General features: G+C 39.1%; 3 protein-coding genes across 6 annotated transcripts; 2 read left to right on the top strand and 1 right to left on the bottom strand.

Annotated features, from left to right (window-relative positions):
- Positions 1 to 214: 214 nt before the first annotated feature.
- Positions 215 to 18,316, bottom strand: HMGCR (3-hydroxy-3-methylglutaryl-CoA reductase). The gene is made up of 20 exons (XM_039729717.1): positions 17,954 to 18,316; positions 15,016 to 15,211; positions 14,570 to 14,681; positions 13,958 to 14,045; positions 13,778 to 13,862; positions 12,111 to 12,216; positions 11,107 to 11,213; positions 10,631 to 10,747; positions 9,985 to 10,136; positions 8,910 to 9,154; positions 8,594 to 8,766; positions 7,945 to 8,139; positions 6,741 to 6,899; positions 6,396 to 6,553; positions 5,136 to 5,241; positions 4,034 to 4,204; positions 3,013 to 3,153; positions 2,758 to 2,916; positions 2,307 to 2,461; positions 215 to 2,156 (listed from the first exon to the last, which is right to left on the bottom strand). The coding sequence occupies exons 2-20, from the start codon at positions 15,178 to 15,180 to the stop codon at positions 2,102 to 2,104; spliced, it is 2,649 nt and encodes an 882-aa protein (XP_039585651.1). The 5' UTR covers positions 15,181 to 15,211; positions 17,954 to 18,316; the 3' UTR covers positions 215 to 2,101.
- Positions 18,317 to 21,801: 3,485 nt separating this feature from the next.
- On the top strand, positions 21,802 to 85,838 carry ANKRD31 (ankyrin repeat domain 31). Its single transcript, XM_039729716.1, has 23 exons — positions 21,802 to 21,928; positions 22,691 to 22,746; positions 24,412 to 24,491; positions 27,807 to 27,853; positions 28,474 to 28,568; positions 29,564 to 29,604; positions 33,130 to 33,792; positions 36,995 to 37,134; positions 37,540 to 37,667; positions 40,734 to 40,913; positions 43,924 to 44,066; positions 46,417 to 46,561; positions 48,041 to 48,102; positions 50,791 to 50,953; positions 54,418 to 54,603; positions 55,395 to 55,537; positions 58,114 to 58,273; positions 58,701 to 58,783; positions 59,461 to 59,542; positions 66,307 to 66,476; positions 69,683 to 69,823; positions 70,410 to 70,506; positions 84,369 to 85,838. Exons 1-23 carry the CDS (start codon positions 21,831 to 21,833, stop codon positions 84,518 to 84,520), a joined length of 3,255 nt encoding a protein of 1,084 aa, XP_039585650.1. The 5' UTR covers positions 21,802 to 21,830; the 3' UTR covers positions 84,521 to 85,838.
- A 2,504-nt stretch (positions 85,839 to 88,342) lies between these two features.
- On the top strand, positions 88,343 to 106,958 carry GCNT4 (glucosaminyl (N-acetyl) transferase 4). 4 transcript variants are annotated; one of them, XM_039729999.1, is made up of 5 exons: positions 88,343 to 88,841; positions 92,363 to 92,559; positions 93,445 to 93,719; positions 94,916 to 94,990; positions 103,346 to 106,958. In XM_039729999.1, exons 4-5 carry the CDS (start codon positions 94,938 to 94,940, stop codon positions 104,712 to 104,714), a joined length of 1,422 nt encoding a protein of 473 aa, XP_039585933.1. In that variant the 5' UTR covers positions 88,343 to 88,841; positions 92,363 to 92,559; positions 93,445 to 93,719; positions 94,916 to 94,937; the 3' UTR covers positions 104,715 to 106,958. The 4 variants fall into 4 exon arrangements, with proteins under 4 accessions (XP_039585933.1, XP_039585934.1, XP_039585936.1 ...); XM_039730000.1 differs by having other exon boundaries at positions 88,343 to 88,849; positions 92,369 to 92,559; XM_039730001.1 differs by having other exon boundaries at positions 88,804 to 88,841; positions 92,369 to 92,559.
- Positions 106,959 to 121,896: the final 14,938 nt, after the last annotated feature.

The raw sequence follows: 121,896 nt of genomic DNA, 5'->3' as shown, positions 1-121,896 counted from the left end.
CTCCCCCTTGGGCAAACTGCCTTATTAAGCTTTGAGGAGAATAAATGAGTGCCAACAGACTTCTGCAAACAAGGGGAGAAGTTCTGGTGTCACAGCTCTGGCTGTGTTTAGCACTGCTAGCCAGTGTATTTTCATTAACTCTTAATTTAGACTGTCTAAAAATATGTCACTAAGTCATAAAGTAAGCTTAAAACATCACAATTAAGTCAATGTGTTTTCCATGGTTTTACTGAAACTGAAAAAGTAGTTCTGTACCAAAAGGTACACAGTTTAGTAATAATACAAAAAGGTAATTCTGCCAGACAGAATGTCAGTTAAATCCACTGAAATGAACACTGAACCACCATTTATTGCCAGACCAGTGTTAAATAAAAATCATTGAATGAACACAGAAATCAAGTCATTCCAAATTTCCTTAAATAAAAATAGTAGCAATTAGCAACAATACTGCAGGAAGATAAACAGTCATGGTATTTGCTATTTACATGCCATCATAACATGTTTAGCATGTAGTATATCTTCATGCTTGCACATTACATTTATGAGCTCATTACAATGGATATTAACGTGTAAATGTACTACAAAGCAACCCACCATGATGTATATCAAATCTGCATGTTAGAAGAGCACCGCTACTAGACACCTGTTTAGGAATGATGCTGCAGGAAACCCAGCCCAATCCACTGATTCCCCCCACAAAAAGTCAAACAAGAAAAGCCAACACCAACCAACTAAAAAAATCATCAAGCATATTAATAATTTTCCTCCTGTGATTAACTAGGCAGGGCTATGCATTTAGCAGTATTCCCAAAGGTGAATCAAACCAGAATAAATCTGGGTTTTCTTTATTACAGTAAGAACACCTGAGACTGCTTCACTGGTCCAAATACAGTATTTTATTACAAAAACTGCTTCTTACATTAACATGTCATTTCATTGAATCCCCTTAATTAGTACTTTTCATTGACAAAAAAACTAAGATTTCTTTTTAAAATAAATATTCCCCTCCTCAGAAAGAAAGTTCAAAAGGAAATTAAAAGAAAAAAAATCCCCTCCGTTTTCTTTTTAAGAACAGTGTGGTTTTCTGGCTTAGTTTTATCTCAGCTGAAACGGTGGATAAACACCTATTCTTGGAGAATAAGCATTAAACACCTTATTAAAATCCCCAACATAAGGTACACAATGTGTATATATGTTCCTAAAGAGACTTCTTGTTAAGTAAGTGTAAACATCTGTTCTTGACTCTTGTTTCTTTGAATGCACTCCTATCAAATAATGTTTGAGAAACTACATTTACTTAAATACCTGTCTGACACATAACTGTTTTGAAGTTACCATTTCATTTTTTCTACAAAGTACCAAAACAGCTGAAGACACTGTTCTTCCCTACTTCAGTACAGACTATATTTAACAGTTCAGAACTTTACAAATCACAAGTTTTACATAAAGGAATAACCTAAATTGTGGTGTTAAACAATCAACACTGCTTAGCTGAAGCAGCAGCAAATTAAGTACTATATATAGACAGAATAGAATATAATATTTCTATTAAACTAATATCATTCAATTAAACTGTCTGATAGCCTAAGACCTGTTTTACACGTGGACAAATTAAAACTGGGAGTTCATAGAAAGTAATTAGGCTTGCCATCACTTTAAAAAACATGCTTGTTTAACCAGAAAATAAAGATGGCAAGGACCAGTGCATTCAATCCAAGTTTACACCAACTTCTTTTGTTTTGTTACTTTAAACGTACAAAGTACATTACATTACTTTTCAGTTTAGTAGTTACCAGGACCTTATTAGGCAAAATAATCTCAACCTGTAAAAATGTAAGACTGACTCTTCAGAAAATGATGTGTAAGAGTAAGAATTTGAAAGCCATGTTCAAGACATCTGACAGGACTTCTTTCACAGTCTCTAACCACTGAAGAAGGTCAAGCATAGCTAGTTTCAAGTCTTGATCTCTTAGTTTCTCTTACACAGTCACCATTGAGTTGAAGGCAATCTTTATTCTAAACTTCATAGATTTTGGTTTTTTTTCCTTGTGCACCTGGTCAGTTACTAAAACAATTCTTCATTTCAAAGCCATTTTAGTATTCAAGCTGCCTTTTTAGTGCAGGTTCCTTGAAGATCCTGTAGATTTATCTTTGACCTAATAAAACAGCAAGACAACTAAATTAGATTGTTAAAATGTTACACTGTTTTTATGTGTAGCAATTAGTCACATAATCATGACTGACTCTCCTGTACTTGTAAGAGGATCAAAACAGCAGAGAAATACACAATTTTTTCAATTTTTTACCTGTTGTGGATCATGTGGCTTTTGACTAGATGCCCTGCTGCAAGAGCAGCCATTAGTGACAATTCCCCTGCCATCACTGTAGCACAAACAATTTTAGCAAGCTGACGGGCATTTTCACCAGGGTTATCTTGGCTTGCACCTTGAACCCCTAACATCTGGAAAAAAATACAAGGCAGTATTATGCTATGAAATCTAAGTCAATTTATTATATATTTGGTATTAAAATAAGTATTTCTAAATTATAGCCAATTAGTCTCTTTAATATCATTAAGACATTATTAACACATAGTAAATGTCTTAAGCTTTAGAAACTGGATAAATGAAAATTCATTAGACATTTCTAACATTGTTATATAAAATACACCAAGTTTCCCACAATATTGCTTGCACACCACATGAAAGCAACCTTTGATTTAAGAAGATAAGTGGCTTTAAGCTTTGAGAACTATACCTGCAAACAGGCCTGCTGTGGGAGCAGGTTGGTGCCTCCGCCAACAGTCCCTATTTCTATGGAAGGCATCGTGCAGCTGATGTACAGGTCTTCGTTGGTGGAACCAGTTCTCTCCATCAAAGTGATGCAGTTGGAGCTGCCCACATTCTGCGCAGCATCCTTCAGATCAAGGAGAAGAAACAACAATCCAGACACTTAAATCAGTGTTTAATTAAGAATTACAGAAAAATGCGAACTGGTGTAAAACAAACCTACCTGACCACAGGCAATGTAGATTGCTGTCACAATGTTTGCTGCATGTGCGTTGTAGCCACCTATGCTACCAGCCATCGCAGAACCCACCAAATTTTTGTTTATATTAACTTCCACCAGGTCTTCTGTAGTTGTTTTCAAGACCTGGAAGAAGTGATAGATACACCTTCACTACCCTCTTCCTCAGGCAGGAGTAGAAATACTCTATTTATGGTTATTCATGGCCCTCACCCCTTGTTTGCTTCTGTATGGAATTTGACTCAATCATTGTCCTGGATACCTTTTATTTTTGTTCCAAAGGAGACTTTCAAATGTAGGATGTCCAAGTAACAATAGAAAAGTCAGTACAAAGGGCCTGGACTTGCACAGGTAAGAGAAGCTCACAGCTGGGTAGTCCATTTCAAAGTCTCCCTTATATTCACAATGGAACAAGCAAAATAATCTTGACAGAAATATCCTATTAATTCACCTTGACATGATTGTAATGGAGTGTAAGACACTGTTGTAATGGAGGACAAGCTGGCCAGTGAAAACAACTGGCATTGCTTATAAAGCAATACCCTTGGTCATGCAAGATGCCAAGACAGCTTTGTGGTAAGTAAACCACCCAATTATCTGTTTCCATTGTAGGAGGAAGCATATAAATATTGAAGAGAAAGCCAGGTGCATGTGAGACAAAATATGAGTAGAAGGATTAAAAGACTGGGCTTAATGACAGGCAAAACACAACATGTAAACATTTGTCAAAATTTGGCATAATTTTTCAGAGGTTAAACATGAAAATCGTAATGCCTTCAACTAGATATGCATCATTAAACACATACACACTATTTCACACTAGCCACAATGAAAAAGGAAGTAACTACTTACTCAGAGGAATGGCTTATCCTATAGAAGTACCTGTAAAGATGTGTAAGAACTATCCTTACCCAGAAAACAACTTTCAGTTCAGATTTCTGATGTAAAGTAAGCATCAGTTTTGCAAAATGTATGTATTTTTATAAACAAGAGAGCAGACACTTACTTCTCTAACAACCTTAGCTGGAATGACTGCTTCACAGACAACAGACTTCCCTCTTCCTTCTATCCAGTTTATAGCAGCAGGTTTTTTGTCTGTACAGTAGTTGCCACTGATAGCTATAACTTGAAGGTCAGGAAACTCTTCATTCAGCCTCACCAGTGCTTTTTCAGTACCCTGTTAAGAGAGAAACAGTTAATAGGCTAGGTTTATCATTATGGGTGTAAAACCAGCTATTCAAGCACAGTGGAACAGTATTCTAATCAGATAATCAGTTACAGTGGAAGAAAAGAACACAATATAATGAAGAAACAAGAAATTGGAGGGGGAAAACCACAAACAATTATGACTATATTTTTTCTAATCACTTTGGGAATTATATTGGGGAATAAGTGATTTTTCCCAGTACATTGATTTTTCCCAGTACATACAGACTCCCTGGATCCATTCTAGGTACATGGACATATGGTTACCATACTGAAGATATAAAAGGAACTAAGTTAAACGTTACAGGCATGGAATTAATCAATTTTGGATGTAGTGGAAAGAGCTTCCCTATACTAGGAAATCAGACTAGAAAATCTGCTATATCATGACTTGTCTATGATCAAATCCACATTTATAATGGTTCTGACTGCCTATTCTATATGAAGTTTGAGTCTAATGTTGTTCATTTCTTACAGCACAAGGCATCCCAGCAATCTAAGGATCACATCTCAAGTTTTTCTCCATGTTTGTATAAAAACAAACAAGCAAAACTAGAGAACATCTCTCTGCTGCCACTCCTAATTCTTTATTAACTAGGAAGTGATAAACACAATAACAGAATAATTATTGCTGGATAAAATCTCTGGCTCAAAGCAACAGTGCAACCAGCTTAGCTTCTCCTATTACCAGAAATACTTTCTTTAAATAATTATTAAAAATATAAAAGATTTACTTTTTACTTTCATCATTCTCTTCCTAGTTTTGTCTTGGCAAAATCAAACATTTTTATTATTTTGTGCAAAGACCACTGTGTCTTGTCTTTCAGATGTCACAGGTTATTAGGCTATCTTAAAAAGGAATACCCATTTTAAAAAAAATACTTAAGGGTACTGGTCCTTACTTTTGAAATCATATTCATTCCCATTGCATCCCCTGTTCCAGACTGAAAACGGATATAAAGGTTACGACCAGCCAAACTGATGAGAAGTTTTTGTAGGCGGGCAAACCTGCAAGAAAGTTTAACTATTACGTACAATCCTCATGGGAACATTAGCTTTAAGTGACAAAATTACAGTAAATCTTTGCAAATTGCACTGCTAAATACAGAATCATAGATTCCTTTAAGAATCATTTGGGAAAGAGCTGTAAAACCAACAAGTCCAGTCTTTGACAGACAATCATCTTTCCAACAGGACCACAGCATCAAGCGCTACATCCAGTCATTTCTTGAACCCTTCCAGGCATGGTGCTTTCTTGAATAGGTACTACAAAAATATTCACTGTAAAATTGTTCACTGCCTTTTTATGTTTTCTATACCTGAACTTGAAGAAATAAAATATCCTGAACTGCTAACATAAATGTCATTCATTTCTATTCCTTAAAACATCTCACTAGCAGATATAAAGTAATAATGAGGCCTTTGGAAATTCTGATGTAAGTTTTACAGCAAGGCAAAAAGCATGCTATCTTCAACAGTGCAAGCTGCACAAGTTACTCAAAACACAGAAAATACTGCGTTTAAAAAGCAGCATGAGCTGATTTTGGCCAAAATACAGATGTATCTTTGGCTGACACTTGTTAAGAATCACAATAGGTAAGAAAATCTCTCTCTCAATCTTCCTAAAGCAAGAAGGTAATCATAAGCCCTAGAGAAAACTCTAAGGCTTGAAATAGACTTATTCTTACCATTGTTTTACATTTTTTTAGCATTTTAGTTCTAGCATTAGTTTACCTTGTATTGTCTGAAGCCTCACAGATTAATTATATTATCATCTGAAAGACTTAAGACCAAACTTTGAGGTTTTTCTTCAGCACAGTAACTACAGTTAGTTATTCTGCCTTGTAAAAATCAAAATAACTTCATAGGACTTTTAAAAACTGCTTAGACAAATTAGTATTCTATTAATTATATGTAGTATATATCTATTTGTTGTTAATACACACAGTTTACCATTATCAGTGAAAAAATGTTTATTGGTAGCCGTGGCACACTAGCCAGAGTGACGTCTGTCCTGTTAGATACTCACAACATTGGGATAGCTAAAACATGAGAGATGTAATATCCTCTACTACAGTACACCAAAAAAACAACTGAGATCTTCCTACCATCCATAGAAGTCTTATGTCTGGAAATGAAGCTGGAACAGCCATTATACTAACCTACTTGTGCTGTCAAAAGCTTCCTTCATTATTTTAAAACCTTCGGGGCTTTCAAGCCAGACTTTCACCTCTGCAGCCTGGCAAGCAGTGGGCAACCTTACAACAGGTCCTCGAGTCATCCCATCTGCCAGAATGCGGCTACTTGCTCCTCCACCAAGCTAAAAACCAAAGCAGAAGGGGGATAAAGTAAGATTTCTGAAATTTTAGTTTTCAAGAAATAAAAAATATGCATTATATAAACCTGAGTATGTTTAGGTTTATATAATGCATATTTTTATGCATTATATTTATGTATGTTTATAATACAGGAAGTTTTCTAAGTTTTTAAAGTCACACCATACTTACACATATTGCTCTACATCCTCTGTTTGTGCTTGCTACAAGACACCCTTCTGTTGTTGCCATTGGCACCTGAAACTCTTTGTTATCCAAAACCAGAGGTCCTGCTACGCCTACAGGTATAGGCATATATCCAATCACGTTTTCACAGCAAGCTCCCATCACCTTATAGAAACCATACAAAACAATCATTCAGGTTACATTCCAGTGGTACAGTACAGCAATGCTAGATACAATGCCTATGACTACACCAAGGCATCTTTGTAAAACACCCACAAATTTACCCATAAAGCAACTCATTGCCACCTCAAAAAGTTAACAGCTACAGCTATCAACAGCTAATGCTATTCAACACTAGGCAGATGTATTGAATCTGGTATAGTAATAAATGTTACTTAAATAACCTTTAAGTTTTAAAATAATTTTAAAACAATTTTCCATTTTAACTTGTGCTCAAGGTAGTATTATAATTCAATTGAACTCTGGCTCAGTATTAGTAGAACTCTGCATTTCTTAGATAAGTCAGTTGCATACTTTGATAGGAAATACTTTTTGGATAACTTACAAAACTCATGCACCACCCTAGGTTTAAAAACATCAAGAGCAATTAAAGGTGGTGCCTCATGTTTGCCTGTTGTTTTTTTCCTTCTACATCAGTTTTGATCATGCTTATTGTTAACTTACATACACGACTATGGATTTATTTCATAGAACCATAGACTTGTTTGGGTTGGAAGGGAACATAAAGACCCTTTATGCCAAAGACAGGGACACCTTGCACTAGCCCAGGTTGCTCAGAGCCCCATCCAGCCTGGCACTGAACACTGCCAGGATTGGGCCATTCCACACCTTCTCTGGACAACTTGTTCCAGTGTCTCAAAACACTCACAGTGAAGAATTTCTTCCTAACATCTAAATCCGCCCTTCTTCAGCTTAAGGATGCTCCCCCTTGTCCTTTCATTACACATCCTTGTGCAAAGTCCCTCTTCTCTCTCTTGTAAGCCCCCTTCAGATATTGGAAAGTGCTTTAAGGTCCTCCGAAAGCTTCCTCTTCCAGGATGACAAACCCCAACTCTATTAGCCTGTCCTCACAGGCGAGATATTCTAGCCCCCTCATCAATTTAGTGGCCTCCTCTGGACTTGTTCCAACAGATTCATGTGTTTGGAAAATAGTCTTACAGTGAGTTCTGCTTGTCTACTTTGTACTTACCAAAGAATAATTGTAATTCCTATAAGGAAGATACTGCAAAGATGAAGGTTCAGGAAGTTTCTTAGATAACATCTGTCTGCGAATGGATACACCTCGCTCCTGGGTTTCCATCAGGGTTTCCAGTTTGTATGCAGGAATATGCTTAGCATTAACTAAGCTGATAACCTCAGCATCAGTAAGAAATTTTGCTCCTTCCTGGAAACATAAAGGGTGGAGAGAGAAAAGAAAGGATTTTCACCAAGAGAGTCTTTCACATGTTTCTAGAAGAAGAAGAGTAGCAACTTTACTTTGCTAAAGGGGTCAACTGCCAACACCAGGTTTTACAGCAGGCCAACACATGATCTCAAAAACTTTCATGATCAGACACCAATTCATACACATACATGATGAAGCTCCAAAGACTTGGTATGTTATTAACGACGAAGCTAATCCCTACTCACACCCTTCTCAACTGACTTGACAAGTAACTCATTAAAGGGCTTTGTTTTAGTCGTGACCTCCACACCCCTCCACGTTATTAAAGCTGTGTAATTTCCCAAAGAATTATATTACAACCAATGGGATTATCTAAAAGCTGGAAAAAGAACTCTAACAACTCTCAAATCAGATGTTGCAGTAGAGGTTAAATAAAAAAGGTTTTTTTCCATACCTGTGCATTTCCAAGTATACGAACACATTCCTCAATAGAACGTGGTTCTTTAGGTAACTCAATCTCTTCCTCTTTTCCACTAAGATATGAAGAAGTTTCCACAGGGCTGGAATTGCCAACCACAAATGTAGCCTTGGTTGATAACTCTGCTAATACAGGTTTTATGACTTCAGCTGCACAGAGATAATAAAAATGAACTCCAGTTTACAAAATCCTGAAGTTTTGATATCAAATATAATATGCCACTAAAGATTGCACAATTTGTTCCAAATACTCATTAATGGGTCCAGACTTTAGAACTATAAAAATTACCTACCACTTTCATCTTTGGGAATGAAAGCTTCTTCTCCTGGGTTAGATTTCTGATTGTTTTTCAGAAGTTCAGTCTGCTTCCTGCAACAATTTTCAGGGACCTTTTTCTGTACCATCACAGGAGATGTTATGGGGTTCTTCAGTGAGAGGGTAGATTCAGTCTCCGCTTGCTCAAAGAAAATGTATTTGACAGCAAGGAGAAGCGCTAATCCAAGCGTGATTACTTGCTCAATATCCATACTGGCCATTCTAAAAATGATTAAAAAGTAAGTACAGAGTACATACAATTTGTTGCTTAGAACAGCATTTTGACATTTTTTGCTTCAGAAAGAGTAATAATTCCATCATCACATGGTTACAGAAATTCCAGTCAGAAGATATTTTCTATCAGGACATTTAAGTATGCTAGGCTAGGGTGGAAAAATCATTCTTCATACTACTATCAACATGAAAATCTTTAGATGCCATTGAAGAGTTACATAAATCTGGTTAAAAAGCAGACCTGGTAGGAAAAATGACTGTAAAAGATTCACTGATAGCTACATTCAATTGATTTGACACCTGTCCCCCAATGACAAGACAAAGTTTTATTTATCATCCTCTACCAATTATGACTACTATGATGAAAGATGAACTGGTAAGATGGGACAAAATCCCTGTGCCTATACCAGAAAATTCTGACTTCCCAGAAAAAAACTTGAACTGAGCTGAAGGAAAAGCCATAGTATAAAATGGGGTTTGCACCATAGGCACTTAGGTATGAACAGTCGGAAACTCTGTGTAAGTAATTACTCTAGTGCAGTCTTAAAATTATTTCCAGTATGCTGTGAAAGATGCTAGTGGGAAAAGAATGTTTTGATGCATACAGGACAGCTAGCTCTTGATCATGTCCTTGATTATTTCAAGGGTTTGGACAAATGGCTTAATATTGACATTTCTTCTGAATGTCACCTCTTGTTCCAAGGAGTCCTACAGTGGTCAGACCTGTAAGTCTGCAAGTCTTGTGACCTAGGACAACAAGCTTCTTGCTTGGCAGCAGTAGAAATACAGCACAATCACACTTCTGTGAAGCCACCCACCGAGAAAGGTAGAACTGCCACAGTGAAACATTAGGTTCAATTCTCTTTGGTGCATTCTCATCCAATCCCACTGAATTTTCAACAGTACTGTTTTGAGCAGCTGGTTCCGCTATCCAACGACTGTGGGCGTGAACAAGAACCAAACCCAGTGACTGTATAAAAAACACAAAACAAGTATTAATTTTTCAAATGTAACTTGGTATCTAACCCACTAACAGTAAATATTGTCCTCTTTCTGTTTGGATTTTTTTGATGTTTTTTTCCCCCATGCTTCCCATGCCTCTAAAATCCAAAAGCTGATTTTCCACACCTCGCATTAACATCCTTTTTGGCCTACTGTGACATTGCTGTATAGTAGCTTTGGATGTGTCCCACCCACATTTTTTCTCTCAAGAAATAAGCAAAGGAAGCTGAGGGTACTGCAGGGGTAAGAGGGAGCATACATGAAAGAGCCCTGAGTGCTTGGCAGAGAAACAGCATAAGCAGGAAAATAACAGGTGTTGATATAGGGGATATTAATTAAAAACTATCACTATAAGTCCAACTAATGGGCTGCAGAATACAAGTCTATAGGAAACAAAAGCTTGATTTTTGCACCAGGACACCTCACTGATTGCATCACCACGGGTGAGAAAGAGTCACAAACCATAATCATTTTGACCCTCTGTGTCACAGGATTAGGTTTATTCTCTTCTTCTTCCAGAACACGAGCAAAATGACTAAGCTGCCATATAGGGCGCCCTTCACGACTCTCTCTTGAAAGCTGCAAAAAAATAACAAGAATAGGTCATATATATCACCTATTAGAAGAACAACAAATAAGATTCCACATTACATTTTTATTTGATTATTGCCAAATTACCAAGAGTCTGTAGTTAAACTTTCAATTGTGAAAGACCCTGGATAGACAATAAGTTACAGTATCATCCGTTTAGTATGCTTTAGATCACAACTACTACTGAGTGTGACTCATTTACAGTGATATTTACATGTTACTGTCTTTCAAAGTTTACTTTGAAAGGAAGATGAACATGCTGGCATGTAACTCCATGATGAAAAGTATAGTCTACAGAAGCACAGGCCTGAATACTAAACTTGAGATTGTCTTGAAGTTGGTCTTACCTCTAATACCAACGACACACAAGCTGGAAAGAAGGTCATGAAGACAAAGTAGTTGGCAAGAACAGACATACAGCCAAAGCAGCACATAATTTCAAGCTGTCGTACACCTAAATAAAAAGACAGTTTTTACATTTGAATATGAAATTGGCTATAGTTGAAGAAATGCTGCTGGACTAAGAAAGAAATCATTACTGACATTGCAGATTACAGAAAGAACCATCAAGATCAATTAAAAACAAGCATCTTAAGGCCTACTCCTTGTACATTGGCTTATTCTAAGCACAATGTGTATTTATGTATTGACAGAAAAGTATTTTAAGGTGTAATTGTACATAAATACAAATGAAGTTCACCAAGATTTTAAACTTCATAATGAAAGCTTGAAACTCCTTACTTATTTGCGCAAAAAAATAGCCAACATTATGTACTGAACTCTCTTTCCAAATATGGGATGTTCAGGCAAGAAGTATACACCCCACCTACTTGTTCACAAGTATCCAGAAAAAAGCCATGCATGTTGCACATGATTACACAACTGCCTTAGTAAGGATGAAAGAGCTAACAGTATAAAATGTTTTAAAAAACTATATACAAGACCAAAATGAGCTTTTGCCCCTAAGATATAAAGAAGAAAACAGCTTATTGATACACAATACCCTGAAAGAACCAAAATTATTTAAAGAGCAAGTGCTCTTCGGATAAGAAGATGCTGTTAAGGTAGTTGAAAAAAAACTCAAACCAAATCTTATGAAAGCAGCTGCACAGGAGTTCATTCCTACTACACAATGCTCAAGTAAAGTCATTACTAGTATTTCAAACTTTGGTTCAACATGTATATATTAATCATATTTGCAACAAACCAGTAAAATAAACAAATTAGGAGACAGATAGATAAATAAATAGATTAAGTAATTCCACTCTCATGGGTAACACATATTATTTGAAACTCTCCATATTCTAATGTCTCTCAAAAAGCCTTTTTTAACTTAGACTGTATGGCTCACCTGACATGGTACCAACACCGATTACAAGACACTCCACAAGTGCATCCAGGGTAAATGTAGGGCCCAATATTGCCATCCCACGTGAAATATTTTCTCTTACTTCATCCTAGAAAGAAAAATTTCTAGCCATTAACATGAAGACAAAAACAAAATTAAGTTAGATATAACACGACTAGTAAACAGAGTAGTATTATGGTGGTAAGGCCTTCTAAAACATTTATTGAAAATTAACTATTATGAGAAAGTATACAGAGAATCTATTCTATTTCCTCTAAGTTATTATACTTTCACAGTCTATTGACACAAAATTATTTCATTTTGATGAATTTCTCTACCTTTGCCTCATCAGTATTCTAAGCTTCTACAACAGTGATGGACAGAGACACTAATTACAGTAAATTCAAAAGAACACCACTTCTAAATCTGAAGACATGAAATAAAAGTCACTTGTGTCATGACATTTCAAAATTTCTTACACTCACATATCTGTACTCCAATTACTATTACTTTAGTATTTTATATTTAACTCTGTAGACTCAGCTGATAGAAAAGTGGTCACAAAAGGCACTGCAGCTTTCTGCTGGGGAAAAAAGGATTTCCTCCAGAAAGCAGGCATGATAGACTCTAGAGAGTTTGCTACTGTTTTCCTGGTGATATTTTGGTATTTTTGGGGCAGCAGAGGGAAAAACAACTATAGAAGAAATCTTTTTGTAAAATATTCTCTTAAAAATTAGTAAAAAATTCTGTACTTGCAGTAATTGTAAAATAATATAGAATACATTATATTGCATATATAGAAACTGTACATTGTAATATACACCAAATTAAAATATAAAACATTACGTTCTGTCACAATCAGTACGTGCAAATGCCATGTACAGTATTTTGTAAGCACAAAATACTGTACTTGATACACTTTTATTTCAGAATTTGGACTATTAGTAAACAAACATTACCAGGTATGACAAGCAAGATGTCCTGTCAATCTCTCCTACTGTGTTGTGTTAAATGTATTAGAACATGGACGTTGTTGACTGCACATATGCTACATTCATTCTGCTAACATTTAGCCTAAAAACATGCTTTTTTTAGTAGTAACAGAAAAACACTGGATATGTCTTTAGATACCTTTCTGGGGATCCTAGAAATTAACTTTTTTACTGTCAGTAAGCATTTTAAGGAAGACTGCCTAGGAACTCTAGCCTCCGTGGAACAGCTGTAAGCATTGCTGGTTGAAAGTTCCAATTTAGTGAAGTCATGCTCATACACACAATTAACAATGCACATGGCTGTGCACACTGGTTTTACCATATTACTATTCACTTGAAGACAAGAGAACACCATCTGGATAGAATCTGATCCTTTTGTTATTTATGTATCCCCAAGACATTATTTCCCAGTGTGTCTCTCCACTTGGATTACTCATACAATTAGAAAATGGCTTGCCTTGAAAGGGGCCTTAAAGCTCACCTAGGTTCTAATCACCTGCTATGGGACAATGTTCTATTCTGACCATTAAATTAAAAATCTCCACTGCAAGACAAACAAAAAACCCAAACGTTCAATTCTGAACGTTAAATTAAAAATCACCATTGCAAACAAACAAGCAAAAATCCCAAAGTAAAGCACCAACCAACCAAAAAATCCTTAAAAATAACTCCCCTGACCTGTGAGTTGGAACTGAGTGCAAATTTGGCTAATGCACTTGCTCTTGACAAATCAATCAGAAGCAGGAAGAATGGTAAAGCTTCACTGAAAAAAAAAAAGAGACATATGTTAAAATTCAAGGTTTATGGTACAGGAAAAAAATGTAAGCATGAAATCCAGAATAACAATTCATTACTTACTTTAAACCTGTCAGTTCTTTATCCAAGAAGTGAATTACCACTGTACTAAAAACAAAACTTGAGAAGATTGTGAAGAGGCCAGCAATACCTTGGAAAAAAACAAGAGAATAGGAAATTTTTCATTTATATATATTGGAAGAGGAAAAGGAAAAAAAACTAAAATCCCCCACTTTTAGATGAATCATGACAATGAATGATAATTCTTGTCTCAGTGCATTAACAGCAGCTGAGATACAAACTGAAGTAGATATTATTTTTATAGATATTAAAACCCAAAATCTGTAATTCAAAATAAGACTCAGAAATAAAAGCCACAAATCTTAAATTATTTTAAGTAAAATTAAAATTGGCTTAAACAGCTCTACAATTTTAAGTATTTCACATAATAAACAGTTATTTCAAGAATGACATTTTCAGTGTTTATATAATCCTACACAACCTCTCACTAAAAAAATAGTACTTTGATACATGCAAAACATTTTTTCTGCAATCCATAAAATAATGCTGTTGTGAAAATAAGGATTAAAAAGTTAGTATTTGTTACCAATTTAGGTAAACCACTTCCCCCCCAGTTAAAACACATACAGCAAATACAAAAGCCAGATACAATACCTAAAATGTATTTTGATCCAAGCTGCCTTAGGTTCTGAAACTGGAAATATATATAAAGAATTGCTATGCAACGTGTGATTGTCAGGATGATGATGTCACTGCTCAGAACATCCTGTATGAAATACAAAGCAATATAGTTAGCTTTTACACTATAGAAAGTCCATTGTCAAATGTTAAGTCCATTGTGAAGCTGCATTAAAAATGAGTTCCAGAATAAAGTAAGTATCACTGCTAGCCTTGCCTTAAAAACTAAAAATACTAAAATGCTTAGTCATTAGTGCATCACTGTTTGCATACAGCTTTAATGTCCAAAATAAGAAAAGGACATGAAGAAGCTTCTCCATGGCTACTTTACTTCTAGTACATCACAGCTTGATCATATTCTATAGAAAACCCTGGATCTACTGATTAACACCAAATACCATAAAATTATTTTAAATCCTTACTTCTTCAAGTTTGGGGCACTCATAATTCCAGCCACAGATCTTATCATTCCCAGTGAACATCTTCATAGACATCATGCAGATAGTGAGAGTCACTGTTCCCACAATGACTTCCCATGGATGAGAGGCTACAAAAAGGCCATGCATTCGGAAGAGTCTGGACAGCATTTTCAAGGCTGTTTTTCTACGCTTAGCAAACCTGCAGCAAAGGAATATTTCATATAAGATTCAGTGAAAAAGACACAGCGCTACACTTTCCTGCAAGACATCCTTCAAGAAATAAAAGCAAAACCACTTAAGGCAGAGATGAGTAAAGAAACTGATCTTTACCTTTCCTTCAATCTTCCATGTAAAACACATCTATTTCTAATATTCCAAAACACAGTATGATCTGCTCCTATCTTCTCAACCTTTTTTTTTGTACTACCCATCTTCCTGGTTTCTTCTCAGTTTTTGCCACTGGGATTCGGTCACCCATTAGAGTATGGTGGTAATAATGCCAAGGTAGAGGGTTCAATCCCAATATGGGCCATTCATTTAACAGCTGAACTCAGTGACTTTTATGGGTCCCTTCAAATCTGAAGATTCTAACAGTAAAGCCTCACTACTCTCATGAGATCTCTTAAAATCTTCTATCATATTTGACTCAAAATTCTTATTTTTACCATCTACGTAAGCACTCACCAGATTCTGTTATTTTTCTGTACTCGTTCTTCCTGTCAAAAATACGGATGAGCTATAAAAATTATCAATTAACCATTACTGGCAATACTCAACAGCAGGAATTGTGATGTTATGTTTCTGACTGCGTCTTCTCTACTTTCTGTTCAATATAATTCTATGATACAAATTAATTACAATTCAAAAATATTCCTCCTCCGCCTAAAGCACGCAAGCCCTCACATAACAGTATTGTGGCAGTTCACTTCTACCCTTTACTATTCTATGGTTACTGGTGCATTTTATCACTCCTCTGCTTCCAACAGATAACGAACATTTACCAGAAATGTTCACAGCTGTCTTTCACATAACTAACAACATGAATGTTCAACACATCCTTCAGACCACATCCCCTGGTCTATCTGCTCTGTGTTGCTTCTTTATGCAAGTCAAAGATCTTTACTTACATTTTACGGCATAGAAATAAATTGTCATAACACTCTTACATTCACTAGTAACTGGACTTCCCTTTCCTCATAAAAATAACAGCTTACAAAACTGCACTGTAAAGTTCAAAAAATGCTTAATTATGCAAAAAATGCTTAGCCTGGCTAACAGAGACAATCTGCAATTTACATGTACCAACCTAGTACTGCAAGATTTTCATGGAGGCCTGAGGGCTCTACATACCACCACCTCAAAGAGGATAAAAATAATCCATTTGTGTTGCCCTAAATCCATCCATAGGGTTTTTGCTATTACTTCTTTTGCTTGGACATCAAAAATCAAGCCAACATTCAATGGTGAAAATAAGGGACAGGCAAATCTATCTGCCTAAGTGCTCCTGAAGATACCAGAATCATCTTGGTTTCCTACCAATACCAATCTGAATCATCTGAGCACCAACAACAATTATTTATTTTTCTTTATCCTTCCACAGTGAAGGTGTGGCAGGATGTTTGTGGCTCATGGAGCCAAACTGGGAAAATAGTTGAGAAGATTGCCTACCTTAAGAACAAATAATTTGATTTCCAGACTAAATGCTTTTTAAAAAATAAAATTAAAAACTAACCCACTCCTTTTAAAGCTGGTATTATCCCTTCTTCTTCCCTATATCATATACTTTTTATTATGTTCTGTAAATTTGTGTTCTTGCAAAGCTGTTCCACACCGGTATTATCATTTCTCCTCAGCACAATGGCAGGTATGGTTTAATTAGAAAAACTGAAATAAAACCCAGACAGAAGAATACCTGCACTGAAGATTTTGAAACCACACCAAAAAAAAAATATAAAAGCCATTACAACATACTCTGAAAACACAAATAATTTTGAATACCACTCTATTTCAGGAAAATCATAACTAGCAGTTACTACAGGACTCTACAGAGTTCCACCAGTCCTGAACCTAGTAATACTGCTAATATAACTATTTCAGCAAGTTGGAATGATTATCTGACAATCAAAAACCAATTAGGATGGCTAAAAAAATTTCAGAATCTTTTACTGAGAAACTGTTTTTCCCATTTCTAATCAAAAATGGTAAAAGTAAAATGGCTTCACATAATTAATTGGGGGGGAAATGCATTAATTAAGTAATTAATTAAAATAATGATCCATGGCATCTTACTTGTATTATTAACTGCTGCTATCCTGAAACACAGGATGCCTCATCACTCATCTTGGGGTTAACTGAACCATACTAAGTCCTAATATAAAAAGATTCTTTAAAGTTTTTGTGTTGATTTAACTTGCCCAAAGCGCAGGATGCTTTCTACTATGCAGTTGACTTTTCTAGAAAATAATGATGATTTCACACACTGATTCCACATTACAGTGCTGTAAAAAAAATTCAGTGCATAACATCAGCTGATATTTCTGCTTAAAATATTTATGCACACACACTGACTTCTAGCTTGGAATTAGCAAGACATAACATTAAATATAAAGCTGAAATTTAACATCTGTGCTAGTGAGTTTCAAAATGGTGGCTCAAAAGGGATGTTTTATAAATCCTGTTTGCCTTTGTTTTCAATCAAAAACTTCTACGAGGCTAGAAAAGACAGCAATCCATTCTGGGAATAAAAACAGATGCAAATACGTATTTTGCAAATACAATGCAAAATACGAACAAACCCCAAATGTGACCCCCTCAAAAATTAGCCATAGCGTAAAAAGCAAACTAGACCGGTTGTACGTAATGGTTTACAGCAATTACCACCCACGTAACAGTACGACTTGCCTCTTAAACGCTAAAGGTTTGTTACACAGCTCTCACTAACCTCAGAGCAATCCTCTGCACCACCGCCTATCCCATCAGCGCTAATTCCCCATCTCCGGCTATCTGACTCAGCAGTACCCGCAGCAATCGGGCGGCACTACAGCCGAGGGAAAACCCGTGCGGGCTCAGCCGGAGCGCCGGCAGCACAGAGACCCTGGCACACCGCAAGAGGGGCTTTTTGCCCGGGAGGGGGAGCCCACCGCCTCGCAGGCCCCGGCGAAACGCGGGCAGCCCGACGGCGTCAGGCAGGTAACGGGACAGCGACACGGCACCCGCCGCACGCCGCCCAGGGCGGCGCCGAAGCGCGGCCGCCGCCACTCCGGCCGTGAGGCGACAGCGACGCCGCTTTTCCCACAGGCACTCGGGGCCCCCGCGCGCGTCACCCGCCCGGTCGCCGCGGCAACGGCCCGGCGAGCGCCGCGCGGCCCCACGCGCCATCAGGAGCGGCGAACACGCCATCGCGCCATGGGCCGTCCGCCAATGGCGTGCCGCGCTCCCCGCCCCGCGCCCTCTGATTGGGCGGCTTGGAGAGCGCTGCCACCACCTGCCGGGCCCGCCCCCGGCCGCGCTCCGGGCGCGCCCCGCAGCCCCGCTCGGCTGGGCCCGGGCCAGGGCCGCGGCCCCTGCGCGCCCGCGATAGCGCGCTTTCCGCGGCGCTGAAACCAGGGCATTCCCGCTCCTGCTGGTGGGAAGCAGCGGTGCCCCTGCCTCCCTGGGGAAACGGTGCGGGGGAAGGGAAAGGCCCGGTAATACATTTGTGGCTTTCGGCCAGAGAGGAAGTGCAGGTTTTGGTTTATGAAGCATAGGAAGCTCTGAGAGACCCACCAGGACGCGTTCGTGTGTAATCTGTGCTAGGTGATCTTTAGATGGTCTCCAGAGGTCCCTTCCATCCCTAGTGACTGCGTGGTTGTCTTGGGCACCGAGGGACGTGGCTGCAAAGCGGCACTACAGGGCGTCGGGGGCCGCTCGGCTGCACTACAAATAAATACCTGACCTGACACGGGTTTGGCCGTGCGTGGTCCGCGCCCGGCTCTCCCCAGGCTGCATCTCACATGTGCCACCTCACCTGAAATACTGCTAGTAGCTCCTCATGGCATTGTGCCCTGAAACATTAATGTGAACCTCAGAAAAGGAAGTGCTGATGAAAAGGTTTCTGAACAACTCCACCCAAAGTAGTTGTGAGTGATGAAATTGTGCCAGCCCTTTTAACCTGTAAATACATTTTTCATTCTCATCTTCAATATGATGTTTCTATATCATAATAATTTACTGCTGCATATCCATCTCCCCTGATTGCTTTAGTGGTTTTTTTTTTTTTTTTTTTTTTTTCAGTATCTCACCACTAGCTGAAAAGTGTAAGGTATTAGCAGTGAGATTTCTGGACTTTTTGTTAATATGAGCATCAATTGCTGTAACTGCATATGCATATGACTAAAACAAAGCAAAACAGCAATTCATACAGTTTCAACAAATATATGTAATTCACAAATTACTTAAGATGACCTTTAGTATTTCTGCTCTGTTTTCCGGTTTTTCCATAAACATGATTTGGCAAATACTAAAAATTCTAATTTACCAAGGTCGCTGGGAGCAGGCGTCACCACGGTGATTTGGGGTCTGTAGTCTCTGCAAGTACGTCGCTGCAATTGACAGGCGACCACTGAAGAGTGCTACTGAAAATGCTGAAAATACTGTCAACTAATAATTTGGTTATCTCAAACTTGTTCCCACTCGTGAGCACATGAACCAGCGACTTAACCATGGCAGAGTTTAGGAACTCTCTAAACACAGACACAGAACGCAGTTTAGAAAGGAGACATTGTTTATTCTGTGCAGGGTACAAGGTGGAGTTTTCCACAAATAAAGCACACCAATCCTTGAAACGTTGCACTATATGTGCGTGTGTATATATATATAAAAGCAAACATATAAATCACAGATCATTGGTTACAAGTTACTTATTTCTCTTATTAATTAGTATTCTACCTTTTGGTTGAATGATTCTCTTGTTTCTCATGCTAATGTTTCTGCATGCTCACTGTTCCCAAGTAGGTGGATTTCTTGAGATGGTGGTTGAGCTGGTCCAAATCTCTCACTGCACGACTTAAGAGCCCGTGAATTGGCACTGATCCATTGCATACAAAGAGCACCTGTGGCTCCAGCCGGGTGACAAGAGGCACAGCAGTAGCCAACAAGTCAACAGGAACTTTTTGTCAGGGCCTGTAGTGATAGGACAAGGAGCAATGGGTACACATTGTCAGAAAGGGAATTTAGGTTAGATATTGGGAAGAAAGAGTTCCTGTGAGGGTGGTGAGACATTGGAACAGGTTGCCCAGGGAGGCTGTGGATGCTCCGACCCTGGCTTTGTTCGAAGCCAGGATGGACAAGGTGCCGAGCAACCTGGTCTAATGGGAAGTGTAGCCCATGGCAGAGGGGGTTGAGCCTGGATGAATTTTAAGGTCCCTTCTGACCCCTTAACATTCCATGACTCTAAGACCCCAGACTATGCAGTCAGAGCCCAAGTAATCCTTCATTCAGAGTCCCCGCTTTGAGGCTGTCTGGCCTTATTCACTAGTAAGACAAGACACTGTTCCACGACCCCCTTCTCACTCTCGGTAACTCTCTGGGCAATGACCGTTTCTGACTCTTGAGGTGCCACCGTCAGAAGGGCACACGCTTGCAGGAGCGAGCCCCATCTGAGCACCCACAGCGCGGAGTTCGGGCGGCACCGCGCTGCTGGCAGCGCGCCGAGCCCGGCGCCACCCGAGCGGCTGGCCACAAGATGGCGGCCGCCGCTGAGGCGGGAGGGCGGCTGCCCGAGGAGGCGCCGACGGAGTGGAGCGGCCGCACCATGGGGCGCTCTGGGAGCGACACGGACAGCGACGAGACTGTCGTGGATGGCTCTGTACCGGAGAGTGATGTGGAGGAGGAGGAGCTCTGCAGAAGAAGGTGGTAATGCGGTGTGTCTAGGACGGCACCCGCCCACCTGCCTGTGTGAGGGCGGTGGCTGAAGGGGCCACTCCCGAACTGAGAGTCCTCTCCTCTCCTGTCCTCCCTTCTCCTTGTTTTTTTTTTTTTTTTTTTGTTTGTTTTTGTTTGTTTGTTTGTTTTTGGTTTTGTTTTTGTTTTGTTTTCGTTTTTGTTTTCTCCCCTCTGTTCAGAGCCGTTTTATGTGCTCCTGGAGCTAGCATTTCTTAGCTGTGCAAGTAGCTGCAAATATTTTAACACACCTTGTGTGCCTCGGACCTTGTGTCCCCGGACCCACCATTTTAGTAACATTTTAGTCGGCAGAAGTGAAATGTCCCAGAAAACAACTCGGAGAAAACAAACACTATTAAATACAGTTCGTGCGAGACATTGGAACAGGTTGCCCAGGGAGGCTGTGGATGCTCCGACGCTGGCTTTGTTCAAAGCCAGGTTGGACAAGGTGCCGAGCAACCTGGTCTAGTGGGAAGTGTAGCCCATGGCAGAGGGGGTTGAGCCTGGATGAATTTTAAGGTCCCTTCTGACCCCTTAACATTCCATGACTCTAAGACCCCAGACTATGCAGTCAGAGCCCAAGTAATCCTTCATTCAGAGTCCCCGCTTTGAGGCTGTCTGGCCTTATTCACTAGTAAGACAAGACACTGTTCCACGACCCCCTTCTCACTCTCGGTAACTCTCTGGGCAATGACCGTTTCTGACTCTGTCAGAAGGGCACACGCTCGCAGGAGCGAGCCCCATCTGAGCACCCACAGCGCGGAGTTCGGGCGGCACCGCGCTGCTGGCAGCGCGCCGAGCCCGGCGCCACCCGAGCGGCTGGCCACAAGATGGCGGCCGCCGCTGAGGCGGGAGGGCGGCTGCCCGAGGAGGCGCCGACGGAGTGGAGCGGCCGCACCATGGGGCGCTCTGGGAGCGACACGGACAGCGACGAGACTGTCGTGGATGGCTCTGTACCGGAGAGTGATGTGGAGGAGGAGGAGCTCTGCAGAAGAAGGTGGTAATGCGGTGTGTCTAGGACGGCACCCGCCCACCTGCCTGTGTGAGGGCGGTGGCTGAAGGGGCCACTCCCGAACTGAGAGTCCTCTCCTCTCCTGTCCTCAGGTCTCCTTGTTTTTTTTTTTTTTTTTTGGTTTGTTTTTGTTTGTTTGTTTGTTTTTGGTTTTGTTTTTGTTTTGTTTTGTTTTCGTTTTTGTTTTCTCCCCTCTGTTCAGAGCCGTTTTATGTGCTCCTGGAGCTAGCATTTCTTAGCTGTGCAAGTAGCTGCAAATATTTTAACACACCTTGTGTGCCTCGGACCTTGTGTCCCCGGACCCACCATTTTAGTAACATTTTAGTCGGCAGAAGTGAAATGTCCCAGAAAACAACTCGGAGAAAACAAACACTATTAAATACAGTTCGTGCTAATTCTATTTCCCTGCAACTTTGCCTTGATGTCACTTTAATGACTTTATTTCTTGTATCTTTTAAGAAATAGCGAGGATTTGAAACCACACGCAGATCTTTATGATGCCTTTGTGGCACTGTAGTTCTTGGAAATACTTAAAGCACCGAGGTGCCTCCCTAGTTACAGTGTTCTATGCCGAAAATCACATTACATGCCTTCAGTTTGAGTTTGTTTTACTGTTTGTGTCAGCACTTGCCTAGGTGTGTCTGCACGGCAGAGGCTGGGATGGGTGCTTTCAGATGCCCTTTGACTTTATAGGACTGTAATGCTTAGAACTCCTTAATGACCTTTTGTTTTATTTATTTTGCAAAGGTTGGCTTTCCTTAACAAGGATATTGCTTTAACAACTGTGATAAGTAATCGTAAAGGTAGGATAGATTCTGTTTCAGTCTGTGTTGGTTTTTTTTCCCCTTAAACTGTTGCTTTGAGTTTTGCTTGAGTCCGTGTTTAAAACTGGGAGTTGTATGAAGTTCATGTTTAGGAACTGTGTGCTCTTTGATTATATTCCTAATTGTAACTCATATTTTAAAGGATTCTTCATCATATTTTTAATATTTGATCAGATTGCTATTGAGTTACCTCTGTTCTTGTGCACTGTGACTAAGAATGCCTGATTTGGGAAGTGTTGGAGCTATATATAAGGATATCAGTTTTATTTACATGTATGTATTCTTGTGTATGTGTTTGTGCGGAATAAAATGAATGGATTCTATATGCATAACAGTTGTATGTAGCTCTAGGTGCTTATGGTATTTTTAAAACCCCAGTAATATTGTTAGTATATATATATCCATTCTCTTTAACGTAAAAGGTTTGAGTAGGGATATTTCAGTGCATAATGTTTAGTGTATCATTAAATACTTTCAGCATGAATGAATGCACACTCCTTTAAGGTCTTAAAATATTCTCTAATAACTCCTGTAGAGCAGGTTACATAAGCAAGCATGTTTTGGTTACGTAGTTTCATATTACTTTCTTGACATTTTTATATGTTCCATTTGACTTGCGTCCTGTAGGTTTTATTTCAGTGATATTTCAGACTGGGAGTACTTCAAGTGACACAACCAGATTTGGTTATGTTTATGTTTTTGCCAGTTTGAAGATCTGAGTGAGCCATAATTTTTCATCAACCTGCTCTGAGTTAATACAGATCTTACCTTCAGCCCATTGAAATCTGCAGAAACTCCAGTGGCTGTGATTTCCTAGTGCTAAACCTCTTATAGTTGCTTAATAATCTAAAGTGAGGAGAGAAGCATCATTCCATTTTGAACTTCCCTTTGGCTGTCCACTGGAACTAAATCCTTGACGCCTTCAACATACATGCGGCATGTCTGTTTGAGTGTATTGAGTTTGTAGAGTATGCATTTGTCTGACAGTTTTGTGGGGAGCTTTTGTCTCTGCAACTGTAATTGTTGTGATATTTTTAGTGTTCTGCCTGAATCATATTATAGTTAGGAAGTTTGAATTAGAATTTAATAATTCACAGTTTTGTGCATACTTGTATAGTAGTAATTTGTTGATGAGATACACAGTACAAATATTAATTTGATTAGTGTTTTATTAGTGTCAGTAACAACATCTTAGTTTTCAAGCACAGGGTCCAAACTTAAGGGTTTCTCTCTTTTTAAACTTTTTTGAGAGAAGGTCTTCATTTGTATCGTCATTAAAGAAATTATGTCATCTAGGAGTACAAGTATATTTTAGTCATATGGATCAGGCAGGTTACCAAAATTGCAATTATTAGTTTAAAAAATAATAGCAAAGACCTAACTTCCAATGCAAAATCAGGGATGGTCCTGGAACACTACATGAAATAAATTTCCACTGCTGACTTGTTTTATTAATTTATGTTTCATTCATATAAATTCAAAATCTAGTGTGATAGACTATATAGCCAGTCATTATTTTATATCAAAAGTTTTGGTGCATGTAGCTTAGTTCTGGAGTTGTGTAAAAAGTTATGGAATTATGGAAAATTACATAGAAATTAAGACAATCAAAATTTTAATTACTGAGGATTTTTTTTTTTCTAGGAGCTTTTTCTCCAGAAATCTGTTTTATACAGAAATTTGGTGACCACACATATTATCATAAGGCAGAACAGATAAAACCAGTAAGTCCACCAATGGTAATGTCTAAGCATATCTAATGATTAGTTATTGATAAACCCTCTGGGTGTCCCCTTGGTGGTTTACAGCTGAATTCAACTTCATCTTGTCACCTGTGTAGCACATAGTCTGCAGGAATGTATCAGCGTCTCTTCTCTGGTATTTAATGAGATTATAACCTTTTAAATTTGAGGAATGAGCCCAGGACAAAGATGAAGAAGTTGTGGAGCACAGACTTTTTTATATGTTCCTTTCAGGAGCTGAAGGGTAATCATCTGGGTTGACTGTGCCAGAATACATCCTGGGTTACTCATTATGAGATTAGCTGTGATCCAATGATTGATCAATTGCTTCTTTCAAAAGGAAAGAGATAATAACCCAAAATGCAGAATAAAAAGTCTGCTTGCATGATGATAGGGTAGTTATTTTACTCTGTGGATAATTCTGCATTCTCTAATCTGCTAATTAGCCTACCTTTTAATGTATTTGCCATTGTTAGTAGCCAACTTCTATAGCTAGCCAATAAACTTCTATTCAGCAATTAGCTTTCCACCTGCATGTGGCAGGGTCATGAAACAATTAGAGATAAACAGGTTCTCTGCTTTTAACTGTGACTGTTACACTGTCTTTAGCTTGGATTCACCAGTCCAAAGCCTACAGTCTGTGTATCCTTAATCTGGTAAAAGAGAGTTTTTCTAAAAAAAAGCTAGACTGCTTTCTTGATGACAAAAGGTACATTGAAAAAAATACATGTTTTCTACTGGAGTAAATAGTTTTACAGCTTATTCTAGAATTGCAAATAAGTTTGTCTCAGCTGACAGCGTGAGAAACAGTGAACAAAATCCAAAAGATTCTGTTATTTCAAAAATTTTTGTCCATAACTTTATTTTGCTCCTTGCGTGTCTGAGGGTTGTCTTGACTGAAGTTTGTAATTATTTTCTAAGGATGAAGGGAATGAGAGAAGCTCACATTTGCTCTTTCTCCTTCCCCCCTTGGTGATGATGTGACTGGCTGCATCGTAACCTTAACCTTTGGCTTCCTGGTTCTCACCGGATTAGCCATTCCCAAGTCTAAGGACAGACGCCCAGTCCACTGAAAAAGTCAGAAAAGCAAAGAAACCTAGTACTTCTCACCAAATATTTTGGCTAATTCTTAGTATTTTTTGTTTTGGTGAAACCTGTATAGCAAAACACTGGCAGCTTGGTCACGTACAGCGTGGGGGCAGTTTAAAATTTAAAGTTTTTACTGAATACTTCAAGAAGTGGTCTTGGCCTGTTGTCTTTGATATCTACATGTGTACATTACACCAATGTGGCTTTTCGGCCACTTCAAAAGCCAGCATGGAATGTGCTGTCCTAGAAACTTTCCTTCTGGTTTGTCCTCAGAAATGATCATGTATGAATACAGCATATGTGATCGCAGCATGTGATGTGATAGGACGTTCGTGCAGAGTGAATGGCTATGATGTTTTTAGGAAAAGTAACATCTGTTCCAGTTGTTCCAGAGAGTCTTAGTTCTTTTGTACTTCAGATGGGTTGTGGGAGACTTAAGATATGAAGTCCTGTCTTCAATTCTATAATGTAAAAAACTGAAATTAAGAATTTCATTTACTAGAGATGCAGTAGACATATATATAGATTTTGTAGGATCTAGGTTCTTTTCAAGTCATTTTCATTATCTGTTAACATATTCTATATGTATGGTATTCTATAGCTTTTTCAGACAGGTGTAACAATTGTAAGTTTGTGCTTTCCCTTTTTTAGTATCTTTTTTCTTACACTGTTTTGTGAAGTGCACCAAAAGTTGTTAGGTAACACCTAACAGCTTTTAAGCGTTAGGTTTTTTTTTAAAAAACATCCAGAGTCCTCTCATATATAAATGTAAATGTTCAAGTGAGAAAAATTACCAAGATTTTGCAGGGATTTCTTCACCAAAAATGAGGTCAGGATGAAAGGGTATTTCCAGTACTTCAGTCAGTGGTCAGAAATACAGTTTGTGTAATGTGTGTGGTTTGAGAACATCTCTCAACCAGTGACCAATACACTGATTTCACTTAGAACCTAATTTTTAGCAGACAAAACAGCGTCTTCATCTGAGTTGTGATGTTAATTTGCTGACATTTAAAAGCACTTCTCTGAGCAATGTTAGCCAGTTAGAGAGGTTTAGTAGCTGCTCTGGTATTCTCCTGACCTTGCTTGATCTCTGGATAATGTTCTGTGTAAATATTCAGGCTGACTTGCCTGAAGGCTCTATGTAAGCAAAATAAATAACTTTCTGTGAACTATCTCATTGCCATGTTTTGGAATTACATCAGTCAATAATTTTTGCACAAACTAAAGAATCTATTCTGTTCCTGGGGGCCTTTTAGCAGTCCTTGCTACTGGTAAATTTCTATGTCCTGCTCTTGAAGCAATTGTTAAGGTGTTTGTTCTTGCTGTGTGGCTAGTACCTTCTGTAAGCCAGAGAAATTGTCACTTAGTTCCACACCAAGGTGTTCTTAGAGTCATCTAGTGCTGTTAACGATGTCCACTGTAAGTCAATGATCTGTTTAAAATTGCAGCCAGTGTGTGCATGGTCCACTAGTAATACCCAGTCTTAGCTCATTGGTGAGAGAATCATTCTGCAGTTCACTTGAATATCTTAATCATTCCTAGTTTGCCTTAGACTTTGTATAAAGGCTCATTTTTCCATAGTGAGGGAGATCTCTGCATTTTTGGCAAAGGTACGAGAAAAAGATCCAAGGTCTTTGTAATAAGGAGTTGGAATTTGGCTCCTGCTGTGACATCAGTGCTCTCCTTACCCATCTGCTCTTTCCTGTGTTGGTTTGTGGCAGCCCTGCCACCCAGAACTGGCTGATGTGCAAGTCTTGAAGTTCCTTAAATACTGTATTATAGGGATATTGAGAGCAGTATAGTAAACATCACAGTCTTTGGAACAGCACCCTGTCTTATTTAATGAAAAAAGTTATGAAAGAAGGATTGAAACTGTAAGTTGAAATTAAAGTACCTTGTGTTTTGGCCCTTTGATGTATAAAACATTTTAAGTTTGGAGCAATTGTGTCTTTCTTGCAACAGTTTGTTTTCCTTGTGGGTGAATGTTTTCTTCTATAGTCTTGATTTATTTTTCACCCTTTTTGTCAAATAATAAAAAAAAGGTTTAAGCGGAATGCTTTTGTATCTGAGTAGAAATGTATGTAATAATTGGATCTACGAATTCTGTTTCCTAACTAAATTACTGAAGGAAGAAGATAAGCCTGCAATAAAACTGAGAAGATAAACAGTTAAGTACTTACTAACTTGTTAAGCTTTTTCTTCTTTCAGGTACTTCAAGAGGCATACACATCTGACCAGTCTCAATCCCTACTGAAGTGAGTAAAGTATATCACATAGGAATTCCAGTCAGGCATAACGTAATTAAATAATCCTGTTATACTTCCGTTTGTACCTTATTTTATTTCCAGTGTTCTACTAAGAAACAGTTTTCTTGTTTGCTTAGTGAAGGATCTCTAATGTATTTATGTCGGCAGTAGTTCATTGTCCAATATGGATCAAGCTGTGCTTGGATTTATTTTTGTTGATGATAGTACCTTAAATCGTTTAAGAACATAACCAACAAGAATAATGGAACTTGGGGAAAAGCATTAGACAAATAAAAACTTGTAATAAATAATATTAGGCTTTTTGTTCCTGGAAACTATGGAAAGTTTTAAATAGAAGATAGATTTATAACAGAAATATAGAAAGCTGTAATAAAGAATAGAAAAGGCCTTTTTGTTTCACTTAGAGAACAAATATGTAGACATTGCTAGCTCCACACAGGAAATCCAGAAGTCTTATTTATTGCATGTCCTTGTAAAGAAAAGTATACCTCTAAAATAACTGCAGCTGTTTCCACAGATAGTAGCCAATTCAAAGTATTGTAAAAATGTTCCTAAAATGAGCAGATTACAATTCTTTAAGAATTTTTAATAGTATTATTTAATCCTAGGGACTGGAGAAACCATTCATCACCTACGGAAAATATTTCTAAGCCTCGTTTTTCATTAAATTCTACAGCAGAAGAAGAGCAGAATAATTCTGTAGGTATGTTGTATTTGTACAAAACTAGGAGTTGCTCCAGCTGTGGCACAATCATTTGAGAAAATAATTTGTTAAGCTGAAGATGAGTATCCATGTAAGTTTATACAGGATCTGACTATACGTTTTTTATAAAAGTTGTTCAGTTTTTGTAGTCATGGACTGCAAGTTCTGTTTTTGTAAGTACTGTGTTAGGATTGTTGGAAGAAATAACTGTATTCTCATGCCAGTATTAAAATTATTTCACTGCTGTGGGGTTTTCTGACGAGGGTTACAGGCCACATGGTGCTTAAATATCTTATAGATGTGTAAGGTAAAAAGGTCATGGAGGATTCCTACTTGCTTCTTTCTAACATACCCAAGAATCAGAGGCATCTGTAAGAAAGGAATAACAAAAATGCTACTGTTCCTCAGGTCAGTATGGCATGTGCTGCTAAATAAGGAGTACTTCCATTCCTCAGTGTTCCCAAAAATGCAGGACTAACCCATCTGTTTTGCTGTCTTCCACTTGAGTTTTATTTTTGGTAATCCAACAGGAAAACATCCACTTTATTTCTGATTAGAAAATTGCCAGGGAGTCGCATGAATGTTGACACAAGGTGATGAGATCAGGGGGTTTGGGATCATCGCTATCCAGAAGCAGTAAGTTATTGGATTGTTTCAGCAGTGTTGTCTAACTGCACTGTAATTAGAGAGGGCAGAGGCTAGGTCTTGTCATGTGAAATGGGTGGCAATTCCATCCGCTGATAGTCTTTGGAAACACAGGACTCTAAACCACGGTGAAGAAATGTGACAAAATAGCTATGGCATATTATTTGGTTAGTAACAGAGTCTAACCAGAGACTTTACTGTCAGTTTCCCTTAGGGAAACATGACTATAGTGATTTTTAAGGTTTGAAACCTAAGCCTTAATTAGGAAATTATGCCTTTTTTGAGAGATTATAATAACTTTCAGAAGTGGAAAGTAAAACTGAATTATTTTTCTGTTCTCCTAAATTTAGATATCAAATTGAATGGATTTCAAAAGGATTCAGAAGAAAAGGTAAGCAAGCACATAGCTGTTTACACTGACACTGAGCATGCTGAAGACAACTTTAAAGCTAAACTTTATTTTCTGTTTTTTTGGTAAGAACTGTAGTTGCTAAGCTTGCAGTATGCAAGAATAGAAGCATGGCAGTGAAAGTGAGGTGGGAAGGATATCATTATGAGAGAGAATCTATAAGGGCTGTTACTTAAGCTAAAGTAATGAAGACACTTAGTAGCTTAAAATGTTCCCCACCAATGAAAGCTATGAGACAGGCAGGAAGGACTCTGAGGAGGAAGAGATTGTCTGTAACTGTCCTTTTGTTTGGGAGAGTCTTACTAATGGTCAGAAATAGGTAGTAGCAGAGTTTCTGCTGTGAAAGACTGCGCTTAATGCAGATGTCGTATCATTATGACTGTACCATCTAGTCCCATTGATTTGTACCTACAAATAAAAAGTTAGGATTCTATATAAATTAGTTTTACTTGGCATTTTTCAAGGCTCCTTTTTGAGGTTTATGCCAGGGGAAAAGCAGTTCTTGGTAGAATTCACCAAAGGCTGATTTGAAACCAGTATTGATACCAAAATTGGCCAGATAGTAACTTCCTAACACAGTTGTAAGTATTTGAGAGCAGTCACTCATTCACCTCCAAGTCACTGCAGCAGTGGAGGTGACTTCACTCCACTGAGTGCCCTGAGCATCCAGTGAACAGTGTTTATCATATACACCAATCCCACATTAATTTGCTATCCCCCCTTACTTGATGTGCATCTATTACTTCATTTACATAATTGCACCCCTTATCAGAAGTCCTATTATGGTTTCTTAGGGTTTTCTTTGGGTGTTTTCAGTGTCCCATGTCCTTTTTAGGTGCCTGTTCCTTGACCCCTACTTTTGAGTAAGCACAGTGTCATTCTATTGCACAACTTCTGCTTTGTCAGGCTTGCAGAACTGAGCTGGCATCCTGCTTGGGTTTTGAATGGCTTCTGTTTGCCTAAGTTACATCCTTAATCTAGTACTCCAAGGCTGTGCTGTTCTAATCTACTGTCCTTATCAGAGTACAATGCTGTTCTTTTCTACTGTCCTTATTGCTCACGTCTTCCAGCAAATATGAGTGATGACAGGGTAAAATATTCCATCTCAGAACCAAGACGAAAAAATGAAATCTCTGACCATATTGTTTTCTGAAAAATACACTGCTAATATAAAACTGTAAGTTTATTAAATGAAACATTCTCATTGTACAGGGTTAGTCCCATAGAACAAACTCTAAATGCCTTGAAACAGAGATTCCCTGTTGTTAATAAGCCTCTGGAGAATGGGCAGATTGAATGCATTTGGAGTATCTCCAGAGAAGATATTTTAGGAAGCTGGAGTAAGAAGGCTGGAAATAAGCTGTAAGTTTATTAAATGAAACATTCTCATTGTACAGGGTTAGTCCCATAGAACAAACTCTAAATGCCTTGAAACAGAGATTCCCTGTTGTTAATAGCCTCTGGAGAATGGGCAGGTTGAATGCATTGGGAGTATCTCCAGAGAAGATATTTTAGGAGGCTGGAGTAAGAAGGCTGGAAATAATCACTACAGTAGATTTTACTTTTTGGTTATTGGCTAATGTTGGCCCTAGCAAGGTCTGAGTCCTGCAGAAGGATCTTTAGTGAGATGAACCAATGATCATCACAGGCTTCCATGTATTGATTTGAATCAAGGTCAGGAGAGACAACTTGACAACCAGCAGTGAGTCACTGAATAGTTTTGTGTATCCCTGAAAACACAAAATCTATAAATTATCATCTGTGTAGAGAATTCTGACACCTCACAATTAGTCTTGCTGAGTTTTCTTGGTTTTGATGATGTAGCAGCACTGATTTCTGTTATGGTTGCTGTCTCAATAGTGGGGCAACTACTGTTCAATATCTTCATTAGTGGCCTGGAAAATAGAACACACATTACCCTCAGCAATTTCAGGGATGGTACTGGGAGAAATGACTGATAGACTAGACAGTTGTGTTGTCATTCATAGGGACCTGAAAATATGGAAAATTGGGAGGAGAGGAATCTGATGAAATTTGTCAAGGGGAAGTGCGAAGTTCTGCATTTGGGGAGAAATAACCTCAGGCACAAGTTCAGCTGGAGTCTAACTGTCAGGAAAATAGCTCTGCCAGAGAAGGACTTTGGAATCCTGGTGGACCCTCTGCTCTGCTCTTGTGGGACTCCACCTGGACTACTGTGTCTGGAGTTTTGTGAACACGTCACATTTAAGGGTTGAATTTCAGTTGACTTTGGGGATTTTAGAATCTTGCAAAATTTCACACACTTTTCAACACATGCATTGAGCCTTTTTCTTGGGAAATTTGTAATATATATACATGCTGTTTATACCATAAAGCTTTCTCAAGTAGAGAAAGCTTTCGTCAGTGAAGTTTTCTTTTCCCACAGTTGTTTAAAGTCTGGATGAATTAGAGAAGTGGTGTAAAAATAAAGTGTAATTCAATAAAGCAAAGTAAGAAGTAATCAGTACTTAGAAACAATTTGATGCACACATAAAAGATAAGAAACAGCTGGCAGGTGAATAATTTTTCAAGAAAGAAATAAGGATTTATACTAGCTTGCAAACTGAACCTGAGTGTATGCAGTTGGATTTCTGACCTTACTGTTTTATTGTGTGTGAGCTTTATCTAAATAATGTCACCAGTGTTTAAAGGTTTCTTGCATTGCCTGGTATTGCCACTTGCTGGCAGCAAGACTCCAAAAATGCATTGAAAGAGATTTTCTTAGATCCAGTATTACTAAGTATGAGCACTTATTATATAGAGGTGTTATATAGGAAAAAAAAAAGGTTTAGGTCTCTGGAGGCATCATATTTTTTTTTCTGTGGAGCATTTAAGACAGGGATAGGGGAAAAATTAGAAAAGCAATTTCTTAATGTAAAAATGGGTGCTTCTGTTGAATGTAGTTCACAGTGATTAGAAAAACAGCAGTACTACTTTTCCAAGAACAATTATGATTTTGTGCTCTGTGTTCAGTGTGGAAACCACACCATGCAAACTTCTCAAAACCCTAAGGTTTTGAACTGAAGTTTGTGAGACACAAGTCCTCCATATCTGTATTGGATCCACAAAAACACATAATAAAAAAGTTATTGTGAATGTGTTTACTTTCATTATTTCTGTGTGACAGAGATTTTTGATGACTTTCTTTTAAAGTCTTATAACATCCTCAGGTTATTTGCTATTGCCATTGGTAATGACAGAATATCTTTGACTAAAACAGATTTAGTCTCTTTTGCCCTGGATTTTCACTGCTGTAGAAGTCAACAGCTGAAGTTGAAACTTCTTTTGAAATTGAGCTCTCAGTCTAACTCTTGTTAGTATATTGTATGAAGGAAGACTTTGAGTCTTCTAGATTTTGAAAAAGTTTATATTAAAATATAAACACGTATATAGAAAGAGAGTTGACTTCTAAAGTGAGTTTTAATTAAAGGCTTTTTAGTAAGACTTGCTCCATTCTTTTTCATTAACTTTTTAAATTTAATTTTTTAGATATCACCAAAATTAAGTAATAAAGATTGCTGTCCAGAAATAAGCCTCTCTCTACATGATCCTGTGGAAGACATAATAACAGTTCAAGAGGAACAGACACCAGAAGATACATTTCCACATGTTTTAGATAACTGCCACAGAACCTGCATGACCATTGTTGACACAGATAACACAATAAAAGAGCATTCCCTTAATAATGACACATATCTTTCACTGTCGTCCCCAGGGAAGATTTTTGTGGATGTATTCACTGAACAGAATATAGAGACTAGTGAAGTTGACATCAGTGATTTGTTGAGATACCCTAGTGATTCTGAGTGTCTTAAAGTTAAGAACCCATTGCCTGACAAGTTAGAGTGTCAGGGTCATGCCTGTTCCGTCGATCCATCAGCAGCTGAGAGCAACAATGCCCTGCCAGTAGAGCTTGTGGTGCCTCGGAATGCCTTGTCAGCAGCAATGGTACAAGCTGCCATTCCTGTAGTTCCAAATGAGAGACAGCTCAACACCGAGGAAGAGCAGCTAAATTCAGAAACCAGTGTTCTGCAGGTAGATGATGACTATACTCAAATATCAAACGTGATGGAGCCTCGACTTGCTGCAGTTCAGGTGGAAGAAACAAATGCCTTCACAGGACCTAACTCAGAGAGCACAACAAATGAGCAAGTATAACCATTCTTTCATATTTGAAATTTTATGTTTATCATAAAATATTACATCAAGTAGCCAAATTACTTGAAGATGGGAATCTTAGTGAAGAATAAACTAGCATCAATAATTTGCATATTTAAGTAATTTCAGTTGTTTTTGGTTTAAAAGTCCATTACTGTATTTTGTATTTCCTGTTTGCATGTATCCATGTTATGAAAATAGCTAAGCTTGCTAGATGGGTAATTCTAGTGAAGTTAATTTATTGACTGATGTGGAAACCTAGAATCAGCCTGGCTTTTTTTCAGAAACTCCTAGACTGCCTGTACATCTTCTGTGTCTCATGTTCTCTCCAAAACATTATTCTGTTATTTCATTGTAGCATACCAGTATATACCAGCCAATTCCATCTCCAGGTTCCTACTGCATCCTACTGTCCTGTTTATGATACAGGCAATAGTGTGCTGTTATCTTTTGTTGTAGTTCTCAGTGCTGTAAATGCAAATGCTTTGCAAGTATTACAAAATAGGTTACAGCTATGTCTTTCCTATAGACTAGGAAGATTATTCAGAGGGGAATTTTACATATGTATTTAGAAGTGTATTTATTGTGCTTAGTTCTGCCTATGCAAGACATACTGGAAAAACTGAGGTATGTGTTTATGTTCCCATCTTTCCCTGAAGAAACCAGTATGTATGGATACAGCATGTGATCCTTCCTGTTGCTTCTTGTGCTGTGAAGGTGGTCTGTAACATGTCATTTCTATTCAGTAACACCAATGAAAAAATATGGAGAGGAGCATGAATGGAAAGCCATAGTTTCTTCCTGTTTAGATTATAATCAGGGAAAGAGAAGGACAGATAGGAGACATAGATTTATGCTGCAGAGTATATTAAGCATCTCTTGTAAACCTGCAGCCTGATCCTCTGCTCTGTATTGTATTCAGACATTCTGGAGTTGCAAATCAATGATCAGTTATGTAAAGCTGGGTATTTAAGGGAGTTATAAAACCCACAATGGCATAAAGCGTCCAAAAACTATGAGTTCATTCTGATTTTTCCTAGTAGTATTAACTGAATATATCAGCTTGTAAATGTGGCACATTAAATATGCCACAACGATGGCTAGTTTCAAGTTGCTGAAAGGTCTGTAGGCCAGTTGTCTCAGAACCATAGCACTTTACAAAGCTCTTTCAGTGACATATTCATTTCTGAAATTAGTAGCACAGCTGTGTGAAGATTAATGTATAGATTTACTCAAAATTGCAGTTGAAATTGAGAAGCAGAGTCTTGTGGAAATGGAGATCTCTACCCTCTTGTCAAACAACAATCAACCTTATATTTTCTTTGTGCCTTTATCTGGCGTTCTTAAAGGCAGAAGGTAAGGAGGCAAATTACTGAGAAAAAAACCCCCCCAGTTAATTTGTTAGTAACTGTTTAATTGTAACAGTATACTGTTCACCGGGGTCTTTTCTCACCCTTCTTTCTTCAGAGTATTCTTGTGGTGAAACTAGAATACAAAAGAGGACAGTCTGTACTGACATGTGGATGTAATCAGGATGCTGGATATGCCAGATATTTTAGTGTATGATCTCTTATAAAGCAAGCATGGGGTTTGTTTTCTTTGAAATGTTTTCTTCTCCTTCTCTAACCCTCCTCCCATCACAGATGTGAATCCATTGAAAGTACAACTATGATAGTTTTCTAACATATTCTATTTGACTTTCCCCAGCTGCCGTACAACCACTAAGGTTGGGAAAGACCTTTAGGATCATCAAGTCCAATTGCCCAGCCATGAACCACTGTGTTTACCACTAAGCCGTGTCCCCAAGTGCCACATCCTCCTGTCTTTTGAACATTTCCAGGGATGGTGATTCCACCACTTCCCTAGTCAGCCTGTTTCAGTGCCTAGCCACACTTCCAGTGAAAAAAGTTTTCCTTATACTCAATCTAAGCCTTCTCTGGCAGTAGGACAGGCCATTTCCCCTTGTCCTTCTGCTTTTTACCTGGAAGAAGAGACCAGCCCTCACCTCACTACAAACTCTTTTCAGGTCGTTGTAGACAGCAATAAAGGCACTGCTGAGACTCCTTTTCCTCAGGCTAAACGACCCCAGCTCCCATGTTAACGTGCATTATCTCTGGACCCAGAGGAACTACTTGTGGGAAGGCAATTCCCTTCTTTAGTGACCTCTCTGTTAAATATGTCAATTTAAAAAAATAAATCAGTACATTCTCCATTTGTGTTTATATCGCAAGAAAGGACTAACCAGTTCTCCCACATCATTGTGGAAGAATTTCTATGCATATGTGCTGAGGGTGTGTCCTAAAAGCTTTCAGCATTACTCAAGTATTCAACTAATTAAACCCAGCTTTCAGGAGCTTGAGTGATACATAGCAGCATGTCGCAGTCACATTGCTAAAACAGTGAACCAGCTCAAGCAACTCCAATTAACTGCCATGTGGTGACCTGTCTTTAGGGTGGGATTAGAGTTAAGTCTCTGGTATACATGAATGATTTACATTCCCCTTTGCACAACTTGGGATGAGGTAAGTCTCTATCATCTCAGAGTAGCTCTTCCTCTTTGCAAGTGGTGGGGTCATGATGATGCCTAGTGTCATCTACATGCCTGGCTTTTAGAAGGTTGAAGGTAAGTGAAGTGAATCTCAGCTGTAGTGGCTGTAGCTCAGGGATGGTATATCTTTAGAAATAACTGCTCAGTTGGGAGTTACGTAACTTCAGGTGAAACATGGATCTCACCACGTGTAAATTTTTAGGCTTCTGCAGCAGTGAGATAGTATGGGCTATCTTAAGACATCTCACGCATCATTTTATTTATTTAGGACAGAAGCTCATGTCCATAGGAAACTGAAATTAATCTGTTGTAATTTCAAATGTCCAATCAAATAACTTTCAGGTAGAACAACTTTTGTTTGCTGTCATCCAGCCTAGATTTATATTTTAAGTTGTGACTCCGAGTAGCGTAATTCTCTTGGTTAATTTTGCCAGGAACACATTGCATGGCATACTACTTCAGGATTGCCTCTCCTGTGGAAGCCTCTGTCTTTCATACCTGTATAGTTCCAGTTATTCACTTAAGCAATCCCTCAATTCTCTGTGGGCATACAATTTTAAAAAGAGTGTTCTTGGAGCTCTTTTATGTACAGCCTTTGTTTTAACTTCATGTCTACCAGTTGCTTCTAATATTTTTTTTTGGTCACAGCCTGTGGGTGGTCAGCAGAGGGAGAAAGAAGTAATGTCAGATTGCTTGGATGCCACCTTTAGTGAAAAACAGACTGGTGAGGGACATTCATATTCAGTGGAGCCTGCAGCATGTGCAGAAACAGGCCAAACAGCATCAAGGTAAGTGAGACCTCCTCAGGAAAGTACACAGATTGTTTCCTCTCATCACCAAATACCAGAAGAAACAGCAGGAATGGCTCACAGTGGCAGTATAAAGAAAACAAAGTTAAGCATTTTAAGTATGAGAAATATATGCATAATAATTCTTAAATTATTTTTTATATATTAATGTTATACAATGCATATGGAGTACTGTAAATGATCAAAGAGAAAGATTTTTACCCTTTATTTAAAGACCTGGAAATTAGTTTCTCTCCTGATTTACTCCTTATTCAGTACTATCTAAGTTAGCTTGCTATTACAGAATTCCTTTTTAAATCAAACATATTCATATTCTTAGCTCTACTGTAAACATTGATTTATATAGAGAATATTTTTGTTCATTCTAAGCAAATCTCTTGTCAGTAAAATTCAGAAATCTCCTTCTGAAGACAAGCAGGATCTAGAAACTATCTTATGGCAAGAAATAATTCTGAATGAGTATGCAGAAGCTAATCAGAGGAGAAAGAGCAAGAGAATTGACAACAAACGGAGTAAGATACTCTATGTTTTTATTATACAGATTATTATTTCAACAACTGTACTGAATCAAATATAATTAATAATTTTTCCAATGCCTTGTGGCATGGTTTTCTTTTAAAAATACTGTATAAACATTAATTTTAATAATTAAAGATATTGATAATTTTCCTTCTTGTGTAAACCCTTATATTAGCAACCTAACAGTGAACATGTTTGCATAAGAATCATGAGATGTTTTTCAGAATGCAATTTTTATTAGTGTTTTATATGAAAAAAAAAATATGGGGTGTACTGAAAAGGAGAAGAGAATTGTTTTTGTGCAGAGTGAAAAGGTAGATCCTGAGCTACATTTGTTCATCTTTCTGCCATTTAGTGTTCTGTGTGCAAAATCATAGTCAGAGCAGTACCATCCTCAAGAACTGACCTATACAAAATGGTTTATTCCATTCTGAGTGCCTGCTGTTGTTACCCTGCCTACAGGATTATAGGGCCTTTACTACCACAGAGCACTCTTTTAAAGTATTTTTATTTGGAACATTCTTTGTTAGAGAGACAGATTGCTGTTTTTCACCCTCTGAAGGTACATGCAGAAAAGTTCTTGACCTTGCAGAGGAATTTTGTGGGAGAATACAGAATTTCCTTGCTTAAGTTTTCACTCCAGCACCTTTAAGATTAGGTCTTATCTGTTCGGGTTTTTGATTTTTTTGTTGTTTAGGTCTACGCAGATAGGGTTTTTCCATTTACTTTCAATCATTCAAACATCTTACAAAGTTTGTAAGTATTTGAATTGCAACACCTATGTTACCGATCTTAAAAAACATGAAGAAGTCCACCTCCAGTTAACAGGATTTAATTCTCTTTCGCAGGATTTTAATTATTCACAGTGGAAGCACCATTTTGATGAGATTTAAAGTTGAATGACTAACTGCTCATCTATTTCAAATGAACTTGCTATTTTCCACTCAATAAACAAGTTACTGATTCTTTAGCATGGTTTCTGCAGAAAAAGTTGAACTGTCTACAGAGGTAGCTTCATGGTAAACCAATATAGCAAGCTTACCTCCCTTTCTCATCAGACTTTTTAAGAGCCCATGAGTCATCTTTGTTTGGGAATTAATTCTAAAAACTGCCCCATAATCAGTTTTGGTTTGGGTCTGCATGTGTCACTTGTTTTGCACAAGGTCAGGCGCATGGAAAGCTCTAGGGAAGGCAAGTGGAAGTAAGGGGAAATAGATCCCTTCAAGGAAGATTTTAATGAGGTAAAATGTAACATAAAACTGCACATGATTCTGTTTATGTCTGTGCAGTTTAATCCCTCCTGAACTGCTTGGCTGGTTTAGACCAGCTTTGACTAGCAACTGCTTGTCTTAAATGATTGCCATCTTACAAGGCTGGATAGCAGAGAGGGACTGTGTTCTCAGCTGAGGGAAACCCCTATCTATTAGATTCAAAAAACCTACTCAGAGTCAAGAATTTAAGAATGTTTGGAATTAGTCCAAGCTCACAGTTTATCACAGTGCATAAAACATCAGGCTGTGTGAGTTACAGCTCTAGAAGAACTGTGGGGTTTAAGGTCTATTTCTGGTGATGCCAAATTAATTTTGCCTTTTTCGCTTTTTTATATTCTCTACATTCTTTACACATATATATGTAGCTCTGCAGCCCATTATTGTATTCGTAGTTAGTCCCACTACTTTTCCCTACCTTTTCCCTACCATGATAGGCAGAAAGACAAAACACATTACAAAGGCTCCAGACTGTAGGTTCTAAGGCACCTATCCTGTCTTGGTTCTTTCTGGGAGCCAAGGTTGAAACCAGCTCTTTGAGACACATTTTCATAAACAAAGTTTAGTTCCTATCTGAGGTGGGAGGATTCAGAAGAGGATTGAACTGCAGGGGAGTTACCTCACCAGTTATGTCTCTAACTGAGGATTTTTGTCAGTTATGTTAATTTGCTAAACTTATAAAACTGTGTTCACCCTGTGTGAGGATCTGCATTTTCCATATCTGCCCCTGGAAGCCTCCAATAAAGACCAGCCTTTATATTATCTCCTATACTAATATTTCTTTGAAAGTGTGTTTTTTCATTTCTGGGTTTTTTAAGGCATCACTGGCACCTGGGTGGAGTTTTAGGACCTGTGAGGTACACCTGCTACAGCTTGTGGAGAGGAGCAATGTATATAGTCCTAGGAGTTCTTATAAGTAGATGAATTAATGGCCTAGGCCTGCACTATGTTTATCTTCAAACGATTCTCCTGGTCTTTCTTCCCTTCTTTCTTCCCTCCTTGTTTGTCATCAGAGGCAGTAAGCAGGATGCTCTTCCCCATGGTTTTTAGGAATGTTGGAATGGCAGTGCTGGTGATGTACAGAGCAGCTCATTTGTGCGTTGGAAATAATTTAAGCCAAGCTGAAAAGTGTGATGACTGCATAATGGGAGATAGTGTTTGTTTTGTTAAATACTAAACATCAAAAGCAGTCTCCTTTAAATTTTACTTTTTACATTTAGAACTCATATTCACCTTTCATTCATTGCAGAAATGACTGAGCTGGTTGTGAAGTAATGAGAAAAGATAACCTGAGGGAGCTGATCTCAATCCTAGTGTAAATACTTGCTCACAGAGCAGAGGCTGTAAAAGATAATGATTAAAAAAGAATGGTGGATAAATTTTACTTTTAAGAAAAGTTAAATTATAGAATAACTTACTAGTTATTGAAATGGTCACCTTATTATGGTTTGAATACAGAATATTGATTTTATTATCCATTGGGAGGCAATGCACCTTGCAAAAATGTCATTAGAAAGGAAAAAGTCTGAGGTTAAAACACTTCAACATACTCTTATTTCTGTGTGTTTAATTTAATTTGGAATTTTGTTATGAAATTCACTATGACATCTTTTATTAAATAGCCTTATTATTCAATTTGAGAATTTTTTTTTTGAGATTTTAGTTTTTACTAGATTGATTGAACATTTGTTTCTTCAGGAAGCTTATTTACTAACTTTGATATAAAATGAAGCCAAGATAAGAGAGAAAAGATACTTCTCTGTGCAACAGATCTTTTACATTATTTTTCAGAACGAGAAGCCTTTGGTAGGAATTCTGTAAATCCAACTCGCCCCCTGTCACTTTCAACAATCCACAGGAGGAATGTGTATGGTGAGAACTTACTACATAGAGCTGTTACTCACCAAGACATAAACCTTGTACGTAGGATAATAAAAGCCGGTGGAAATGTAAATGCTCAGGATTATGCTGGTAAGTTGCAATTGTACTAAAATAGTATTTTCAGTACAAGTACCTGCCTATAACTAATAAAAGCATGAGTTTGGGCAGTGGACAAGACTGTAAGTTTGTAACTGGTCAACTGATTATTGAATTTTTATTGGTTTAAGTTAGTATTTGTTCATGGGAAAACATGTAGATCTAGTTCTAAAAGTATAAAAGAAAAGAAAATTTTGATGAAGTTAAGCACTTGAAAAAGTTAACAAAGTGATGCAGTTAGGTTTACGTGCGTCCGTTCAATGATTCCATGCATGTTTATCACAAAGTAGTCATTAAATACAGCTGATTAAATAATCACCTTCATAGGTCTTAAAATTGGCGGGTATTTTTTGTCCATTTCAGGGACCAACTTGAGACATCAAGATATAAATTTTCCTGTTAGATTTTTTAGGAACTTCAGTTTTACCCTTTACATCTTGAGAGAAGTTGAGCACGGCTTTGAATTTTTGAAGTTGTGATTGCTTGGTGTTTTCCATTTTCCCTTTGTCTTGGGGAGGGAAAAAAATCTTGACAAAAAGCAGCCATCTGTTAATGTTTTGATTCAAGCAATTTGCCTTATCCAGTTTTGTGGGTGTTACTCTGTGTCAAAGACTTCACTACACCTTAATTACTACTTGGTTGTTTCAAATATAAGACAGTTCCTAATCTGCACTTCCCTGTCTCATCCGTTAGTCTCTGAAAACTGGCATAACAGAAAAAGAAAATTGTTTCAGACAGCTAGCTCTTCTGCTAGAAAAATTCATTCTTACAGTCTTTCCATATTGTGCTAGCAGCTAGGATTTCACAACTGTCCTGTGGGAAAGAAAAAAACCCCATATTCTGCAGTTATAGGCTATTGCATAACACAGGCATATAACGGACCAGGATTAAGGTTGAAGTTCTCTGTCTTCTGGAATATATTGAGAGATAGATTGGGTCAGCAGCAAATCTCAGACTTCTACAGCAGAGGCATTTGAGCTAACAAAGTGACTTGTAATATGCACTAGCGTGTGCTGGAAGCAGAGGAGAAAATATTTTGTTGGTGGGGTTCAAAGCCCTGTGTTGACAGCTGAGAAGTGCTGTCAGTGTCAGTTCAGCTGCAGCCACAGTAGGCAAGTGTACTGAAGTGCAGTGGTTCTAGATTTTGTGGTCACAGCTGCTTCCTTTTTTTGCCTTTGTGTACTTTGCTAGGCCACCGTTTTTTCATTCCCCAGGCTCTGGCTGCTGGTTCTTTTGGTGCAAAAGGAGCTAAGCTACACAATATGTCTTTTAGTTGTACCCCTTGAAGAGGTAAGAGGTTGACCTGGCTCTGCTTGTTTTATTTCTTTTCTTTTCAGTGAGGCAGGTGTAATCAGACAGACTTAACAGGCTTGTGTCATTTTGGCAGGCGCTTTGATCTTGGTTTCTTTGGGTCATTGTTCTGAATATTATATTCTTTCTCTGTGTCTGTTCTTCTTTAAAGCTTCCCCCCAGGGATAATCCGTATTTTAGCCTAGTATTTTTTCCTTATTTCTATGCTATGGTAGTCTGCTTACAAACCTTACTGAGTTTTTGGGATCTTGTGTTATTTGTTTTGTTTTGGGGTTTTTTTCCCTCTTTTTTTTATTTCCTGGACATCAGCTTGTAGGATATGGCCAGCGTATGAACCTTACTGAGTTTTTGGGATCTTGTGTTATTTGTTTTGTTTTGGGGTTTTTTCCCCTCTTTTTTTTTATTTCCTGGACATCAGCATGTAGGATATGGCCAGCGTATTAGAGATACTGTCTTGTGCTCTAAGTTTGAGTCTTGACTCATAGTGTCCTGAGGGATCTGAGAAACAGTTACACTGAAACTTGTTTCTTCTTGGTTTGGAGCAGCCACAGTGTCCTTGCAGACTCATGTTGCTAATCTCTAGTAATTATTCGTTGAATGTGTGGCAATTTCAGTTTTTCCAGGACTTATTAGTCGATCAGGTAGAGGATACTTTTTACTGAAGGAAATTAGTATATTAGTACTGAGAAATTAGTACATTCCCCTAAATGCAAAATTTTATTATCTGTTTAATGGATTTCATAACAAACCTGGTTACTAGGAATATACAATATTCAGGGTTGGGTTGTGTATAAAAGAGCCTCAAGAGTTTCTCTCTAGTTGAATTTAAGATTTTTTTTTTGCTTAATGGAACTGAAACAATCTTACTAAGCTTTATTAATACACATACTTAGTATGTGAATTAGGCTCTGACAAACTTCTTATAGTGGAAAATTGTTGATGATTAAGACTATCCATCAAAATGATCTTCTGGAGGGCATGTTAGTTTCAGAGCTGGAAGTTAGGAAGTGGAAAATCCTCTGTGTGTTTCCCTTATGTCTCTCATTGTGCATGTTTAAGGACCTGATGCATGGTTATGCTAAATCCAGTTGGAAGACTTCCATATTTTTCCTAAACAGCTCCCTCATAGAGTGGAATTCATGTGATATCTTGGGTTTTTCCATATACCTTGGTGTGAATATGAAATTTTACTAGGGATTTTTCATTTATTTGAACACTCAAACAATTCCTGGATGGCCTTACAAACATTTTTGTTTGGTAATACATAATTCATGTCTTTATTTTGTCACTTCTTTCTTACTTACCCTCTTCAGCATAGCCATGTAAATAAAAGAGTGCAGTGAAAGATTACCTTGTCCTTAAAATAGTGTATATGTTTTATTCCAGGACCATTTACTAAAATATGGGATGAATAATTTTTATTCTCTCCTTTCATAACAGAACTATCAAATCAAAAATGAACGTTGTTACAGCAGCATCTACTTCCTCAGTAGGTGCAAATTTTGCCAAAAGCATGACATCTCCCAACCTTCGTGATGTTCTCATAAACATTTCTTCATACATCTTACTGGAACACATCAGTTTTTACCATTTCAATATACTCAGTGAAGTCTTCATCAGAGACAACCTAAAAATTACTTAGATTTCTACATTTTTTTTGAACCAAAGGTAATATACATGTTTTTTTTTGTAGGCTTGACTGCGCTACATATAGCAAGTGTGGAAGGCTTTTATGGGATAGCAAATCTGCTTTTGAAAGCAGGCGCTGATGTTAATGCTACACAAAAGGAACAAATAACACCCTTGCAAGATGCAGTTAAGGAAGGCCATTATGAGGTATATTCTGAATTGTGTGATTTAGCAATAGAAGTTATTGTTGTTGAGTCCAGAAGGTCACACATTTTTGTATGGGGCTGGTCTTTTTAGATTACAGGTAAATTCAGGAGCTTACAAGTCCTCTCTGCCTGGTTTCTATTCAAACCACTCCATGCTTAAGATTTGTCCAAAAGGAGAATTTTTTTCTGTTTCAGACAATGGTTGTACTACTGAGGAGTAGATTGCTACTCTTTAATACTACTTCATTCACTGGTTTTGTAATTACCCTGCAGAGTAACTTCTGATTTGAGCAGTCTTCTGGACTATTAATGACATTTTTTTCATTATTTAGGCATCATGGCTGTATGGCAGGTCATCACAGTCATGCACACCCATGTGTTGACACAGAACATAGAGGATTATGAAGACAGCCTTTGTATTTTGTAGGGTCTTAAACAGAACACTAACTGAATAGTCAGTTTGGTTTAATGGTAAAATTTCTTGCCAAATGCAATGTTTTCATAAGCCTGTGTCTGAAGTGCAGATTCTCTTTCAGTCTGGTAGTGGTCACCTCCACCTGTCTGTGCATGTTCCTAGGGTGGCCCAAATTTGTGTAGGAATTCTGTGTGTCCCTTTTATCTGCTGGCAGTTTTTTTCTATAGACCTGTATATATGCTGCCTAATTCTTACTGATTTCCAGATGTTAAAGGGTTTTTTGGGAAGTGGCTGATAAGTTTTGTTCGTGAACATTTGGCCTTTTTCACAACTGAGATGAAACTTTGTTTCTCCTGGAAAAGTCTCTGTGGAGCAAAGATGAAAGGTGGACTTCTGGTTAATAAGTTTTTCTGAGACTTGACGGCCCCAAGAATAAATTGCAGCTTGTGCATCACAGACTTTTCCAGGTTCATGAAATATTTATGAGTTTTGTGACTGTACCTAAGATACCCATGGTTGTGGATGAAGGACTCTGCATCTCTGCAAGTAATAACTAGGGGCCAGCAACTTGAGTTATATTGGAAGAACACTGATCTCAATTATGTCACTTGAGGCATACCGAGATCATTCAGCACAGAGCTGAGTTAAAGTTATGCAAGCTGGTATATCCAGAAAGAATGGTACTGCATGGTGGTGCTGTATTTACTCATTGCTCTGTTTAGTCAGTAGCTGTAAAATTGTTTCATTGTAGTGGTCTGTCACATTTTATTTTGTTGGTTTTTGACTAGCAACAAAATAGTGATAGTGTTTCACTAATATGACTTTCAGTAACATGGTATTTGTAACTGTGTTTTTCAAAACTACCTTCTCTGTGTGAAGTTATTACCGTGTATTGGAAACACAACTTTGGACTACTTCATAATTTTCTGTAGTTGTAATATGCAAAATCAATTTCTTTCAGAAAAAATATTAAGCTTAGAAAAGATTTTCTAATGGTCAAGTTAAAGGGGAGAGCACCCATGTGGTGATGCTCTCAATTCCTGTTATGGGAGAAGTGTTCTCAGTGTTACTGGTTGAAAAAATCTGAAGACTTGAGGCAACTTGTGAAACCGAAAAGGGCTTTTGCTGCCAACTGAACCCTTTTTATTTTCCTCTCTTGTTAGGAGAATGTATGAGTTAGGAAAACTTCATTAACAATTTTTTCATTAGCAATCTGGTTAGAAGTAATGAGAGGCAGGTGAAGAATGTGAGTCAAGTTCAGTCTGGAATGATAACTGATGCTGGAGAAATAAATATAGAGGTACAAGTAAAATCACACCAATGCTGGAAAAATGTTGCAGTTAGCCATAGAAATGAAATAATCAGACTATAAATTCCCCATGTCTTAAAAAAGGTATTTTGCAAAGGTTGATGGAACATTTTGCTAGTGGTAATTTCTTGAGTAACAATAGATTCAGGCTTTATATTTGTACAAAAATCATAATGTTGTTAGCAAGACCATCTGAATGTGTTTCCTTTGAGCAGATACATATTGTACATCAGAAATAGCTGTCAAAACTTCCCTTGCAGTCACAGGAGACACATCTAGAGCACAGTTTATTTTCTCTTAAAGCAGATATCCTAGATGGATAAACTGACTCAAACCCTAAAATCACCTGTTATTTTCTGCCAGTTATGAGCTGTGGGAGGATGAATTCTACCCTATATTTTGAGAGACCTTGTTTCATTGGCATCAGGTTAATAACTGGAACAATTTATAAAAATAATAGGACTATAGGATGATGATGCATCTAGGGGAATGCTTGGTGTGTATGAACTACAATAAAGACAGATTTGATTTTAGTTGCTCGTGTTAAGTGTAAGAGAGAGAAGCCTGTATAAGGATTCTGAAAAATACTGTCAGAAAATAAATTATCTGAAAAACTTATTTTTCTAGATGGCAAACTTATTACTTTGGTATGGAGCTGATCCCTTACTAAAAAATCAGAAGGGAAGGTGTGCATTAGAAGAAGCTTCCGACCCAACTATGATGAAGCTTCTTAAAAGTTACATGGCAAAATCTAGAAGACACTTAGTGGCAGGTAGGAAACAATTACTCTGACATATCATCACTGCTAAATGGAGAAATTTAGAATATCTGTTGAATTATATTTCCTTAATTACTATTAGTACCTCTATGGCCTTCATTGTCTGATGCCTTGAATTAACAGTGAGCACTCCTTGCCCTCCACAGTTGCTGTACATTGACAAAGTGTAAATATCCAGCTCTTTCTTGGGCTGGAGTTACCTTTAAATTTGAAATGAGGTTGTGGAACACAATAGTTATGTATCTAAATGGAAGATGCAGCATTGCTTGAGTTGCTGATGGATGAGATATGGTTTAGATGTAGAGATAAAATTTTGTTTTAAAGTGGCATGAAGTCTGAAGTTTGAAGGATCCATAAGAGAAAAAATGGGAAACTGCTATTAGATCTAGAACTTAGGGGTTGCCAAGCCTTAATTGGGCTGGTACAGGAAAATATCACTGTAGGTAACAGCTGGTGAGTTTGTAAGGAAAAAGTTGGATTAGAGCTAGTGATTGGCTAAAGAGGGAGTTGGGTCTTGTACATTTTTGGGAACTTATGAAATTGTGAAGAAAGTTTGGAGGAGGCTGTTTGATCAGAAGCAGATACAAGGTAAGCCTTGATTACAGCTAGGATTAAGACCATAGACACACATGGGCCAGTGTGGTCTGTAATATGTATAAATCAGAATGAGTCCCAATCTTTCAGACTATTATCCATTCCTGCTTTTCCACATGGGTGGCAATAAAGCTGTAACACCTAGTCCAGGGATAATCAAGAGAGTTCAGACAGGCAATTTTTTCCTCTCTTCTTCCAGTTGTGAGCAGGGACATTGGAAAAAACAGACAAATCCCATCTATTAATGCATGACTCCATAGCTAGCATCACTGCCACAGTTCTGGGTTTTTCAGTAAAGGGACAGTCTGGACACCAGTAAAGGGACATCTGACACCCGGGCCTTCTGGTGTCAGATGGCATTCACCTTTCTCAGAGAAGGAAGAGGGTCTTTGCTCATAAGTTAGCAGGGCTCATTGACATAGCTAACTTATGAAAGGAGACTGAGATAATATCAGACTTGCCCCTGAGATGCTGTCTAGTGACATGAAGATTAGATAGATGGGGTGCTAGTGAGGGCTCTCAGCCTGCTGCTCTGAGGTTCTTTGGGTCTCCTGAAGCACACTTGAAGTCTTAACAGAGAGGAGCCAGAGGTTGCGCTGAGTTTGACAAGGAAATGCTCAGGACACTAACCATGAAGAAAATTTGAAACGTGATTTGAACAAGATGCTATTTGCAACAAAGATTAGACTCCAAAATTTGATAAATATTTTGTATCTTGATATGTTTTGGATTCCAATAAAACCCTTATGGCTTGGTAATTTTTCTTGAAAGCTAAATATTGTAAGTAATGTTACGTGCAATATTGTAGACATAAGATATGTAAAGTAAATTATGACTGCTTCAATTCTGGTTTCTTTCTGTCTTTCGTTTGCATTTCAGGTGGAGACAATTCAAAGAACATGTTAAATACTCAAGGCATACAAGATACAAACCAGCACCAGGTATATCTTTACAAAGAAGTCTGATTTGATCATAAATTGTTAGGAGTTTGCTGACAGTCTTCAGTAAACTAAAGCAGATGCCTGTTACTGTTACGTTTCAATTCCAGCACACAATGTACTAGATGTGTCCAGCAGGGACTGAGAGTGATAGTCAATGTTCAGTTCATCCTTACTAGTACTTGGGATAAGGTACAGCCTCATGAGGATGCAAAACAGAGGCAGGTGTCTTATGGATGGTGGTTCTTGCTGTTTTTGCACATGCTGCTGCAGAGCTAATTACAGGAAGCGTGGTACGTCAGTGCCTGTTTTTACTTGCAGAAACCTTACTGAAACTGCCATTTTTTGCCTGGCTTGTAGCAGTAGGATAGTTATGTTGCCTCTGTAGAGTAGGGGTTGCTGGGTTTTGAGAGAAAAGGGTTGGGAATACAGTGTCTTGCGCAGGGGTTGCACAATTATACTGTGAGGTCTCAGCAGGATAAGGGACCTGGTGCGTCATGTGAAGACAAGACACTGTGATCAGTCACTTGGGTCAGTGTTTGCATATAGTGCAACAGCTTTTAGCATTAAGAGCTGCATTTTCTCTGTGTTTTCTTCCTTTCAACAATGATAACAGATAATATCTGAAATGTAGGATGTAGTGTGCATAGATATATCTTTTGGAGCTTTTGAAGTTTTATGTGGTGATGATAACTGTCCTTGTTACTCACAGTTGTGTAGTCTATGCATCCTTTGAAATATTACTGTGTAAGAGCATTCATTGTGTATAGTCTTAGATTATGCTTTAAAACATTAGGTGATTGATAAAGATGGTGCTGGAAACAATTATGTAAACCTATTACTGTAGATTTGTAACTGGTCATTTCAGTAGTTGTATCAGATGTTGCAGTGTGTATTCTGGTTCTGTCTCCAGATATAAAGTAATCAGAAGGATAATGCTAGATACTCACTGGCCTTTGGCCCAGCTTGAGATTAGCATGAGTTAATTCTGTGAGGTTTTGATGCGTTATTTACCCGTCTTTATAATTTTCTAGAATAATTGCAGACAGGCTTGTCAGAAATGTGAAACTAGAGCTCTGGTTTATGACCACAGAAGCAAGGCAGTTTTAAAGGCAGATCATTAATTCAAACTGATTCAATTTTAAAAAATAAATATGAGTTTAAAGCACTTCAGTAATTCAATTTATTGTTGTATTTTGCCCATGAATTTTTACATGATTATACACGTTTCTTAGTTCCTCAATTTCTTGGTACTTCAAAAAAGCAGCACAGAGGAAATCGGTTAATTTCATAGCAGCACAGTTTTCTTTTAGTATATAATAAAGGAATTTATCAGAAAATGAAGCTAATTATATGGCGTGTTTTGGAGATAGAATCAAATGCGAGTGTACTTCAACATGATAATACTGGAGCATCAAAGGAAATTTTGCTAAACATGAACAAAGCAGAAAAACAAATTTGGTGGAAAACACAGTAATAAAGCTCTTTTCTCTGAAGGCAGAAAATTTAAAAATAAAACAACAAGATCAAAAAAAGCTATTCTTATTGCAGAGGCTACATGAAGAATAAAACTATTCAGAAATAATATCTCATGTCATATGGATTTAAGTATAGTTCCTCTTACAATCCAAAGAACTTTATGGAAAGCATATTTTCCTTATGAAAATAATGACCTCATGACCTAGTGAAATGGGCCAGACTATTGCTGTGTCTGTTCATAATTGTCACATCTCACTTAATGTTGTAGTGAAACTGAGCTATCAGGTGGTATTGCAACATGAATGTAATTCAGTAGTGGTACAGTGAAAATTCATTTGCAGAGTGAAAGGGGAGCACTAGTGGAAGCTCAGCAACTTCTTTGTAAAGGGGAGGAGGTGACTGATTTGTGTTATCTCACATCCATGGTTTCTGGAGACAAAGTGTGTGCACAACATTCTCAGACTGTTTGGTGCAAAATCTCAGCTCTACAAAGACGGGGCAACTAAAAGGAGTTTTAAAAGATTTCATTCCATTATCATTCTTGTAGAAGGGTCACACAAGAGATGTAAGACTGTATGCCATTCTGTCAGAAGCTAACCTATTTCCTGGGTACCTTATAAATGCTTTTCAGCATATTGGCTTTTGCCACACAATGCTGCTAATACTTCTAACACCAATCACCTATTATTTTACCCCGCATATTGTTGCTGCAATGCATCTTTCACAGTTCTAATTCTCAAAAATATCTGGCCTTTTTGCAAGACCGTCATTTGATACTTGTTTCTAGTTCAATCTCTCTTGACAATGTCGTCTCTATTCCATGGCCTTTCTAAGTCATCACACCTTATCTCAGAGTTTGCATACAGATGTATAAAGCTGTGTGAGCTTTCAGCCAGGTTTTGAGAATCCTTTACAAATCCATTTCTCACAGCTGTCTAAGAGCACTTGATTCTCAGTCAATACTGATTTGCTTTGACTTCCTCTCACAATGTATCTGTTTTAAAGTTACAACAGGATGTGACAGGAAACAACACAGTCTCATGCAGAGTAACCGTGGTAGTTTGAGTGACAGGAGTCTAAATACCAATATGAGAACACCTTCAGAATGATTTTTTGCAAAACTTGACAAGTCAAGTATAATCTGATGTTAATGGAAATAAAACTAAAGAACCAGCCCTGAGTTTAAAACTCTCTTTGCCTTTGTTTTGATAGATTTCCTTACAGACAGAGGAGTCAGAACCAGCATGTGCAAATCCTCAGGAGAAGAGCCAAAAAGAAAAGGCAGCCTCATATTCCAGTAGCAGCAATAAGAAGCTTTCATCTAATCAATCACAATTGAGTAAAGCATCAAAACAGCAAATATCTAAGAAGTCAGGTGAAAAGTTAATACTTTATAAACCAGTGGAGGTTTGGAGTTTTTTTCTAAATGTACATGAAGAAGGCTTTTTGAAATGTGTGAGGGAAAGTTTGACAAGAAACATATAGCATGTTGAGCAAATACTCTAGTGAATACCTAAATAGTTCCAGAAATGTCTGTGCTCCATTTTACAGAATGCATGTTTTTTTTATGTTACATTCATCAGTCTTTTAGCATTGTGGTTGAGGGGATGCAGAATCATAAGTGAGAACTTCAAGCTTATCCTTACTTAAGTATGTTACATAAACAGCAGTTTAAAATAAAATTTGATCAGTCTTTAGTTAACTGTTTTTCATGTCACAGATCAAAGAACAGAACTCTCCATATATTTGGCACACAAAGATCAAATTATATTTTATAGAATATGATAATATATAGAATATAGCCTCATCAGGCACAAATCAGCATGGACTCTGATTGTACTGGTACCTTTGAGTTAGCTGTAGTGTAGATACAAACCTACTTCCAAGAGAATAAGCATCCAGCATCCTCCGGTAGTTGTATTCTCTTCTGCCTGCACATGCAGTTTTTTGTTTAGCATTTTCATCCCATGTCTAAGATTTGCATTTGTCTTGTAGCCCTGCTCCAAGTCATCTTAACCTCTAAATATTTTCACTTACAGATTTTTTGATAAAGCTGGCACTCATTGTGTGTACTTTGGTTCTTTCTGGAACCGGAGAATCATGGTACTCAAGACTTGCTAAAACTAGAACCTGTAGATCTGATAGGATCCCTCCCCTCTTAAAACCTTTTTTGCCTCCTATTTGTGCCATTATGATTTTAAAAAGCTTTGTTTCAAACATGTGTCTTATATTTTGGTCTTCTCTGGGATAGCATATCCTAGGCTACTTTTTTCCTCATAAGGGATTATTCAGATAATATTTTATTTGATAAAATTAATTACTCCCTTCATTACCAGGAGAGTGTTGCCATTTCAGAGGTGGTGCAAGAAAGTATAGCCCTTCATACAGTTGAAAGCAGTAGTAAATTTGGAGTCCAGGACAATGGCATTCAGATTGCTGTAGAAATAAAGTGAAAAATGGGATGATATTTTCTGACTTCTGGGGTTTTCAGATTTTTTGCTCTCCTATATTTTTGTCATTAACTGGCCTTTTTATCCCATCTGATTGCTTCTATGTACCACTGGTCTTCCTTATATTATTCTATTATTGAATAAAATATTTTCTTCACAAGTGACACAGTGTCACTTACATCTACAGTCAGTCACTTACTAGGCTCCCAACATTTCCATTCTGCTTATACAGAAGGAACATACAGACAGCTTCCTTCTTTTCTTATAGTTCAGCCTGTGGAAATAATTGCTCATAGACCCATGTGGAGGTATTGAAGGACAATGTCCTTGAAGTTGCTGAGGTATATCAGCCTAATTCAACCTGATTGCTAGTTACGGTAATCTCTTCATTTTATCTTTGTACTGTGCTGACTGAACTTTGTATTTGCCAAGATCTGGATCTTTCCTTCTCGTGACCCACCTGGCAATGCATCCCACAGTGAACCAGTATTTTGCAATTCACAAAACAATGTCCCATCATGCTTTTGCAAATGTTTCCTAACAGCCATGAAGCAAACTGTTGTGCATGGCAATTTAACTGGAAAACTTTGCAATTATTTCTGTTCACTTGCAGCCAATATTGCTAAGGTTCATTAGCTTAATGGGCTGTTGTAGGCCCTTTTTTTTCTTCAACGTCTCTAAAAAATCCCTAGGATGTTCTCCCATGAGTCAAAAGGGAAGAAAAGGAAGAATCAGAAAGTGGATGATTGCTTTGGGAGTTCAGAAGCTTTTAGACAAAAGACAATACATTATCTTATAGTAAAGTAGGTCTTAGATTGGATGAGTATTTTAACAATGTGATGCCTTTGTGTGCTCTAGAATCTCAAGTTTTCATTTAAAAAAGGAGCTCTTGAGTTTTTCTTGTTGCCAGTAGAGAGTAGGCCAAGCGGTGTCAGTGCAAAGAGGGTTGCCTGAAGGCTTTCTCACAGGTTTGAACAGCCTACAGTGAGCTCATTTAAAACCAAGATGGGTATATCCTCACTGTATGTTTGTCTCTACTATCACTTCAGTCTGTCTTTCATATTCTTCCAAATTGTATGACAAGCTCTGTAGTTTACTTTGAATGAAACATTGGAAAAGCCAATTTTCCAGAAGGCAGGAGGTACCTGAAGAAAGGCAGGTGTCAAGAACAGAAGATGTTGGCTACTAATGGCTAATGCTGACTGAAAAGAGCTTGTTTGATGAGATGAGGAAGATGCAGCAACTAATTGTTCATAGGAATAAAAAGGGAAAAAAACTCCCATGGATAAGAGTTGCAGAATGCTCATTGAAAAGCATAAGCTTCTGTGTTCTTTGAATAAATTACATATTTTCAAGAAATCAGAGAAAGAATACAGTAAACTCTTCAAAAATATCTGGGAAGTATGATCGTCTAATAAAAGGAACAGGAGTTTAAAAAAATTTAGCATGGATGAAAGAACTTCGGAGGATTTATATATCCTATCTCTTTGGTACCCAGTTTGAAGAGGGGGTTGTCCTTACTCTATACACATAATAAATATTTTGTTAATCTCCTTTTTCTGTTGTATCTCATAGAATTTGGTAGCTCTGTTACCTGAAGCTTCAGAATTAGAACCTCTTTGATGACCACATGATATCATTAAAGTGAATGTTGTTTGCTTTGTGAACCAATGAGAAATAAGTTTATTTGCAGTTATGGGTCCAGTTTTGCACAGGTTTAAATGACAGAGTATCTATGCCACTAAATATTACTCAATGACTGTAATCTTCAGAAATTTTTCACATCATAGCTGTAAAAATCCCAACATTTGTGTATGTGTGTATATATATATAAATATATATATATATATTCATCAAGCTATATATATATATACACACACATATATATGCCTACCTATATATAAATCACACACCTATCTTTTTTCTGATACAGAATTAGGAAGTCATAAGGAGAAGTGCAATAAAAAGTGTCCACATTTTTTAATATTTTTTTGCATATCTTTACGTGTGTAGTTTATATATTTAGCAGCCTGGTAACTTCAAAGCAGTCCATGGAGAAACCTAACATATTCTCTACCTCTATACAGTATAAAATTTCAACTTTGTTACCTTTCTTGTGTCTTCATAATTTGTTGTACCCTTTTTGAATCATCTAGGTTTTAACTAGAAATTCTTAAGTAGAGGATCTGCTTGTCATCTGACCTGTTGCACAGGACCTACCACAGCACCTTTTAACTTTTTGCTATAGTCAGTTAATGTTATTGAATAATTAAAGCAACAGTATTACACACGTTTACAGTAATTCAATTGAATTATGAAGTTTAATTTTCTGTTTACACCTAAGCATTCTTTGCGAAAAAAATTTCTAATGAACACCCAATATGTTTAGCATCTACCAGGGAAGAAGCTGTAACTGTACACAGTACCTGTAAGACAAGAGCTGGGAGAAAGATGAAAATTAGGAGAAATGCAAAAGGGGAAACTCAGCTGCATACTGCTGCTAAGAGAGGAGATGTGTCTTTGGTGAAGACTCTAATATCATCTGGAATTTCTGTCAATGAACAGGACTATGCAGGTTTAAAAATTACTCCCTTAGGAGATTGTTTTATACCACAATTTTACATAATCTGTAGTATAGACATGTTTATATCGTTTGCATCATTTTAATAAAATTACAGATTCTTGACTTAAAATTTTGAGGAGGAAAGGAAGTCATTAAACAAGCACACCAAGTGATTACATAGCTGTCATGTCAGTATAGAGGTAATGCAGACTGTTTCTCAGAACGGTCTTTTTCCTCTGCTGAAGAGCATGTTTTCAGAGATGTGTACAGAAGTGAGCTTGAAAGTTTGGTGGAGCTTATGTGCATCAGTATATGCATGTGTGAAGCACATTCAGACAGGTCTTATTTCCCTACAAAATAAGAACAAAAACCAGATGACAAGATTATGTTTTCCTTTTTCCTACCTAAATATATAGCATGCTTCTATTTTCATAGTTTTAAAATGGATACTATTCTATACTATCAAGTCTGGCAGACTTGATATTATCAAATGCTACTGGTATTAGAAATCAGATTATTAATATTGTGCTTCTGAGTTTTTAGAGTTTTTCTACTCCAGTGTTTTGTTTCTTCTATTATTTTTCTACTGCAGTAGAAAAGAAAGCAATGTTTTTCTGCTTAATATTGGATGAGCTTTTCTTTGAAGTAAACTGAATTGCACACAAAATCATTTATCTTGGCCTTTCCTGATGATTATTTGTGTAAGATTTATCTTAAATGCAGCAAAATGTAGAGTTACTAATTAGTGACCTTTGTGGATCTTTCCAGATCAGATGCATACTGTTTTATCTTGCTTTTATTAGGTTGGACAGCAATTCATGAAGCCTCTAATGGAGGATTTACTGATGTGATCTTAGAATTACTGAAAGCAGGTGCTGATGTTAACAGCAGAAGTTTCTGTGGTGTTTTACCAATACACGATGCTGTTTCTGGCAATTATTTGGAGGTACATTTTTCTTTTATGTAAAATTTCCTAACACAAATTTCCAGCAGAGGGTGAGCAAAACAAAATCCCCATTTCATTAAAGTTACAAACACAATTTTAGTGTAGGTTTGCATTTAGGAAATAAACCAGTATTCTTTAAAGTGATAAAAGTTAGAGAAAAATATTCTTCAACAGTGACAGTTGAAATTGTACAGTTAATTAACTTCTTTACTACAACAGACAAATCATAAAAATTCAGAAATTCCCTGTGGTTCTTTTTCTGGTTTGGGCTTCTTAAAAAGAGTATTAGAGTTGAAGATTCTCAATTTATTGATAGTTCAGTGCTGCTGCAGATGGGAGTGATGTACTTTGCACTTAAGAGAGAAGAATTATGTTTTAGTGATACAAAACAGTGAACAAAGTTCTCTGATAAATGTGACAATTGTTTAACACAATTCTGTTGTTTACTGCATAGAGAACAGGGTCCCAGCTGTAAGGAGGGACCTTCTGTTGAGTCATGACCTTTCTGATGTTCAGAAAGGACCCCCTCGCTTTCAAAACTCCTTCTCAGATGGCTAGATCCAGATTTCATTCCAGACTCAGTCAGCAGTTTATGTTCACAATCAATCCTTTCTACCACTTAAGTAAGATTTCAAAGTTTAGCATCAATTATGGAGAATCTATTGTGGCAGGAATTTCTCTGCCTCGAGGAGTAATGCTAAGATGTGTCCCTACTCAAGGGGAGGTCCTGGTGTGCAGCCCATTCCTGAGAGAGAGAGAGCTCAAGGGGCCCTGGGCTGTGCACTATTTATGAAGTAAGATGATTGACTTACGGTCATATTTGCATGCCAATAAGATGCCTGGGTCACTGTTGACAGTGCCCTTTGTCCCCTGCAAAGTCTGGAGGAGGCTGGATGTGCATCTATCACCACTGCCCCTGCTGGTTGTGGCTTAATCAGGAGAGGAGAGTAGCACATAGCCACAACAGCCCCTGTCATCGATGGGACATTTTTCCACTAGCTTAGCTTGCCCAAAGCCCTGTCCTACTGAACTTCAAACATTTCTTGAGAGGTAACCACAACTTCTGTGAGCAGTCTGTTTCAGTATCTCACTACCTTCATTGTAAAAAAACCTATTTTTGTAAAGAACAGATTCTGAGCTTGTTGTTTAAAAATAAACTATTTTTTAGTTTAAACCCAAACCATTCTGTGGTTCTGTAAACAAACTGTTTTGGTTAAAATGGACCTACAGTGATTATCTAGTCCAACTGTCAGATCCCTTCGGAGCCAACTAGAAGTTAAATCATATTAACATTTTCCAAATGTTCCATAAACATTGACAGGCTTGGGACATTGACCACCTCTCTAGCAAGCTCCTCTAGCACAGCTTAGACCCATTACCACTCATCTGTCGCTGGATCCCAGGGGGAGAAGATGGGTATCTCCCTCCCCATTTCCATGCTCAAGAAGGTGTAGAGAGCAGTGAGGCCACTAAGTCTCCTTTTGTCCAAACTAGACAAGCCCAAAGTGTTTAGTGGCTCCTCACAGAACATGTCTCTCAGCACTTTCACCAGCTTTGTTGCCCTCCTCTGGGCACATTCAAGGACGTTCACAAACTTCTTAAGTTGTGGTGCCTAGCGCTGCACAGAAATAAATAAAATGTTCTTTTGACAGAGTGAGTTCTGGGGACCTGAAGTGTAAAGGTGATGCCAAATTGCCTCAAACATACTTCTTCTATTTCTGTCAGGACAATTCATGTTTCATCAAATTTATCTTTTTCTGTGAGCAAGGGTAAAACAAAGGGGATGATTTCATAGCCTTGGAGCCAAACTATCAGTAGGGTTCTTGCAAACGTATAAGTGTATTATTCAGTATTTTGGGGGAAAACCAACAGAGAACATCCTGAACTTTGAGTCAGCATTCTTGTTTTAATGCATTTTCCTACTTAACTGCACTCTGAGTGTAAGAAATAAGAAGAAATGCTAAAGCTGAGAAGTCATATGTATGAAAATTCCTTCACCATCCAAGGTCTGACCTCATCAGTACTTTCATATAATCTGAATTTAGGGGGTAGATGATTCCACTGATGCCACTAATCTGATTTCCACATTTTGCGATTAAGCAAACTTGCAAGTTTTTTGGGATTAGGAAAAAAAAATATCAGTCCATGAAACAAAAACCAATGTTAAAGGAAGAAATGCACTTCTATTCTGCACTTTGGTCTTAATGCAAATTGACAAGCTCCTTTTAATTTAGATATGTGGTGTTATGTAATTGATCTGTATAACCATAAAACAGAAAAATTAGTACTGTAAAAATTACGTGTTTTGTGAAAATTTGTGAGTTGTTTGTGTATTTTAATGGAAAAAATGTAAGAAAGGTAAGATAGAAATCTGTGTTGATAATAGCCAATTACTTGTTTTGTTTAATTTGGTTGCAAGTATAATGATTGTAGAGTATCTTATTTACTTTATATACTCTTTAAAGTATCTAGAGAACCTGTGTTATTTGTGATGTATGTTAGATGTAACACATGTAGTTGTATAATATGTCCACAACAAGAATTACCACTGTACAAATAACAAAAATGCATAATAGGCAGCCAGGATTCTGCTGCAGCATGGAGCAAATCCCAATGAGAGGGATGGTTCAGGAGAAAGTGCTTTGAATCAGGCTTGTGATGAAGAAATGAAAGAACTGTTGAAGTCGTATGGTGCTATGGACTCTGTACTTCCTGTTCAAACTGTTGAAGTTACTGGTATGTTAGTTCTGTAATATAAATCATAGTATTACCTTGTAGTGTTAAGGAAAAATCACACTATTCAAGCAGTGTGACGCTTTTAATTTTGTTAACTATTGAATGCTATTTATTTATTTATTTAAGAAAATAGCATTTGTGGATGGGTTTTGTTTTTTCTGAGAGAATGAGGTAAAAAGAACATATTTGGATATTCAGAGTTTAGTTATTACCCATATTTCTCTTCACAGGAAGAGAAATGAGCAGTTTTGAAAGCAGTAGCTTTCATTTCTTTATGCTACCTAAATTTGACCTCTTTTGCATATATGAGATACTTTTCAATAGTTGATCTGCCATTTCATCTTTTTAACCTATATTAGCTAATCCAGCCTATGGTACTCCTTCAAATTAATTTTAATTTTAAATTTATTTTTTCTTAATTGTGGAGAGGGGAAATCAAAACGTCATTGTTATGACTGCTATAAAAATGATGACGCAGCTTTGGAGACACAACATGAGAAATACAGTGTGGTAAGTATGGATTACAGTTTTGTTAAACTGCTCTGTGGTATACCACTGCATAGTGACATATGCTGACTGAAAAATATATAAAGATAATTTAAATAAAAAATCCATTGAAATGTATGTAAAAACAGCATAATGCAGAGAGTTATAGTAGGTAAATTGTGGTTTACATATATGAATGTTTATTATCACCTCTCTCTGTTCATAATTTCTGTGTCTTTAAATTTATTGTGGAAATGGTAGTCAATACTGACACATATTTCTTATTGCTTATAAAAATAGGAAAAAAGGTCATGAGATCTGAAGCTTTTAAGCACATTTTCAGAATGGTTCTTTTTGAAACAGTAATGAATTGTCATCACGACGGTGAAGATATTTAGATACTGTTTATCTTAACACAGAACAACACTAATTGTTAGCTTTTCCTGGTGTCTGTAACCTATGTCTACATTGTCTACATGATCCTGTCGTGGTGCATTTCACTGTCCAATCTTTGCTGTGCACTCAGAGGTTTCTAGAGGACTCTGAGCATGGACTAGTTTGAATGCCACAGCAAACCCAGGCTGTGATAGCCCCTTCAAGAGCACGTTCTTGGCACTATGTACCTCTGTTCTACCTCTGTCATGGCGTGTTTTGTATGGTGCACTTGGCTCTACTTCTTATGGTAATTTCTGTGTTAGCAGGAGTCTGTTGCTGCCATACAGGATACAGAAAAGAAGCAGGAAGAACTGTTGCTATTTGAGTTGAGAACTTCGAAAGATGCAGGTAGACATAAATTGAAGTGTTTCACCTATTTTTAGTGGGTGCCAAATATCTTTAGCAATATAACTGCTTTTAAAACATCATTGCACATTATATATTTGAATCTCCTCTGGAAAACAGAGCTTCAGAGAATAAGATTTTAATAACACTTCTCAGGTGTGGGCACTTCCCGAAGTACTTTCTGTTGCACAGGAATGAATATTATGACAGAAAAGGAAGGCATGTCACTTGGAGGCATGTGTCTCAAGTCAACATAATTATATAAAAAGGGATCCTTAGATAAGAATGCATACTTCTGGCAGCATTATTCAATTATGAGCACATGAGCCCCTGCATGATCAAGAATGGCTATGTCTGTAGGTAAAGTAGCAGATGCAGCATTTTTATTCTGGTGTGACTAAACTTCCAGGAGCCTAACGTAAATTATGAGAGGAAAAAAGAGGATTCTTTACAGCAGACAATGTGAATGATGAGCAGTTTCAGAGATGCTGAGGCCCCGAGGTGTAATTTGTCTTAGGCTATCAAATCTCAGTTCAGATTAATCTCAAGAAGTTACTAAGTGACAGTGACTTCTCAGGTGATTGTGATGCTGCTGCTGTGTAGCTGTTGAAGTCTATTGTATCCATGCCATGATGCTTCAAGAGGCATCGCTTGCTGCCAGGATGCCTTTTACCTTGGTCTTTCTCCCCAGCTGCCCTAGGCAGGGCTGTTTAATTGGAGCATCTCATACTCATGAAACAGTTTTGCTTCTTGACAGAAAGAAAGATTTTGTTTTTAAATTTGTATTCCTAAATACAGGCTGGAGCTTTCAAATGGTATTTACAAGTAAATTTATCCCTTTAAAAATAAATGTGAAATGTGGAATTATATGGATAGCTTCAACCTCAAATTTATGGGGTATGGACTGTTAATTAAAATAGGTGCTTTCTTGAAAAATGTTTGACAAATAGGTAGATGGTACAACCGACAGATGTCTGTGCACAGACATCAGTATAATTTTGTGAATGAGCAAAATCTATCAGACTACTCCTTTTCATGTGTAATCAGACCTCTCTTGTTCAGGGGTATGAGAGAAATTAACATGGTGATCTGTTACCACTACTGACAAAAGCATTAGTAATGTAGCACCTCTTAAACTAAGTCAAAGTCATTACTATTGATGAGGCACAAGACTCAGTAAGACAAAAGAAAGTAGACTAAAATCTCAAGGTATTTCCATGCAGTGAAATCTACTACAAATAACAGATACAAAATTACTATTAAACTGCCTTAATAAGAGCAATATTTACATATTACTAAGTAGGCAAATACTGGTAGGTACTGTGAAGAAGTTTTGGGGAAACATTTTACAAATTCCAATTTAATATTGTAATTTTTCATTTTTCCTGATTATATAAAGCTTGTATTGACTTTTAGATTTTCAGGAATTAGGTTACAATTTTTAGCAAATTATCCCAGGAAGTCACTGGTTGTGACTTCTAACCCTCAAGTTATATGTCTAAGAGAAAGGGTGTATAAAGAAGAATTTATAATTGCTCTTCTTTATCATTTAACTTTATTATATGAGTTAGAAATTATGTAAAACTGGAACTAACATGCTTTTACCTTTGTATGCAACTTCAAAAATTCTAGGTTCATTAAGCTATTTTGTAGTACTTCAAATGAAAGTTTTAGGCAGCTTGTTAAGATTATGTAACTTCTGCAGGTAGCCTCAGTATAATTGTCATGTTATGTAGCTACTTGCAACACAAAGAACTTGAAAATTTTCAGGGCTTATCATCCATAGGGCAGTTCTTTAATTTATTCCTTTTTCTCTTAACAATTTCCCAAACAAGGTACTTGCACTTCAAAATTTTTCAGTACTTCTGAGAAATTCTTCAAGTTAAACTTGTATTTAATTATTTCTATAAGAATTTCATTAAAAGTGCTCCAATTGTAAGGAGCTACCAGCATGCATTACTGTATAAGGTACTGCTCTAGCAGTGTCTTTATACTGTGGCTGTGTATTTGCTGCACTAAAAATGCTATTAATGAAATATTTTCTATTTCTTATTGCCATCATAATTTTGATTATTTCAAAACATTGAACAGATGTCTATATTCAAAGGCTGTCTCAGATACAAGGTGCTTTGAATGAAATACTTGCAAACCAGAAGACAGAGAGGGATACCCTTGCTAAAAAATACAGGTAATAGAATACAAGGATTGTATTAATAGAAAGCTATTCTTTGCAGTTGTAGTAATAGAAGGAGCGTATAGTGGCATATGTGGTTTTCATTCAGATTTTTTGGAAGCATTATCGGTATTGGCTTCAGCTACCTCAGTTACATGAAAGAAGAACTTCAGAAGAACTTCAGGATTCAGCTAATGCATACTAATCAGTTGCTGTGCTCACAGTGAGCATTGAAATTAGGTAGTGAACAATACAAAATGTGTGGAAAAACACATAATCACAGAATATGCTGAGTTGGAACTGATTTACAAGGATCACTTAGTCTAGTTCCTATGCTGCACTCTCCCATTGTGCCTGAGAGCAGTGTCCAAACACAAGAGGCTTGGTGCTGTGACCACTGTCCTGGAGAGCCTGTTCCCTGTGTGAAGAACCTTTTCCTGATATCCAGCCTAAATCTTCCCTGACACAAATTGAGGCCGTTCCCTTGGGTCCTGTCACTTCTCCCACCACAGAGATCAGTGCCTGCCCCTCCTCTTCCCCTCATAAGAAGAAGATGTAGAGTGCAATGAGGTCTCCCCTCAGTGTCATCCAGGCTGAACTGACCAGGTGACCTCAGCTGCTCCTCATACGGCTTCCCCTCAAGGCCCTTCACCATCCTCGTGGTGCTCCTTTGGACACTCCCATGTCTTACATTAGGCTGTTGTGGCACCCAGAACTGCCCCCAGTACTCGAGGTGAGGCTGCCGCAGCTCAGAACAGAGCAGGACAATGCCCTCCCTTGCCTGGCTGATGCCCCCCAGGACACGGCTGGCCCTCCTGGCTGCCAGGGCACTGCTGACCTTGTTCAACTTGCCATCAACTTGGACCCCCAGGTCCTTTACCATGTTGCTGCTTTCCAGCCTCTCATTCCCAGTCTGTCCATACATTCAGGCTTGCCTCATCCCAGGTGCAGAATCCATCACCTTTCCTTATTGAACTTCACATGATTGGTGATTGTCTACTGCTCTGATTTGTTGAGGTCCCTCTGCAAGGCCCTCTCTGCTCTCAAGGGAGTCAACAGCTCCTCCCAGTTTTGTATTGTTAGTGAACTTGCCTAGTGTCCCTTCCAGTTCTGCATCCAAGGTATTAGTGAAGATGTAAAGACATTGAAGAGCACAGAGCCCTGTGGCAGGTCACCAGCCTGATGTCACCCCATTCACTAGAAGCGTCTGAGCCTGACCTGTGAGTCAGTTGCTCACTCATCATGTGATGTGTTTATCTGGACATTTTGTCCAGAAGGATCCTGTGAGAGAGGGTATCAAAAGTTTTAATGAAATCCAAGATTACATCACCTGGCTTCCCTTGATCAGCTAGGTGGTTTACCTTGTTTTAAAAGGAAATTAGGTTCGATAAGCAGGACTTTTCCCTTCATGGAGCCATGCTACCTAAGCAGAAATTAGGAAATGGGGGTATTGAGTAATTACATTCATTTTGCAGTGTCATGGAGGAAAGTAATAGCAACTCAAGACACTACTTGGAGTGTCCCTGACTCTGATTTGTTTCTTCAGCACTCCTAGATTAGGAGTGTTCAGCCAATGGCCAACAAGAGCCATTTAAAGAAACGGCTTGAAGCAAGCTTGCAGACATTTAATTCTTGTGAGAACAATTAAAATGTCAGGATTGCTCATCTTAGTGTGAGCATGGACTGTGCTAATTGGCAGCTTCATGACTCTAGCTCTCACAAGGCCCCTTTTTACTTCCTTGTGAAAAGGACTCAAGATTGTTCATGTGGTGAGCACTCACCTAACCATCCTATTCAACAGATGCTGCTAGGCCAGCTGATGAGGATGTTTCCATTCTTGCTTTTGTGGGCAGGATTTGGTTGGTCATGTAAAAGCTGCAGCGTAAAGCTTTCAGGTAGTCCCATGGCAAAATATAAAGGCTGGTTGAGCAAAGAGATTAAATATTTCTGTCACAAGCCATTTTGACAGCTATAAAATATAAGATGCACATATTACAGACTTTTTTTTTTTTAAGGATTTTATGAGGAGTTAGAGTTCAAAATCATCCTTGTGGGCAAAATAGTGACTTATCTGTTTTCTAGTATTGAGACTGAGATTGTGTTCCAGAGTGAAGTGATAAATATTTCTGGGTATTGCAGATATCCTGCAGCTAGTGTAACAGCCATCCATCAGTAGTAATGAGCTATATTCCAAATCACGTTATATTTACTTTTTTTATTTATATAGTCAGCATCTTATTTTTAATTAATTGGCTTATAACTTTTGTCACACAAGCCATAGCAGATCAGGAGGCATCATCACATTTTCCATTTTCCAGCTGACACAGAGAGAGATACTACTTACATTGTTCCCTTTCTATTCTTAAATATAGGTACTAGCATCTTCTGTACTAAGGTATATCTTTTACCTGAGAAACATTAACAGAAAATAAGTATTATATTTGTTAGTGGCTGTAAGTTACTTTGTCATTTTAGTCACAGTGTCTTTACCTCTTCAGTTGCATCTTCTTCTGTACTTGTATAGCAATAAAGCAACAAAACTTCCCAGAGCAAAAACTGCTAGAAAAATGTGTGGAAGCCTCACTGGCCTGTGTAAAAGCCCATAGCTGTCCTGGATTACTCAGTGATTGACCGTATGCTGATATGTTGCTGGTACACGTATTCCAAGCACATGAGATACCAGGCAGTATCACAGTACTGACAACAATCTTGTCAAGCTGTGTTTTTTCTGTCCTTGTTCTGAGCCATCTAGTCTTAGTGTACCTTTGTCCTGATCCCCTCAACTGTCTCTTTTGAGACTGTTATGGTGTTACCTGCCATGCCATCTCTGCAGTGGGTCACCTTAAAACCAAACCATACTGCAGTTCTGTTTCCTACAACTTCTGTTACTTCTCTGTCTTCCCAAAATGGCGCTAGAGTTGTAGTGATGCCACTTGTCTCATGAGGGGAATTAGAAGAAAATAATGTTATGCTGAGTTGATGGCTCTTGTACCAAAGAAAGTGGGGCAAATAAAGAATTCTCTTCCAGGAGAATGGAGGTAAAGTCCCCTGGGAAAGGGGTTTCACAGGAAGGAGGCTCAGTCTGGGAGAAGGGTCTGATGAAGGTACAGCATTCCCAGATTACACAGCAACATCCTAAATTGTTCTGTCCTCTTTACTTAAAGATCATGTGGCATTATTACAATGGTAGCTTTATGAAATGTTTTATTGTGTATGCCCTAAAAAAATCCTTATAGTATCATCCTTCAGGAACTTATCCTGAACTCATTTTAAAAGGCTCCAAAGTAGACCGTTGAGACATGGGATTCAATGTGCTACTATGATTTGTGGTATTGAAAGAGCACTTGGTGATACTACAGGCACAGTTTTGATTCTTTGAATTAAAGGTGGTATAGGAGTATAAATCCTGTAAATTAAGGAGTGGTATAGGCAAGGCTATTTCTGAAGCTTTTATGATTAATATTCTAATTCTATGGGATTCCCACCTGCATCTTAATTCTGTATCCCACTACGAGGTTCTGCACTTTGTTGTTCATAAACCTGGGATTTGAACATTAAACTTCATACATGATAAAACTATTGTTCAAATTCTAAATGTCAGCAGATTTTAAATGTTGAAACATATTCTTGTTCTTTGTGAGTTCTGTCTATTAACTGTTTTAATTTTGTATTTACAGTAACTCCGATGTCTTTATTTTCTGTAGGGCTTCTGTAGACTCATTTAAAAAAGGTGCGCTAAGGAAACAAGTAGTTAACCTTGCTTCTAGGCAAAAGAGCCTGTTGACTGTTGCCCAAAACCAGGAAAAATTAGTGCAGAAATTAAAAAATTACAGAAAAAAAAAGCAAATGTTCAATTCATCATCGGAGAAGCAAATCTCAAACTTAGTTACTTTTCATGAAAGCGATACAAGACGAAGTTTAACTGCTAATGAAATCATGTGTCCTAATACAGTAACATTTAGTATGGGGCTTGGTGCCAGCGGGCCTAATGGAAACAGAGTAGAAGCACATGTCTCTTTAGAGAATAGATTTTCAGGTCAGGAATGCAGCCAGCATCCACACATCTGCTTGGATGAGACAGGAGCAAATAAAGAAGCAATTACAAGCAAGGAGGCTTCTGATCATGCTTTGGCATCTGAAAACAGAGTAAGAGAATATGCCTTTGACAAAATGTCAAACATGACGAATGCTGCAGAAGTGATGACATTGCCTTCCAAACCTACTATTTCCACTGCTAAAACAAAGTGCTCACAGCAAAAAGACATTGATTGTGTAGCAATTGTAGGACAAAGAAATAGGTCTTTAAATCCCACTTCAATGACCAACACATTAAATATTGTAGAACCCCAAAGCACTGTTGTCAGTAAGAATGTCTATCAGACAACCAGTGACTGCAAGCAGATTCTTTCACATGAGGATCTGCACAGATATGTGAACAAGAAAGAAGCTTTCCAGCAACAACAGCAGCCACAGCAAGAAATTTTATTGGCATCTACAAAGAGCTTCTCTAATACATTGCAGCAAATGGTCTTTCAGAGTAGTGAGAATTCATTTAATGCCAACCCGATGCTTACTAATCTTTCCTCAAATACAGACTCTCCAGCAAATATCAGTGAGAAATCTTCACAGAGTTACGGTAATCAGGAATGGGAACAAAACCAAGTGAGATATGGATGGAAGAGTAAGAAAAAACTTCAGTTGATAGATCTGCTTGAATTGGGAAGGATAAAGCCTGGAGAAAATGTTTTAGAATTCAAACTGCAGGTAATTGTTGAGAAATTATAATAGCAATAATATTAATATTAGCAGAAAATGAAAATATCCCACACACTAAAATGGGAAATAGCAGTTCTCATGGTTTCATCTGCATCTTCAGCACTTACTAGTGAATATTTTTATTCATTGGTTATAGATAACTGTTCATGAGTTTAAAAGGAACATTATATGGATTAAGTCTTCTGTCAGCCCATAATTTTAAGACCCAGAATATTGCATAGGTAAAATTTGTATTTAACTTTGCATTACCAGTTTGCTAATATTTCTTATTGCTAGAACCAGAGTGGAATCTTTGGCTGATCTACATTGATTTTCATGAAAATCTGCATTATTTTTATACTGGAAGGAGCAGCAATGTAATCATTGTTATGACTTAATGTCATTCTTGGAAATTACTGTCAAGTCCCTCAAATAAAAAAAATGTGACATCAGGGATTTTGTAGTTCTGTAATAGGCATGAATATATGCAAAATTTCTTGCTTGCATGTTTGCTGAGTCTATAAGCACACAGTAGAAACCCCTCCTTTTTAATACAAAAGCATTTCCCTGTCCCTCCAAATAAAGAGCAGATTTTCACAACAGCTGCTCGGGGCCTGGCTTAGTATTGAGCATTTGAGGAAATCATTGACTGAATTTGCAGATGTGAGCTAGTGTCATAGTTTGACACTGGCCAAATGCCAGACACCCACAAAAGTCACTTACTTTCCCTCCCCTGCCACAGCTGGACAGAGGAGAGAGAAAAATTTAACAAAGGGTTCATGAGTTGAAATAAGGACCAGGAGAAAACACTCCAAGGGCAAAACAGGCTCAGCTTAGATGTACAAAGTGAATTTATTGTTAACAAAATCAGAGGAGGATAATGAGAAATAAAAACAAGCCCTTAAAAAATACCTTTCTCCCCTGACCCCTCCTTCCTTCCCACTCACAGGGAGAGAGGGCGTGGGGATTTTGGTCAGTTCATCATCCGAGGTTTTCTTCTGCTGCTCGGGAGAGGAGTCCTTCTCCTGCCATGCCTGTGGTCCCTCCCACAGGACACAGTTCTCTGTGAACTGTCCCGTTTCAGTCTGATGAGCTGCAGTCCTCCCACAACTGCTGCAACCTGAGTCCCTCCCACAGGCAGGCAGACAGGCCTGGAAGCAGGGCCCCCTCTCTCCATAGAGTCTCCCACTGGACCACAGCCTCCTCCGGGCATCCACCCGCTCCAGCATGGGCAGCCCCCCCACGGGCTGTGGGTGGATCTCTGCATCCCCCGTGGATCCCCATGGGCTGCAGGGGCACAGCTGCTTCACCCTGGTCTCACCACGGGCTGCAGAGGAATCTCGGCCCCAGTGCCTGGAGCACCTCCTGCCCTCCCTCTCCCCTGCCCTTGGGGTCTCCATGTGTTGTTTCCCTCACACGTTCTCACCTCCTCCTCTTCTTTGGCAAGAAAAAACTGTGTCCACTTTGTTTTGATTTTCTTCTTATATATGTTATCACAGAGACATTACCAACACCTCTAACTGGTCCAGGTTGGCCAGCAGCATGTCCATCCTCAGAGCCATCAGAGACTGGTTCTGCCAGACATGGTGGAAGCTTCTGGCAGCTTCTCACAGAAGGCACCTCTGTGCCACCCCGCCCACCCCCTGTCCCCCGCTACAATAAACCAGGCTGTGCAAAACCAACGCAGCTAGTTAATTTCCAGGGCAGCATATTGATAAAAGTATGAAAAGTTCTTTTTGGCCAACTCACCAGTTTAGTTAATGTAGAAAGAACTCCGTTTCCTACACCTATAATCTCAGGACTGCTTTTCTGCTGAGAGCTGCCATTTTGTGTTCTGGAGCATAGGGTAGTATAAGTCACAAGGGTGTACATCAGGCCATACGATGGGTATGGAGGCATGCTTCTTTTTTTTTGAAGAACATGTAATATTCCTTTGGACTATTGGACTATTTGGACTGCAAGATGACTAAATGAAAGGATGAAAAATTCAGTATTCCTACTGTAAGTTTTCAAGACAGTTGTCTGTGATAGCAGCTTGATGCATGTGGATCCTAAGGAATTGTAACCCAGTGCTGCAAGTACTAGTGTTTGGCATGTAGAAATGATCTTTACTAGGATGAAAATGACACTAATTTATGTCTTGGAAGACAGTGCTATGGAAATCAAAATTTAGAAGCCAGTGTCTGTTGCATTGCAAAGAGATGATCAGTAAATTTCCCTTCTTTATCATTATAGAGATGTATTTGATAACAACATACGTGCAATATACCAACATACAGCTGGTACACAGTCATTACTAAAGGTTAGCTTTGGACAGGCAGAATGCAGTTGTTCAATGCTGTAGACCTAGGTTGTGAAACTGTGAACTTATAAACTCAGTTGAGTGCTCGTTGAAATATTTGGGTTAATTGTCTTAATTTAATTCTTAAAGCCGGTGGATATGGTAGGAGATTGTTCAGCATTTTCTGAACAATCTATTTCTATTACTTGGATTGTTTAACCTTATTAATGATAAGTGACCTTACTAAGTTCTAACAGAGTTGATCAAGAGCTAATTGTTGCATTATTTAGCTGTGTTAGTCAACTGAGGCCAATATGACAAAACCATGACTTATTCAACTATAAACAGCTATAACATGTGCTTCTGGAGAGGTGTAAATGTTTGGTGAACTGGGCTGTATTAAAGTTATGAAAGAGGCATTAACAATAAGCTCGTTTGTACTTAATTTTGCGTAAGGTAAGGCTGTTAGGTTCCTCCTAAAACACGTAAGTTATATCCCTTGATGTAAGTGAGATTTTTGTGCGAATATGTTTCATGTTTGACTGGTTGCTGAAACTGCACTCTGACATATATGTACCTTGTATGGCAGTTTCTTGTTGCACAGATTTGCCTCATGTGAGTGCCTGAGTTCACTGTTGCACATTAATTTATTCAAAGCCTTGTTATGTGTAAGAAGAACTAAGATACAAATACAGTTCTGACAAACACACATAGGGAGATTTATCCTCTGATTGGCTAAAGCATCTTATTCTGGTGGAATAAATCATCTTATTTTATACAGTTTTTGATAGTGGCATTAGATTACTTAACTTTTTTCCAAAGAAAAACAGAACTAGCTGCAGCTTTTCAGCTATATTGTGATTTGGCATTTTTCATGTTTAAAAGATATTATATTTGTTAATTTATTAATTGAAATTATTTCTATTTTTTTTAGGAATTTAGTCATAAAGCGACGCTCTTGAAGAATGGCAAGATCAGAACCAGTAAAGGACAAATATTACAGAATCCAGTTCAGTGGATTAAAGATCTACTAGGAAGTGATATTTCTGTGACATGGAAGTACGTGTGGAATAAGGTAGGCCTGATGTGATTCCCGAAGTTAGCAATAATGAATGGCTATAACAGGTTTCACTAATCTAGATCTCCTTACTGTTATTAAAGTAAAAGGGGGTACAAGCCTGCATTTTAAATATCTTCTCACTTTTAATGAATGAGCAGCAAAGAAAGTGTTGTAGCTACATAGTTGTATAGTGATGAACTCATCATGAATGTTGAAAGAATGTGGAATGCTCACACTGTAAGCTAAAAGAGATTTGGAAGAGTAGCTTTAAAGATTTTAAGACTGAAGAGAAAACTGAAAGGTAGTTTGAATAAAAATGAGCAAACTTCCTGAAATGTCAGGGAGTCACGCACAACTGTTGTAAAAACACCGGCAGAGTTTAAAGGGCATTACAGATGGGCTGTATTATGCTTGGGGTTTTTTTTTTCAATTAGAATTCAGATTAGCATAATTTCTCCTTGATCTTGACAGATACAGATTAGGCTTACAAGTACATAAACTCAGTTTTAAAAGAAAAGTGAAGTTTCTACAGCTATCATAAAAAACCCCCCAAAAATACTAATTAAAACAATCAGTTATCCATCTAGATTTCTTTTTACAGGTTACATATCTTGGGACAGAATTGTCAAAATTTAGTGTTGGTGAAGTGTCAGGTTCCAGTCACGTGGAGTTGCCAACACAGAAAGGAAATCCTTTAGGTATGTACCACCTAAAATCCAATATTGTTCATAACTGAAAGCAGAAGAAAGTGATTTCTAAAGAACTTAAAGCCCAAAATACCTCTGTTACTTTCTGATTTTCTTTTCTGGGGTGTATGGTTATCTCTGATCTTGATATTGAAATGTAAATAGTGCCAGAACTTGTACATAAAGTCTAAAAAAGTACACTTCTATAAATTTGTTGTTACTAATTATTTCGTTGCTATATATAAAAAAGAAAAAAAAGTAACACTTTATATTATAATATTTACTTAAAGTGAAGTTTCAGGTGAGCTGTTTTAATTTTTTTTATTCTATTGCCTAAGCAACACTAATAATTAGGGGGATACTTAATTCTCTAGAAATAGGTAGTCAAAAGAAACAAAGTGCATTGCTATGACAAAATGACACTGAACAATTTTTTCAGAACTGCTTAGCAAACTTAAGAACTTCAGAACTTTTCATTTTGATAAGCAACGTATTCTCAGGGAAACACAAGTCCCTTTGACAGCCAGTTGTATTTGGAGTCCATAAAGCTTTTGGGCTTTTTGGATTGATTCTGTTAATTTGATAAGACCTTGCAGTTCATGTGAACTGGGATTTCACAGTAAACTGAAGGTAAATTTAAAGGTAATAAAAAGAACTAATTTGATATTCAAATTACTATGTTCTACTGGTATTTGCCAGAGGCTGAGTGCTTCCAGATGATGAGTTTATTTTTCCTTGCTTCAGTAACTTCAGTTTATACAAGGTGTAAGTGACTTAGATCTGGATTTAGTTTCGAAACTTTTGATAGGCCTTTGAAAATTTCACTAGTTCTTCTGAATTATTTGTATTGTGAAAAATTTATTATAAATGTTGTAACTTCTAGAACAGAAAAATCGATTTAGTCAAAAACTATTCTTGACAAACAAAAGTCAGTCTGAAGATCAGCAAGCATTTTTCCCAAGTAGTCCAGGTCATCTGGAAAGGAGTATTTAAGGAAGTTTTTTTTGTGATATGTGATTTAAGATCACAGTAGCCACTGCCTAACCATTAGTCTTAGGTGAGAAGTTGATGGAGGGAAAGTCAAAATGTTCTCAGTTTCAGTTCCACTTCAGATACTACATGGCCAGATATGTAGGACATTAACAGTGCCTTAAATTGTTTCAGAAGAGAATTAATCTGCACTGTTGTTTTGTGAGTACAGTTTTAGTCATTGGACAACCCTCAAATGGTTTCCAAGCTCAGTTCATGAGTTAGCTTGTTCCAAGTGCTTTTTCCAACAGCTACTTTGCCTGCAGCCAGCTTGCTCAAAAGCAGAGGAAAGTTTGCTGGTGTGGATATGTGAACTATTCTTTACTGCTTGCCTGGAGACATTCCCAGGCACTTTTTTATCTTTCTAATATGCTTGGGGCCTGTGTGTATTGTATAGTAGAAGTTTTTTCTGCTTTTCAGAGAACCAAACTTATTTTTTCTTTCTGTATTAATGATTTTTTTTCCATGTGTCCCAGAGCATCAGAAAAGAAGACTGGGGCCTGGGAATTTGAGCAATTTTGGAGGAGAATGCTATTTTTTTTTTAAATACCTATCACTCACTCTCCTTGTAGCTTCCCATACCTTGGCCCAGTGTTCATTGAGCTACTGTGTGAAGAGCTTGGAGAAGTGGGAAGAAAATGATATATGCGGCCTATCTATACCTAGCCATCTTGTAATAGAAAGAAGCAGCTGCCAATGAAGCAGTTACCTTTTTGTACAGCCCAGTTTAGGAAGCATGTCCTAGGCACCTCTACCAAATCAGGGGCCCTTGGCAAGAAGAGAAGGAGCTGCGGTTCTGTGGCTGCTAACATAAGAAATGATCCAGTTTTTCAGCTTGGTTGAGATTTATAAGGTGCTTCAGTGTTTATATAGCATCAGACTTCTAGCTACTTAGGGGTGTTAGTACAAAAAACTTGAAGAGCCTGTGAAGTGAAGCAGTCCCAGACCTATGCAGGTATTTAATAGATGCAGTAGAGATTGCAATTTCGGAATTGGTCATCTAAATCCTAACTAAATTTCAGTGTATGTAGCTTCTTTGAGTCTGAGTCTTCGGTCTCTCCTAGGATCATGCTAGCAGAAAGCAACAATTAGTGTATTCAAGCCTGAGTGAAAAGTAAACAAAAGTGATTAAGCAAATGAGCAGTACTTTTAGACTATCTGTATGCAGGAAAACAGAAGAAACAGTTATTATATGGCTTAGAATTTCTCTATGCTTTCTGATAGTTGTCGTAATGTTTGTTAAAAGTGACCAAGAATAATGATTCAGAAGCAGATGTCAGCTGAAGAACAGATTTAAGTTGTAGAGCAAATGTTGGTGTTAAGTATTTCACATTGAAATTCCAGCAAAGTGGCTTAAAAGAAAAGCTTATTCAGTTGTTACAGTAAGTGTGATCTGCACATTCATTTTGTAGATTGCTATTTCAGGAAGACAGTCTTTGGAAAACAGCATGACTAGTCCAATTCTTTTGCTCAAACAATTCCTTACTGCCTTTAATAACCATTAGCCACCTGTAAAGATTAAAACAGCTCTTGTTCCTCTATAGTTCATGAAAGGTCCCAAAGTTGTATGGAAGAAGAGTGTTTTCAAGGGAATCCAAATGATTTCTTAATGGCTGAACCATAAGCTGTTTTGAAACGTTTATGTTAGTGTTATTTCAGGTATGGAGTATTAAACTGAATTCAGGAGGAATGCTTGGAAGCAAGTGAGAAAGCTGTGCTATGCTAGTACGTGATATGGTATGTTTCTGTTTTCCTTGAGGCAAGCAATGAAGCACATACATTTAGGAAGCTACTTTTCAAGAGTTTTGCAGTGTCTGTTGTAATTTTGCCAAGGAAGATACAGATTTTTTTAAAAACCAAAAAAAACAAGCCCCAGTCATCTTACCGCAGCAACTATTGGGTTGGTAGAGGAGCAAAGGAAAGTTTGCACTCTACATGAGTTAGGTGATATAAGGCTAAGTGAAAATACCAAGTAACAAATTAAGAAAAATAAAAAGCATAACTTCTCTGTGGTTTAAACCATCAGTGTTAAGTGATACTTCTTGTTCTTTGAACAAAAGTATCTTTTCATGCTCCCAGGAAAGAATTTATCACAAGGAACCACCAGCACTATCAAGTCCTGGTAATGACTCCATTGCTCAGCCTCTTGGGAGCTTTGACCTGAGTAGCACGCAGCCAAACACCACATCACTGCCACAAACACAAGTTGTGAGAGCTGTGTGCTGAAAGAGAAGCAGCTGTTGCCAGGGAATTTATGAGTAAGTGTTTTTTTTAGCAGTCTAGAAAACCTAATGGTGGATGCAAGGGCTATACAAGAGATATGAAAGGAAAAAGAAAAGTAGGTGGCATGGAATTGATTTGTGTGTGGAAGGGAAAGAGTGCTGGGGAAAATTATTATACTCCTGAGGGTTTAGATTGATCTAAATGACCCAATAGCAGCGTTTTTCAGAGCTCAGTATGCTCAACTCTCCGGTGTCCAAATTAGAAACATTTTGCTATTTTGGTGTAGTTAACAAGATAACTTAATATCATTTTGAGTACTCAATTAAATGTCTCAAAAAATAATAGTATGGAGAATATCTTCTTGATTTAGAAATATGATACATAGGCATTTCTAAATAATCTTGTGTAATCCAATTGAAAGGGTAGTGTGGAAATGCTTCTGAAGGTGCTCTCACCTTTGTGTAGTTGACCAAGCTTCTAACTTTGTGTTTTCAGTATTGCATTTTTACATTGATTGCAAATTAAACCCTATCTGTAATCTTGTATGATTTGAACAGTGCCTATTGCACTTCATTTGGTATTTTTGCCTCTATTGCCTGTGATTACCCTGACTCACCCTGGTGCAAAGTTAAAGTGATCAGCTCAAACCCCAGTGCCAGATAATACTGCACTGGCGAGGGTAGCAGTGCTGAGCCAGGTCTGATGTGGGAGGCAGTAAGAGAGAAAACAGATGTGAATCGAGGCTTTGTTGGTCAATGTAAACTAAAAGTGCATCCACATTTTAAAGCAATTCTTAATGCTTCTGTACATAGGCCCTACAGCTACCTTGCAAAGAATTAAGCTGAGAAACCTCTAGAGAAAATGTTTTGTTACCTTTTTTTTTCTTTTTTTTTTCTCTTTTTTTTTTCTTTTTTTTTTCCTTTTTTTTTTTAATTTAAGATACAAAGCAAACAGGCTTTGTATCTTAAATGGCAGGGTAGAATATTTGGAGGAAGGTGGTCTTTAAAGTTACAAAAAATAGATGGTGTAGTAGATTGCTACATTTATTTATATCAAAAAACCCAGATTGAACTGCTCTTTGATATTACTTGAAAAGTAACAAATACTATATGGTTTATAGAAGTTATGTATCTCTGCTGAACAAATGAACAGCCATGTTGACATTTTCTCAAATATGCCTACTATTTGTGTTCTGCTTGCCAAAATAATGGTCTTGTAGCATATATGGTCATTGTCAGCCTACCATCTAGGTGCTTAGTCCTGAATGGAAACAGTTACAGCAAGAGTGCTGAGTTATAGTGTAGCAAAAGTAACCATTAACAGACAGTGGAGATAATGCAAAATTAAAGATACATGTTACAATAAAAATTAATGAACTGTAAATTTGTTCCATATATAAATTTTCGCTCATACCTACTATAATTAATCTGTCAATTGAAGAAAAAAAGCTGCTGAACATGCAGTATAATATGTCAAAATTTATCCACCATCTCAGTTTTGACATCTCCGCCTTGTGGATCTCAAATCTTTTGTGTGGAGGTCTGAGTGAAAGCTTCTCAAGTTTCACAGTCTGACCAAATTTAAAATAAACTGTAAAAAGCAAACTCCCATTTAAGAAGGAAATTTCTTTGCAAGCATCTCAGGATGAGTGTTTCAAGAAGTCTCTTAAATGAAATTTTGTAAGTGATATGAGAAGGCCCACAACCCATAGATGGATTTACTGCATTGGTTTGCCTTCTAGTTCTGTTTCCAAAGAACTAGGCACATACACAATGCTACCACTGTTTTACTTCATGCTAAATAAAATCTGAAGGTAAAGCTCAGCTGCAAAGTTTACTTTGTGGACTTTACTAGTCCTGGAAAATGATAGAAGGGTAATTAATTTCAGTTTTCTTGGTAGTCGGTCGTCCTGTCTTGTACACCAGTACAAAGTTATGATGCTGAAATGGCTGACTTAACAGGAGAGCATTTAAATCCATGTGAACATTCCGGTTAAATAAAACTTAGCTGTTATATGTGTCAGTACCTAAACAAGTGTAAAATTAAGCTACCAAATAACACTGCAGGTGCATATTTGCAACAGTCTTCCATTACACTTTAAATTGTAAACTTTTCAGGACAGGGATTTCATATGCATATTTGAACTGTTGAAGATACTTTGTAACATAATCCAAGCAACAAATCTAGACCATTGTAAAATAATGTATTTTGTGCTGTACTGTACTTCACATCAGAACCTTGGGTTCTGGTTCAGCTCAGACAGTTATATCAGAAACTACTTTCACTAGAAAACTTTACTATTCTCTTCTTTGCGTTGAAGGAAAGCAGGAAAAGATGATGAGTAACATTAGTGGTTGAAAAGTCAAGATGTAAACTGAGAACCCCAAGTTTATTATTTCTAACAAAAATAGCATGGCTTAAGGAGCTTGATTCTATATATCTGAATTTTTTGGACTGGTTATTACTGAAGTAGTAGCTTATCATACTATTAATAATGGCAACAGTGATGTGAAGGAGAAGTACTTGAAATATTTTAAACCCCCCAGCGAACAAACCATATACAAACAGAAAACAAAACCCCGACATCTCATATGTATTTTTTCTTCCTTACCTATAGTAGAATATTCATCAACTACACTATGTCCCCATTTATGTGGCTCTAAAAGTCTCTAAAAGGAGATGAACTATATATTCTTTGTATTTTGTACTGGGGAAGAACAGTGAGATTGTAGACAAATATGTCTATCCATTATAATTTTCAGTCCTGGGGATATTTCAAGGTGCAACTATTGCACTGTTCTCTCTTCTTTATGGCTCTCAGACAAAATACTTCAAAGTACTATTCAGTGCTGTAAAGTTCCAGGCATTTGTTTTACATGCTTGCATGCTTTACAAAGAAGTGCACAGTTCTATCTGCAGAATTTACAGAGTAGTATTTTCCAGTAACTACATACCTTGGCTAAGGCATAGGCTTCCTTCATCTTGCTTTCCAAAATCCTCTACCTGCTGTTATTTGACTGTCAGCAGGGTAGGAAGGTAATATGTCATATGATTGATTCAGACTTTACCATAAGTCTGAATCTGAATGTAGCTAGCAAGAGACAAACAAAAATCACTTTTCAGAGGGCCAAAACTTGTGGGCAGGCAGAGGGGGCTAGGGGAAGAAACAACTGTCAGGGACTGTATGCCATGGAAACCAGTTCTAGGTATCTAATGTCTGTATTTCTTATCTGTAAGCCAGATTTTTCTGAAACTGGAAAATTGCTTCAGAAGAAACCAATCATTGCAGATGATACTGTGACTGCACAGAATCGTAGGCTAATGTAGGTTCAGTGAGACCTTTGGAAATCTTCAGTCCAACCTTCTGTTCAAAGTAGGACCAGTTTCCAAATTAGATAAGGTTTCTTGATGTTTTTTCCAGGCAAATTCTGAATATTTCTAGGGATGGGTATTCCTATGCTTAACCATGCTCAGGATGAATTTTTCCCCAATATCTAGTTGGAAACTTGTTTATTAAAACTTTTGTCCCTTTTATTGATACAGAAACTGTGTTCCCTTAAGAAGTCCAGCTTCTTAGCTGGAGTACTTAAGACTGACTCCTAGTTGAGTGCTTTGAACATTGGCTTTCTGGCCTTTTTACTTTGTGAAATAAGTGGTAAAAGAATCCTTTGATAACAGACCCATCTTCTTAATCAGGTGCACTATAGAATTTTCAACTGCTCTTGTGGTCCTGTGGAGACTGAGAAAAGACTGAGACAAACAGAACTGTTGTAGATTTACTTCCTGAAACACATCTTTTCTTGTCTTACTTATGAAAGCAATAAATGCAAGGCAGTGTGAGACACATCAGCCTTCAAGAGGCACTGGCTTCTGCCTGCTGCTTTGCTTTAGACAGACAAGATAAACTGTTTTGACCTCACATTGGTAATAAGATGTGAAAATATTTAGGAGATTACCTGATGATTTTATCTTGGAAAGTGTTCAAATTTTATCACTTTTTTATCTGGTTGGTGTTTTTTTCAGGAATCATTTTTAACAAAGTTACGGCAAAGCTTTTAAACAAAACAATTCAGTTTTTCAGTCACCATGTGATAATAATGTAGGAGAAGGCTCTAGAAGTTGTTCTGAGGTTGTACATAAAACTCAAAAAACAGCCTCTGTAGATTGTACCAGTGCATGAAAAACAGGAGCTGTTGGTTTTTCAAAGAGCTTTTCTAACCTGAACTGAAACTTGATTTATAACTAGTCTTCTGCCTCTTCCAACCTGCATTTCAGTCTGCTATAAACTGCAAGAATTTTAAAGTGTTCTGCCAGTTTTGGAGCTGGAACTTTTTATGCACTATCTTGGCACATTAATTTCAGGTTTTCTAAAATGGTTAGAAATTATTTTAGAGAACCATTTTCATTTCAAATGAATATACAAGTTAATCATTATATAATCAAGTCTACAACAATAACATAATAGAAAGAATCGTATGCTGGGAATCTACACCCTCCTAGTCATACCAAGAAATAGTCTCCTACAATTATTTTTAAAGCAATCTTTGGGTCTTTTAAGAATGGATATTAATATATACTTTTGTTGATGTTGAGTTCAAAATCATTGATTTTTAAATACAGTGATGGACTTAATTGAGAATCTGAAAGGTCATCTGGATAGCTGTGTAAAAATATTTTTTAATAGAAAAAATATTTTTAATAAGAAAAATTGAACCAGCCATTTTGTTTTATTTTAGAAGTATTTATTTTATTTTATTTATTTATAAATTCAGTCTTGAAGATAGATTCTTTTTTGGGAGGATGTGGACAGTTCTCGGTTAGTATTGGTGTGTATGTCAATTATACTTCTCTCACCTTTTGGGGAAAAGATAATTTTACATCTCTAGCAAAAAAGAGCTACTAAGATTTATATTGTCATTTTGTTTCTCTGAGGGATTATTGAAACATTGCTGGTAATCTGCAATACATTGGCAGGCCTGGCTTTGCCACATTGTTAATTAAATAATGTAACAGTATCTTGATGCACCAATCCAAGGTACCTGAAAAATAATAATTCAGTATATGTCACATAATAAGCGTTTGTTACTGTAACAGCCATATACCCCAGGATATGTAGAAGAAACAGTTACTACATAAGATCATGACGTAGGCAGAAGGTTAGTTGAAAAGAATATATTCGTATCACTTATCTGGGTAATGCTCTAAAGAAGCCTATAAAGCAATATTTCTGTTGTACATTTTTCAGACATTTAGAAACAGATGAACTATTAACTGTGTGTCTTGAAAAAGCATAACATCTTTGGGTTCATTTGTGGAAATAGTGCTTTCTACCATATGAAGCATAAAGTAATTTAAGAATTCAGTGTAAGCCTTGAAATTGATGCTTTGGAATAAAAGGCGTGAATACTTGGTCTCTAATCATACCTGCAAGTCCTTTTATTATGCAGACACAGTGCAACAAGAAAGGCCACTGTTACGGAGTAACTCAAAGGAAGAATGATTCTCAACACCTAATATTTTTTTCTGCTTTATGACATTGCTTTTGCCAATATCACTGGATACATAAAAAAACCTTGAACTTCCAAGGAATACTATCCTTTACTGAGTGGAGAAAGAAATGTTTCTTTCTCAAATAAGCAATTTTATCTAGAAGGAATGGAATAAAATAATGAATTGTGAAAGTATGAATTAAATTCCACATTGCTGCTGTACAGATTTCAGTTATATGCAGATGATGAACTAAACCTATAGATCATACATGATGAGTTATGCCTGATATGTGAAGAAACCGTAAACTAAGGTACTATCAGGAGGTGCTCTATATCCTTCTGGCACTCTTACAGCTGTTCTATGAATTATCTGGTCATTATAGTCCATTAAGGAGCTTCCAAACTGAAATTGTTTATTTATTATTATGATGCTATAAATAATCTTTGATTTTTTTTTTCAAAGATCCATAATTACCAGTGCAAAAAATGTAGTGTGCCATGATTTAGGTCACTTGGTAGATTAATTCTTGGGGAAAAAGTACTTTCAATATCGCGATGAAGATGAACACAAAGCTTCACAATGCAGTTAGTCAAAATTCCTGCTAGCCTGTATCTTGCAGTGGGTGGACACCAATTTAACTTCTGGTGTCTGATGACATGATTGATCTGTTCATTAGAAGAAGATCTCTCCTTACTGATTGGTTTGTAAGGACAGACACTATGGACTCCAGCATTTACAAGAGAAAAAAAGAATTGACATCTATATCATGTAAAGTGAATCAGGAACTCTGGGGAGACCTGAAACAAGTGAATGCATTTAGAGGGAAAAAAGCTATTAAATTACTGGGAAAACATTATGTTTTGTCAGATAAAGTTCTGGTCTTACAATGGCAATCTGTCTTCTTCCAAAATACCAGGTCTCGAGCATCTTTTCTTTCTATTTGATAGGGCATGAAAACAAATTTTTGAAAACCTGAAGAACACAAAAGGCAGTTACTTGCTTTCACTCAAGCCTCAGGAAAATATTAAGTAAAGCTTCTGTCTGTAACAGAAACCACTGATACATTCTAATCTTAGGAGAGAATAATAGTTATATGTACCAGGCCATGTGTCTGGGTTAAAGGGAAATAAGGCATAGGAAAGCTTTAATTTCAGGCTAAACTAGCCAAAAGCTCCTATTCCTCTAACTGAGATTTCTTCTTCTTCCTTAAAAATTGTAGAATATAATGAACCAGTGCCGTATTGAACAGCCCTGGTGAACTTTTCAGCTTAGTTATTAAATTTCAGGTGTTAATCCGGGTAGTGTCCAGGTTCAGTGTAATAGGTAATAGGAACACTTAATCTGAAAGAAAAAGTTATTTTCAAAATTATTACTAGCATGGGCAGCATCATTGTGCCTCAATCCAGTAGCAGCCTTTTTTTAAAGATTCAGAAAGCCCAAAAATGTTGTTTATATGAAGTGCTGGCTGTCATTTCTGAGGCCTTACTTGGTCTGAATAGACAATGCCTGTTGGAACCCTTGGATTGTGATTGATCTTTTCTTGAGGGGAGTGTGGGTAGGGCCCAAGAAACTTGAAAGCACTTAAAACAGATTTTTGTTCTATTAATATTCTGTTGTGGCAGTTTAGATCAAATATGTCACCTTTAAATGTGTTGTTCTCAGATCTTCTCTTTGCTTACGCATTTGTAGCCTGTGTCTAGGGTAGTTGTGCTGAACCAGATCCTTTTGAGTCTCAGAAGGATAAAATCTCCTGTGGCTTTGCCAGATACTGCAAATCAGTTATCTTTCCCTCAGATCTTGACAATCATCATTACCTGTTTTATAGAAGCATTGAAATTGGATTTACTGATGCTTGTAAATTTAGTCAAATACGTTGCCTAAATTACAAGAGCATTTAAATTCTTTTACAGATAATTTACACCAGTAAGATAATTGTAAAATATGTAACCCAGTTTTTAGGTAGTTCCCGTACCTTCTTGCTTGGGAAAAATAAGGTAGATACTAGTGGGATTTTTAAGGCCTGCTCTTTCAGGAGCTATTTGAGTGATCAGAAAATGGTAACTCTGCACTGAAGTGACAATCTCCTCTTCACTGACTAACGCTTATGCAACTGGACATTATAGTCTGATATTCATGTAGTTGTACCATTAATGGAAATTCTACTTAAATACAATTTTCAGATTCTTAGCAGCCACAAAAGACAAGGACTGGTAGAGATGCAACAAAATGGAAACACAAGTTGAAAATACTTAGAGTGGTTTCAAAACTATAAGATTAAGATAGATGCCTTCAAAGACAGAAGGGATGTTGATAAGCAGGATGGAAAAGCTATCAAGAGACACCATATGTTTTCCCCATATTTATTGAAAAAACCCCTCATTCTGATATTGATACTTTATCTTTCTGTTCATGAAGATGATAGAAGACTGACAGAATAGGACAGCAAGGGTGGAAAACCAGAAAAAAGCCCTGCTTATGTGTCTAAATTTACTAGGTTTGCTTCTGTACCTGAGGCACTGAGTTTTGGATAACAGTATAGGAAACTTTTGTGGCTGATTAGAGCTAATCTAAACTGCCAATCTTTTTTAAGGGGATTAGAGTTAACAGTCAGCAAAATGCAGGAAGGAAACATCAAAGTGCATATCAGAAGATTAAATATAGTAGCAAAGGGAGAGAGAAAGGGTAGAAAGGCTTGAGAAACAAAAATGCAAAGGAAAAGAAATCATTGGTGTCAGAGAAAGAAACACATGAACCAAAATACCGATTCCTACCTACTGGGGAGAATTACTGTCTGTGGATATTGAAACTTTTTTATCAAACACTGGTGTCAGAACTGAGAAAGGCAGCTTTAGGATGTATAAATTACTGTGGTTTTGCTAGATGTTAACTGTTAACAGTAATCTAAAATAAAAACAGTAACTCAGTAATCTAAAATTACTGAGAAGTGGAGAATATAGAGATTAGCTATGTTAATTATTCTCTTAGGTAAAGTACTCACGGTGGAATAGTGATGTTTAATCGACAAAGTGTTAATCCAATAGGTAAAACATAAATTTGACACAAAGAAATCAACAAAGGAAGCTGTTGCTGAAAAAGGTGACTTCAATATATGTATTTGGTCCTATCTCTCTTACACTTCACATTTGAGTTGAGAATTTTTAGTCAGTAAGTTAAATCATTGCAGTACAGAGAAGAGCCTTTCCAAAGTAAGAAAATAGCATATTTTCTCCAATTATGATCTATCAGTACAGGTGTTAAATTAGTTACAGGCTTTGCTAAGAATTTTCCTTCTACTTTATACAAAATGTGGAAATTTCAGAACAAAAAAAAGCATTTTTTCAACAAACTAGAGCAGGTTGAAGTCATGCCTCTGTCATGCCATTGTATACTTAGCACTAATGAAAATGCATCGTCTCAGTTTCTGCCATTTATTTTATTTTTAAAAAATTGCAGGCATACTTTATGATCATTTTTACCTGAAGTTGTCTTTAAAACTATTTTGTGATTTTTTTTTTTTTAATCCAAGCATTCCTTGTACCCTTTAAAACATTACTTCTAAATGAGTGTATAAGTTGGCTTCTTCTGGTGTGACTAACTGCTGCTTCATAAGTGTGAGGAGTGTTGTGATGTAACTTTCCACGCTGGTCTAGTGTGCAGCCTGCCCATCTTTGTTGCAGTCAGTGATACTTAAATATATTCCAGACATCAGATCATACCTTTTGTTCCCTTATGTACTGTGTTATGTGTACTGAACATGCACCGAGATTGTAAGACGCACAAAAGACTATTTGCACCTCTGAACACCAACCCCTCTCTTCTAGTAGCAATTTGCTACTTTGCTGGCTTTGGGTGATGGGCTCCTGGAACCCAGGAAATGGCAGGGAAATGGTCACCAAGACATGGAATTAAAAGGTCTAACAGCTGCATATAGCACTGTTTGTTTTAGCACTGGCACCACTGATGTTGTCCATGCAGTGAGTATATTTTTCTTCTTAGAATCAGTGTAGGTGACAGAAATGAAAAGTGGTGGTAACAAAGAAAGACTCTTGGGATGGCATATGATAGCCCAGTAATAAGTACAAGCTAAATGGCCAACTGATGTCACTGCAAACCTGTTTTTTCTGCCTTTTGACAAGGATTTGTCTTGACTGATCTAATAATCCTGAAATATGTATCCTGGTTTGCTTCTTGAGGATACTTGAATGTTGTTTGGACACAATATTTTGTTGTGGTTTATTATTTTGGTTTTGTTGTTGGTTTTTGTTGGTTTTTTTTTAAACAGAAACCATCTCCACTTTCATGAGAGTTATCTCTCCTGACACCATCTGCTATGTGTGACAGTTCTGCCCTCACTGGCAGTTTTCTGTGTTGGGCTGGTTGTGGCAGCTCAGAAGCTGTGTTACTTTGTGCAAGGATACTGAAGGGAGAAAGTGGGGATGAAAGATGTATGAAAGCAAGTAACTCTGAAATCTGAAATTCCAAGTGCCTTTTGGAATCTGTGGTGTTATGAATCAATATTTCTTACTGGTGGATCTTTACAATGTTACTTTGTTACTGATTTTTAACAGTGAGAAAAGTTCAGCTTCTCCTGTACTGACAAAAGTACTTCAAATTTATGCATTGCAATAGTTAATTCAGTCCAGCAGATACTCAAATATTGAAAATGCCTATAGTTGAGTCATGCAATTTCTTCTGTACATGTCTCCACTTCCTTTTTATAAAGTTGTTTCAGGACGGGCATTCTTTTTGAGAGAGATTCCTTATTTTGGGGAAGTACATTGAACATGCCTCCTTTTAGACATAATACATGAAATTCAAGCAGTACTGAAGAACAGCTGCATTTTTCTATTATATAATGGGAAATGTCTGGGATGGCTAGCTTCCTAGGCTAGGCACCAGGAGGTGTGGTGTGGCCCTTGTCTCATTGAAGTCTGGGTCTGAGTGAGACATACTGGTAAGGTATCACAAGTCTTACCCCACAAGATTCCTAGGGTACATTACAGATTCTTAAGGATCACTAAGACTTGCAAGATTCTGACAAACTGCAATCATCTATTTAGGTAATAGTGCCAGTGATTGCTTTCCACTAATCTAATTTACACTCTGTAATTATTTGCATTCATTTTCAACAGGCTCTTCTGTCCAGTTCAACTCTATGGAAAGCCTGACACATTTTCTTCAATTCCATGAGATAGTAATGGCGCATAAAGAGGAGTTTCTACCGTGCTCTGCAATGGAAAAGCACTGGAGTTTCTATAAAGAATGCAAAGATTTTGGATTCTAAAGACTTATTGAGTGCTAATACATTTTTCTTTGCCATCATTTAAAAGTAAACATTTGAGCTTTAGAACTAAGTATTTTGCTGCTGTCATTTTGATTAATCATTTGTCCAGCACATGGGATGATAGAAAGTTTGTTTGGGTAAGTGAGGAACAGGGAAGTACTTAGTAGCAGGCAAAGACAACTGTCAATGTTTACTCTTGCACTGCAAGATTAAGGAATGGGGAAGTAGATAGGACTTAGACACTGATACGCATTGTGAAATATATTCCAGGTTGATTACTTGGTGTGAACTTTTAAGTTTTTATTTAAGATCAAAGTAACTGCCCATGCTTGATGGGGCAGGACAGAAACAGACAGGCAGCAACACTCACAGTCACTTCTTACAGCTAAACCTGAAACTGCTATGGCTGAGCATGTGCTATCAGAAATGGCAAGGCGTGTTTGTATAGTAACATAAACTGTTAAGTTAGGCAAAAATTCAAGATGAGCAGCCTTGAAAATCATCAGCAGCTTTGCATTATGTGGCATGCATACATATATAAAAACATTTGAGAAGGGGGGCAGGTGCTCAGAGAGGTAAAAAGAGGAATCTTAGGTATTGGAAGTGCTCCAGAAAATTCCATTCATGTTTGAGCCAAATCTCTCTGATAGACAGAAAATATGCTGGCATATGACAGGAAATGCAATTAGCCTGTTTGTGGAACATGAATTTTTCCAGGTAACAGCATCTTGGATATTCATCCCAATCTCTGGGGAATTTCTGTTTGTTTAAATTTTACAATGTTTGAATCTGCTTTAGCAGCATATTTGTAACAGACTTGACTGTTAAGAGAGTTATCTGCATTCAATTGATATTCTTGCTCTTTCTTTCTTTGGATTGTAAGAAGAGATGGAATAATAATAGTACCTGCTACTCCTAACTCCAGTGAATAGGATGGGAAGTATCTCCTGTTAATACATAATGTCAGCAAGCTATTGGAGTGTGAAGAGCTCTTCTGCAAAGATCTGATTAGTGTCTTAAACAGAAGTTGGTTTAGGGAAGTGAAAGGGTTCTGATGTGCAGGGAGCTAGTACTATGCCCTAGAATGCATGAGCAATCATAGCCTGATGGGCTGTAAGAATAAAGAAATGCCAATGGCCTGGAAGTCAGAAAAGGTAAAAGCTGCTGAGTGACAGGTATTTTGTAAAGTCAGTTTCACAAAGAAAGAAAATGGAGTGTTCTCACAACTGCAGCAGCAAAACAAACCTGAAGGCATATTGTTTCAAAGGAAGTGCTCATTCAAATACTGTGCTTTCACTGAAAAGTAAAAGGTATTTGACTGTTAAAATGACCTCTGAATTATGTTTGTTTGTACATTTTTTCTTTGTTGCAAGATGTCTAATAAAATTAATGTACAAAACCTGGGAGAATTTGACAGCACTATTTTGGTTTATTATATTAATGTGATTACATGACCTAAGGCAGTCCTAAGATACAGTGACAGAAAATTGAATGAGCAAGCTGAGCAAAGAGGTAAAAATGCAAAGTGCTACATGAAAACCACTGTCTCTTATAGATGCTGCATGTAAAAGTAATCTACTACTGAAGCTTTTTTCAGTTTTTCAGTTTTATATAAGCATCTTGAGAAAGGCATTAGCTTGTCAACATATGGCTTAATATGACTAACAAATGTAGGATTCTGCTCCCCAGATCTTAAAACTGAATATTCTCTAATCTCCCTGCTGGAATCCTTTGATCTTAATGTAAAGGTCCATTAAGAGAGAAAAAACTTAAACCATCATGTTTTCCCAGTTTAAATTTATGCTTTTTAAGTGTACTTTTGCATAAAAATATAAGTGGTTGTCACTGGTGAAAGATGGGCAGCTGTTAGTGATGCTAACTGAAGCAGAGTAACAAAGCTTCTACTCATAAGTGGCAGGTCACCCTCCCAGCTGCTTTCGTGATTCAGTTCTTTTATTTAGTAGACCTCTTCTCTACTCCTAGGCTGTGAATTTGCACTTACTTCATGTGGTGCAGGATAAAGTAAAAAAAGGATCTAAAATGCAAATATTAAGAGAAAAGTCCTGGCATTCTGACTGCTGTTAATATTCACATGGAGAATAAAAGAAGAAAAAGGTGATGCAAAAAGCCAAAAATTCAGATTCATATTTCTGCAGAATTATTTATTTTTTGCTGACATGGAATTAAAAAAAAAAATCTGGGGAGATTAATACCAGTAAGGAAGAATGCAAGAATCAAAATAAAAGAATGAGTGAGGAGGAAGATAAGCAGGAGGCAGACAATATAACACAAGATCCGTAGATTTTAAGGCCAGCAGGAGCCAGTGTGACCTCCTGAGTAACACAGGTCAGAGGTCATGAAGCTCTGTAAGCAAGGGAAACACGTGGAGAAGAGGAAGAAAGTAAAGGCAGGTGCAGAGAGAGCTAAAGTCATTTTAAGCAGAGGATCAACACAAAACATTGCACCTTCTTGCCAGGCAAAGCGGAACAGGTCAGGGAAGAGAATAATGGGAATGAAAGCCAGCCTTGGGAAAGGTATTTACCGTACTCTAAGGCAATACTGCTTGGGTTTTTGATGGTGGAAATGCAGCTAAGGGGGAGGGAGAAGGATGAATAATGTTGCCATAGGAGTTTGGATAAATTCTTGAAACAGTTGAATTTGGCAAGTGTTTTGTCATGATGACACAAAGACTTTTTTTCCTGGTCTTCAAAGCTTAATACTAAACTGGAGGAAAATACTCTGTTCAGATCAATAGCTTGAGCAACTGCCTACATGAGACTTGGGCCCTTTATTCTTATCACCAGTAGTTAGTTAACTAGATGGGTAGGAAATTATGGGGTGATCTGACATTTGAAGTGCTAAGTTACTGGCCATGTCAAGGAAAACATGACACGGGAGGGAGTAAAACATTTCTAAGGAATGGGACTTCAGAACAGGATTCAAATAACTTTTTATGTGATTTTTGTGTCTATGTCTTTCTGAGTTATAGATGTGGGGTTTCTTGTTGGGGTGTTTTTTTTTTAAAACAAAGCTTTGGCTTTGTCTGTGGCAGGAGGTTTTACCATTTACACCAAAACTGGTGTTGCAGAGTAACCTACAGGTGAGTTTTCCAGCATCCGTGTCCTTTTGATTTCACTTACGCATTTCTGTGGTGAGAGCTCAAACACCAGTTACATATAACTTGGTCACAGTGGCTTATGCAATTACCAGCCTTAAGCCGGGCTGTCACAGCGGTACTCAGCTGCAGGGTCAGCGCTACAGCAGCAGACAGATGCTCTCCGGTGCTGTGGCGTCTTCCACATTTCTCACCGAGCCGGTGCACCAAGGGCCCGAGGCTCTCTGCGAGCAGAGCCAACAGCTTGGCCTGATCTTAAAACACCAGCCTTAAGCTGGAAGTGGCTGGGGAGCTGCAGTCTTCCAGTGCAGCGGCAGGTTATTTCACTGCTAAATAAAAATATTAAAACGTCCCCAACCAACCTGCTGTAAAGCAGAGGCTTAATGCCAGGGTGCAGCTTATTCAGAGCTGCAGCTATTGCCGCGCCTCGTGCCCGCCCGCCCGGGACGGCAGCAGCCTCTGCACGGCTGTGCGCTCCCGCGGCAGCCGAGACGAGGACAAGAAGCCTGGGCCGGGACTCGTCCCCAGCCCTGCCCTGGCCCTGTCTTGCCGCCCGGTCGAGCCGGCTGTAGTGTTTGGGAAGCTCCTCGGCCGCTCCGCCCCCGAGGGGCAGTCGTGGGGAAGTCGGTGCCGCGTTTGCCGGAGGGGCGGCGTGGAGGCGGCGGGTTCCTCCCGCTCCCAGGTGCTGGCGGGGACCTCACCGTCACCTCCCACTCGTCCTCCTCGTCCTGCCCGCCAGGTTTCGGGGCGGGCGGCTGCCCTTCTTTTTTCCTCCACGTCATGGAGGAAAATGCTGTGCCGCACACACATCACAGAGCGTGCACACGAGAGCGCCCCTTCGACCGAGCAGGGCGCCGGCCCGGGACGGCCGCGATCCGCTCGGGTGAGTGCGCGACCCGCGGGCACGTCCCGGGACAGCGGCGGCGGGAGGTCCGGCCCGCCGAGCCAAGCCCTAACTTCGCGGAGCGGGCAGCAGCTCCCGCCCTCCTCCCGGCGGCTTCGCTGTAGCCGCAAATTTGGATGCTCGGCCGTGGCGGCGGAGTTTGGGAGGAGAAGGAGGAAAGGGCGGCACTGTGCGACTCCGCGGGAGCGCAGCGGGCGGCGCTGCGCGGGGCAGAGCGCCGGGCCGGGCCGGGCCGGGCGCGGCGCTGCAGGCGGCCGGAGCACGAGGAGGAGGGTCGGTGCCCGTGCTGCGGGAGAGCTCCGGTAAGAAGGTGCTGTTTGTCTTAAAAGTTAGTTAGGGTGGGATTTTGCGTCTCAGGAACAGGGTGCGGGTGTCCGGAGCCGGGGCACACACCTGCCCGCAGCCCGGCTGGCAGGCGGTGCACCCAGATGTCGTAGCCTCGTAACCTTCTCTCCAGAATCAACAGTTACACCAACTCAAAGTCAGGTTTAGTAAGAGGAATCGGGGTTGCTGTGATGTTGGCATTTTTTCGTTTCCCGGTAAATTGTTCAGAACGTTCATGCAGCTGTGTTCAAATGTGCCAAGTGCACTTAGTCATTTCTTTAATATGGAAAGAGGTTCTTTTTCCTTGTAAAGAAACAGAAAGTAACAATAGCAAGAACCGGTCAGAACTTCTTTTTTCCTCTAAGACAGACAGTAGCATTTTGTCCCTTATTGTTGGGTCAGCAGATTTACTAATACCAGAATAAGGCTTAGAAAAAGAAGACCTTACGGGGGACTTGCGCTCTGTCCCACCTGAGGATCTGCTCTACTGAACATCCTCTGACTCATTCCAAATATCTAATCCATATCTAATATGGATATAATATCTAATCCAACCTATTTCATTTTGAGATAGGCATATTTCCTTAATAGTAGCCTTTTTGCATAAATAAATTTCCTTAGTAGTAATCCTTTTGCATTTGGTTGCTTGTGAGAGAAACAGCTGAGGGGCAGAGATGGTAGATAAACTTGCTGCTGAAGTGGAGGTGATTAACAAAGAGCTGCTTGCTTCTTTCAGCAAGGGAATTACAACAGTCGAGTGACACTGGGAGGCAGAAGATTGAAAGCAAGTACAAGACAGTGGGTTTTTACACTATGCTCAAGTGAGCTGTGGCGTGTTGCGCTGCACCCCCACACTCCCTAGTCTCTGCGAGTCAGAAAGCTTATGCAGGTCCAAAAATGACTGGATGAAAGAATGCAAAATTTCATAAGAAAATGGCATTTGTAACCTGTCTTTGAAAACTTCTAAGCTGTAAGGAAATGGATCTGGAAATGTGGAGGTGTTAAAAGAATATTTGTTCTTTCTCCTGTTTCCAAGCGTCAGCTTTTGACTACTATGAGCCAACATCTTGGGCTGGATGGCCTCCATGGATATGATGTGATTGTTCTTTCATGCAGATAGCTTTTCTGAAATGGTTGTAGAAAGGGAAGTGAAATGCTACAGTATTTGTACAACTGTGGTTTCTGGTTTTATGCATCTGATAGTGGTGGGTTTTGGCCCAGTTCTCATGTATTTTTGTGTATGCTGCCCAGCTGTAAAGGCATTTAAAGATTACCAGCAAACCTGGCTAATGCATTTTTACATATGTATAGTATAAATTAGTAATTTGTAAGTATTATAACTTTGTGAAAAGCAGTAATGGTGATAAGGAGTACATTCAAGTTTCAGTTTCTTGGGTTGGCACCACCTCTGTGTGTTATTACACTGGGTATTCAGACCCCCAAGAAAGGGACACACTGAAAACTGCGTGTGCACCAGGTTCTGTAGGTTTTGTGGTTCATAACCTGTACTATGCATGGTATTTTATGTGCAAATTATTCTAGTCAGTCAACAGGCTGGCTGTGACCATCCTATAAATGCCTTGCTGAGTGGCAGGAGACTGTCTGAAATAAGTCCAGGTAAGTTCAGAGGAATTAAGCTTAAAGCATTTACGTAGCAGTTACAGCTACAGAGTCATCAGGAGTCATATAGTGACTCCAGCTTTTGAGGTCTTCCAAGAAATATTGATAAAGGAACTAAGAAATGTACCAGATGAGTCATAAAAAGCTCATTTCTGCAACATGAACAGTGGGGTGCTGAATCCAGCAAGGGAGTACATTTTGCGTAATTGTCAACAAGTCAAGCCTCATCAGACGTCTCCCTGAAACACTCCAAGAAGGCTTCACCAGGGTTTGCGATGTGGCCAAGTGTGAGGCAGAGATCAGTCTGCTTTTAGTACAAGAGAGACAGCTGTGAAGAAAGAGGAGGTCTTTGATTGCCCCACACCCAGATAAAGGCAGGTGATGGGGTCGCTACCAGCCTGTCAGAGATCCACCCATCCTCCTGCAGCAGGCCCTGTTGTATTATCACGGCTGCATGGCTTGTCTGGGGCATCAAGAAGCTAGCAGGATTCCCTGCTGCCAATCAAAGATCTTTTCCTGGGTTGACTGTGGAGTGCAGTTGGCCCGTGTGTGTTTTTGTGGGGCATTGTTGTTTGCTGGGGGAGGTCTTTCTTTCTTGATTTCCAGGCAGGGACAAGTCAGCATCCTAAATCTTACTCAAAAGATGCATAGCTGTCTGCAGACATTTTTCAGTTTTGCATGTGCTGGGAGCTTTTGTCTCATGGAAAATGTCCCATTTTCTTAACTTTTTAAAATCAATTTATAACACATTATATAATTGGCCACAGTACCCTCCCATCATACAGAAAAGAGTGACCCAGCTACTGTCTTGCCACATTGCATCTTATACAAACAGAGGCTGCCAATATTAATAGTCCATATTAAGGAATCTGGATATGTTATTTCTGTATAATTTCACAGTGCTGGGGACAATAAGCTAAGGCAGGACTGCAGGAGCTCTTGAATCTGTGACACCCAGAACCCTCTTTGGGGCTTATGACACTCAGCCTGCTTCAGTCACAAAAGTGCAGTTTATAATTCTGTATCATCTGGGAGACTGGTGATGAAGAGGAGGCTGGTGTGTGTATTTTGGTCAAAATGTGGATGGAGAGGAGGCCAATGCTACATGTACCTTAGGAATACTGCTGCAGTGCTTTCCTCGAGGGAAAATACCATGATAGTTGTTTGTGGTATACACAAATAGTACAGTGTTTAGTTCCTCAAATTTCTTTGTAAGCATCACACACAGAAAAGTTAGGTATAAAAGCCCAGAAATTTATTTCTTTATTTCTTTTCTTTTTTATACGGAGTCTTTGTATACCATTCAAAGTACTTATGTATAGGTGAATTGCAATGCAGGTCATCATATTTAAAGAGAATTTCAGGAAGTGTCATGAGTGTCATGTGGGTCTCATAACAGTAGCCCAAACTCCTGGCCTTAGCTTAGTGTCAGAGCTGTTTTATTTGTGGAGGGAGCAAGGCTTCTGACACCCGGAGTCTTGGTACCTGAAGTGTTACATGCATCTTAAACTTGGTGCGTCTTTTGACAGACTCCTCGTGTCCCAGTGCTTTCCTGTCTCTCCCCAAGTCCTCTTTACTTTGCTGGAGAAGGAAATTAGGTTGCTTTGATGTGATCTGTTCTTTTTATGGTGTTCCTTTCTCCCTGTCTTCTTGGTGCTTAGAAATGCTATGTGAGTAAACAAAAATATATGCTTCTTATACAGATAATGCCTTCCACAGCTTAATAACAATAAAACCTTCCCAACTAACCTGCAAAAAAGCAGAGGCTTATGAGTTCAGAGCTGCAGCCATAGCCACCCCTGGGACTTACCATACCAAGTCTCCATGTTCACTTTTTTTCAGCTAACATTTTACAATTTTCTTTTGTAATTTGTGCAAGAAACAGTGTCATCCCACTACTTCTGTATGTCCGACTTCAAACGCACGTGAAGCACTGATGCTGGTGGGGGCTGCAGGCAGTGGCAGGATGGAGCAGACACCAGGACTGGGTTTGCCCACCAAGCTGGCTGTACACATATTGATCTCCTGGGACAGAGCACCCTAAAGAGGGGAAGAGAACACAGCAAAGTCCTGGAGGTATGTCTGCGGCTCTCTTTGATGTGGTCTTACTGATGTGACAAGGTGTGACTTTGGGGGGGGTGGGGGGGGAAATGACTTAAAGAGTGTGATTTACAGTGGGGGTTTGCAGACTAGAGGCTGCAGGCAGCTTGGTGGTGGGGGGAAGGAAATGGAGAAATATTTTGAGCTGTTAATGGGAGTTTTTCTGCAGTGCTGTGCAGTTTCTCCTGCTTCCCTGTCTAACAGGAAATTTCCACCCTCTTTTACAGTGCTTCTCCTTGCCAATGAACACAAATTCTGTCCCTTTGGGTCTAATTTTTATGTTATTCTATAGTTTAAAGGTTAACCCTCTCTCCACTGTAGTACTGTTGCTTTAAACTCCCATATGAGGTGGAAAAAAGCTGTTAAATGCTAGATTGCCACAAATTAGAAGGGACTAAACTCTGTTTGTTGGAGTATGTATTTGTTAGTGGGATTTTGTTTATTTGTTTTCTTGACTCCTGCCTTTATAGTACTCCATGTGCTTGGCAAGCACGGATACCCCCCTTGTCACAAAGTCAGAAAATTGAAATTCTCAATGTATAAGCATCAGGCTTAGGAATTTTGACTGACTATCTCTATGCCTTCTTAACACTTTCTTGCTTTAAGAGGGCTGCAAATCCTCTGACTGGCATGACACAGTAGTATGGGATGTACCAAGGGATTTGCTGAGAGACTTTTCAGGCCTTCAGCAAAAGAGCTTTCATGAAAAGTTTCTGCAAAGTTTCATGTAAAGCAGTTCAGATTAGTTGGGGTTGCAGAGGAATTATGTTCTCTCTTGTGCTGCTTGCATGATCCTGCAGAAGTTGGTTGCCTCTTTTCCTGGCCAAAGAGCTGAGACATTGATTTTCTTTACCTTGACAGATCTCTGGGACGTGAATGTGCTGAAATTGATATATTTTCCTGAAACTGTGAGGATTGCCACTGGAGGCAACTGGAAAGGAGAATCCAGCCTTTTCTAAAGCGCCTACAGAGAGCTGGAACTGAGTGGCAAACAGACAAGCAAAGCAACTTACTGTCTGCACAGGAAGTTCTGCTGGGAAATACAGATCCTGTGCAAGAAACAGTCCTCGTGATTAGTACTGGGACAAAGTTGCGTGTGATATCCACAACTGCCAGATCTTTGCTGTGTTTCCTAGGTATGTGGCAAAAACCTGTCTTTCTGCTTCCAGAAGCAAAAACCACACTGTGCTAAATTGTAGTAATTTCTTACTGTTTTTCATTGGGACACTCTGCTGGTTTAAGTCTTCACAGTCTTAAAATTGGCAGGTTTATAATCTAATTACTTCTAAAAATGATGACATATTTTTCCATGTCTTGCAATTAAGTGTTTAAGTAATTGAAGTTACTTAGCTCTTTAGTTGTCCATCATTCAGAGAAAATGTAGTGAAAAGTAAGTAATCTAACTTATTCAGGCAAGCCAAAACAAGGGGGTGAGATGTGCAGAATGAGGCTGGTGCTAAGTGTAACTGTGTTGGAGGGGCACAGGCTGAGGCTCCAGTGCAGAGCAAGTGGGTGGAAACTCAGACAAACTTGATAGAATCAACTTATTGAGATTTAATGACAATAAAATGTACTCCTACAGAAGTCCCATGATCCCTGTCAATAGATAATTTTGCAGTGGAAATAACCAGCTAACAGCAGTAAAAAAAAAAAGCACATTAATAAATTAGCTTTTCCAGTTAGCAGCACTGAATAGTTAAGTAGTGTTAAAAGTTTAATTCAGACAGATACTTTACAAAAAATTAAAATAAATAGCTTAGGAAAGTACACAATTACTTTTCCTCTTCCCTACTTTCCCAGGAACATCATCCCCTCTGTCTTTCCCAGACCTATCAAGGCCCAGACTTGATTTGTATAGACCACAGGGAAAACCAGGAGGAGCTAACTAAATTTTTGCACAGGGTTGGTCATGCAAACCACCAAGTTTGCATTGCTGTGTGAGCAGGTGTGTTTTAAACAAACAGAGGTGTTTTATCAGGGGGAACTTTCCTGAAGTGTTTTTACTTCCAGGAGAGGTAATTGTTCTGTCGTTAAGTTCCTGCTTTATGTAGTAATGGTGTTGGCTGCTGAAATAGGCTGTGACCTGGTTTCCAAGGAAAGGTGTAGACACTGGTTCTGCTTCAGCTGCCTTTGAGTGATGGGCGTGTAACAGGTTAGAGAAATCACTTGTTCTGCTACTCTGATTTTTGTTGTTGTTGTTAATGCTACCTACATGAAAGTACTTACCCTTTTCAATCCCTCTCTCTGTTGGGCTTTTTTGTAATTTCCCAACCTCTATTCTGCTACTCCTGCTCTTCTCAGCACCTATTCACTTTATTTTTTTTTAACCTAGGTGACAGCAAGAAGTTTGATTCATGCTGTACATATCAGAAGGGTTCCTTCATGCAAGAAAGAATCACATGTTGGGGTAAAAGCACTCCTATTCCCCTACAACTGTTCTCCCTCTTTCATCTTCTTCCACAGACTTGCACTCAATCTTGACCTTTTCACTTAACTCTTGCTCTGTGGCAAGCAGAGAAGCAGGCGGCCTGGCAGCGCTTTCATAGCAAGCCCCATGTATTTCAGATCCACTGAGGAGAGAGCGCTGCCTGCTTGCAGCCTGAAGTTTCCAAGAATCCCTATTCTAGTAGCAGTCAACATGTCTTGTCAGTCTGTGCTCTGGGCAAACCAGTCCCAAGCAGATGGGACAGAAGACAAGAGGTGGTTCCCACAAACTGGCTCTCTTGTGTGGCACCAGAAGTGATTTGTGGCATCTGTGGAAAGTCACAGACCTCTTTGATTGGTATTGCTTAAGTAGAAAAGAAGCATTATAAATGTGATAATGCTGTGCATTAGGAGAGATCCTGGCTTTTGTTTTCTGTAGCTCAATGTAGCTGGGGGTTGAGATTGGATTTTTACTTGCCTACTGAGGAGGTCCTTCAGGAAGGACTGGCAGAGGGCAGGGGCCAGTGGGCATTGATACATACCTTGTTTTCCTCAGGAAAGTTGTGATGCATTGGTTATTACAGGCAGACAGGTAACAGGATTTCCTCAGGTAGTCCTGCCTGCATGCCTGCTGCTAAGCCAGTTGCTTCCAACACCAAAGGGATGCCTTTCCCTCTCCATGGTGTCAGCTCTCTTTGAGCAGAGATCCCTTCTTTTTTTCCTGAACAAAACCCAACCTTCAAAGCAGGAGTTTATCCTTCTACCTGGAGGTACATCTGATATCTTAGTGCCACCAGGTTCTGTGCTTCCTGTGATGGACCTGGATGATGCATAATGGCTCCAACCAGCAGGCAACATCCAGGGAGCTTGTGGGCAATGTAGATTTACCTGGAAGCTTCTACTTTGAATCACTGAAGCACTTGAGTTTAATGCAGCACAGTCTGTATCAGAAAAGACAAGGAGGAAAGGGAATGGAATGCTGGGGAGTTGAAAAAATCTGTATTTTCTTAAACAAGGTAGTTCAGAAGCTTCTAATTCAATGTGCTCTGAATACAAACTGGACATACTGGGAACACCTCTGCACTGTGTGGACAACAGGTGAGACTTGCCATCCCGAGCAAGAGGAATGTGACAGCTGGTAATTTATTCCTGCTCAGGGTGAAGGGAGCCACAGACTCCTCTGCAAGAATGACGTTGGCATCACAAAGTTGCACAGTCTGGGAGTCTGGGTACATTGAGGTTGTGAAAAAAGCAAAAATAATAGTGTGAGGAGTGGCAGTAATGCCCTGGTCTCTCACAGGAACCAGGTCTCCATAATACTATTGGAGTCTTATTAAAGTGAAGACGCGTTTTCAGAGACACAGTGTGAGCCCAAAGCCTGCTGGTTTCTTTGTGCTGCTGAATGGACAGCAGCACCTGTCCATTCCTCTGAGCTCTCAAATACCTCCTTAAACATTTGCAGAGGGGTGTCCTCAAAGAAGCTGCTGTAGCGCTGGTGTATATGAGCCATTGGGGGTCAGCCAGAGCAGGATCTTGGTTCTCTGAGTGAACTCACACTTGTGCTGGCTAGAGAAGCTTCCTGGCTTTTCTCTGTTGCATCTGAGTACCACTCTGGGCTGGAGGAGCTGCTGGGGTATTCCTGGCAGAGGATCAGGGTTGTGTGCGATACTGCTACCCATGGAATTCCTCACACTGGACAGCAGCAAGGCTGTGCCATTGCAAGCAGGGTTGGCAGAGCAATGGCAGTTACAGTGCAAAAGCTGGGCTTTTTCCTGGCTTCTCTTTGTTGTGACCATGACTTCTCCAGGGATGCTTCATCCAGCCCATCTCACAGTTCATGTTTGGGCATGATTTGTTGATCCTTTGCAGTTCCTGTTTTCTTTCCACCAGCTGCAGCATGCATCAGATGCTTAGTTTGGGCAAGGTGTGTCTCATGTGCATAGTAGAGCAGCTAGGATGCAGAAGAAGTTGTCTGCTCATTTTTCCAAGGCCAAATCTAGGAGTAGTCTGGGTAGTTTCACCACATTAAGTTCTGCTTCCTAACATTTAAGTATGACTAGATGTTATGTGACAACCTCCAGCAGTCTAGTGGAAATGTTCCTACCCATGGTGGGGGAGTTGGACTAGATGACATTTAAAAGTCCCCTTCCAAGCCATGTATTTCCATGTTTCTATAATTCTATGAAATAACATATAATGGCATACAGTTTCTCAGTAGGAGTGATAGTTTAAACATGATTTTACCCTGAAGGAATAGAGGTATGTTTTGTGAAAGATGTTATTCCCAATGAATTAATATATGGTGCTCACAGGTGGTTCTTCAATTTCAACCACCACATCTCATAATGTACAGTTTTACCTGACTGCTGCGTTCTTCTTCCAATTAAAAACAACAGCAGTTCCTATTTTTTCCCCCTGTGTGTTTACAGGGAGGTGGATAAGGTTTCTCTCCCCTTTCTGTATGTGTGGTCTGCTTCCCTCCAGGGAAAAGATGCTGGACTGGTATGAGGTATCCAATGCTACCTAGATATGCAGTTCCCCAGCGGGACCACAAGAATTTCTTTGCATAGCACTGAGAAGATGCAAAGTTAATAAGGTTCACTTTTCACTGATTTGGTAAATACAGAGAAAACTCTGGTGGGCACACTCAAAACCAATTTAAACCTTGCCTACACTGGTTGGTATTGTTTCCACAGCATCTTAGATATTCAATGTTATGGAACTATTAATAATAAAAACTAAATAATATAGGAATCAGAAACTTCAGTTTTGCAGTAAACTTGATACCTGATATGTGATAGTGCACAGTGGCCTTAGCCAGAGTATTTACATCAGAATGCAGAAAAAGTTACAGAGCACTCAGGTGAAACAGCAGAATAGTTTTTCAGGTAGGCAGATCATCACTCCCTCTTAGGGTCTGCCTTGGAGGCCAGAAGTCCCACTGATGCTTTTACAATTTTTTACAGAAAAGAACATTTTTTTTAGTTATTAAAAGATACAAATGAAGAAGCAAACATTGTTCTAATTTATCCTAATTTTGATGAAAATACCCTAATCTGTAAAACAAGCCAAAAGGTGGATTGTTGTCCTCTGTAATACTTTGTTCTCATTCAAAACTGAATTTGTTTTAGAACTCAGTTCAGTTCAAACAGAAAACACTGAAACAGAAAGTATTTCTATTGAGTTTGTAAGACATACATTGACTTGAGGCATTGTGCATGTGTTTTGGGTGTGCCAGTGAAATGCAAAGTTGTTCAGTTGTTCACATGGTGAAGAGAGCAGCATGTTCAGGGTTTTCCAACATAGTTGCATCTGATGTTAGCAGCACACCTTACCCTTGCCTAACATTTTTAAACTTCAGTATCACAGAAGACACACTTAGAGCCTTCCTATCAATGTGAAGAGTTGCAATTAATGCCTGAGGTTCATGACTGGAAGCTTTTAGCTGGGTCGCTTCCCAGCTACCACACTCCTGAAGTCAGAGTCCTCCCACGTGAAGCCTGAGGAGCTGGGGAGAGGATTTCCTCCCTTTCCTGACAACTTCACCCATTTTTATTTTGGGATTGAATCCTGAGCAGTGGGCATGGCTTTATGAATTCAGAAACATTTTACATAGTAGTCCTTGCAGTTGAGGTCATGATCTTTGTGAGGCTGAACTGTAGCTGGTCTCGAGGGATGGATGCTTTACTTTCATCCATCTTCTCTGAATGTGAGGAGCAGTTGTGAAGGGAGAGACAATTCCTCAACTTTAATAACTAATTTTTTTTGCATTACAGTGCTAGTGATAAGGAAAATGCAGATTTTTTTTTTCTTTACATAATAAACTGATCTATTAATCAGATACAAGTTCATGTGTTTGTTTTTGGCCCACATGGAGAGGGTAAAATCTGTGAGGTTTATTAAAAGGATGGTGCAGAGGCAGGGGAAGAGGATTTCCCGGGGAGCCCAGGTTCATAGAAGGGCTGTGTCAGCTGGGAAGGCTCTGGATAGAAGTCTTACACTGGGTGAAGACCTGGGGTTCCTGCCCTCCTTAAGTCCTGGAACGAGCAAATGTACCTCAGGAATCTTCATACATGTAGAAAAGACAAGTATCACATTTTACAGAACAAAGCAAGATGTCAATGCCAAGCTCATAATATAAAATCTTGATACAAAAGATGGAACGTTGCATGTGTATTGTATGACATCACCTAAGGAAAAAGTTTTTGTGGGCAGGATAACCAGAGTTAGCATCTGGTCAGTGCTACCCAAGATAGGTGCTTTGGACAGCAATAGTTGCTGTTCTCATCTGCTGTGTTCATTCATTCTGCTCCTCTGGAGACGATGGCATGTACGGTGCAGTTCTATGTCTGAGTAGGGCTTTGAGTCTGCACGTGGTAAAATATGAAGTTTTTCAGATGATTCAAAGCCTGATGAGGTTGTGGTGGCCCTTCTATACCAAGAGATTTAATCCTCCAGTCTCCCACTGTTCATCAAGAAATCCCAGTTTTTGCTGAAATTAACTTTATACTCATAAATGATTTAGAAGGGAAGCAAAGGTGAGGAAGGGTCTAGAAAGTCATATGAGGAGTGACTGAGGGAGCTGGAGTTTTTTAGCCTGGAGAAGAGGAGGCTCAGGGGAGGGAGACCTTACTGCTGTCTACAGCTATCTAAAAGAAGGTTGTAGCAAGGTGGGGGTCAGCCTCCTCTCCCGGGCAATGAGCAACAGGATAAGAAATGGCCTTCAGATGCACCAGGGCAGGTTCAGGTTGGATATGAGGAAGAATTCCTTCATGGCAAGAGGGATGACCCTGATAACTACAGTATTGTCAGTCTCACTCCAGTGCCTGGTTAAACTAAGGAGAAGATTATTCTGGGAGTTACTGAAAAACCCCTGAGAGAAAATGTGGTCATTGGTCATAGCCAGCATGACGACACAAGGGGAGGGTCCTGCTTGACAAGCTAATTACCTTTCATGACAAGGTAGCTCACCTTGATGATGATGTGATCTTTTTTGATTTCAGTAAAGCTTCTGACAGTCTCTCACAGGATCCTTCTGGATATGCCATGCAGTAGGGGCACAGCTGGCTGACGGGTCAGACACAAAGGGTTACAGTGGATGGGGTGGCATCAGGCGGGTGACCTGTCACCAGTGCAGTTCCACAGGGCTCCATCTTAGGGCCAGCGCTCCTCAACATCTTCACGAATTACTTGGATACAGAACTCAAGATTAATTCAAAGATATAAACTGGGACACTAAATTGGGAGGAGCTGTTGAAGGCAAAGAAGCCCTGCAGAGAGATCTCAGCTAATTAGAAGGCTGGGCAATCACCAATCATATGAAGTTTAACAAAAACGGGTGCTGGATTCTGCACCTGGGACAGGGCAAGCCTGGAGGTATGGACAGACCAGGATGCACAAGGTTGGGAGACCAGCCCTGTGGAAGTAGACCAGTGGGCCCTGGCTGATGGCAAGTTGAACATGGTCAGCAGCCAGGAGGGCCAGCCCTGTCCTGGGGGAACCAGGGACAGCATCACCAGCCAGGCAAGGGAGGGGATTGTCCTGCTCTGCTCTGCTCTGCACTGGGGCAGCCTCACCTCGAGTGCTGGGGGCAGTTCTGGGTGCCACAGTGTAAGAGAGACATAAAACTAATGGAAAAGAGGAGGGTCACAAGGATGGTGAAGGATATGGAGACGAAGCCATATGAGGAGCAGCTGAGGTCACCTGGTCTGTTCAGCCCAGAGGAGATAGAGGGGAGGTCTCCCAGTGACCTGCAGGTAAAACAGGTGGACAGGCACTGATTTCTTCTCTGTGATGAACAGTGGCAGGACCCAAGGGAGCAGTCTGAAGTTTTGTTGGGGGAGGTTTAAGTTAAGTACAAGGAAAAGGGTCTTCACCCAGAGTGTGGCTGGGCACTGGAAGAAGCCCCCCAGGGAAGGGGTCACAGTGCACCAGCCTGGCACAGTTCAGTACTGTCGTGGTCCAGAGGTGCACAATGCTCTCAGGCACGTGATATGACTCTTGGGTATCCTGTGCTGGGCCAGGAGTTGTTGTTCACTGATTCTTGTGGGCCCCTTCCAACTCAGGACATTCTAAGATTCTGTGGCTTTGTTTGGTTTCATAGCAACAGAATGTTTGGCACTGGGCAGAAGCTGGCCAGGGCTGACACAGATAGAGAGATTAGGGAGAAGTTTGGAATGTGTTGGATTTTCTCCCTTCTTTTTGTTTGTCCAGACTCGCCTTTTTGAAGGAGAGAGTAAGAGATGATTCACTCCTTGATTTAGGCAATACCTGTTCAGGCAGGGGTGGTAGGTGTTGTCCTTGGTAGCCAGGGAGACACTGGGCAGAGGCATGGGGTGGGCTTCACAGAAAGGCAACACCACATAGATCTTCTCCCTCCAAAATAAAAAGCCAGGGCAGGTTACCTGTTTTCCCCTCTAGAGGGCTTTTTTTCATATGGCTGAAAACCTGCCTTTGGTTAGGAGCAGTTTTTAAAAGTGATTTTTTTTTCCAAGAACACGGATACATAAAGGAAGTTGGTAAAGGAGAAACCTAGATTAGACATTGGGCTGGGATTAATTTGAAGAAGAGATGAAGAAAAGCACCTGCTTGCTGTGGGGGAACGTGGGATTTTTGGCTTCATAGGGATATATGAATGTCTCACTTCATTTTGAGGATGATGAGGCACTGCAACAGATTGCCCAGAGAAGTTGTGGATTCCCCATCCCCGGAATTATTCGAGGCCTAGGGGAAGGTTCCCTGCTCATGGCATGGATTTTGGAAGGAGATTATCTTTGAGGTCCCTTCCAACTCAAACTATTCAATCCTTCTCTGAGATCTGTTTTTTCTCTTTCTTTGTTAGCATACCTGGAGACTGTTTCTAAAACCTGCACTTTGTACGAAATAGGTATGTGTTGGCTGACCCTGGTCTGTACCTGGCAACACCCAGGAGATAACATTTCCTTCTTTCTGTTGCCCTAGGATAAAAATACTTGGGACAAAGAGGCACGGGGAAAGGCAAAGTCAAGGGAGAACAGACAAATGAAAAAGCTCTGCTTTGACAAGCTGCAATTTGAATGCAGCTACAGCTTGCACGACCTGACATCAAAGGGAATGCTAAAGATGCCCAAGTTAGTCTTGAAGTATATTTGAATGCACATCTCAGTATTTAATTTTCATACCTATGTGAGATGTCCAGGCATCTGAGCCACATTTGCTGGCCCCACCATTTTATTGGCTCTGGAAGCACCCTGAAATAACTTCTGTTTGAAAGAAAATACTGGGAGCTGTTCAATTTAAAAGCAAAGTAGAGTTTATTTTAAGCTAAGTAGAGCTAAGTTTACTGCTGCACTTGTTATGTGATTCTAGTCTCATTTTAATTTGGGGATAGTAACAATACTGATTACACTCAGCCAGTAAAGCCAAGCTATGTGGAAGAGGATCTCTGTATTTAGCTTTTATTGTGGTAATACCTCAGTTGTTAATGTGCTACAGGAATTTTATTAAATAACATGCTATATAAAAAGGGGCCACATGTATTTTTGTGGTCACATCCAAGGTTGTGTCACATGGCACAGAGCAGGATGGATGCACTACTGCTTACTGCTACCACCCCTTTTGCCTTCAGAAGGGTACCTTCTTTATACATTCACACCAGTGGATCAAAGTGCTATGTCTTTATCCACCTCTGTCTTCAGGGCAAGTTACACGTATTTTCCAGAAGGAATCTGAAGAGAGACAGGAGACTTTGGGCTTATAAGATCTTGTTGGCACATGACAGGAAGGAAATTCATTTTCCCTTGAACATCTTCATGAGCCAGCTCCAGTGTTTGTGATAATGAGAATGCAGTGTTTGAATTCTAAAGCTTTCAGATTCATGCTTTTTAAAAAAACAATACTAATATCTACTGTTAGGCACACATTCTTTGCAGACTTCCTAGACATGCCTGTGCTGCTCCTGTTGAATGCCTTGTCGTTACTCAGGAAAATAAACAATCCTTCCTACTCACATGAATGACAGTAATGTCTTTGCCAATCCATGGTTTGCTGTACTTCAGTTTGTGGCTCATTAGAGATTTTAAAAATGTTTGGAAAAAAACTGTGGGAGTCCTGTTCTGATACTCTTATTTGACTGGAAATCATGTGGTTTATTGCCTTCACTTAGCCAATTCAGGGAAATGAAATTTTAGAATTATGATTAGGAAGAAACTAGAGATTACCAGTCGCCTTCCTAATAAGGTGGTATTTATGCTGTAGGCAGACCGGTGTGCACATATCTTTCTTTGAGGTTGGAATAATCTCTGATTATTTCAGAGATGATTTCAGATTAGGGTAAAACTATGTCTTTTTTTTCTTGCAGAATGAAGAGACACAAGTGGTCCTACAAATGCCCCTCACGAAGGAAGATCTTGATTCTGTGTGTTACTGGGTGGCTGATTGCACTGCTGAAGCTCCTCCATGTCGAAAGACACTTTTTTCCCTCGAAAGGCATTTACTTAGTTGAGCACTTCTTGAGCACTTCTTCTTATGTCAGAAACAGATATTCATACTCTAGAAATGAGTTCCAGTATGAAATTAATTGTTCGTCTATATATGAACAAGATCCTCATGAAATTGGGAAGAGTTTAGAGATAAGAAGAAAGGAAATAGTTGATTTAGCTGATGAAGATGTTGTAGCAATGACAAGTGACTGTCATGTATATCATTCACTTAGGAAATACCAGCTAAAACTTGTTTCTGCAGAGGAGGAGAGTTTTCCAATTGCCTATTCTTTGGTTGTTCACAAAGATGCAGCAATGGTAGAAAGGCTCATACATTCATTGTACAGTCGTCAAAATATTTACTGCATCCATTATGATCAAAAAGCAGCAAAAAGTTTCAAATCTGCCTTGAACAATCTTGCTAAATGTTTTCCAAATATTTTCATTGCATCGAAATTGGAGACAGTGGACTATGCACATATTTCACGTCTGCAAGCAGATTTCAATTGTTTGTCTGATTTGATGGACTCTCCCGTTCCTTGGAAGTATGCTATCAATTTGTGTGGCCAAGATTTCCCTTTGAAGTCAAATTTTGAGTTGGTGGCTGAACTGAAGAAACTTGGTGGAGGAAACATGCTGGAAACTTCAAAGCCAAGCAGTAGCAAAAGAGAACGATTTACTTATCACTATGAGCTTATGAAAGTGCCTTATGAATACATGCAGATGCCTGTAAAAACCAACATTTCCAAGAATCCGCCACCTCATGATATTGAGATATTTGTAGGCAGTGCCTATTTTGTTTTAAGCCGAGAATTTATTCAATATACCCTCGAAAGCTCACTTGCAAAAGATTTTTTTGAGTGGTCAAGGGACACATACTCTCCAGATGAACATTTCTGGGCCACTCTGGTACGTGTCCCCGGCGTCCCTGGGGAAGTTCCGAGATCATCCCAAGATGTAACAGACTTACAAAGCAAAACTCGTCTGGTGAAATGGAATTATCTTGAAAACTATTTGTATCCTCCATGCACTGGTACCCACCTTCGCAGTGTCTGCATCTATGGGGCTGGAGAATTAAGATGGCTTCTGAATTACGGACACTGGTTCGCCAACAAGATCGACTCCAAAGTAGATCCTGTCCTGGTAAAATGCTTGGCAGAAAAGGTTGCAGAACAACAGAAGGAGTGGGTACATTTGTCGTCTGATGAGCACTTTCTGCACTTAAGTTCTACGAATGCCTTGACATAGCAGCACTGTGTTCCCTGCTGTTTGCACAGCACCTGCAGTTCTGCTGCCTTGACCTGCTGCAGGATGGCAGTGAGGAAAATGTCCATTCTGTGTAATGTCCAGGGCCCTGCAGAGCCAGTGCCTGGCTATTTATTTAAGTAATTTCTCGCTGATTAACTGTTTTGCCACATTAAACCTGTAATTGTCTTCAGGGTGATTCTGAGATGGTGAAGTTTGCTTTTGGAAGCTCTTGTGCTCTGTGTCCCAGTGGAGTATTTTACTTCAAGTGTGTTTGTATCTTTCATAAGAAACTTCAGCACTTCTGTCTGCCTGTCCTGTTTTCCTTCACTTTTGCTTTTATTAAAGGAATAAAGGGAAGACCTCTGTATCTGCTACCTCAGGAAAACTGCAAGTGCCCATCTCACAGAAAAAAAACAAGAGATCAGCATGAACACCAAATAAGCCATGTGACCTCACCTGAAGTTCCACACTTCTCATCTGTGGGAGCTGCACAGATCTTTGCAATGTGAATATGACTGGATGATATAAGGGAAAGAAGATCCCTGCATACTGCATTGTGTGTACCATTATTCTCTTCTCCCAGCTAACTTGGGTGCTGCTTTTCCTTCTACAAAGCATGTGATCAGAAACTGTGCCAACACTGTTGGTTTCACAGACAGTGAAAGTTGGTTAAACAGTTGTGCACTATTGAGTGCATACAGTTGTGTGTTCTCCAAAGGCAGAATAAATTCATGCCCTAAGGACAGTCTCTGCAGCCACTTGGGGGAGGTGTTCGTGCCAAAAGAGTTCAGTCTTCATTTCTATCTCTGCCTGTAGGAATGGCTTTATGTGAAATCCCAGTGCTCTTGAGACAGTATCCCTACACACAGAGCTATTTTCAGTTGGTATTCAGCAGTGTGGTGCTTTGTTGAAGTGTTGAACACACAAAGTTGAACAGTAATCATAAGAATAGCCATATTACAGAAATGAAGTGTGTTTCTGTGCAAGTCCCGTGGGTGTGCACTGCCATGATCCCAGGCTGACAGGTGCCTGAACGGGCCCTGGTTCAGCTGTGGAGCAAGAGTTCTCCAGTCCCTGCTTGCCATGGCCCTGCCAGGCCTCCTAGCAGTGAAGTGGCTCAGGAGCCTTCTCGCGGCTGGGCTTCCCACACTCCTTCATGAGGGAAGTGTTTGCAAGTGCAGGGGTCTCTGCAGAAACTCCTGCAACTCAGAAATGCCACTGGCATTTTGGGGGTTTCTCTGGAGTGCTGCCCTGCCACAAGTTCAGTTTTGGTGGTTCCAGTGGATCCCGGAGTTTAGCTTTCTCCATGCCACTGTCTTCTTTCTAGCCATCTGTCCTTTATTAAGGGTTCTTTCCCCCTGAGTGACTTTGGGATATCTGTGTCTGGTCGTACTAATCTACAGATTGCTCTAATAATGACCATATCTCATATCAATGAGAAATCTTTGTTCCTTATTTGAGCAGAAAGAGTCAAGCTGCTTTTTGGTCTCAGATTTTGTTTATAAATTTAGTCACGGCGAAGTCATTCGTGGCTCAAGACTGGCTTGAGAGTCAGGATTCTCAGGCATTTTTCCACATTCGTGACACTGATTTTCAGTAAGATCTCAGACAAGCCACCTGAGTTTTCTGTTTCAGCTGTTCCCATTGTAGAATGGGAACCATAATCTTCTATTGTCTTGCTACGCACTTTGAAACCTGTGGGTGTTGTAGGTTTGGTTGCACAATACTAATTATTTAGTATTCACTTATTTTGTGGATAATTTATTATCCACAAAACTGTTTCTGGAGTCTGTGGCTGCACAGGTTAAGTATTTCTTAAATGTACTGTTTCTGAAATAAATGGGGATTATTTTTAACATCTGTGTTAAAACTAAATACTTCAGTGACATGCCCTGTCTACCCAAGACTGTCCTGACTTGATGTAATTTATAAATACTTTGTAGAAAATTAAATATTGATAGTATTTACAGATTCATATGTTAGTGCTTGCATATAAAATAGAGTCCTCATGTGCTAAAAAAGTTAATAAAAGAGAATGTTAGGATCCAAGAGGGCCAAGCTACAGCCTTCTATACATATAAATTAATGCTTAATGATATATTTGAAATTTTGTATTTATTTAAACTGGCTGTATGTATGTATTTGCACATATACCCATTTGGGTTTAATTGTAGTTTGATCTGCCATAGATTTATAAAAATAATCCACCAGCAAATTAAACTTCGTTGAAAACTGTAATTTTAATCAGCATGCAGCTTTGTGCTATTTTAATTGGGTTGGGTTGGGTTGAATGATGCCTGTCATTTAGCTGGTTTGGAAGAAGGCACCTCGTAGTTCCAAGGTGGCGGAGAAGCGGAGGCGGATGTGGCGCGGCGTGAGGCAGCATCCGCCACTGCCACCGTGTCTCCTGGATGAGGAGGTGGGCGGCGTGCAGACACAGCTGCAGCTCTAGGAAATGCTGGTTTTCCAATGAATTCAAGGCGTTTCTGCTTGCGGCTTTAAAGGCCATCCAAGGTTGTAGAAAACAGTTCACAAAAATCAGTCGTTGGATTGGTGAGGCTGGAAGATCCTCTAGTCCAGCCTCTTGCTCACAACAGGATCAACACTGAATTTGAGCTGGGTTGTTTGGGTTTTCCCGAGACTCTTGCAGATCTCTAAGGAAGGAGGAATATTTTCCATTGTTTCCAAAGAAAAGAGCAATCAAAATATAAGTGTCTTAACTTCTGAATAGTTTTCTCTTTGTTTTTTGGCTTTGCATTCAGCAGTGTTGCCATACTGTCATGCCTGGATCACAGTTAAGTGATTAGATGACAGGGGTGTGTAACATCCTCAGCATCACTGTTCTTTACATGGGTAGGTCTGCTATTGCTGGACCCAAGGAGTGATACACAAACTTTCTGTGAGGAAGTTGGCTGAACGGCTGAACCTAGTTTATGGCAAAACAAAGTTTTATTTTGGCTGAATCTTAGATTATAGGCACTTACCTGCTCTCACATGGTTTGTTGGTTTTTTGGGGTTTTTTTTTGTTTCTTTTTTTTTTTTTGGTGGTTTTCTTTGTTTGTTTGTTGGTTTGGTTTTATTTTCCTTAGTAAAGCTTAGATTTCCTTTTTTCCTTTTTCTTTTTTCCTCTTCATTCTTGTCCTGACTTCTGAGAGAGAGTCCCATTGTAAATTATTTCACAAATTTGAAGTACACATGCATTTGCACATATTGGTTTCTTCTGTATTTGTTCTGCTGAAGAAGCACTATGCTGGCCTTCTTCCACCCACCCTGCCCTGTGCTGGTCACATGGAGAATCTGGACTATCAGTTGGCCTAGTTTTCCCATTCAGGAAGGATGCATAAGCAGGGCAATAGTACTGCTCCTGGCTGTCAGCACTGGTGTACATGTCCTGCCCACCATTTTATTAGTGTCTGAAAACAGCAAAAATGCTGAATGCATTCCAACACAGACAAATTAAGTAAGGAAGAAAAGGAAATAATGAGCTTTAGTGGAAGAGATGCAGAGCCAACATTTGTACTACTTGTCTTGTTAATGAATTTATTAGGCTAGACATGTAATCCGGAGGATAGTATGTACCAACATAAATGCCTCACTACGTATTTTCTTTGGCATGGGAATAAAAGGATGTGAAAGGAAAGACTGGGAATTAGACTCTAATCTGTAATTGTAATTAAAATGGACTTGGCCTGTTGAGTATTTCTATGACTACAGTGTCATTAGTGTGGCGTTTAAATCAGAATGTATAAACATAAGAAAACCAGTAGGTGGGCAGCAAATGTGGAGTATATGTGGTGCACTAATGTGTGTTTACAGTGTGACCTTGAGTTTTATTTCAGGTATAATATCTGTTTTAGCTTGATGTTTTTGCAGAACCTGGGTTGTTCTTGGTGGTGATAATTTTGGCTCACAGAAGTGATACTTCAGAACACAGTGATCTGTTACTGAGATGCAGTAAATCTGTACTGAAAGTACCCCAGTGCTCTTTAGTATTTCAAGCTGACAGTTACACACTCTATCCCAGTCCTGTTTCTTCAGAGCTACGTAACTCTTTCATTTTCTATGGCTAAGGGATACCCATCTTTATAATACCAGTCTTTTTTAGAAGACAGAGAAAGCAAAAACCACAAACCTTTGTATGAGGCATTTTCTCAAGTAGGAAAGTCTGTGGCAAGTTTTTGGTAGCAGGAGGAGGGTGGGGGTAGATTCTCTGAGAAGATGCCAGGAACTTCCCAGCATATCTGATAGAACCTGTGCCAGCCAGCTCCAAGATGGACTTCCTGCTGGACAAGGCTGATGATGATAGCACCTCTGGGATAACGTATTTAATCAAGGAAAAAAGCCATACCAAGCAACAGCAGCTACAGCCAGAGAAGAGAGGATTGAGACTGTGAGACACACCTCAGTACAAAGGTACCTCTTCCACATCAGTGGAGAAGGAGAGCAGGAGGTGCTGCACATGCTGGAGCTGATTCCCCTGCAGCCCTTGGTGCAGGCCAGGGTGAAGCAGCTGTGCCCCTGCAGGCCATGGGGATCCATGGTGGAGCAGAGATCCACCTGCAGCCCCAGGAGGAGTCCACAGTGGAACAAGTGGGTGCCCAAAGGTGGCTGCAACCCCACGGGAAGTCCACACTGGAGCAGGGTCCTGGCAGGACCTGTGACCCCATGAGGGTACCATGCTAGAGCAGGCTGTGCTTGAAGGATTGCTCCCTGAGGAACATAGCACCATGAGGAAGGGGTGAGGGAAGGTGGGGTTTTTAAAATGTGTTTTTAATTTCTTATTTCCCTAGTCTTGATTGGTAAGAAATTTATTTGCCCCAAGCTGAGTCTGTTTTGTCCATGACAGTAATTAATAGGTGAACAATCTCTCCTTGTCCTTACCTCAACTCAGAAGCCTTTCATTACATTTTTTCTCCCCAGGCCAGCAGAGGAGGGGGGTGACAGAATGGCTTTTGTGAGCAGCTGACATCCAGCCAGGGTCAACCCAACCTAGATGGGAAGGAGCTGGATGGTATTTTTTAAGGGAGGCAAAGACAGTAAATTTTATTGCTACTGAGCCCCCATTTATATCTTAGCAGAGATTTAGGTGGAAATGCTTACATATAGCATGGTTGCTGCAGCCATCTCTGATCAAGGTAAGCAAGACTTGAGTTAGTGCATTTTAAAAACAAAAATGATTTAGCAAAGAAATTCCTGAAGCCTGTATCAGTTTCTTGTCTTATAAAAAACAGGTGCTTAAAAATTTACTGGAATTTGACTAGGGGATTACAAAGACTCAGGGTACTATGCTGGTTGCATCAGAGAGGGCAAAAAAAGGAGCATCTGATTTTTCTGCTCATGACAGGTGAATGGTTTTTAATGATGCTTTCTGTGTTATATGTAGTAACTAATTTTTACTATGAGCTAGTTTGAAAAGCTATTGACTTGACATCCCATTTGCATCTTAAGCATTTGCTTCTAACACATGTGGGCTTACTTAAAAGACTCTTCCCTGGGCTACAATTACAGACTTCATTGTGATTTACATTAAACAACAACAGCTTTTTTATTGCTGAGCCTCTTTTCTCTGCCTGAGTTTGTGCTCTGAGATGGAAAGGATGGCAAGTCTAAGTTTTGCCTGGGGCAATGAGAAGATGCCAGAGTATACAGGGATGCTGCAGGTGGCATTATTACCACCATACCAGCTGTTATGCTACTATATTTATAGCCATTATGCTATTAATGTTGTTGTGGCATAACAGCTGGAAAATAAGAATAACTGTGACTTATACTGTAGAGGTTCAAATCACCATTTAATAGTAACTGTGACAGGAATTGGAAATCACAATTGGAAGTAACTACACACAAATATTTCAGCATTAAATTGCTAGAGACCATAGGAAGTAGGATAAAAATACAGGTGGTATAAGCATTTTTATCTGATGTATCGAATAATTAGTAGTAGATCCATTTCATGACCTTTCAGATAGCAGAAAGCAGAAGTACTCTTGCTACAGAGGTTTGATATAGCAGAATTGAAGATCCCAATTTACTTCCTCCAAGCAATGTTATACTTGCTTTTCCCCCACTACTGTTGTTTCTTACCTTTTAATGCAGCAGTCCCAGCTTTTTTTATGGTTGTAAGACACCCATCTCAATTAAATTTTATTACTTAGTGCTCATTTACTCGAAGTTGCTTTGGAGTCCAAAACTGTCTTTCTGCCCCTGAAGCAGTTCTAAGGATTCTTAGTGCAATCGGCATGTGCCATAGGTGGATTTCTATCTAATTGACTTTAGTGGAACATCTGCATATGCTCAGATATCCTGGGCCTGAACTGGTTCATTTATGTGCTCGAACCACAGGGAGATTAACTGTATTTTACTCCACTTGTATTTGAAGGGAAAAACTATCAAAAATATCCTTTTCTCTCTGTTCTCTCTGCCAAACTTAATTTCTTCCTCTTGTGTAGAATTCTGTGTGGTGCAGGAGATATATAAATTTATATGTAGATATAGACAGTTATAGATAGTTATATCATATATATATATATGATAGATAGATATAGATGATATATAAGGCTGTATCAAGAAGGTATATCCAAGGGAGTAAAATTAGGTACATCATAAAAAAATAGAAAAGATGCTTTGGAAAAGCAATTGCAAGTAATTGAAAAAACAGGTGATGCTGTGACTTGAATAGGGATGACATAGAGCTGTTATTGTAAGAAGTTGGAGTCACTGTTCTAACTTTTGTATTGCTAACAATATTCTTTAAAATGCTCTCTTAGTTCCAAGCTGTTGCTCAACTGGGATGTGGATGCATCCCTCTCTGCAGAACAAAGCTGTACTTCTGTGAAACCATCAGCACGCCTTGGTGGTTTATTTCTTTTCCAGGTCTCAGACTCCAGAACTGGGCATGGTGGAAGAAGAGCAGAACCAGAAAAGCATGTATCTGTTGACATGCAAGTGACTGGACAAGTCAGCCTCTTGAGGATGATGGAGGTGCCTCCATGAACCAAGCTGGAGCAGGAATCAGGCTACTTGACCAGCACAGCAAGCATTGTCTCTGTTTCTTTTCATTAGAGCACATGAGCATTATAATTTTCCAGACCAGCCAGCTAATTGTATTATCTGTGTTGTTTTTATTGGCTGAAGAATCATGACAGTCTCTCTTATGGCTTTCTTAAATTAAGATTTATTTAAAGACTGTACATAGATCTTTGGAGCAGACAGAGTATGACTTCAATTACTGTATGTCTTGTCCTCATTGAAACCAAGGCAGCCAAATCAGGTTCTGCAGTAATAAAATCATAGAGCTGAAGACATGAAAAACTGAGTCATCTTAAAATTGAGTAGCTGTAGCATTTTACTTCTCTGCAGTCATTGAAGGGATAATTTTGCATTCAGTTTCAGAAATCCAAAACATTTAATAAAGCAGAATACCAAGAAGAATAGATATTAAAGAAAGATTTACCTGGGGCACTTACCTGAAAGTTTTTTTCAGTCTATGTGAAGTGATATGCTTCCATTTCCATTGTTGGACAGACGTGCACACCACAGAGCTGCTGCTGGCACTGTGGCACCATCACCAGTTTCCCCAGTGCCTCAGGGGCTGCGCTGTCTGCAGTCACTAGGCGAGGGGGCAGAAGACCTGGCCTCTGTCCCACTGCAGCCTGGGGAAAGAGAGGAGACAAAATCTGAGCTGCATGGCTCCCAATGAGAAAAAGCACTCAGGGATGCAGAAATATTCCCTTCAGATGACCGGATATAGGAATTGGAGGTTTGGGTTGTGATAAAGCGGTAAGTGCACTTTGAAAGCCAGTTTAACCTTCAGCAAGAACTCATTTGCTTAGCCCAAGAGTATTTGGCCACCGCTTCAACAAAAGAGTATTTTCTGCTGTCAGATTTCTACTATTTGTGATTGCTTGGGGTTTTAACAGATTTATTTTTCAAATCTGCTTCAAATTTTTCACCAACTAAACTCTTGAGTTCTGCATGATATTCAAGTCTAGCTGAGGGGCCGAGTGACAACATCTTCCACTGCCTTTCCTTAGACTTCCCATATTTTCCAGATTAGCTGATGGTAGCATGAAGTTTGAGTATTGTTCACAGAAAGTTTAAAATTAATTTGAAATGTTTTCAAATTAATGCTAAACAAGTGGCACTTTGAATAGTGTCTGAGAAATATGGTTTTGAATATCTGCTCTCCTGGTGGCTGGTGTCTTCTCCTGCAGCAGAGGCATGATGAACCTTTGTGCTCCAGTAAACTACAGTGACTGCTGGGCTGTAAAGAGAAAAGACCTGCATTCCTTTTTGGGTGCTGCTAACTGAACTCAGGGTCCAAGACTCGGTTAGCTGGCAACACTGGTGATAAGATCATGTTGTCCACACAGTCAAGTCATAGGGATGTGAGAGGCGCCTGCTCAGACGGTTCAGTTGGAATTTGGCTTTGCATGGAGTCAAATAGAATTTGGTTTTGCATGGAGTCAAATAGAGATGCCATCCTGCAGTGGTGTCAAGACAGTCAGTCAAAGGGTATGGCACCCAGGAGCTTCTCTTGTCTCCAAGGTTGGGACTGAGGGTATGTTTGAGGACTGGAATGCCAAACCAGGGCGAGTTGCCTAGCTGCTGTGTCCCTGCTAGGTTACTTTGCTTCACAGCAAATTGATCCAGCAGTCTTTCTAACAGTGGATTAATTCCCCTTTCCTTTGGCTGCTGGGTAAATGCTGCTGCTATATCCTTTTACTTCTGTTTTCTTTTGAGTCTATTGTTGTGATCTACCATTTGTCTTTTTGTGTGATGTGTCCAAAAAAGCAATTCCATAGGCATCTCCTTGCTGAGAAGTCCTGGGAGGCGCAACTGGGCCATTGTTCAGCACTGCAGTTGACCCTGCTGATGTGAACGAACCGTGTGCTGAATGTTTAATGGAAACTGAGTTATGGATGAGTGACTTGACCAGATAAAAGTAAAATAGCACACAGAGGGAAGGGAAAGCAGCCAAAAGGAAATTATGTCAGTGCTTCTGATAAATGGAAATGCCTGCCTTTTTTAACCCCAAGCGACTTGATCTTGGACCATAAATGAAGAAAATGAACACATCAGCTACTACATATTGCTTAATCTAGTAGGCAGGAATATAATGGAGGTCTAGTGGTTGGAACATGGTGCGAGATACTCAAAATAAAATTAAAATTACAACTCTTTTTCAGCAAAGGAATTTGCCTTTAGAACAAATTGTTGAGTAGTGTGTTTCATTCTTTGTCATGTGAAGACATTAGTAGTTTAGCAGTATTTTCAAGCCTTGAAATGGGAATGACTCTGATTTTTCGTGGTCTGCACTATGCAAAAGGCAGGCTACGTTTGCCCAAGGCTGCAGTTACAATCATAGAAGTAGCTTAGGAAAAAATATAAAGCTAAACTCAAATGGGAGTAGGAGGTGCTCATATTGAGCATTGTGGACATAAAGGGCCCTTGTGTTAATCAGCACCAGTGATGGTGGTCTGCAGTTAAAAATGGTTAGCTTTTTGTTTTTCTGCTCTTGTTCAATCAGCTGAAAACATACTAGAAGGAGAAGTTACAACTGTTTAGCAGTGTAGTTTATCCTTATGTAGGTTAATCTTGTTAGGACAGAGAATAAACTGTAAAAAGGATGATCAGCTCTGCAGCACATACAAAAGCAGCTACATCAGTAACAAGTCATAAACCTAATCAAACGTATTAGACTAATACAGACACTTCAATCAAAAGGTGAGAAGACCTGAGATCCAGTAATCCAGTAACTGTGGCCCTGGGAGTTTTAAGGGCTGTCCGTCACAGCTAATGGTGTTCCTGGGTTGGGGGGAAAGTCTGCAGCTGGCACTTGAGATTGCTGCTCCTGCAGCAGTAGAATGCTGCTTGTGAGATTTTGTGCTACAGCCTTCCCTAGTAATGCATGTACTCAGAGTGCTGGCCTACAGGCTAAAGGAAAGTCACCAGCTAGTGAGGCAAACTCAGTCTAAAAGCCAAGTTTTTGAAGACATGTGTCACTGGACAGCTCTAACTGATGTTAATGGAGGGGTACTGTTGCTGCACAGTCACACCTTGATTCCTCCTTGGTGTAAGGTAATCACTGTCTCTCCCAGCACAATCCCATTTCAGACTTCAAAGTGTTGCTTTTGGCTGTTTGTTGCCTCCACACGGATCCCCTTCCTGCCACCAGATTGCCTTAAAATTATAAATGAGGCTTGCTCAAAGACTTTTCAGGAGGCCTTGAGAGTGACCCAGCAATTTTTCTGGTTCTAGAAATTTTTCTTCCATTTCCTGAAACAGAGTTTTAGACTTCAGTTTTCCAGACTCTGTGGAGGCCCCCTCAGGGAAAGATTACTGTTTAACTAAATATTAGGTAGAAAGAGAAATGGTGTAAATGAGTCACAGAAGTAAAATGTAATTTCTGCCTGTGATTCAGGCTGTTGTTTCAGGACCATGCTCCAAGGGTCTGATCCCTTTCGGCTGTGGCTGCAGCAACTCACCCTGGTTTTTATTTGTTTTCCAGTGTCAGAAACAGCTTCCATAGCAAATCAGTTTTATACTTCTGTTGAAAAATATCTTAAATTTAATAACTCTGAAACGAATGTTGATGTGTAAGGGCAGTTGCAGTGTTTGTAAGTGGTCAATTATCCTTCCGCTGTATTGGACCAATCAACTGGCTTTTCGCTATGTGCAATCTGCATTACCCTACATTTATAAAATGTTTATTTCAGAGTCAAATTTGTTAGAAGAAGATTCTACCTGTAGATTACTCTGGGATCAGGACTTCTTTATGAAGGCATCAGTTTCTCCTGGGGCTGGTGGCGCAGCAGAAGGACTGGCTGCTGGCAGGAGGCAGGCAGGGAGGGAGGGATGATCCCCAGGCATGGCTGTGCCAGGCCCAAGGAGAGAGAGCTCTGCAGCCCTCGCTCCCTGCTGGGAGGGGAGGGAACTCTGTGAGGCCAGGCTAGGAGGCTGGGGGCTGCAAGGGATGCTGTGGGAGAAAGATGGAGGCTGGGGAGAGGATGGAAGGGTATATCTGTGTAGAGACAGCATGTTTATTCTCCTTGTGTAGTGTAAGATGCAGATGATATGAAGGCTCCTCTTCCCTGGCCCCAGTATGCATTTTGTGGCTTTAGCTTTTGTTAGTATTTTTCCATTATGACTTTTATTGCTTTGAAAAATGCATGTTATCTAAGATGACCTCCAGTTTAAGTCAGTGGCCAATATCTTAATCACATACCTGAGATCTTAACTTCTTCCTGGATCTATATGTAAAGAAATAGCAATTTTAAAATTCTGAATATAGCCAAAATAGTGCTAATGTCTCTATGCTGGTTTTATTGTGCTCAAGTGAGCCATCATTTAAGTGACATTTGTTTTTTCTAGGTCCTCTCCCATGTCTGCACAAAGGTATAAATACAGGCAGTCCCTGAATTTCATAGTTTTGATATAGCAAGTAACCAGATATGACAGCAAAACATGACAAAGAGTCAAGACATCACAGGTGCAGAATGTCTCTGAAAAGAAAATGTTTAAAATTAAAAGAAGATAATTTACTTGGCTTCTGCTATGACAAAGCCATTTAAATAACATCAGTTGGATAAGAGTTATGGTTAGATTTGAAGCAGAACTCTGAGCTTGATATTAAATCATAAGAGATTTCAAGGAGGTTACCAGTCAACTTGTCAGAGAATATCTGCTGAAACTGCTGTTCTACAGAATCTGGACTTTTGACACAACTATTTCCTCTGCAAACATTTTGTCTTCCTTTTGGAAAAAAGTTACATTTTAAAGTTTACCTTGGGCTTTATTGCTCCTTGAATGTGAAAAACTCAGGTTTCCAGGTGAAACACTTTCCATTTCTCAGTGAAAATACTACGAGGCGCTGTGGCATTGTAATAGGTGTTTCATTGTATTGGAAATGAATCTGTCTGCAAAATGTGTTGAGGAACAGGAGTGTTAATGAAAGTGTATGCAAACAAATCTCAATAAATATTTGATCAAATATTTATAACTTGATGGCATGTATATACTCTGAAAATCCTCTCCAAAATATATGTATTCTTCTGCTGGCCCCTTTTCCACATCCTTCCCTCCTGATTTGTCCTATATGGCACTTCTTTCTGCATTTGTGGCTTAGCAAATTCTGCTCTACAGCCTGTCTGTGATACCATTTGTCCAGATAAACTCAAGAAGAATGAATTATGAAGATGTATGTTGCCTTTGGCCAGGGGAGAGGAAAGCTTAATTTTCATATTTTTCATGTGTGGCCTAAAATAACAAGCAAGAAGTATGAGCAGGAGCTAGGGCGTTGGACTTGGCCCCCAAAGATCATTACCAGAAGTGGAGTGTTTAGAACACACACTGAATGGGGATGTCACCATTTAAAGTGCAAATGCATCTTGCAAAGCAAGCCAGCAGTAAATAATAAACGTGTGGTGCCTCTGTTAGGATGTGAACCTCTGCAAAAATCCTGAGGCTCTGTGTATAGGTGTGCATGTCCTTGCTGCCATGGGTAAACATTTGACTCACTACTTGGCAAATAGGTTTTCAATCGGGCCATGTATGGTGAATAATGCAACAGTTATCAACGTGATATGTATTTCTAGATGCTGAAAGTTGGTTTTGGTTCAATAATTTATGAAAATTAATCATGCTGTCTCCATCAGCTTTGGGAATGTCTGCAGCATACATCAGCCTAGAAGGTCACTCTGAGGATTATTTATTTCTTGCTTCATATTGGCTTCCTCCCACGGTACTAAAGAAAAAATGTTTTTGCTCAGTATATTCTGCCAGTTAATATAGATGGATATAAATAGATGTACGTGTATATGTTTTCACTGCAATCTCATAGACACTGATTAGGGGCTCCATGTCCTTATTTGACCTGTCAATTGTTTAATTTGTGTTTCTTTCCTTTCTAGGCAACATAATTGTCTTGCAGTCACCTAGAAACCCACACAGCAGCTCTTGTGCTTCTTGTGGGGACAAACCTGCTGAGCAGCAAACTTCAATAAGGCTGAGCTTGTCTAAAATAAATATGATTTTAGGCTTCAGAATCTGTGGCGTCTGAAGTCAGGAACATAAGGTCCATCAGGAAATGCACATAAGAAGAAAATGCAATAAATCCTGCTGCAACTGCACTGCCCAGGCACACCCTAGAGGCTGCCTTTGGAGAACTAACAAAGTTATGACCAAAGCAGTCTCCTAATAGCAATTTGCTTATTATCTGTCCGTATTAGCTTACATTCACCTTACTCATGTGTCTTTCTTAAAGTTATCCAAGGTTTTATAGGCTAGAAAGCACCACTGCTTCTCTTGTCCCAAAGGATATGGCTGTTGTTTGAGGAGCCCATTCTGCTCCCTGCAGACATGCACTGTAATGAGAAGGGACTGTCACCCTTCTGCCTATAAGCCAGGTGTGCCACGTAGCCCTTAAACAGACACGGAGTTCGAGTAGTGACAGTGGTTGCTGGGCCAGGGAGCAGTGTATCTGAGCTGAAGATGAACCTTGGAAAAATTACTGCATCAAATGCAGGCAAAATGATAAACAGTAAGGAGAAATGAAAAATACCAGAAAGTTTTAATTCCTGAAAATAGTGCTCTGGGTTTTGTGTGTGATGCTCCTGTGAATTTCACAAGAGGGGCCAGCTGTGGCACACAGCATTGGAGGCATAACCTGTGCCTAACCACAGGCTGCAAACAGTAGAGTTTGCAGGAAGGGGGAGAAAAAATCCAATTCAGTTAGTTTGCCACCTTATCGAAGACAATGCATTATGTAGCAGGTTGCTGACTTACCAGGCCTAATGCTTCACTTTGCTTTTCATCTTAGACAGCCTGATAGGAAAAGCTATTAGGAAAACTCACTGGAAAGCAATGTGTCACATTTTGTACTGAACCACTTTAGGAAAAGGTACTTTCTGTACCTTCCTGAAGCACATGATAATGACCTGAAAGGGTCGCTGAAAGATTGGTTTAGGCTTGGCTTTATCTCAAAGAAGACAAATAAGGAAGGTCATTTATGCACTCTGTGTCATAGGGATGATTTTATTCTTTGATAGTTCATGAGAGCCTTCATGAACCATCTGGAAGGAGCTTTGATACATAAATCTCATCTAGTCATCTCTTGAAAACAGTGACCTTCAAAACAGTGAGTCAGCCAGTGACAGAAGCAATACAGAAACACATTTAATGAATTTGCTGCCTTTGCTTTTGTGAGTGTCAGTGCTTCAAGAGGATGAAAAGCAATCGTGGTCACCCAAGACACCACTTCCAAGTAGCAAATGTGATTTGCAAAATGCGTCCACGTGGTTTTCAAATGCAAAGCTTGGGACAGCTTCCCCACAAGATGGGGAGATGTGCGTCTGTGTGTCTCTGTGCCTCTGTATGTTTAAAGATGGCCATGTGTATGCCAGTCACCTTAGTTCTTCGTATTGAGTCCTTTTGTGTTTGTTTTCTTTTTTATTTTAACAAAATCAACATTCTGCCAAGTGGGCTGTGGTTTCCTTGTGCTGTATGTGACCCAGGTTGGTCATCAGGGCTGCCTTGAGGAAAATTTTATGGCTCACCTGAGATATTTGTGTATGTATCAATGTATGATAATATAATCCACCACTAGTCCAGCTACTCAGACCCACACTTAATGGATGTTGACAAATGGAGGAAAGGGGTGTCTCTGCTTGGCCAGACTTCTCAGGTTTGGAGATACCATTGTGCCAGCCCCTGTGCCACACTGCCCTGAGTCTGACTCACTGTGGGATTGCACTGGCTGGGCCAGTCCCTCAGAGAGCTCAGTCTGATGCCATGCTGATCTCCTTCTCCTCTCTCCAGGTGGAAAGTCTCTCCTGTGCTCTGTCTCCATGGACTTGGGCCTTTGCTCTTTCACTTCCTGCAGAAGCTCAGAGTAACCCACTGAGCCTGCAGCAGACTTCCTCAGCCATCAGAAGAATGTGCCATCCTTAAGCAAAGCATAAAAATTACCATAGGGAGAAGAGTATAATTCATATTAAGTTAGTTTTCTCCTTTTCTGCCACAGTTAGAGCAATTATCTCAACTTTCCTTAATTTTCTGTTCTCTGGAACTTACATTAGGGCTCACCATTTGCTCTCACATGAAAAAAAAATGGGATCCTCCGATTTTCTCACCTGAACAGCTTTAATGCATCTTCTTTGATGCCCTGTTTCATGGAAAAGAGGTGTGACCTACTGAGGTTCCAGGCATGAGTGTGCTATTTGATTATTCCTAGGAGAAATTTGGATTAAATAGTGATGCAGTATAAGACTTACTCTCCAGGGTGCAATGGTTCAGAAGGGACTTGTGCAGTCTGCCTTAGTCAGTGGGAAAAATCACTGAGAGCAGATGTTTTGTGTAGGCAAGCACAAGCTGGGAGCAAGATCTCATGCCTTTTGCACTAGCCATTGCACAAACATCAATCTCCAGGTTTAAATACCAATTTATTTTATGCAAAAGCTGTTAAGATATTGTGTAATGTTTTCAGGACACTTATTTGCAGATATTACTAGTGACCTAGGAAAATCTCCCCATTTTGCTCAATATAACCCCTGGTGATTAGGACTTCCAAAAAAATGAACAAGAAATTTTGATTAATATAATGAAAAATTACATTAAAATTAGAACAGGTTGCTGTAAAATGGGTCAGCTAGTCATAAACATTTATAATCACTAAGAGGATTTCTGTTAAATGACATGAGGGTTTAATTCTGTACATTTGCAACAATTCCTTTCCTCTTTCCCAAAATAGAAACCCGTTCTCTAGTCAAGGATGAATGATGCTACATGTTTTTTACAGAGATGGCTCTTAGAAGCAATCTGAGGTCCTGTTTCCAGTAATTGTGTGATAGTGATGATGTGTGACCCACTAAATGGAAAGTGTGATGACTTAGTGACAGACAAAAGGCCAGAAAAGTGCTGCCTGGATAAGCTAACCACCATTAACACTGGCTGATTAAAAGCAAGCAGTCCAAATGATGGGAAATATGGCTGAGTTTAACTAGTAACCAGAGAAATATGAAGAAGAATTTGTAGGTGGGAGAGGGGAGTGAGAGCAAGTCACTATCTCCAAAAAAATTAATGGAAGTTCAGAACACAGAAGACTTGTGCTGGAAGGACAGTCCAAAGTAGCAAAAGATAGGGAAACTGGCAAAAAGAATGAGTAGAGGTAGGATGAAGCTGAAGAAAAAGGCAGTGCTCCTCCGGGTTGCATGCACATGAGGAACTTGTCAGGGAACTATTGATGACTCTGTAGAAATTGATGAGGTCCATTTTTCCACTATACAGTTAATTTGGATTTTTCAAAATTAGTTGGTACCCACCAACTTGTGGTTTTGTGTCTTGCAAGCCTGAGCAATTAAGTCATGTTTTTGCTACCTGGAAACCTGAGGGTTTTGCTGGTGAGGGTTTCCTCCTTTGTACTGAAGACCATTGTGTTTGCTTCTGAAAAATGGAAGAGAAGATCAGGTTTTGGTGGACACTCATTCACTGTTCCCTGGTGAAAGGCCCTCAGTCTCTGCAAGGTGCCTGAGAACATCGTGATACCAGAACTTCCACAGGCAAATCCTTGAGGGTTTGGCAGAAAGCCGTCTTTCTCATGGGTGGCTGAAAAAATCCTAAATATCATGTAGCAGACTATTCCACTATCCAAACTCAGAGGCAGGTTTTCTCTAATATTCACAGAAAGGTACCATTGTCTGGACCAGGAGATTGACTCTGGGAAAAAATGGAGCTCAGTGTGTTTTTCTCAATGATCAAAATATTTCCTTTTTTTGATGTAATTTATAACATCTTCATCTGACAAACTTGGCTCTAAATAGGGATAATGACCTGTAGCAGCCACAGCATGAAAGATAGGCAGGGTGATGTTGACAGAAAGGATGCTGTCCTCTGAAAGGGGGGTGTCTGCTTCTCATAATGACTCCTGGAGCAAGAGCAGCTGTGGTGCTGCTCCTCTGAGGACAGTGGGAGGTGGCTTGGATGCTGTAAGTCGGCAGAGTGACAGGGCTGCTTCTGCATACACTCCTATGAGACTTCAGCTTGTTCAGCTCTTCATTGTGTTGCTGATTTCTCACAGTTTTAAATACTGTGCCCTCAATTCTTTAAATAGGTGAAGGGGCTCAGAAGCTCAGCAGAAGCAGCTGCAGAATTGCAGGACGTGGCTGTCTGTGCTTGGTTGTTGTGT

This window comes from Passer montanus, unplaced genomic scaffold, assembly GCF_014805655.1.
Source record: "Passer montanus isolate IOZ18808 unplaced genomic scaffold, ASM1480565v1 scaffold7, whole genome shotgun sequence".
Taxonomy (NCBI): Eukaryota; Metazoa; Chordata; class Aves; order Passeriformes; family Passeridae; genus Passer; species Passer montanus.
The sequence above is the reverse complement of the archived record's forward strand: the minus strand, read 5'-3'. Positions and strand labels throughout refer to the sequence as shown.

Bases quoted from the DNA above. Each gene is read 5' to 3' on its own strand.
- HMGCR (XM_039729717.1), bottom strand. From the start codon at position 15,180: ATGCTGTCCAGACTCTTCCGAATGCATGGCCTTTTTGTAGCCTCTCAT. The intron at 9,155-9,984 runs GTGGGTGGCTTC...AATCATTTTTAG, and splicing joins TGGCAGTTCTACCTTTCTCG to AATGGCCAGTATGGATATTG. The intron at 8,767-8,909 runs GTAGGTAATTTT...ATCTCTGTGCAG, and splicing joins CATTCCCAAAGATGAAAGTG to CTGAAGTCATAAAACCTGTA.
- ANKRD31 (XM_039729716.1), top strand. From the start codon at position 21,831: ATGGGGCGCTCTGGGAGCGACACGGACAGCGACGAGACTGTCGTGGAT. The intron at 24,492-27,806 runs GTAAGTCCACCA...TTCTTCTTTCAG, and splicing joins AGGCAGAACAGATAAAACCA to GTACTTCAAGAGGCATACAC. The intron at 58,784-59,460 runs GTAAGTATGGAT...CTGTGTTAGCAG, and splicing joins AACATGAGAAATACAGTGTG to GAGTCTGTTGCTGCCATACA.
- GCNT4 (XM_039729999.1), top strand. From the start codon at position 94,938: ATGCTGTACATATCAGAAGGGTTCCTTCATGCAAGAAAGAATCACATG. The intron at 94,991-103,345 runs GTAAAAGCACTC...TTTTTCTTGCAG, and splicing joins AGAAAGAATCACATGTTGGG to AATGAAGAGACACAAGTGGT.